Genomic DNA, 144,179 nt, shown 5'->3' on the forward strand with positions numbered 1-144,179 from the left:
GTGTGTGAGTGTGTATGTGCCCAGGATGGTGTTTCCTGCGGCCCTCTTCCCAGCTGCACTCCCCCCCAGCAGCACCAGCCTCAGATCAGACACAGCAGGAGATATTGGGGGGGCTGGACCAGGACTCTCTCCTTGCACTGTTAAAACATACACACACACATGCACACACAGAAAGAAAGAAGAAATGAGAAGTCTCAGTGACTCATAATAATAATAATAATGGCATAAGCACTAAACCAGCACATGAGCAGAGTGAACCAGTCACCTCCCTCTGCCTATGTCCCCAACACGATTTATCATGTCCAGTCACCTCCCTCTGCCTATGTCCCCAACACGATTTATCATGTCCAGTCACCTCCCTCTGCCTATGTCCCCAACACGATTTATCATGAAAGCCAAGTAAGAAGAAGTGTGAGAAGGCAGAATCATGACACGTCCCTTCCAGTGTTTCCCAAGTCCCAAGTTTCCCAAGAAGTACTGTATTATCTTAGTGGGTTATTTCACAAAACCTAGATAAGGGGATTAAGCAGGGATTATTTGGGTATCATGGATGAATTCAGCCTTGCCTTGGTGACACAAAAGAGATGGCACATATGTTGCCATGGGGATTTATTCTCTGCACCTAACCTTGTCCCGACCTGGCTAACAGCCAAGCTTATTTGGTTCAGCTAACAGCTGACATATAAATCAGATTTCTGGTTTTTTTTTCTTCTGTTTTTAAGGAGCTTTATCCATGTATACACTATTTGCTAAAAGTATTTGGTTGCAAAACAAAACATATTTTTCACCTATTATCACTTGGTTATTCACAAGTTACCTTCCCAACACTGTTGAGTTGCTTAGCTCACACAGTAACAGCTCTCAGGTAGCTGAAGTGCTACACGAGCCCCCATATTCATGCCCCCAGAGTGTAGCACTGTAGCTTTCTGGCAGCTTTACCAATTGTTCGGGAAATAGCCTGGAAAATTCAGACCCTGGTAATCTGCCAGATTAAGGGTCTGACCACGAATAATGTAATGGCCCAACTCGAGGGGCGGCACCAAACATGCATTTGAAAATCTCACTGCTTTGAACGTTGCAGCGATGTCGGCTCGCCTCGGGCCCACCTATATCAGATACACCGATGTGATTGGTTTCCCCAATGCCTTGGGTGAAGGTAACGTGCATCATTGCTCATTGCAAGAGTATCTTGCAGACACAATTCAAATTGTGCTCTCACAAGAACTCTGGATTTCCAGGGTACAAAGGAACAGATATTGGAACACAAGCTAAAGCTGGAACACATGCTAAAGTGAAGAAAATACAATCATCTTTTGGAAAATGATCCTAATGCCTTAAATAATAATAATAATAATAATAAAAAATGAAATATCCAACCTTTATGGACATCAATTTTCCGAATGAATAATGTATTATAAATAAATAAATGTTTTCCTTAAATACAGGGGTCATAAGTATTGGATCATACAGGGGTCATAAGTATAAGTACGCCTATGTTAACCCCACAGTATGTGTTACAATTCCCAGAAAGGAATCCAGTTATTTCATGGATCCAGGACACTATGCACCCTGATAAAGTCCCTTTGGCCTTTGGAATTAAAATAGCTTGACATTATCACATACCCTTCATCATATCTTTGGCATGGTTTTATTTCAGTCAGCCTATTAGCTGGTTTCAATCATCTCATTGAGCTCAATGCAAATCAAACCAGCTAATAGGCTAACTGAAATTAAACATAGGCTTTCTAATACTTATGACCCCTATATTTTAAGGAAAACAACATTTATGATACATTATTCATTCAGAAACAAAATTGATATCCATAAAGGAAGGATATTTCCTCTCTTTTGTATTTATTTAAGGCATTAAGATCATGATTATGAGTTTGGTGTATTGTTAAAGCCCTAAATTAGCTAGGACATTATCACATTAGAAAAATATCTGGTGATTACAATGATGCTGCTTGCTTTCATATTTACTGGTAACTTTCTCATAATACTTCAAAAATTCAAATCACTTGTCACAATATTGAGACACACACTTACTGGCTGGATTCCAAATATCCATACTGCGAGCTCTCCTTACTTGGAATGGATCTGGAGATACTGAATTAAAAACACATCCAGTTACTATAGTAAAGCTAGAGGACTGATTTTTACAGATAAGATGCCATTATGATACATATTATGATGACAAACAAATAGAGTAGATCACACGTTTCTGTACACTGAAAAAAAAAATTGCTGGATTTACCTGATCTTATCATGTACATTGGTTGCACACAAATGAAATAGGTTTACAAAATGCTGTGATCAATTGGGTTAATGTTATGCATAGGTTGACCCAGTACCGGGTCAAATACCCGCCTCCACCACCTCCCCCCAACATTCTAGATCATTTTCATACATCAGATCGTTATGTAGCATAGTCATATTATACATCTTTTGAAAGTTTGGACTCTTGGGAATCAATACATTACAATTTTAATCTTTTTTTTAATCGCTTTTGATGCTACCCTGACCTCTGGCTGCAGTGTATTGTAGCTGCAGTAGATGCAACATATTGGACACTGAAATATTCACAAGAACCCATAGAAATCGAATCTTTATGTTGTTTTATCCAATATAGTCTATCTTATACACAACCATTGACCCATTGTAATTATTCCATATTTTGTGTAGGCATTTGATGTTCAATGTTAAAGGACAACTTTGAATATGTTTGAACTATTCTTTCTTGTTAGGTATTGAGCATGCACAAAGTATCAGTGGTTCCATAGCACACATTTTCAACTTTAATTAATGCTACCTGTGGCACACAAGTAGCACACAAGTAGCATTAATTCAAGTTGAAAACATGTGCTATGGAACCACTGATACTTTGTGCATGCTTAATACCTAACATGAAAGAATAGACAATCTCAAAGCATAACATAAGATAAAACTTGGCTCCAAATTCAGCTGGTCTAGTCCTCTTTAAGAAACTAAAGGCTGGCTTACATTGCACGATTTTGGTCTGTTTTAACAGTCGGCGACTACATTTCCAAAATCGGGCGGAAATCTTGAGAGTTGTGCTAGAATCGCAGCGCGCTCCCGTCATCTAAATCGTTTAGTGTAAGGTGCCAATCTTAGCGGTTTTAAGTCCGTCGGAGGCAGTCTTTCTCTAGTTTTGCCGTTACGACAATATCAAACATGTTTGATATTATCGGAAGTCTTTTCAGTCGTGGCTCATGCAAATAGTGACGTGAACATTAAAAACCAATAGTAACCTCTCGCGAACACGAAAACGGAAGGGGCAAAATAGGCGACAGCTGTTAGCCTGTATGATTACTTGTTATTTCATTTCTTATAATTTATTAGTCGGCTATTCTACGTGACAGAACAACTGTATGTCTGTTAGTGATGTCACACTATCAAACAATGCTGCAGAAACGCGAAAGAAATACTTTGATATGAGTAGCCTATCATGTGAGTTCCTGTTGATGATGACGTATAGCCTAGTGCACGATGGAAATAATTTGAAGGAATCTAGCAGCAGTCTTGTAAATAGTGACCACAGTCTTTGCAAAATCCTAATCTGAGACTGGCTTGTGACTAGTCTGTGACTAAAAACTCAATGAATTGTCTTTAGATGTGAGAGGGTCTGAGACTGTAGTCTTTCAAAAATCTTTTCCAAATCTTTGCAAAGTCTGGCAATGTAAGGTAGGCTTAATGTGAAAACTCAGCATGATTGTCTCAGTGTTCTTGCAAAGGCTAATGGGAAATGCCAATTTGGATTCATTTGGAGTCATTTGGATGTTAATGGGGTGCTAGGTGACCCCAGGTCACAAGTTTAATATCCTTCAAGCGGTTTGTGCACAAATTGTTATTTTGCCTGCACAATCGTGCTCAAATGATGCACAAACGCATCAAAACACTTTTATTCATATTTTCAACATATGGGGTGCCAACTTCTTTCAGGCGTTTATGCTTTTCGCTTGGCGGTGTAATGGCATGGTATGGCCAAGTGGTGGCGCTCTGAATAGTTTAGGTTAAAATCTATGACAACAAAGGAAAAAGTAGGCTAAGCTAATAATAAAAGTTATTTGTTCAACTTCGAGCTAAGCTTGTGGTTCGCATGGATAAAAACATTCACACGCTTTAGCATGGCAGAAGCCAAATTGAAGGACTATAAAGAGGTAAAGCAGGCTTGTCATGGACATATCATTTTTCATGGACATATATCGGAGCGCATAATCTTTTTCTGTTTCTGTTTCCAGAAACATCACTCCTCGAAGTCCTCATTTTACTATATACTGTAAGTGTCAATGTAATATAAAAAAATAACCCCTGCCACTGAGTCTAAAAACGATATCAACTTGTCTGTGAAGAAAATGTAAGCATTGTGGAAATGTGTTCACTGACTGAATATTGTGTGAAAACAACATGAAATGTTTTAATGGTATGGCCACAAAAGATAGATGCTGTGCTAATTGAGTTTGGAGTTTTGAAAATGTGATAACTGTTTGGACAAATACTTGTTAGCCACTGAAAAAAAATCTAATGCCCAAACATGGCATGCATTTTTCAAGCTGTAAAAAGGAAATAATTTCAAGGTCTGAAAAATATATGAAGACAGATGATTTGCACAGAAATATTTCACAGGCCTTGGTTGTAGGACCCACTGATGATATAGACAAAGTTTGAACAAAATCTGAAATGGTGCAGCGACAGCCTTATCTGATTTGACACAGAATTACTCTTTTGCATAATTATTCCATGTTTTGTGTCGTCACTCTATATCAGAACACCTGACATACGAAGCAAATAGTCTACAGGAAAATTGTAGTACCTTTCATTTGAGACCAAGATTACGCTTCTACACAAAGGGGTTCCTATGCAGTAAGCATGTGATTGTCAGTATGCATTTTGGATAACCAAAAGTCCTATGAGGAGTTTTCATAGGGAATTTGAAAAACATATGAGCATACCTTGGCGAATAATATTCTAAAGTATTCATATTTTCATTCTATATTGATCTTCTTTTGCACACAGCTTTACAAAACCTGGTACTAGGGCTCAGTTTTGTTTCTAAGTCATATCAATGGACTTAGAGGGCTGAAATGTGGTCAGTTCAGAGATGACTGTAATTCAGCAGAAAGAAAATAAACTCTATTCTAGCCTCTGTAGTTCTGTGTCAGTATCCGGCCCTGGTTTTAGCTACTTATTAGTGACATGTAGAGTGTTTCTGAGTTGGTGTTAAAATGCCAAATGCCCATCATATTTTATCTCATACTTACCAAAGAGTTTAGCCTCTCTTTCCATCAGCTGTTTGTTTCTCTCCTCCATACCCCTCTCTTTCTCCTGCAGGTGGGTTCTCAGGCGCTGCAGGTCATTTAACAGTGACTCCAGCTGTCTTCTACTGGTATCTTGACCCTCTACCCATGTTGAAATACAGTATAATGTGTCATCACCCTAATACAGAACATTTAATATTTAACTCACAAAGACAACTCAATTTCTCCATTTTCTGTTCACTTTCATGTGCTCCTTAACACAACAATATTTTGGGTACACGGATACATAATTAAATCTCAACCAATCATCATACCTCTTCAAAATTGTCATAAATTCACAGATCACAACAATTACACATACTCACCGAGAGCCTGGACGGATTCTTCCATTTCTATCCTCTGTTCAGCAATAATCTCCCTCCTTGCTGAAATACCAGAGTAGAGAGATGAGTTGTTTGAGACTGGAGGCTAGCAGCAAACAAAATGAGATCTGACACAAATACACACACTAGAAATGTGTATGGGGATTATGTGTTGTTCTATTAAAATAAGGAACTTATATAAGGAAAAGTTGCTTATTAACCCTCTGGAGTCTAAGACCATGTCCACACGAGGCAAAACGATGCAAGAAAGTGCCGCAAGAAAGCTGGGTAATTTACACTGTTCAACTCAGGCGGGCGACTTACGATACAAATGGATCGCAGGGTAACACCTGGCAACGTAATAAGGAAACCAGTGCAGTTCACAGCCGAGTCTCGCCATATATATATATATATATATGGAGTCTCGCAAGCAAGTGGGCTAGTTAGTTAGCTTAGGCTACTCCAGAATTAGCTGTTATGAAATGGTTGGAAATTGAATTGATTAACACATCACAAACTGTTCTTGAGTGTTGGTAGCCTAACTTGTGTCCTCGGAACAAAATCTGACAACAGCTTTGGAGTTCTGGAAGTAGGCTGCAGGCAGCAGTTGGATAGGCTGCATAGGCTCTAGGTAAGGTAAAAACAACAACCGAAATGCAGTAACGTTATCCCGTTATTTTGAAAGCTAAATGTTGACAGGTATGGGCTAGGAGTCGAGGAGTGTGGCGATGACATCATCGAAACGCAGGTATGCGTCTTCCCCCATCCAAACGAACGCTAGAGGGCTGCGTATTCGAACTTATGCACTCTGGGACCCGGTTTCAGATCGATCCGTTTAAGGGCTATGTGTTTGCAGTATTCGTTTGGACGAACGGCCAAAACGAAGCAAAACAGCTGCGTTTAACCCAAAACTCGTCTCCGTGTGGACAAGCCCTGAATCCCCCCCTGGGGATTTGAAAAATTGTTCCAAACACACATCTCAATCTCTGCCAGTTTTTGTCTTAGAAACATATAAGTGACACCATTAGAAACCTTTAATCAACAAGGGGGGAATTCTCCCATGCGCATAAGGGTGCGTAAGGGTGCGTAAGTAAAAAAAAACGGGTAACTACGCGCATTTCCCTCCTTGTTCAGTTGGCCGATTAGCTTGTTTGATTTGCATTGAGTTCAATGAGCATCAAACAGGCTAATAGGCTAACTGAAGAAAACTGAACAAAACACCATGCCTATCTCTAGGTATGGTGAAGGGTGTGTGATGATGTGGGTCAATTTTAGCTCTAAAGACCAAGGGAACTTTATCAGGATGCATAGTATCCTGGATCCATGAAATACGTGGCCTTTAACCCGAGTGTACCGTCTCACCGGTGTGTTTGGAATGTTGGAAAATGAACATTCTAAAGAATGTCTGGGTTCATTGAATTCTACATAGAATTTTAGAACGTTGAATTGTTGCGGAATGGAATCTTGGGTTAGAATGTTCAAAACCCACCCTTTTAATGGTTAAAAATAAAAAACTGCCTGCCCCTATGTTAACCCTATGTGTTAAATTCCCATAGGGTTACAGATGGTACGGGTTGAGAATGCTCCTTTCTTTCCCGCACATCGGGACTCCCGAAGCATCGGGACTGTAATTAAAACTGCAACCGCAAGGGGGCAACATAAGACCGCCCTAATAAAATGAAGGTTCGGCTCATACCGGAAAACACGGAAAAACCCGAAGACACCGCGCTGGTGACAAGCGGAGAAAAGAGACATCACGCTCGGCATGTCAGATTGCAGTTTCAGAGTTTTCGAATGTTTTACAGCCTACCTCACAGCTGGCTCTCTCACTCGACGTAGCCTATAACTCAGTCAGTCCAGCAGAGATGCCAGAGCAACGTTTTGGTCAATGGAGAGGGAGAGAAATGCTCCGCATATCCGTCTCATTTAATCCGTCTCATTTAATCATTAAAATGAAGGTGATGACTGGCGAAATTATAATCAAACGACGTTTCAACAAACCATTGTTGAAATTAATGAAAATGGTTTTAGAAGCTTTCAATTCAACCTGAAAGACTCGATAGGCAACCTTAGATTAATTCATTAATTCATTACAGTTACAAGACCGCATTTCCGTGAATAGGCTATTATTGTCAAGGCGAAGACGAAAGAGATGGACAAGATGGACATTTAGGCTAAATTTATGCTAGGAATACTTAGAAATGTGTAGGCCTATAGGCTATTTTAAAACGGAGGCATGTTCATTTTAACCGGCGAGGCTGGGTAGCTTACCCAGCACTTGTTATCACAGATTTGTCCCCACCACTTTTGACAACTGAAAATAAAATGTATTTAACAGAAATATCTTTAATACATGCCTATCATGTCACTTTACTTATAACCGTAGGCTACATGCATGGATTTTGTAACACTGTAACAATGGATGGTCAGATATGCGATAGGGCAGTGAGGGTGATTCATTGTAACCATCGACTAGTAGGCCTAGCTCCGCAAAATAAGTTTCTAGCAACTTAGAACTATATGGATCTCGTAATGCATGTTCATGTTGATTCAGAGATAGACATAGACTACTGTGGGCTACTGTGCGTCAATATAACAGCATTTTATGATGTGGTGAATTACTGACTAACGTCAGTTTTTTGATCGGCGTTTCAAGTGCATGCCGCGAATAAATGACTGACTGAATCCTTTATATTTGTTGGCTAATCGCACATACAATGACACTCGAACTGTGGCGTAACTAGTTGAGGCATCTCTATCTCACGTCAGCGACCGGGGTTAAACCTACTCTACGCACCTCTCCTGAACCCATTAAGACAAAAGGCATTATTTTATTAAGAAAATGAAAGTTTTGCGATTTTTTTATGATTGCGATGTCTGCTGAAAAGAAAAGTTAATATGTGAATTCGTGGTTCAGCGCACACACACACACACACACATTTTTACATTTACATAATAGGGCTCGGGCACACGCCTTGCATTCTAGGAATATCGCCGCCATTTGGTAGCGCACTGAACGTAATATCCATTCAGAATTCAGATGCACAAGACAAGAAGCAGAAATATAATAGCGATTTATTCTTTTCCTCTTGCGATCGTGGGTTGCACTGTTACACCCCACTACACAGCAACATACGACCAAGAAGGCAACAACTAAGTAACAGGAACACACTAAAAGGCGGGAGTAAATCCATAGTAATCCATAGTAAACTAAGGAGTGAAGCTGCCCTAGTGTCAGGAAGTGTCTGTCGAGAGAGAGGGGGAGGGAGGCAATCGTCCTCAATGCCGTATATAGGTAGGCTATAATGTCTAGTGAACTGGTTTGACAAGTGTGGGGGAGGGTGAATGATCGCACAAGACAATTGCTCTTCATGAAATGGGTAGTCTGACAGTCGGCTGTCGATTTTTAAACGTAGCCTAGGCTACTACATCACTTGCGAAATCGGACGTGGCACATAGCCTAATTATTATAGGCTACTGGATTTAATATAGCAAGTCCATAGACTTTGTTCATCCTATATTAGCCTATATTAAAATGTAATGTGCTGCGGGGAAGCATTGGGGAAGTCAGTTTAAGTTGTCCTGTAACAATTTGCCTCTTATTATAATCAAGAGTATACAGCCACTACGCACATAATAGCCTAGGTTACGGGCGGATGCGAGCAACCCCATGCAAAAGAAGGCCTTACGTTAACGGACTGAAGGCCTGTTTACATGTCAAACATGCATTAAATCTAAGAAACGAAAAACACAAATATCATGTATGTTGTGTCGTAAACAGTTAATGACTTCGTGGCCACTATGCGCAACTGCATCGCGCAGTGAGCTGAAGGATAGGAGGACCGACACTTATTAACACAAAGCTTTGTAAAGCACTAACAACCACCCCTCAAAGTTCATTGTCCATAAGTCCAAACAATAAGCATAAAAATCCGACAATCCAAAACGATAACGAGATCTCCCAGAAACGAAAAACAAGTTTGTTGAGTAGCCTAGTCCTTCCAACAATCTCAGCTTTTGCGTTTGTTAGATAAAAGGCATCCTGTCCTGCTGTATTCCAATGAGAAAAATCATCCACAAGGTAGGCTAAGGGTCACGGTAATGCAGCATGCAGGAATCTATACGCACAAAACGAATGAATGGGTTATATCGCCCAAAACGAATGAATGGGTTGGGACTGAGAGAGTCGTCTGGCTGTGTCTAATCTGAAGAAGACCACACGGTCGAAACGTCATTCCTTTGTGCTAAAGAAAATAAAATCAAATCAAAAAAGAAGGATTTCAAGTGTGCGAACCTTTTTCCATTTTTTTATGATTTACTCTTGTTCTGCACCTTGACCGGGGATGTGCACAAACTTTTTTTACTACACTTGAATTTTAAACCAACTCTTCTCTAGCCTATATCCTATAGCCATACTTTAATAATCAGATGTTATGCTCATTTTTGTAGGCTACACCTCACCGGCAAGCACGCACGCAAATGCTGCTTTTGCACATCTACAATATTGGCCAGGCTATATAGAATAGGCTTTTAGGACTGTATTTTGCCTTCGTGCAACTTTAGTTGTGCTCAATCTAAATTATTGTCAGTAAGGATAGATCATATTACCAAATGGCAAACCTCGAAAATTATTTAGGATATAGAGCCGTGTCCATTACGCATGCAGTTATTTTTAGGCTATTGTTTTATTTGAGTGTTTTTGTCTACCATGGCAAACATAGTTGAAACGTTCGCTCTAAACTTATGTATTTCCAATCGGCTTTCACAATCAGCTACAGCTGCGCGGCGCGGCGCAGATGATCTCCATGAAAACTTGCAATGTCTTTACAGAACTGCTTTCACTTCCCCGAGTCGCGAACGCAACATGCACAACAACCGATATTTAGCAAACACATGTATTTCCAGCTCTCAAAACCGATGAGGTCCAGATCTCAGTGGCCTCATAGCTGCCTACAGCCATGCATAGTAAGCCTAATGCGCCACCACAAGCAAGCATTTTTAGCCCAAATTAACATGGTAACGTTGCCTATGACTAAAGTGTCTAAGTAGGCTAGTCCTACTAATATTACATTTGATTGGTAGCATGTTTGTAGCGCGCCAGTTTACCCATCCCCTACATCAAAACAGCTTAGAATCAATCAAAGAATCAGCGGTGTCGGCGTTAGGCTGTAGGCGATTTTCTATAACCATTTTCATTCATTTCAACAATGGTTCATTGAAACGTCGTTTGAATAATTTCGCCAGTCATCACATTCATTGTAATGATTAAATGAGATTAAGGACGGATATGCGGTCTTCATCATTTTGAAATGCGGGATGAAACTTTCTGCCACCTGGTGGTTGTTTGGGTACATTGCCTTAGCCTCGAAAAAAATCGGCTTGACGGCCTGCGGGATCTCTTCGGGAGTCCCGCGGGAGAAGGTGCATTCTCAACCCGTACCCACTGTACATAGGGGTGCCAATATTTTTGACCTCGGTATTTTGGGAAGAACATTTATTTATTTATGATACATTATTCATTCACAAAGAAAATTGGTGTCCTTAAAGGTTGGATTTTTCCTAATTGTATTACTTAAGCCATTAAAATCAATTTTCAAAAGATGATTTGATATTCCTTTTTTTTAGTCAACTTTAGCATGGGTGCTAGTGATGCGCGGGCTGGTCCAGAGCCCATGGGTCCCGCGGGTTAGCCCGCGGGGCGGGCGGGTCGGGTTGTTTTTTCGATGGAAAATGCGGGTAGCGGGCGGGTTGGGTAAAAATCGTCTATCGTGATTTCGCACCCCTAATACATTGCTGTGAGGACACGATTAATTAAAAATCCCATAAACGCACGGCTTCACTGGGCTTCAATGGCACTACAGAATAGAATAGAATATATACTTTTTTGATCCCGTGAGGGAAATTCAGTTCTCTGCATTTAACCCAATTTAACCGAATTAGTGAACACACAGCACACAGTGAACACACAGTGAGGTGAATCACACAACCCAGAGCAGTGAGCTGCCTGCCCAACCAGCGGCGCTCAGGGAGCAGTGAGGGGTTAGGTGCCTTGCTCAAGGGCACTTCAGCCATGGTGGACTGGTCGGGGATCGAACCGGCAACCCTCCGGTTACAAGCCCGGTGCGCTAACCAGTACACCACGGCTGCCCCAACAGCGTGGGCTAAACGCCACAAACCAGGGAAGCCTGGACAGTGGGATGGTTCGGACGCCGAGATGATTTTATTGACTGCATGCCGTGATTGGAGAGGAAGAGCTTCAAGTTCAGGGGTGCGATAAGGCTAGGGTTAGCCTAAATAAACCCGTAATATGGAGTTACAGAGTTTGTTGCTTTTGTTTCCGTTGTGTATTTAGACTAAGTTGTAGCAGCATAGCTCGCTAAATAAACTGTGTAGCTTGTCTATATTATGCTAATGTTAACTTGAATTTTAAATATAGCACCTTAATAATATTAATTTAATAATTGACCATTTTTATCAGAGCTTATCCTTTTCCAAAGAGCAGCATTCGCCACTGATGTTCTCGGGCTTTATCATGTGGCCGGCTGTGGCCGCCTGTTGTGTGTGCGTGTGTGTGAGGTGGAAATGGAGAGCAAGAAGAGGGGATATGTAGCCTACGTATACACGTTTAAAATGTTGAGGTTGTTTTCCCTCTGTATTTCAAGAGTAAAAACATGTTGTTTGGAACATTTTGCCGTTCCATGATTGAGATTCTGTGAATGCCAAGGCTGGCATAAAAGTTTGGGACAATCAAACAGCAGTACTGTAGCAGTAAGGTGAGCAAAATCCCTCGTTAATAGTTCCTAGGATACAATGTGGTTTTCTGTGGCAAATCACAACGTAGACTCGTTGGTATCTTTTTTTTATTTTCTCTCCCATTTCGCGGGTTGGGTCGGGTTGGGTTAAAAATCAGAGCGTAATTTTGCGGGTCGGGCGGGGCGGATTGGCTGTCACGATGGGTTGGGTTGGTGCGGGGTTAAAAAATCCTTAACCCGCGCATCACTAATGGGTACCAACAATTTCAACCAAGACTGTATATGTTTTAGAAGATGATGTACCAATGGCACTTTGTAAAAACAATAAAAGAAAATCCTAGGATTTCAGTCCTCTCACCTGCAGCTGGTCCATTCAAAAGGCCCATTCACCTTAATTTGCATTTGAAAGAGCCACTCACACAAGTCCCTTTCCCACATGAGCGAGACATCCGGATGTCAAACGGATATCAAACGGTCGGCTGTATGTGGGAACGCAAAACTCGGGTATTTTCTTACCCGGAACTCATCCTACTAGCCCCCTAGTACTACTAGATGTTACCCGGGTGCGCTTAGGTGGGAACGCAGCCGGCACAGTTCTGGGTAGAGATGGGGGGCGTACCGATGACGTATAGAAATGCGCCCTTGCAGCCTGCTTGCAGCACGAGGCAGAAAGTACAAATTGCCATGGTAACGATAAACATTGCGGAGTACAGAAAACAGTGACATTTTGTTGTGTACGTACAATAAAAATTTAAACTGCAATCACGTTGTTGTGTTTGTTGCGGGACAGGCAGGATTATCCTTGCAAACGTGAATAGCTTGAAGTGTTGTCGATTAGCTTGCAACTAGCTGTTAGTGGTTAGCAATTAACAGCTAATAGTTAACGTCGCTGTTATTTAGCATTGTTGCTTTTTGTAGAAGTTGGGAAGGAGCCTCAGACCTCTGTGTGCTGTTTATATTTTCCAGGTGTGTCATTATTTTCTATTAATTTGTTATGTTGGATGTTTATACCAGAGAGGGTTGAAGCAAAGATCCTTAAATATTGGTTGAAGTAGAGCTTTGTTTATAGCCTGTGGTCCTGGCGTTAGCTATTTTTTCCTCTATGCTAGCTCCCGCTGACTAGCAAGCTAACTACTTCTGTTGTTTCATGATGTTTTGGATCTGATGTAAGTTCGCATCATCCAGGCAACACAGCACAACAACGCATTTATTTAGCGTCATCTCCCTCCCCCTGCAAGTGCTGACATTGCCCCACCCCTCGCGGCTCCTACTCGGGTCTAGTGTGAACACAATTACCCGTATCTCACTCGGACATAAAGCTCATGTGGGAAACGTCCATGTCGTGCCTCTATCCGGGTAAATATACTGTATGTCCGGGTAACTTCTAGAAGTTATGTGGGAAAGGGACTTAAATGACCCATTTAGTCTGACTTTTTTCCAATTTGTAATAAAACTACTTAACACTTTTGAATGTTCTTTTTACTTATATGGAGCCAACACCGTTGTTTTCCAGGTTCAAACTTCAAAAGTCTTAGCAAACTTCAAAAGTCTTAGCTTAGCTTAAAAAAAAATCCTAGTGTGAACATGCCCTTATTCGGTTAAATGCAGAGACTGAATTTCCCTCACAGGATCAAAAAAGTATATATACTTATAGTAATGAACATGAGGCATGGTTGTGTCCTCCTTCATATGGAAATCTTGAATTTATAAATAGCCAATAAAAAATGGGTGAATTAGAACAAAGCCTACGTGTGAGGTCAAATATCGCAAAGCCATTGAAGTTCAATAGTGGTTGCCAAAGAGGGCGCCATTTAGTCAAAAGGACCATTTCAATACCCAGCCTACACATACAGTAAGATTTTAATAGGGCTTGGTAAATTGCAATTGAGTTTTTTTTTTTATAAAGTTGAATATATACTATGTTCATATCAGAGAACACAGCACAATCCCAGCAAACAATTAACGTTCTGCTAACTTTCACTAACGTTAGCTTTTGGTTCCCCTATGGTTCGTTTTCAGCAACCTACTAATAGCGTTTAGAGAACGTTATCTCCAGGTTGTTAAAACAAATAACGTTCCCCTAACGTTTTTACAACTAAAAAAAGAAACGTTATATTTTGGTTGAATCCCAGCAAGCAAATAACGTTAGCCGCTGGTTCTCCTCTGGTTAGTTTATCAGTAACCTTCTAATACCCTGGAGAGAACGTTAGCTCCAGGTTATCAAAGTTTCCCGAACGTTATTACAACTAAAGAAAAAAACGTTATATTCTGGTTGCATTTCTCTTTTCACACAACGTTGCTACGTAGTTGTTTTTTGGTATCTTATTTGTATAACCATATCGGTATTCTCTGGTTATGTGCGTGGGGTTGATTATTGTTGATGAAAATCGCCCCAGAGTTTCTATGAGTTTCCAATTGAACACGGCCAGCAGCCACACTGCAAAGTCGGAATAATTTGTTGCAAAATCGACATATACCCTATTCTATTCTTCCCCCCTCTGTTGGATTGATATTCGGCCGACCAGAGCCAGCCCGTCAGCTAAAGGGGCCAGCGCGAGAAGAAGCTAGGTTGAGAAACTTCCATCTCAGGTCCGTGAGTTCTGGGGTGTTGGTGTTTTAGCAGACTCAACCTCGCTAACTTTAAGACATTTGGATAACACAGAGATAAAGTTACTCACGTAGGCTGGCTGTATGGTATCGATCACATTCTTCACATCGTTCTCCATGCACTTGTTCCATTAAGTCCAACAGGCTTTGCCTTTTACAAAACACTGTACAGGGTAAACCGGGTGGAAGAGCTAGCTAGCCATAGTCCCAGGCAGGCACACAACGATTTCATGCTAACTAATCTGACGAATAGTGTTGGATTAATCCATAATCGATTAGAGTGGCACCTGAAATGCATTCATGTTTTTAAAGCTTTATTTGTTATGAAAATATGATGATGAGGACTCCAATGAATTCTTTCTCAAACGTTGAGACTGCATCTTAAACAGCACAATGTTCCCGGGGAGAATTGTTTTATATTAACACGTAGTCCAAGTTATAGCCTACTGTGCTGTTCACTCAGCCTATCCCACAATTCCCAGTCCCAATTTAAAACAAAATAAACCAAAATCCATCATAATTCTGAACCGAGGACTTTTAATGGCATACGATGCAATAAAAACAGCCAGTTTTCAATGAAATAGTGTGTTAGGCTAGCGCCTGCTCTGCTTATGTTTTGATCTGACTAATCGTTTATTATAGGAAAAGACACCGTAGACAAGAAAGTATTAGACCTAACCGCATTTAAATACTTAGCTGACACAAATTCATGGTAACAAGCCGTATTCGTCGCAGTTCAGCAAGCAGCTAATGGTAAGTGAATTAACATGCGTGTGGTATATTGTCATTGCCTTAGTCATCAGACGTTCGCTCTCCCAGGTTGCAGATAGGCTGTCGCCGCAGACGGCAAGTGTACAGCGGAGCCATGCCTCGATGTCACGATAATTCTACAGTACATATTTTTTCCCCCTTTACTATATTTGGTTGCATTAACGTTCCCCTAACCTCCCAGCAACAAAGTGTAAAGTTCCCTAAAGGGTAGGAGAACGTTCTGCTAACCAAAATAAACAACCAGAAAAAAACGTTGTATTTTCGTCAAGAAAACTTTCCTGGGGAACCTTGTGGCAACTTTCGCAACTTTCAGGCAACGTTTTCCTAACCAGGAAAAAAACGTTCTAAAAACGTTCTCCTAACCAGAAATTGTTAGCTGGGATACTCAATTCATCCATTCTATGTCCTCTTTAAAAAATATGATTAGATTGCTAATGATACAAAGCTTAATTCAAATGAGTGAAGGGCCCCTTTAAAGAGAATGGGAGATGAGGTCTGATTGGTTTATTGCATGTCATGGCCAAAACCTCTGGTTAATTGAAAGAAATAATAACATTTTGAACAATTCACCCATTGAATTTGGGCTGCATGCCTACACCCAAAATCTTTGGTAAAATTGTAGCTTCACACTGGTGACCAAGCATATCTGATCGCCAAAATAAGGCCCATCAACTTACCACACGATAACCCCCCTCCCTCCTAAAGAAATACATACAGCAACTTCTTTCTGGTATGTACTTACCATACCGCCGATCTACAGAAAAAAAGGAAGAAAAGAAACCATTAATCAGACCAAATGTAAACTCACTTCAGTCCTGGTCTTATCCAATATATAATTACATCCATTAAAAAGAAATAGGTGAAATTGAGCAGCACTATGTGAACAAATCCAGTCCAAAGTGTATTATTAATATGAAAAACGACAGTTGGCTCCTTTCCCATTGCCCTCTTGCTCTTAAATATTTAAGGCTCTAAATTGAAAGCACAGGGGTAAACTATGAACAGGCTTAGGCAATACTATGAACAGAAAACAGCAATTGAGGCATCTGTCGTGAAGTACAATGTGCATTCACAGAGTATCTGTTGTAACAGTTACAGTATTTTGCAACTGGCTACAACTTATGTGATAGCAGTGTGTAGCCTGGGCTATATAGGCGTTTTTCCATCATCAGCGAATATCTAGGCTCTCGCTATCAACATACTACATACTGTACAGTATGTCTATTTTTGAAAATCGGACTGAGCTTATTTTTCATTATTTTTTTTTTCTTGCTCAGCCAATTTGTAATGAATTTTTATTGCAGAAAAAAAATCAATAGCTTCACTTTTACTGAGTTTGCTTCCAAAATGACTCCACATGTTAAGGGCCAACTTATCAACATACTACACCTGCTAATTATGTATAGGCTGGCTTGAAATATTTACCTCCGCCAAGGAGGTTATGCTTTCATCGGGGTTTGTCTGTCTGTCTGTCTGTCTGTTTGTTCGCAAGATAACTCAAAAAGTTAAAGGTATACTATGCAACGTTTTTCAGTTAATCAATTCGTTCCATACTGTTGTATATGATTAAATGAGTCATTACCGGTCGAACGGTGATTTTTTTGGCCGCTCTAGTGGTCTGTAGCGGTAAAACCACACTTGCAACTTCAGGAGACACCGGGCACGCACCCATGCTCTACTCCAGGAAGTGTCATGTAAAGTCTCATGAAAAGGCACGGCAGACTGACCGATTGAGGAGTTTTGTCAAATATACACGCTAAAGCTGTAGGGGAAGCTCTGCAGAGAAATATGCAAGCATAAAACGAGCGAAAATGAAAAGTGAAATCGCCAATCCTGCATAGTATACCTTTAAGGATGGAATTCAATGACATTTCTAGGGAAGGTCTGAAATTTACCAAGAAAGAAATGATTAGATTTTGGGAGTGCTCCGTATCACTGTCTGGATCCAGGAGACGGTTATGAGGTCTGCGTTCTCTAAGTGCTTTTCTAGTTGTAATATATTTGTATTGGGGGAAACAAGTCAATAGCTCCACTGTTATTGGGCCTAGCGCTTCCACAAGGCAGTCTGCACATCTGTCCTCCCTATCAACATACTAAACTAGCTAACTATGGAAAAGCTGGCCAAGCCTATTTTAAATGATTTGTGTTCTTATAAAAAAATGCAATACACTGTTTTTGGGCCCATTGCTTCAAAAAGTACTCCACACGTTTAGGGTCTACTACAACTGCTGCAAAAATCTTGCTCAGCCTATTTTTCATTAATTTTCATTGGGGGAAATTCATTAGCTGAACTCTTAGTGTCTGCTACTTCTGAAATCACTTTAAACATGTTGAGTCTTCCTATGGTCGTAATACACCTGCTTACTTTGGAATCTTGCTCATCCTATTTATAATGGATTGCTATCATGCGAATAATGCAGTCATGTCAATGTTGATGAGTCTAGCTCTTCCAAAGTCACTTCACACATCTGGGGGTCTTCTTGTGAACATACTACACTGTCTCATTTTGGAAACTCTGAATCAGCCTGTTTTTCTTATTCTTTTTATTGTGGAAAAATGAATAGCTTCAATCTTTGAGGCTAACTTCCAAAATCAATCCATGCATCTGCAATTCACAATGTGTGACAGCATAGCTCTACTGTGCCAGATCTGCGCTGCCTTGTTGGCTTTTCCTAGCCGTGGTCTGGTATTTGAAAAAAAATGCCCAGGGGCCTCATTTATAAAACTTTGCGCAGGATGTACGCCAGAAGATGGCGTGCGCTCAAAACTCAGAAAGTGCGTGCGCACAGAAATATTCTGATTTATAAAACCATGCGCACGCACGTTCCACGCCAATTTCCCTTTATAAATCAAGCTCTACCCTACATTTGCGGCACCTGTGCGTACCTAAAGACACACCCATAATTGCTTATAAATATTCAGCGAAACGCCCTTAATGAATATTGATGTCTGTGAACTACAGGCCAAAAACAGCGGGAAAGACAAAAAACGCAACTTCATTGACTGTTTGTGGGTTCATAAATGGCGTGAGCAGCCACCGTTTCAGCGGATATCCACTGTCACCTACAACATAACTTGAATGAGTAAAGGGTGAATGTTTAGAAATGATCGAAAAATTGCTACAAATTCTTTTAGGATTTACACACAGGATTTAAACACGATTCGCCCGCACCTACAGTAGAAGCCACCATCGCGCACAGCTCCAGCATTCAGTCTGCGCCCAACGCTGCTACAGTAGGCTATGTCTCAATATGAATCAGGCCAACATTTGTGAGCAAAATGTCCGTGTCACATATAACTTGGACATTGAGGGAATGAAAATGCTTCCTGTTAACAAAGGCACATTTATTTTCAGTCGGTGGTCTTATAGCAATATGATTGCAGTCAATAGCACGGATCACATTTGGGAAATTAGACTGCGTTTTTATTTGCCTGTTCACCATGTAAGGAAAGTTGATGAAGTTTGGTGATGAAGCAGTTACACCTCCTAACACGTCTGGCAAAATTCGGCTGAAGGTTGGCTATTCCAGTCCGGTCAGCCAGTTCTCGATTCAGCCAGTGGCAAGAAAGCCGATGCAAGTCAGCACTTACTGTATATAGCCTACCATTTGCAAGCTAACAAGCAACATGTTTGAGCCTTGATTATTGACAAATAACAAAACATGCATGAAAGCCATAAGTGGATAATTAACAAAACAAACATAGGCATAGCCTATCAGCATGTCTTTCTCGCATCAAATAAGATGGAATTTTTGACGGGCGCACGAAACAACAATCAACCACGTTTTAGATTTTAAACAGGATTAGGTTAAGGCAGTTATGTCATTGATGCGCGTCATTGCGCGATGTTATGCTTGTGTTAAACTTCAATTATTGAACCAATTTCGGGTCGTTGTACCTGTTTCCTCCTGAGGTCGCAGTTTCTGCTTTTCCCTTTTTTGTACGTACGCATGGGTCAGAGCTTGCGTGGAGGTGCGCACATTTTCCCGTCAAGTTCACTTTTTATAAATACCAAAGCTTGCGTAGAACGAGGCGTACGCATTCTTTTGTGCGTACGCATCGTTTATAAATGAGGCCCCTGATCTGTTCATTGGGCGCCATGGATGTCTATCAAATGTATCTGTGCATAGATGTGTGGAGTGATTTCGAAAGCATTAGGTTCAGTAACAGTAAAGCTATTAAAATCCATCTTTTTAGCCACTTTCGTTTTTGCACTTTGTAGATGGTCCCTTGACACTCGGCTGAAAGCAGAATGCTCACAGGGATGCATTTTATTTATTCATTCGGGCGAAAATGATGTTGTAGCTTGTTGTCTACCCTACTACAGTTAGATGGAGCTGCTTATTGTGTAATACAAATGTTTTGCCTATCATTTATTGAATCGTAAACCTCAAATCTTGTGAATCTCCCCAACTTTACCGTAGTTTGTTTACTCATGGTTAGTTGATATGGATAGCTTAAGCTTTTAGCCTTCTCCCCTCTGAATGCAGAATGATATGCCCACTCTGGTTTGCAGAGAAAAACAAATATTTTCTGGCTTAAATTCCGAACCAAGGTGCCAAATTCGGAACAGTGTTTTGTTTGATTCATTAAGAAGCTCTTAAGTGCTAAAAATTTCTTAGGGGCATTCTTAGAACGTTCTTAGAGTGTTCCTAAGACGTTTTTAACACTTAAGAGCTTCTTAACAAATCTGGGAAACCCGGCTCTGAACGGTTCAGATATCGGTTTGCGAATGGCACTGGAGCAGGTTCTTAGTCGGTGGAAAACAGAGCTCTTTAATCTTTCATCAGAGACAAAGATCACTTACTAAGCAACTCAATGTATCCCTCCTTTTTGTCTTCTCCTCTGATAACTTGGCATATGTACTGTCCCCAGTCTGCCTTTCTGCTCTCCCTCAGTGTGAGAGACACGTCTCCTCTCTGCAGCTGCTGGGGGTCCACACTCACTCTGCCCTCATAGCCCCTCCCCTCTATCACATGACCACTCCTATACAGGTAGATACATTCTCTCCACTTGAACCATCTAATCTCCATGGCAACAGCATTGGTTTCAGGAGAGAGGTGGCAGGGCAGTGTGACGTCATCACGAGGAGAAAAATACACTGGATCCGTTGAGACCAGATCAAAAACTGTGGGCAAAGAAAAGAGCATGTTGTTGGCTTTCAGATCTGCTTTTGTTTCTCTTAGATTAGAGTAGATAGATAGATATACTTTATTGATACACAATAATGTTGCTGATAACTGTTTACAGTCTTAAACCAAAAAGGAAGAAAAAGAAAGAAAACTAAACAATGAAATAATGTTGAATAAATAAACAAGTAAATAAATTGTCCAGATCAGTTTTTGTGCATACCCTCAGTTGTATTCCTTGCTGCCATTTGCTCTTCTGAAACAGAGAGTGTAACAGAGTTAGTAAAAGCAACCACATATTTCCTCCATACATTTCCTCTCCTCATTCACACTCTCTTTTATTTCATGACTTCCTTTTCCTTGCTTGTGTGGCAAAGTGGATAGTTTGCTTTACATTGCAACATGTCGACTATGCCATCTGAGGCCCTTCCCCTCAGAATGTGAATTCTCTGAGACTGGTTACTACCAGGCAACACAGGTTCGGGGTCACAGAAAACCAGAGAGGCGTGTGTCCAAAAATAAACTCTTCTTTATTATCATTTAAAAACATAGGGAGTGAGTTCTCTCCAGTGTGGGTTCGCTAAAGTCAGTATAATACTCTCCAGTGTGGGTTCGCTAAAGTCAGCAGAGGTGGCTATTCAGGGAATGAGACACTTGTGAATAAATAGCAGCACTCCAAATGCACTGAGTTGTCACGGCAAACAGAACGTTAGCATAGAATCACTCCACAGCTTATGGTGACAACAGAGAGGGTTAAAGCGGAGTCAATATTTAAGGATCTTTGGTGACAATTACAACACACAGTGTAAATAATTAAAGAATAGCCTCCAACCGGACTGAATACGTAGGCACAGGGCCGCCCGCCACTTAGGCAGTATAGGCAAATGCTAAGGGCGCCGCACATCCAGGGAGCGCCAGAAATGGAGGTGAAAAAAGTGTAACTTCCACTATTCTTCAAACTGATATTACAATGTCTTAATAAGCCCACATGAATTGCACTGCATAGCAAAGCCTACTAAGTACCTACTAGTAATAATAGCCTTCTTTCCTAAGGCGCCCCCGCCACCTTCCCTGAGATATTACCTGTGACGGGCGAAAAACTTCTCTGTCGGATTGCTCAGAAAGTTCTAGTCACAGGCGTGACAGAGCACGATTTTAGCTTTCCTATGGTATTATGTAGGCCTAGGCTACTAGTTGCTGTGATAAACGTTTCGCAAGAAAAACCAACGTGAATGCTACATGAAATGTAAAACATTCTGCACATTACTGCGACGGCCAAAAAAATGCGAAATGCACACCCATTCTTCTGTGTTGAATTGCTCACGAAGTTCTTATCACAATGATAGCATATAAATATCACCTGACAGAGCATGGTCTTAGCTTGCCGATGGTATTAAATACTAGTTGATATAATAAACGGTTCGCGAGAAAACCAATGTGAATTTAGGCTATATGAAATGAAATCATTTGCATTCCATCTGTTACTCTCAGTGGAATCTCTCAATAGCCTACATGACAAACCATATATCAAAATAAATGACAGACCTTACCAAATACGAGGATATGAAGCATTCATTTGTACAATAAGCCATTCCTGATTAATCCAGTTTTTAAATTGCAGCACATTTCTACTTGGTTTTGAACATTTACAGTGGGTATAGTAAGTATTCACACCCATGCTAAAGTTGACTAAAAAGAGGAATATAAAATCATCTTTTGAGAATTGATTGTAATGCCTTAATTCAAAAAATGAGTAAAAATCAAACCGCTAAGGACACAACTTTTCTTTGTGATTGAAGAATGTATCGTAAATAGATAAATGTTCTTCCTTAAATACAGGTTGCATAAGTAATGGAACCCTATGTTAAATTCCCATAGGAGCAGGAGGATTTTTAATATGTTTTTATTTTTAAAGGCCAGCTATTTTATGGATCCAGGATATTATGCATCCTGATAAAGTTCCCTTGGCCTTTGAAATTAAAATAGCCCCACATCATCACATACTCTTCACCATAGCTAGAGATTGGCATGGTGCTTTTTCCAGTTAGCCTATTAGCCTGTTTGATGCTCATTGAGCTCAATGCAAATCAAACAGGCTAATAGGCTAACTGGAAAAAGCACCATGCCAATCTCTAGCTATGGTGAAGGGTATGTGATGATGTGGGGCTATTTTAATTTCAAAGGCCAAGGGAACTTTATCAGGATGCATAATATCCTGGATCCATAAAATAGCTGGCCTTTAAAAATAAAAACATATTAAAAATCCTCCTGCTCCTATGGGAATTTAACATAGGGTTCCATTACTTATGCAACCTGTATTTAAGGAAGAACATTTATCTATTTACGATACATTCTTCAATCACAAAGAAAAGTTGTGTCCTTAGCGGTTTGATTTTTACTCATTTTTTGAATTAAGGCATTACAATCAATTCTCAAAAGATGATTTTATATTCCTCTTTTTAGTCAACTTTAGCATGGGTGTGAATACTTACTATACCCACTGTATTTAAACGATATAGAATGACATCGAAAACATAACCATTGCTTCCAGATATTCCTATGCATTATGCCTATTTTAGACTAGTCGAAAACCATGGCTAAAGCCTAATTAGCCTACAGTACTACTGTACAGTAGTCTCTTCTTAAAGTGACAGGCACTGAATTCGACCTACAGTGTAATGACATAAAAGATAAATATAAGTTGATATGACAATCGTGTCAAATTCAAGTCAAATAAAAATCAATATGAAATAGTTAAAGGAACCGTATGTAGGAAATGTATTTCAATTAATCATAAAATGGCCCTGATATGTCACTAGACATTTAGAAATCATGCTAATTTCAAATAGCCTACTTATATCACTGACAACAGTAGTCCGGCCAAGATATTTTCATTTAAAAGTGAAGTTGCAGCCCTCAACTGATGTTGATGTTGTTATGTAGTGTTTTGGTTTGATGCGCCGCCCTACACTTATCTACGAATCACGAAGTCAGTAGTATTTTGCCATCCGGGTTGCCAGCTATGCTAGTTACCACCATAGACAGCTGCAGCTACAAACGTGTTGGATAAAAAATGTCTACCGTTATGGAACCTAAAAGACCTTGTTATGAATCCGAAATACGTCTAAATAAAACAAGGATTTAGGAGATTGAGACGGCTGTAAACGGAGAAGAATTTGAAGACAGACGTCAGTGTTGTTAATTTGCTCCTGGACAGGTAAAGATTCATCAGTTTGGCTAACTTACTTGTAGGCTACTGTAAATGGACATTTTAAATAGCCTATTCATGACAGTTGAACAAATTATGCAATGCAACTAGGCACAGGGCCGGCAAAGTAACGTTATGTTGGCCATATGGAGGAGGTGGGTCATTGAATTGAAAAGGTAGGCTAAGGAATTGTTTGGGAAATAAAAGCAGCTAGTAGTCATTGCTAACGTTAGCAATGCATTATCAAAGTGAGTTCACTTCTCTGTCATTATGCTGAGGAAAACAGCACTTGCTGCTACGTTCCTGCTGCAGCTAGCTGGCAACCGTGACTCAGAGGGGAGGGGGAGGCGATTCACCGCTCTACAGTATTTTGAAAGTAATTGCAGTACTCGTTTTGGCCAAAATCCTACATACGGTTCCTTTAATTTATACTGTATGTATAAATGTGTATGTATAAATAATTTCAAAATGTTTGAGATACAAACATATTATAGTGTGTTGGGGGATTACGTGCCTTAATGTCTTCCACTGGTGTGGTGGGGGGCTCTACAATCAAATCAAGAAAGTATTACAATTCTTAACTTGATATCATTTTTAAATTGTGACACATTACAATTATTATCATGTATTTAGGCCTATCTATTTTCATTTTCATAGATAGATAGCCTACCCATTATCTATGATTATGTAAGTAACTATTATTGTATTGAATGTGAGTTATCAGTCTACAACACCAGTACAAATGGCACTGGGAAACCTATAGGCATACTGTTATATCTATTCACCTGGTTCAACAACTGTCACATGTTATAGCCTATGTACTATAGGCTATTGGCCCCATGTGTCTGTCAAGGGGCCTGCACTAAATGATTGTGCTGATACCTTTTGCACCCATTTTTTGTTGCCTCCCAAAGATGACAAGTGACAACCTGGTAACCCCTCTAAGCTATTTATATTGTTTTTCATATGTTCAGTTCACTATTTGTTGTATTTGTTTCTTTAAGGCTTTCTATGTAGTTTGAATGTGCTTTGCTTTATTTTCATATGAGAATGTTCAAGACAAAGCTCAGTGTCTTGTGAGTGTATGTACACTAGCAGTGTAATTTACTGTGATGCAAGGGGGCGCTACCTAAAATCTTGCCTAGGGCGCCAAATTGGCTAGGGCCGGCCCTGCGTAGGCACTCGGTAAGCAACCAGGAACACACCTGTCGTCACTTCAGTTAATCAACTGGGGCGGAGTTCGTGGTGGGTAAACACAGCCAATTTAAGAAACAGAATGAAACAGACAAAACAAAACAGTAGCGTTCGAACTGGAACCAAGATGCCTTGATGTTGCCGCTCCCTGTTACACCCGAGATCGCTCAGATGTGGTCAGTTATGAACGCCCATGTTCTAGCTGCAGTCCAAGAAGTCAGTGGACACACAGAACCGGCCAGAGGAAAAGCCAATACAGGGAACGGTGAAGGCTGGAGTCAGGTAGCTACGACATCAGCCTTCAAAATAAAAGCTAAAACTTTATAGCCGCTCCCACGTACTGATTGGCTCACCTCCAATTGCCCAGAGCCACTCAGAAGGGCACTGCCGAGCTAACTAACGGGGCATGGACTTTTGGTGCCTTCATGTGCTATGGTAATTATGGTAAATACCAAAAGCCGAGGTCAAAAATGCACATGAACACCATCTCATGTGGTATTTTCCACTGGGCAACTCGTAGAATATTTTGATGGACGAGTTGCCGAGATGAGATAACCTTTGACATTTTCAACATGGCGGAGAGCAACGGAAGAGTTGTGAATGATAGCATTGTTTACTACTAAACATTTTTTGCCACTGTTAGCAGATATTTTTTGCAGCCTATACAATGTTGTGTCATTGACAATTGTAATATAATGCTTTGACACTCAGTGTAAAAAGCTGTTATGGTTTGGTATTACCTACCCAGAGCTATTATGTTAGCTAGTGATGAGTGACAGGTAATTTGCTAATTTCCAAACAGTACGTCAACAAAGCACTTGAACACAACACACTGGTAACTACCAGGTCACAAATGGAAAATATCATCTTTTCCATAGCACGTGAATGCAGCACTAGGGCTGCTACACTTGCTTGCAATGATATACAGTATAATCAGAAAATGGGAAGCTCTGCCACAGCCCCAGTCAACATATTCTTAAAGATATCCCTAATAAAACCTTACTGAAGCCCTCACACAACCCTGTCTCGCAGGTCTACGGACAATTTTCTCGACCTTGTGGCTTGGTTTTCACTCTGACATACACCATCAACTGTGAGACCTCATATAAAGATATGTTTACCTCTCTTCATAATGACCAATGAATTATCTTAGGTACAGGTGGACTCTAATCAAGTTGTAATGGCATCTCAAGGACCATTAATAGAAGTATGATGCACCAGAGGTCAGTTACAAATGTCATAAGAAAAGGTTTGAATACTTATATATTTAAATACGTATACATTTAAATATTTGTTGTATGTACCACTGTATGTTTATGAAACACAATGCGGGTATTGAAGTTGTGCTAACTAATATCACAGTTCAGCTAACTAAGGTGACATTTCCTACAATGCATTTCCAGAATGCCACAGCCCTTAAAACACAACATTTAACAATGTGACACAATCAAGGATAAATATACTGTTGTTGTGTAATTTATGTTGATGCATCACACCATCAACTAGGTAACACCTGTGAGTAGAACAAATACTAACATAGTTGCACACAGCGTAGATCTGTAGCCAGAAGCTATGCCAAGACGCACCTACGGTTTCTGCTAAATTACTGAAACTATGCAGGCTTGAATAGTATTTGAATGGGAGACCTCCTTGGAAAATGAGTTGCTGTTGGAATCGTGATGAATTCCAAATTCCAAACGTACCTCACTCAAACTTGCCATCTAATCATTTCCCAATGAAATCAGCACATTAATTCATTCACCTCCACCACAAGATGGCGTGCCTTCTGGTACATAATGGCAGCTGTATATCAACCATATTGGTGTTGCCTCGTGAGGTTGTCCCTTCAATGTGAAGCACATTCAGTGTGTAATTCAGCACTCTGTTGGTCTACCCGAAACATTAGTGTGTTCTGAATAGTCATCTACTTGATTGTGTAATGCATCACCATAAATTACAGAAAAACAATATAACCTTTTGTTAGTTTAACTTATGATTGACTTTCAGTAGGAATTAATTTGTGATATCTTTACAAATAAGTGGGCCGGGAGAAAAATGTGTTTTACTTACTAAACATTTCAAGTAGCTGTTGTATTTTATAGTATTTTCTATATCCCCACACATGCATAATCACTTGTTACTGGGTTCACTTACCCCACCCCTCCGCTTCTTAGAGAACCAAACAACCCACAGGCTACTGCAGACTGGACACTGCTATAGACAGAATGTATAGACACTGTGACTCCATGACAGGAAAACAGGATCACTGTTCTACCATAAACAGAATTCCTATTCAGGTAGTTATCTCTCCCTGTACAATCCCCTGTCTGAATAGAAAGTTTCACTTTTCAGGAAGGACAGTTCAACATATCAGTATTGCTGGAATCCCACGCACTGCATCTGTGGATTCAGCCTCTTCTCTCATCAGCTGCTCCTAATCAGTAATTAGGTGTTTATATCGGACATCCTTTTTCTGTTACCTCTCTGTGGGAAAACATACCTGCCAGTGAGAATCTAGGCTCTATACAGTTTCAGAAGTGTTGCATGCCTGGGATGGGCCTTTGCTACAGTAATATGATTGGCCATTGCTTCACTTTGCTTAGTTTCCCTGGCAGTACATTGGGCGAATTATAATAGTCCCAAGGTTGCAAGGTTGGCAGTGAACCCAGTAAATCAACTCATCAGTGACAGAACGGAAAAAAAATAACTTGTTTTACTTGTTTGAGATGGGTGTGTGGCTTCACATTCCTGAACACTGTGACTCTTTGTGATTCCTGATCACGGAGGCTCTCTTATGTTCCGTATACTGAAGACTTGTTCACCAAAGTCTTATAAACAAAAGAAACAAATTTATTTTTTCCCTGCATTTAGCTTAAGCTCAAGCAATCAAATGTTAACTTTAAAGATGGACAAAAACATTGTGCATTAAAATGTGTGTTTTTTTTTTAAAATATATAATATCCTAATTTTATCAAAATAAACTACAAATGACATAAGGGACACCATGTGTCTGACTAAAATACTGTATTTTTGTACTATATAGTAAAGGGAGGGAGCATGATATCACTTTGCAAACCTTCAGAGCCTATTTGTCTGTGGGACACGCGAGACACGGCAGGTGAAAACATTGCACTACTGCACTTGTTGTAATGTTTCTGTGTCTGCCACTTTCTGCAAACGCCCTTGGGCCTTGGTATGTGCTGAACAAGCATCTGGACCAACTTGATTACTGCATTAATAAATCAAAAGACACACATGGTCAAGGGAGAAGGGAGGTCATCAGCTGGTGGGGCTCTGAAGAAGGCAGACAAGCCTAGGTATCAGCCAATTCTCAATACACCTAAAACTTAAGCATAAAACCCAACTTGCAACATCAGTAACTATAGCCAAGATAATCTCCATCATTTTTAATGGGCCTTGTATTATACTTCTGTGTATGACTGTAACAAAAGAGGCGGATTTGCTCCAGTAGATGCTATGACAGATTCTCACATGTGAGATGACTTCGTTTTTCAAGATAATTGATTGATCACTATTCAGTAAGATTAGTCAGAGGGCGGTGATTTTTCACGATTTGAGCTATAACATACACTTTTCAAAAACTTGTAATACTAAAAATATATTTTTTCCTCATACTTGTGTAAGTAATCAACTGAGGTTCCATGTGATATCTTTTATTTTAACATTTTACCTTATTCACCTGTAGTGTCTCGCCATAATCTATTCTGTCATCAGTACACTGATTCATGATTAAGTGGACACTGATTGAGAGCAACAGCTTTTTCTCTGCCTACAAGACATGCCATAACATACAGTCAACAGATAAACTATGCTGACCTGCCTGTTACATCTCCTAAATACTGTATCAGACATGCATTCAAAAAGTCACAACTGAACGTGTCAAGCAGTACAAAGTGGAAACAAGTCTGACTTTGTCAATGTACAGTATGCCAATAGGCTACGAGCTACGAGCATGACAGGCAAGTTCAAACACACCTGACTCTACCGGAAACAAACAGGCAGGGCCACATAACCGGTTCCATGTGTTCCGATTGGGTGATTAAAGATCTCAAGGATTTGATCATTAAAGGCCCCATGCCACAGCTATTCCATTCATTTTGTTATAATCTTTGATGTCCTTTTATCAAGTTTAAACAGAGGTCTTGACTCACTGTGGTCATTAAAGATCCCATAGCACTTATTGCAAAAGAGGGGGTTCACTGATGTCCTCGCTAAATTCCCAACCTGACTCATTCAGCCTGGCCCCCTAATCATATCCCCATGTAATTGGCTCATTCAGTCCCTCACTCTCCACCTCAAGCTGATGTGTGGTGAACTCTCTGGTGCATAATGGCTGCATCACCCAAGTGGGTGCTACATACAATATCTGTGGTATTGCGGTACACACACACACACACACACACACACACACACACACACACACACACACACAGCACCCCTACACTCATTGTCAAGCATATTGATTTTATCAAAAAAGTGCTGTAGAAATGCAATGTGATGTCCATTATGCAAATGTATTGCATAACTAAGTCATATCTTTTGTCACGTTCCAGGAAACATTGTCACGCACATGCCTAAAATATCTAACCAGATGAGGGTCACATTGTCAAACACTGCTTTACTGGGATACTACTTTTAATCCATGAGCCACTACCACTTCATTTTGGTTGATACAATCCTAGATTTATGTGCAAAAAAAGTTTTCAGAGCAACATGTTATGGCAATACCTGGATGCTGACAAACTTATTGATCATTACTATTCTACCTTCCTTACTTCCAGTTGAGAGTTTAGATGAGATTAGATTAAACTTTATGTTCAAGTACAAGTACAAAAACAGCAAACTGCAGTTTGAGTCTAATCAGAAGTGCAAAGCGTAAAATGTGATGTGTTTACAGTTCCGCAAAAAGAGTGCTGAGCAGTGGATTTTACTATACAGTTTGCAATCTCAGTGAGTGTTTTGCTATAAGTATTAATAGTTTTAGAAATGGTTAAAAATGCTAAGACACTAAGTAAGTATTTCATTGCACAACTTGCAATTAATTAATTCACAGATTAGTCTGTAATTTCAAGGCAATCAGTTTGCATCATTTTTTCAACTAAGTTTAACTAACTAACAGGTCAAGTAAGGTTAACTAACTAACTTCACTGTGTGGCAAAACTTCAGCAATTCCAGTAGTTTATTTTATTTAAATGAACATGTTTACTTTTCCACCTCAACATTACACTCATTTTAGGCAAGTAATCACACATGCTGTTCATTTCTCCCTGCTGCCAGTAATCTCAAAAGGCAAAATCAAAATAACCAACATAATGCAAACACTGAGTTATAGGCCTACTACCTAAACATTTTAAGTACGAATAGCTATTAGATTTCATAGTTTGGTCAATATTCAAAAACTCTGCTAATTAAAATGGGGCTGATGGTGTGATCATGGGACCTGGGAATAATTTTCCCAGTGACTGTAAGCGTTGGTAAGAGACTTGGTCTTACCTCTTCCAATGCTAGAGATGATTCAAGGATAAGTTTGTTCCTCTACAGGCACATCATCTCACAACCAGTCCATCCAGATAGGGCATGCTTTTCTACAAAAAGTCAACAAAGATCCACACTCACTAAAGAGCTGTCTGTTATTTTAGTGCTCATCTCTGAATTACAGTATATATTTTTTGTCTCTGCCCCCTCTACACCTGCAGCTCAGTGAATGTTAACATGCCCTATCTATAAAACTCAAAAACTCATTCAAAACATCCCAGCAGTATCAAACCACTATTCCTTAACATAAGACAGCGGGCAGATCACACTGCACGGTTTCACTTCCTCTGTCTGTATGCATGGCTTGAGGTTGGGCTTTGCTGAAAAATATCACCTCATTGGCCATGTTGTGTTATGACAGCCCACACAGACATAACAAGTTCTGTCCTGCATGTTTTGAGCAGGACCCATAGCCTAAACATCTATTATAGACAGCAGAGAAGGGCAAATTCCACTCGTTCTCATGGGTTATTCATATTCATGAACACAGAAAGAACTTAAAGGTATACTATGCAGGATTGGCGATTTCATCGCCGGTTTCGCTTTCACTTTTCATTTTCGCTCGTTTTATGCTTGTATATTTCTCTGCAGAGCTTCCCCTACAGCTTTAGCGTGTATATTTGACAAAACTCCTCAATCGGTCAGTCTGCCGTGCCTTTTCATGAGACTTTACATGACACTTCCTGGAGTAGAGCATGGGTGCGTGCCCGGTGTCTCCTGAAGTTGCAAGTGTGGTTTTACCGCTACAGACCACTAGAGCGGCCAAAAAAATCACCGTTCGACCGGTAATGACTCATTTAATCATATACAACAGTATGGAACGAATTGATTAACTGAAAAACGTTGCATAGTATACCTTTAACTCTCACAAAAAAACAAACAAACATGTGTTCTGCATCAGGCGATTTGGGTCTGTGAGCTAAATTCATGTAGGAAATAAATCTGAAAGTGTCCAGGCAACAGTCGATCTGCATGCGCCCTCTGCTGGTTACTGTAAATAATGACTGTGTTTTTGTTTTCACTGCAAACATGCTCTTAGTAAGGCTAAATCAAGAGTGCTATTTTATTTATATGCCCTTAAACAAAATTTTTTTTATTTTGTGAAAATTCAAATTCAATAAGAATGCATTGGACAAAAACATTATAAAATGAAAAGACACAATACAAGAAATAATAATAAAAGAACAATACGCTGAATAAGGAAAGAAAATAATGACAATAAATAATAGCAATAATAATAATAATAATAATAATAATAAAGAGTTAACTGATTAGACAATAGTTACCTTTCTTAACTGTTAAACTAAACCAGCAATCATACTGAAGAATGGTATATCCAATTTTATTTTTTCCAATAAACCTCTCATACTTATACAGCTATACTTCCAATATGTTGGACCATTTTGTTTGCATTCTGCATGTGTAAAAATGACATTATTTGATGAGTAAATGGGGAATAAATCAGCCCATTTTAGCAGAGAGCTAGCATCCCCTCATGCTTTTCTGGCAACCGCATCATTAACTTAGAACTCAATAACTTTATGATACCTTGCAGCCAAAGACCATTCAAAAAAGGCTTCAGCAACTTCTACCTGAATGTCCAACTCAAAGTGGAAAATAACTTGCGGTGATCAGAGGGATGGTTTGCATCACAGACTGAGTTTGAGTCGCTGTCTTTGCTCAGATTTGGATTTTTTTTGTGGTAATTTCAACATTTGCAGAAGTAAGAAACAGACATGTTACTGGTTCACAGTAATCTATTCAATAAAGTCATTTTAAAGGTTGTATCAGCGATTGCAGGGCCAAACCACCAAAAAAGAAAAGGCATCTCTCAAAACCAAAATAGTCTTCTAACCCATTACAGGTGGTGGGTGTTGTGGGGCTTTGCACTCAGGCATGCTGCTGTTTTTTTCATGATGCATGAAACACAGAAGGGAGCGGTGAGCTAGCTCTGTTTGTTTCATAATCCTGCTTGAAACACCCAAAAGAAGTGATGTCAATCGTGTGCAGAAGCACACTTTGCACTTTCCCATCGGGGAAATGCATTCTAGTTGTTATTGAAAGCTTTACAGACTTTAACTTGTAAGTTCATAGCAGTACAATACACCCACTCTACAAGCTTTTCATAGGCCCTTGTCATGTTACCTGATTTACAAGAAATCAGGCCATTGTTGTCCAATGGGTGTGCCATTTCATAAACCAATGACCACTTCCGCATGAGACCTCAGATGATTTACAGGAATCTGTGTTATGTGGCTCTCCTTTGCTGTCTGATAATCAAGTGATAAGCTATGTGCTTTATTATTAGGAGTCCTTTAGACTATGTTCACATGGTTCAAGTTTATTGTCATGGACTTATAAAAAGGAATTTATAAGTAATGAAATTCATTGTGCTCAAGTGTCCAGAAATAAATTAAAAAGAAAAATAAATAAATAGATACTATACAAAACAGGAGTTGGGGAGCACCAAGGGAAACCCAGGAGCAACAGGGGCAAGGAAAAACTCCCTTGTTCAGGAAGAAACCTTGGGCAGATGCACGGCTCAAGGGGCCAACCCAACTGCCTGGGGTTGTGCTAGTAGAGGGAGCATGTAAATGTGTGTGTGTGTGTGTGTGTGTATGTGTGTGTGTGAGAGAGTGTGTGAGGACAAGGGAATCCTAAGGGCAGGCATGTGTGATGTCTAGGGTGGAGTGGTAGTGGGTAAAAACAGGGGGGGGTAATAGTGGTGTACTGTATGTATGTAAGGGTTGGAGGGTTAAGGGGCAGTGTATATGTGTTGAGGAAGTGTGCATGTGTGGGGTGAGGGCAGTGTGTTGTATGGCATTTATGGCATAAACATGCTGGTTAGGGGCAGTATGTGTGTGTGTGTGTGTGTGTGTGTGTGTGTGTGTGTGTGTTGGGGGGGGCGCAGTGTGCTGTGTGTGTGGGGCAGTGGCATACTGATGATTCAGAGGAGGGGGCAGTGTGTTGTATGTATGTGTGTGGCTTAAAGATGCTGGTAAGGGGCAGACTGTAGTCCCTTTCTCACATGACTTCTAGAAGTCACCCGGACATATTTACCCGGGTAGAGGCACGACACGGACGGTTCCCACATGAGCCTTATGTCCGAGTAAGATACGGGTAATTGTGTTCACACTACACCCGAGTAGGTGCCGCGAGGGGTGGGGCAATGTCAGCACTTGCAGGGGGAGGGAGATGACGCTAAATAAATGCGTTGTTGTGTTGTATTGCCTGGATGATGCGAACTTACATCAGATCCAAAACATCATGAAACAACAGAACAAGTAGCCTAGTTTAGTTAGCTCGCTAGTCAGCGGGAGCTAGCATAAAGGAAAAAATAGCTAACGCCAGGACCACACAGTAAACAAAGCTCTGCTTTAACCCTCTCTGGTATAAAAATCCAACACAACAAATTCATTGAAAATAATGACACACCTGAAAAATATATGAACAGCATACAGAGGTCTGAGGCTCCTTCCCAACTCCTACAAAAAGCAACAATGCTAAATAACAGCGATGTTAACTATTAGCTGTTAATTGCTAACCATTGTAATAACTACAGTACAGTAATAAACAGCTAGTTGCTAGCAAATCGACAACACTTCAAGCTATTCACGTAGCAGGTGCGAAAGCCAATTTGAGAGGCCATCGATAGCATACTAGCCTATTCATCAAATGACCAAAGCCATCGAACTATTCAATTCTTTTAGGCTATTCACCTTGCTTTAGGCTTTTCATGTTCATGTTCATGTTCATGTTTGCAAGGATAATCCTGCCTGTCCCTCAACATACACAACAACGTGATTGCAGTTTAAGTTTTTATTGTACGTACACAACAAAATGTCACTGTTTTCTGTAGTTCTACTCCGATGTTCTCGTCTGTGTTTGTACTCGTAGGGCAATGTTTATCGTTACCATGGCAATTTGTACTTTCAGCCTCGCGCTGCAAGGGCGCATTTCTATACGTCATCGTACGCCCCCCTCACTCTACCCAGAACTGTCCCGGCTGCGTTCCCACCTAAGCGCACCCGGGTAACATCTAGAAGTAGTACTAGGGGGCTAGTAGGGTGATTTCCGGGTAAGAAAATACTCGATTTTTGCGTTCCCACATACAGCCACCCGTTTGATATCCGTTTGACATCCGGATGTCTCGCTCATGTGGGAAAGGGACTTGTGTGTTTGTGTGTGTTGGGGGGGGGGGGGGGGGTGACCAGTGTACTGAGTATGAGGGGAGTTACTGTAGGTTAATAAATTAAATCGCCACTCTCACGCCCTAGCGCCACCAACTGGGCAAAGTTGGAAAACACGTTAATGCCCGTAACGTTTGATCCGTATAGCCGATTTTGATAAAACTGATACCATTTGAATCCTTTGACTTAGCCGATTCCAACGCACCATATGACGTCATTTTCCGCCATGATGGATTTTCCGCCATTTTGAATTTTGTCCAAAGTCAAAGTAAAGCAACTTTGGCCACATAGTTTATCTGATCATCATGAAACTTGGCACGCGTGATCTACAGACCAAGGCGGATCAACCGCTTTGATTTCGTCTTCATACGTCCAAGCATTAGCTTGTGACAACCAATTAAATTCAGCGAGCGAAGCCGCCAAAAAGGAAGTGTGCCTATCTTCGAAATGCTGTGACGTATGAAATCCATATTTGGTGGAATGACTTGAGACCCCATCCAAAGTAACCTCAATAAATTTGTTGTTATTTGGTCTGTCGATGGCTCTATAATTAGCAAAAACGTGTGTGTTGGTGAATGTATACTATTAATCAGAATGGCTCATCTTAACACTAGAAGCGCCGGGCCGTTCTGACCCACTTATACCTAGAAGCGCCGCGCCCCGGTCATTTGACTGCTTTGAAGACCTACTAGAAGCGCCGTGCTGGTGTGAACTACTTAAAGCGCAGTGAGGCGGTCAAATGACCGCTGAGTCCTTAGACTGGGACGCTGTCACTTACACATAATTATAGCTAGATGGCGCTTCGTGCACGAATCAAACCGTTTGGTCATAGATTCAGTTTGCACTAAGCCATGTCTCATTCGTGTCAAACCGTGTTGATAGTCTGTGGTTGTTTCATTATGACATACAGCACGTTTGAGGTAGGCTATCTGTTCATTCATTTGTGTTGTTTGAATTAAAAACTCTGGAAGAGTTCTTGAACAAATCTTAAGCAAACTTGACTATTACTTTTTCGTAGTATTTTTTATATATATATAGGCCTATTTCGTTTTTAATAAATATGAATATTAGTTTTTAATATTTTGGTGATTGTTATAAAGATGATTAAATCAATGTCACACACAGAAGTTTGAGTGCAGTTAATCTACGAATAGGCTATAACATTCAGTTATCGGCTGAAAATAATCAAGTCGTTGCACCTAGTCATAAATGTAGGCTACTGTCAGAACGATCCAAAAAAGTGCTGAAACGTTGACCATTGTGATTCAAAATTGACTTGCCTATTGCTGTGACAGATAACAGTTTTGTTTTGGAGTGGTGGGAGAGAGAAGTAGTGGGCTTCTGCGATGTTTTCCGAGGGAATAGTGCTTTGGAAGGCTAATAATAAGGTTAATAATTTCTCCCATTAATATCAAGCTTTACACATGCAGTTTAATAAAAACAACTATCTAATCGTAAATTGTTTTTGAACGACAGTTGTAACTGGCAGCTTTAGACCTTTAGACACTCTTTAGGGGAGTCTAACAACAAAGTCTACCTCCCTGCCCCCACTGAAGTTTCGCTTGCCGTGAATGTTTTGGCCAAAACTTTGAATTTCAGCTAAAAATAATTTTTATACACGTAGGCTGTGTAAAAATCTTGTAGGGATCTTGTAGGGTCTAGCTACCTCGGAGGGGGGGAGATAGAGAGAGCAGCTAATGCTGAGCAGGCATAGGCGCGAGAATTAAAAATGATGAGTGAAAGATATTATCCGTTTGGGAATGTGTAGGCTATGTTTCGATGTCTGCTGAAAAAAAAGCTATAGGCCTATTGCTTCTACAATGTACGCTACTTCTATGTGAATTCGTGATTTGGGATTGACACACACATTTCAACAGTAAGGGGCGGCAGAGCTGTAGCCCACTGGTTAGAGCTTCAGCCCCTACGCCTAAGGGTTGCTGGTTCGATCCCCGACCTGTGTATGGCAAAAGTCCATTTGAGCAAGGCATCAATAAAGTATATTCTATTCTATTATTTTCTATTCACACAACTACACGCACGCTGGCGAATTCGAACATTCTGAAACGCGCATATGCGATGAAACATGATTGCTCATTCTTCCACGAGTTGCATGTAAACAACAAACCAGCCTACAGCCTATGCACGGGGCAGAGAGAGGGGGTGGGGAGGCAATTGTCTATGCCGCAGTGATGTCTGTAGCCTAAGACCATGTCCACAGGTAGCAAAACGACCCCCCCCCCTCCGTGAACTGGTTAGATGTGTATGGGGGAGGGGGAATGATCGGTTTCCAATAGGCTGCAGCTGCCAGAGTTTTCATAGCTGATAATGGCTTTAGTTGCCACTTCATGTACAGAACATGCAACTGAGTCCTGTGTAGCCTATCGTAGCAACGAGCACAATACTGATGTGGTGTAGCCTATCCAGTGGGAATCATTTATAGGCTATCGTTTATTTTTTGCGTGTGTCTCTATGATATAATTATTTTTAGATGCAAAAAGTCTAACTGGCTTAGCCAAAGTTTGTCAGATGGCGGCTGAATTTGGATTAGAAAATGATTGGCTTGCAAAATTATTTTTTGTTAATTGTAAACAGTATTGTGATTCATCCGTTTATTTCAGATAGTTTGTTATTAAAAACCATTAACAAAAAATAATTGTTCGTCGACGTCAATATGAGCTGATATATTTCGCTCCTGCCGAGTTGTGAACCCGGACCCCCGGCGTTGCAGTCAGACATTTTTGCATTTTAAGATAGGTGTTTGACGTAAGGTAACTCAGTCAGTCCAGCAAATATGTAAGAAAATGCTTATACATTAGTCTGAGCTTTAAAAGATAGCCTAATAAAAGATAAGATATACAACTATGAATGTACGTAGGCATACGCGCCCTACGTACATAAATAGGCTACGACGAAAATTTTTTTACACATAGGCCTGCCTAATAGAAAAACGTCGCAACGTTTTCAAAACAAACTCGCATTTTACCACTGTAAATCGCTTCCATAGACTATGCCATGTAAATGAAAAATAGTTATTAAAATAAATCACATATATAATACATATTGCACATATATAAACTATATGTTTATGGTAAAATATTATTCTCATGCCAGACTGACAGGAAACCCTTGCGAAATCTGCTGTGAGAAAAGAAAATAGCAGCCTGGACAAACATGGCCGAACGTGAGACAACATAGTGTTGTCACATAAGTGAGCGCAAAATAGCTCTAAACTAGCTTGTGCCGGTGTGCTTTTGATCATGTAAAAATTCTCTACATTTGGAGCCTTGTAAAGATATATCCGTAAGTGTTGGTTTGTTTTGTTGTTCGTGATATAAGAATGCAATACATACACAAGTGTTTATTTGACATAAAAAATGATATTAAGTGTACAATGATTATGTTAGAAATTTTTTCATATTAGCATTTGCTAGTTAGTTAGACTAGCTTGGGACTCGTGTTTGTGCGTGTGTTGCTGGTGTGTTGCTAACTAATGTTAGTCGGGGTTCTCTATGTGGACAATACACCCACTCTACAAGCTTTTCATAGGCCCTTGTCATGTTACCTGATTTACAAGAAATCAGGCCATTGTTGTCCAATGGGTGTGCCATTTCATAAACCAATGACCACTTCCGCATGAGACCTCAGATGATTTCCAGGAATCTGTGTTGTGGCTCTCCTTTTCTGTCTGATAATCAAGTGATAAGCTATGTGCTTTATTACTAGGAATCCTTTAGACTATGTTCACATGGTTAAAGTTTATTGTCATGGACTTATAAAAAAGAATGGTAACACTTTACTTGACAGGTTCATTCATAACACATTTATAACAGCTGTCATGAACTGCACATGAAGCATTCATGACTGATTCATGAAACACGACTCAACATTCATACCAACACTTTCATGAATGTGGAGGACAAAACGACGAAAATAAAAGTCTGACAATCTAGTAATACATATAGCCTACAGGGTATTATGAATCCTCTCCAGCATTTGTTAACATCTCATGAATATTTTATATTGAAGTCTACTTTAGATGTCACTATACTATACAAGTTGTGAAGAATCCATCATATTGGAAAGTGAACTACTGACCATCTGTGGACCTCTGAATGGTTGGACATTCCCGTTTTATATATCTATATATACAGTCAAGTAAAGTGTTACCAGTATGACCAAGGTTTTCATTGTTTTCAATGAGTGTGTGTGTGTGTGTGTGTGTGTGTGTGTGTGTGTGTGTGTGTGTGTGTGTGTCTGCTTGCTTGCATTTGTGTGTGATTCATAAGTCTGTGTGTGTGTGTTCACTTGTAAGTGTGTTTGGGGGGGAGGGTAAAGGAGAGTGTGTGTGTGTGTGTGTGTGTGTGTGTGTGTGTGTGTGTGTGTGTGTGTGTGTGTGAGTGTGTGTGTGTGTGTGAGAGAGAGAGAGAGAGAGAGAGAGAGAGAGAGAGAGAGAGAGAGAGAGAGAGAGATCTGTCTGCTTTCTTTATGTATGATAATCACTGTGAATTTCCCAGAAACCATGTGATTAACCATCAGCCTAGCCTACTCTATATAAAAGCACAGCACTGTGGCTCTCGAATCAGAAGGACACCACTGCACACACATACTTGAGGTAAGGTCAGCTATTCTGAACATTTAACAATAGAAACATGTTTTCTTAGTTCAAACTCTTCACACGATAGGCATATTTAAAAGCTGTCACATTGTGGGAAGGAGGAGTCCTATTGAAAAAACGTGTGAATTCTAGTCATTTTGGTAATCAACTATGCTAGAGTGCTAGTGCTGCAGAATGCTCCATTCACGTTGTGCGGAGGTCTGATATTTCTCAATGTCAGACAATAGAACAGACTGCTGTCAAGTAAAATAGTTTGTGTGCTTCTTATGTACGTCTTTCATATCACTCCACAAGTCCGGTCACTTCTTGCAATGGAACTTAATTCAAAAGTGAAAGCAAATAGCCTAGTTGATCAGCTGTGTTATAAGGACTGTTTTTTTAATAGTATAATCCTCTTACCGGCAACGTTTTCCCCTTTTTCACCAACTTGGCATGCTCTAAAACTCTTGAAATTTGGCAGCTACGTGTGGAATTGGTAACTCTAGTGGTAGACAAAGCTCTGGCCTAGGGTGTGGCTCAGGGACTCTAAAGCGCCACCTAGAGCGTTTTCTGTTGTGGTTGACACATACATTCAAGGAAATGGCCCAGATTTGGTGGGCATATGTGTTGTATGAATCTGAACAAGTTTAACATTTAATCTATAAAGTGAATCTTAGAAGAATTTGAGTTATGATTATGATTATGATGTTTGCACATAACGTGTTTTGAAGCACTTCTCCTAGACGGTTTAGGAAATCATGTCATTTAAGCACTAAAATGATCTTGAGGGGTTGTCCAAGAGAAATTGCGAACAGATTTTTTAATTTTTGAAGCATATTGAAATGGCGAAGGTTTGAATTATGGCGACTTATTAAAGAAACAGGAAGTTTGTGTTATGGGCAGAAAAAAGGTAACAATTTGGAATTCCTACCGCTAGTTAGAGACAGAGCTTTGGCCTTAGGTGTGGCTTCGGGACTCTATAGCACCACCTAGCAGCACGTTGTCTGTTGTGGTTGACAGACACATTCACGAAAATGAACCAAATTTGGTGGGCTTGTGCGTTATTGCTATTGTTAGTCAGAGACAGAGCTCTGGCCTAGGGTGTGGCTTAGGGACTTTATAGCGCCACCTAGCATGTTGTCTATTGTGGTTGACTCATATGAAAATGAACCGAATTTGGTGGGCTTGTGCGTTATTGCTATTGCTAGTCAGAGACAGAGCTCTGGCCTAAGGTGTGGCTTATCAACTTTATAGCGCCACCTAGTGCATTGTCTCTTCTGTTTGACACACACATTCATGAAAATGAACCAAATTTGGTGGGCTTGTGCGTTATTGCTGTTGTTAGTCAGAGACAGAGCTCTGGCCTAGGGTGTGGCTTAGGGACTCTATAGCGCCACCTAGCGTGTTGTCTATTGTGATTGACTCATATAATCACGAAAATAAACCAAATTTAGTGGGCTTGTGTGTTATTGCTACTACTAGTCAGAGACAGAGATCTGGCCTAGGGTGTGGCTTAGGGACTTTATAGCGCCACCTAGCACAGTGTCTATTGTGGTTGACCCATATATTCACGAAAATGAACCAAATTCGGTGGGCTTGTGCATTACTGCTATCGATATTCAGAGACAGAGCTCTGGCCGAGGGTGTGGCATAGGGACTCTATAGCGCCACCTATCGCATTGTCTGTTGTGGTTTACTTGCACATTCACCAAAATTAACCAATTTTGGTGGGCATATGTGTTATTGCTATCTCTAGTCAGAGACATAGCTCTGGCTTAGGGTGTGGTTTAGGGACTCTATAGCGCCACCTAGCACATTGTCTGTTGCGGTTGACCCATATATTCACAAAAATGAACCACATTTGGTGGGCTTGTGTGTTATTTCCACCGCTTTTCAGAGACAGAGCTCTGGCCTAGGGTCTGGCTTAGGGACTCTATAGTGCCATCTAGTGCATTGTCTGTTGTGGTTGACATGTACTTTCACCAAAATTAACCACATTTGGTGGGCATGTGTGTTATTGCTATAGCTACTCAGAGACAGCGCTCTGGCCAAGGGTGTCTAAGAGACTGTACAGCGCCACCTAGAGCATTGCCTGTTGTCGTTGACACACACAAATTTACGAAAATGAACCAAATTTGGTGGGCTTGTGCATTATTGGTTTATAGATAGTCAGAGACAGAGCTCTAGCGTAGGGTGTGGCTTAGGGACTTTATAGCGCCACCTAGCGTGTTGTCTGTTGTGGTTGACACATACATTCATGAAAATTAATTAAATTTGATGGGCATGTGTGTTGCTCTTGCACATGCCCACCGACACACACTTGTTGCTTTGTTAGATTCTGTAATGTCACAGGTCCGCACCGCAGGTGCTGGGGCCCACCATCGCCGCTTTCGGCTTTATTCTTACCTTATTTTTCGATCTTAATATAAGATTAATAACACTTGCTTAGTTTTAATTTTGTGTGAGGATATTTTGTGACTTAACTTAAAGTGAGGACTCTCTATGCCTTTAAACGCATTAACAAATGAGTTGTAAAGGTGACATTTACATCCATTAATTTAAGAGACAATTTGATGCATAATGACTTACATATCATGTAAATTAATTAAATGTGCATTATGTCATAGTAACTTCTGATCTAATCTGGAGATGGAAAGGAGAGACCATGAGAGGCCACCAGACCAGGACTTATACCTAGCAGGACCACCAAACTGCAGTGAAGATAAAAGTAATCTCACCCAGCAATCCTTAGAATGTTCTCCTGGTACCAACACCTCAGACAGGTAATATCAATTGAAATGATAAAATACAAAACTTGGTGGAACTTCATATAGATACAGCATCATGTGGATGTTCTATTTGTCAACACTTATCCTAATCTAATTTAAACTAAACAGCACATGTTAAAACAGTTGCAAAATATTTTTCAACTAGTCATTTGCATGGCCTTGTTCTGGTTTGTTCATTATTTTCATTAAAAAAGATTAGAGATCGCTGCAAAGTGGTTAGAAAAGAGTATGTGAATGGCTAGATAAAGTTTTTTTTTTTATCAGGGTAAACACATTTCAGGGTTTCAGTAGCCAATGTTATAATGTATTTGTCATGGAGTGGAAGTGTGAGATCACGAAAGCAGTGAGGATAAAATTTTATTTATTTACAATACAGCAAAATTAGGAGTGTTACTCCATTGGGTGTGGGGGCATTTTATTTATTTACAATACAGCAAAATTAGGAGTGTTACTCCATTGGGTGTGGGGGGCGGGGGGAGATAATATAAGGTACACTATGTGCAAATTTTTCCCATCTACCCACCCATCTGTCCCAACTTTTATTGGGACAATGGGTGGGTAGTCAGATAAACGTGATATTTTTCCGTCTAAATATACTAAATATAGTATTTTTTTGGATCTGTCATCATGTAACGTCACAAGATCTCATGGGCAAATTATATGGACTAGATTATGATTGTGGATAGGGATGCACCGATCCGATATTTGGATCGGATATCGGCCCAATATGAACAAAGTAGCTGGATCGGAAAAAAAGGGCAGATCCATGGGCCGATCCGAATTTAATTAAGTTTCAAAAAAAGGCTGAGCCATGACGCACAACCAGCCATTTAGCGCCGCTGTAGCAGGCTGCTCACTGCTGCGGGTTTTAGAGTGTGCCATCACCTCATTGTGTGATCTGAGAGTTTAAATTCACGGATGGTATAAATACAGATACCAAAAATATGTCATAGGATCAAAAGAATATCTATACTAACCACCATTTGTAATAGATTAATTATGATCTTCATGCGTTTTGTTGCATTTTGGCAACATGCTTAATGTGTAACAGTCAACACAAAATAGGCTACTCAAACTAAACACATTGTCATTTTCATCTTATATCTGTATCTTGGTATCAAGACATGCAAATGTTCAAATTGGCTGTCAAAAACGTCTTATTTATTAGATAAAACTTACAACTTCAAATACCGTTTACCACCATTCAAACTCTGAACTGTGAACTAATTAGTTTATTCAAAGATCATTAAAGGGATAATCCGGAGTGAAATGCACTTTGGATCATTTTTTCGGACTATTGGGAGTACATACGTTGAGTTGACACCAAAATCATGTAATTCGGATGTATTTTGAGAAAGTTCGAGCTCACCGTTTTTAGCCAAAACTCGTTAGCCTGGAAGTGACTCGGGCATGTCCTTTCGCCGCTACAAAACGCTATTTTTATACCTCTTCTACTGTTCCGAACAACACTACACTTACGTGGTAGTGAGTAGAGGATCCCTAAAGCCAAACCGAAGTATCCCCACGTCTTTATGTGGTCGGATAGAGAGTCCAGAATGAATTTAATCGAGTCCGTACCTTTCCGGAAATGTTAATAAAGTGTTGTTAAAACGTTTCTAGCTGCAGCTGCGACATTTCCGGAAAGGTACTGACTCAATTAAATTTATTCTGGACTCTCTATCGTATCTGTCGTATCTGGACTCAAGGAAGCAGTCCATCAGAATTAATGATGTATGCTCTTCCTTTGCCAACAGTTCCATTGGAGTCCCACAGGGATCAATTTTAGGACCAATTTTATTTAGTCTATGTATCAATGACCTGCCTCTGATTTGCCCAGACGTCAATATTCAAATGTATGCAGACGACACAGCAATTTATACGCATGCTAAAAATAGAGAACAGGCTGCTCTAAAACTTACTGCAGTCCTAAATAAAGTATCAGATTGGCTAACTAGGTATCCGCCGTTCATTCCGACATACCAGCACTCCGACATTGACGTCCAATTGTCGTAGTGGAGGCATGTCTCCTTATGGGAAAAAGTCCCACCACTCCGACATTTTTTTTTTTCATGGTCGCAGTGGCGGTATTTAACTTTTTTTTCAAACAACGTGCCATTCCGACATGAGGTAATTAATAGGCTATTAATGTTACAGTTATTATTTTGCTGTCACTTCGTCTGTTTTATGGCCTAGAAGGTTGTATTTGGTATCTGTGGATAGCTCTAGCTCTCCTCTTTTATCTGACATGCAAGCCATATATTTTTAACCACTGTTTCACGAGTAAATCAAACGAAAGTAGCGGTATCCGAAGCTATATGACATTCTTATTTGTTTGTCACTTCGTCTGTTTTTATAACACAAAAGGATCGATGTGTTTGGTGTCAATGGAAAGCTCTGTTTCTCCTCTTTCATTTGATATGCGTGTCATGTCTGTGCCATGCCTGGTCCCGGAGTAATTCAAGCGAGAGCAGTGGCTGCGTGGGTGAACGCAGAGCAATATAGACTGTAAATATGATAGCCTATACTTTGATTTAAATTCATGATTTTATTTTATTGTCATACTTAATCGTACATACACGTGTCTAGTCTCGTTGGAAAGCCCCGGTTCTGCTCTTTCATGCAATATAGGTCTCATCTCGCTGTGACTAATAATCGCGGAGCAATGTAATAGAGAAGAATGGGTGTGTTTTTTGCGTCCGTCGGGCTCATCGGGTCCGTTAAATTGACTTGGAAAAAAATAGGATTTGTAAACTGTCGGAATGGGGGTACTAAAATGTGTCGGATTGGCAGCATGTCTAAATAGCAGCATGTCGAAATAGAGGCATGTCTAAATGGAAGCATGTCGTAGTGGTGGCATGTCTGAGTGGCAGCATGTAACCGGCTAACTAGTAGCTGTCTGACTCTCAATGATAGTAAAACAGTTGCTATGTATTTCTCTAAAAAGATAAATGCACAGCAACAACCTGACATCCTGGTCAAAGGAGAGGTGATTAAAATAGTTGACAATTTCAAATACCTGGGCATAATTATTGATTCCAATCTAAATTTTAAAAAGCATATTAAGAAGATATCTAGAAATGTCAGAGTGAGTTTGATTACTTTTAGACATATACGACATCAATTACCCTTACATGCAGCTAAACTGTTTATGCATTCAATGATTTTCTGCCATTTGTCTTATTGTGCTACAAGTTGGTCTCAGGCAGGGGTGACCACTCTGAAACCCTTGTACTCTCTATACTAGGGTTTCTCAACGGGGGCAGTACCGTCCCCCAGGGGGCATTCGGACATTGTTGGGGGGCGGTGTGGACGAGTCAGCATAGAGGGGGGCGCTCGGGCACAAATGGGGGCGTGAACCACTGTTATTCATCTCAACTTTTAAAGGGATATTCCGCCATTTTTGGAAATACGCTCATTTTCCACCTCCCCTCGAGCAAAACAATCGATATTTACCTTGTTCCCGTTCATCCAGCCATTCTGTGAGACTGGCGATACAACTTTTAGCTTCAGCCTAGCATAGATCATTGAATCGGATTAGACCATTTGCTTCTCGCCTGCTAGCTTCATGTTTAAAAGTGACTAAGATTTCTGGTAATTTTCCCATTTAAAACGTGTCTCCTCTCAAGTTAGAAAGTTCAATAAGACCAACTGAAAATGAAACCTGCCGTTTTTCTAGGCTGATTTGACATGGAACTACACTCTCATCTGGCGTAATAATCAAGGCAACTTGCAAACGTACCATAGGCGCAGTGATATCGTACGCAGCATCTGAAAATAGTCCCCATAGACAACAAGCAGTAGTAGTGCCAGTAGTTTGCAAGTTGGCTTGATTATTACGCCAGATGAGAGTGTAGTTCCATGTCAAATCAGTTCTGCTACGTGTGGACTAGGGTTGGGCATCGATAACCGATTCTGTCTTGGAACCGGGTTTAACTTATCAATTCCATCGACATCGTACGTCTTTTTCGTTATCGATTCCCTTAACGATTCCCTCAGCCTGCATGACGTCTGACTTTTTCCGGTTTTCCTGAAATGTTGTGTTACTACAAGCCCTCTGTGACGACTCATAGCCTAGCCTACTACAAGTCAACCCCGAGAGGAGGAAGAGATCCAAAGCCTGGCCCCATTTCACTAAACGTGATGAATATTCTGCCGTCTGCAACCAGTACAGTATTGTTATCGGTAGTAATACCAGCAATATGTTAAAACATTTGTCCGTGAAGCATGGGATTAAGCTCCAAGAGTGTCATGTGTTCGACAGCCTACGGAGGGGTGCTAACGTTGCCCGGTCCAGGGCTGTGTGCAACTTTGCCAAACTGTATAGAAGTAACCCCCTTGGCCCGCTCTCTCTCCCTCTCCCTCTCGTGCCGCTCAATGGACACCCGCCCCTCGACATGCACATTCACAATCGTGAAAGCAATGACGCATAGACAACTAGCGACATTATAATTAATTTCGGTTAGCATCATAGCGTAGGCTACTGCACAAATTTGATTCAAACTCTTGCATTCAAGTTGACTGATCATCTCAATGTTTTCCAACTCTAAGACTCAAAAGGGCCTGTCCCAATGAGAAAAAGTATTAGCCTACCTTGCAACTTAAACACACGTGGGGAAACTGAACAGTCCAACCAGTAAACTATAATAAGCTAGCCAACTATGCTACTTTGTTTACAATCTGAGGCTTCAAGCCGACAGCTGAATTAAAGAGGCAGAGCTGTAATCATGGCCGTAACTACCACTGAGGACACCGAGGTCATGTCCTCGGTATTTTTTTCTTCAAGTTTCGTTTTATAAGTGTTACACGTTAAAGTCTTCTTCCGTATTGAACTGATACGGAATGCTCTTTGTTCTGTATTTTAAGAAACTGCTCAATGCACGCACGTTACAATGAAAAACACACACAAAAAACCCTTAACAGGCTATCACCTAATGACACTTGTGCAGCGTTTCTCAAACTAGGGCCGCGCAACGTGGAGACTGCTGGTCAGCGAGGCATAGAGTGAAACTAGGTCCGGTGCTTCACCTGATAATTTGCTGCGCAAGCAACCGCGGACCGACAGAAAAAGAAAGCAAACGTTGCTGCAATCAGGTGGAAAAGCTTGCTAAATTGATGTGATTAAACATAGAGCCATACAATTAAGTGTGAACGTTCATTGAATGCATGCGTGTACGCGTTTGCGTGACAGAAACTGAAACTACGTTGGTGGCAAAGCTCCGCGTCAACCTGTTGGAAGGCTATAATTATTTAACGACATTTAATAGAACAACGTGGATTCTCGCAACTCCCACAAAAACAGAGCAGAGACTGTACAATACATTGTTTAGCATATATAGATACTTTATTGATCCCCAAGGGGAAATTCAAGGATTGAGTATCGTTTAGTCAAATTTGATCATGGTCAGATCTAGTCTTTCATTTAAAGATCTCCAGATTTCGCCTATCTGCACGGCCGTTTACCATAGACAAAAGTTGCTATTGTGTTTCCTGAATCCTTACATTCAGGCATTCAAATGAAATTTCATTATAAACCATATCCATTTTTTCTCCATTCTCCCATGCAACGATGCAAAAGCAATGCACTATTGTACGTATATCTTACATTAGTAAAGCAGGCCTCTGATGTGCATATGACATGCTAACGTGCATATGCATAGTTTTCACAAACTTTTTGTGAACAATTTTGGCACTTCAAACATTGACTGCTTTGAAGTGAAAGTGCATGTCTAACTATATAGCATAATAATCATTGTAATGATCATCATAATGATGATTTGATGGGGGGTGGGGTGTAGGTACGTGTAGGTGGGCCCTATGACCCCAAAGTCTGCCATAACCAGGCCTCAACTTAAAGAAGCTAAGCTCCACGCCCCGTGCTCCATTTCACATTGAATGTTCCTTATGTTATTTTCACATAGTTGGCAACCCTAGCTATGACCCTGCAGTTTATATGCAGCATTCCCTACACTGATGAGGAGATGCAGAGCATTCTTAATCACAGAAGGAGTAGGCTAGGGTCCAGTTTAAATAACCAAAGTCAGTTTGGGAAAAGGCTCTTGAGGCTCTACAAAAAGAATATTGTGGAAAAGTGTGTTGGTTCAAGTTATGAACAAAACATGTTATACAATGAACAAATCTATAGTTCTATGTCGTTGGCAACATGATCAGAGGGCTCAGAAGAACCCCCCTGGCATTTCGGGGTGCCCAAAATGTCTAGCGATGGCCCTGACCTCGTTATTTTAAAAATCCTGGTTACGGCCTTGGCTGTAATATGAATAGTCATGAATGTCATGAATATCAGAAATGTCAGTAGTATAGATTAGAATATATAAAGAATTATATTATATTATTCCACTGCTCGGTTGAATTCCCCATTGTTCTGCGTTCTATAAGGGTGTGCATTTACTTTAGATATACGCACGGCTATGAAGTAGTTCCAATTTGTTGGCCGTATAACACTTGAATATTAATTCGCCAAACTCATTGTGAAGTTTAAATGCACAGTCACGTTACATGCAAGCTGTAAAATACAGACGTTCAGATCATAGTAACGTTTAGCATATGACAGAGGTGTCATTTAGCTAGTTAGGTGGCAGTAGGCTAAGAAAAATAGCAATCTTTCAAAGTTAACGTTCATCAGAATTCTGGGATATGCCAGCTTGACAACGGGAGATTAGAACTAACGACTGGCTTTTGGCCATAGCAACCATCCATTTAGAACTAGTAACCGCAGGTTGAGAAATTAGTTGAAATGTGTCTGGGAAAAGTAGTTCTACAAACAATACAGTTCTAGCGATTAAAACATTTAAATTGGCACCGAAAACGAACACAACGCAAGTGGCAACAGTGGAATAAGCGGGATAATGGACTTCACGCCGTGCGGTTATTCAAAGTTAATGCACTTTTCTAGACGGAACGTCCCTCCGCTTCGCGTCGGGCCGTATCACCGTCTAGAACGTGCATTAACTTTGAATAACCGCACGGCGTGTCGTCCATTATCCCGTACTTATATACTGTAGGCTATACATCTTTATAATTCTTTATAAAGAATATTTGGAATGCACTGCCTGAGCAAATAAGGTTAGCTGATACTGTTCCATCTTTTAAGTCCCTCCTTAAAACTCACCTTAAAGCTTTTAAGGAGTTTATTTAAGTTTCATTTTTGTTTATGTCTTGGTTTGGTTTTGCCTTTTGTAGTGTTTTGATTATTGCAGTTTTTTCTGTTGTTCATTCAAAAAAAAAAAAAAAAAAAACTTTTTATTTTTTTTCTTTATTCTTGCCAATGTTGTTATGGTATTATTAGGGACCGAGCACCGAGGTGCGGCCACTGAAAGTGGCTGCACCGTAGGTGCAAGGCCCTATTGTTTTCGCTCAGATTATTATTATTAGGGCCCGAGCACCGAGGTGCGGCCACTGAAAGTGGCTGCACCGTAGGTGCAAGGCCCTATTGTTTTTGCTCAGATTATTAGGGCCCGAGCACCGAGGTGCGGCCACTGAAAGTGGCTGCACCATAGGTGCAAGGCCCTATTGTTTTTGCTCAGATTATTATTATTCTTATTATAGTATTTTCCTCTTACCGGAATGTTTTGCCCTTTTTCACCAACGTGGCATGCTCTAAAACTCTTGAAATTTGGCAGCTACCTGTAGAATTGATGCCTCTACTGAGAGACAGACCTCTGGCCTAGGGTGTGGCTCAGGGACTCTATAACGCCACCTACCGCGCTGTCTGTTGTGGTTGACACATACATTCACGAAAATGAACCAAATTTGGTGGGCATATGTGTTGTATTAATCTGAACAACTTTTACATTTAAACGATATAGTAAATCTCAAAAGAATTTGAGTTATGATTATGATTATGATTTTTGCACATCACGTATTTTGAAACACTTCTCCTAGACGGTTTATCGAAATCATGTCATATAAGCACTAAAATGATCTTGAGGGGTTGCCCGAGAGGAATTGCGACCAGATTTTTGAATTTCAAAAGTATATCGAAATGGCGAAGGTTTGAATTATGGCGTTTTATTAAGAAACAGGAAGTTGATGTTATAGGCAGAAAAAAGGGTTTGAATTGGATGTAATTTGGCAGCTATATGTGGAATTGCTTCTGCTAGTCAGAGACAGAGCTCTGGCCTAAGGTGTGGCTTTGGGACTCTATAGCGCCACCTAGCAGCATGTTATCTGTTGTGGTTGACACAAACATTCACGAAAATGAACCAAATTTGGTGGACATGTGTGTTATTGCTAGTCAGAGACAGAGCTCTAGCCAAGGGTGTGGCTTAAGGACTCTATAGCGCCACCTAGCAGCACGTTATCTGTTGTGGTTGACACAAACATTCACGAAAATGAACCAAATTTGGTGGGCATGTGTGTTATTGCTATTGCTAGTCAGAGACAGAGCTCTAGCCAAGGGTGTGGCTTAGGGACTCTATAGCGCCACCTAGCAGCACGTTATCTGTTGTGGTTGACACAAACATTCACTAAAATGAACCAAATTTCATGGGCTTGTGTGTTATTCCTATTGCAAGTCAGAGACAAACTCTGGCCAAAGGTGTGGCTTAGGGACTCTATAGCGCCACCTAGAGCATTGTTTGTTGTGGTTGATGCAAACATTCACAAAAATTAACCAAATTTGGTGGGCTTGTGTGTTATTGCTGCCGCTAGATAAAGACAGAGCTCTGTCCTCAGGTGTGGCTTAGGCACTCTATAGCGCCACCTAGCGTATTGTCTGTTGTGGTTGACACGTACATTCACAAAAATGAACCAAATTTGGTGGGCATGTGTTTTGCTATAGGTATTCAGAGACAGAGCTCTGGCTGAGGGTGTGGCTTAGGGACTCAATAGCGCCACCTAGTGTGTTAGCTGTTTTGGTTGACATATACATTCACGAAAATGAATCAAATTTGGTGAGCTTGTGTGTTATTACTGCCGCAAGTCAGAAACAGACCTCTGGCCTAGGGTGTGGCTTAGGGACTCTATAGCGCCACCTAGCCCATTGTCTGTTGTGGTTGATACATTCACGAAAAAGAACCACATTTGGTGGGCATGTGTGCTATTGCTACTGCTTGTCAGGGATAGAGCTCTGGCCTAGGGTGAGGCTTAGGGACTCTATAGCGCCACCTAGCACATTGTCTATTATTGATGACACATACATACACGACAATTAGGTACGCTTGTGTGTTAATGCTGCCACTAATCAGAGACAGAGCTTTGGCCTTGGGTGTGGCTTTGGGACTCAATAGCGCCACCTAGCTTGTTGTCTCTTGTGGTTGACACATACATTGATGAAAATTAGCCAAATTTGGTGGGCATGTGTGTTGCTCATGCACATGCCCACCAACAAGTACGTGTTGCTTTGTTAGATTCCGCAAATGTCACTTGTCCGCACCGCAGGTGCTCGGGCCCGCCATCGCCGCTTGCGGCTATATTTATTATTATTATTCTTATTATAGTATTTTCCTCTTACCGGACATGTTTTGCCCTTTTTCAGCAACTTGGCATGCTCTAAAACTCTTGAAATTTGGCAGCTACCTGTGGAATTGATGCCTCTACTGAGAGACAGACCTCTGGCCTAGGGTGTGGCTCAGGGACTCTATAGCGCCACCTAGCGCGCCGTCTATTGTGGTTGACACATACATTCACGGAAATGAACCAAATTTGGTGGACATGTGTGTTGTATAAATCTGAACAAGTTTTACATTGAAACTATATAGTGAATCTTATAAGAATTTGAGTTATGATTCTGATTATGATTTTTGCACATCACGTATTTTGAAACACTTCTCCTAGACGGTTTATCGAAATCATGTCATATAAGCACTAAAATGATCTTGAGGGGTTGCCCGAGAGGAATTGCGACCAGATTTTTGAATTTCAAAAGTATATTGAAATGGCGGACGTTTGAATTATGGCGTTTTATTAAGAAACAGGAAGTTGGTGTTATAGGCAGAAAAAAGGTTATGAATTGGATGTAATTTGGCAGCTACATGTGGAATTGCTTCTGCTAGTCAGAGACAGAGCTCTGGCCTAAGGTGTGGCTTTGAGACTCTATAGCGCCACCTAGCAGCACGTTATCTGTTGTGGTTGACACAAACATTCACGAAAATGAACCAAATTTGGTGGACTTGTGTGTTATTGCTATGGATAGTCAGAGACAGAGCTTTGGTCTAGGGTGTGGCGTAGGGACTCTATAGCGCCACCTAGTGCGTTGTCTGTTGTGGTTGACACATACATTCACGAAAATTAACCAAATTTGGTGGGCTTGTATGTTATTGCTATGGCTAGTCAGAGACAGAGCTTTGGCCTAGGGTGTGGCGTAGGGACTCTATAGCGCCACCTAGTGGGTTGTCTGTTGTGGTTGACACATACATTCACGAAAATGAACCAAATTTGGTGGGCTTGTGTGTTATTGCTATGGCTAGTCAGAGACAGAGCTTTGGCCTAGGGTGTCGCGTAGGGACTCTATAGCGCCACCTAGTGGGTTGTCTGTTGTGGTTGACACATACATTCAGGAAAATTGACCAAATTTGGTGGGCATGTGTGTTGCTCATGCACATGCCCACCAACAGGCACATGTTGCTTTGTTAGATTCCGAAATGTCACAGGTCTCCGCACCGCTGGTGCTCGGGCCCGCCATCGCCGCTTGCGGCTATATTTATTATAGTTTTTTCCTCCTTACCTGTTTTTTTTTTTTCACCAACTTGGCATGCTCTAAAACTCTTGTAATTTGGCAGCCATTTGTAGAATTGTAATCGAAACTCAGACACAGAGTTTTGGTCTAGGGCGTGGCTCAGGGACTCTATAGCGCCACCTATCACGCTGTCTGTTGTGGTTGACACATGCATACACGAAAATGGCCCAGATTTGGTGGGTATGTGTGTTGCAGTAATCTGAACAATTTTTACATTTACATTCTATAGTAAATATTCGAAGAATTTGAGTTATGGTTATGATTATGAATTTTGCACATCATGTATTTTGAAACACTTCTCCTAGACGGTTTATCGAAATCATGTCCTTTCAGCAGTAAAATGATCTTAAGGGGTTGCCCAAGAGAAATTGCGACCAGATTTTTGAATTTCAAAAGTATATTGAAATGGCGAAGGTTTGAATCTAGGTGTCTTATAAAAGAAACAAAAAGTTGGTGTTATAGGCAGAAAACAGTGACTAATTTGGATGAAATTTGATGGAGTATTAGTTAGTGTTTGTAGTGACAGTCATATGCAAAGTTTTGAATTTGGTGTTGTTTGTGATTTTTAAAAGTGCATTAATGATTGTGGTGGATACAGTTTTAGCTAAAATATTTTGAAGCGAGTTGATGAATGATTATAATCATATCAAGCTATGCTGCAATTTTGATTTTAACCATGTTAACAGAAAGTGAGTTATTTTTAATTTCATATTTGCCCAATCACACAGCCCCTCCTCTCTGTCCTTCTCTGCCTCTCTCTCTGTTGCAACTAACAGACACACGCACGCACTCTGTCACCCCCCTTCTCGGGTCCTCCCTAACTAACACACACACATTGACACACGCGCGGCTTTCTAGAGACAGACAGAGACACACACGCGCGCGCACACACACACACACACACACACACACACACACACACACACACACACACACACACACACACACACACACACACACACACACACACACACACACACACACACACACACACACACACACACACACACACACACACACACACACACACACACACACACACACACACACTTTGGGCAACCGTGGCCTACTGGTTAGGGCTTGGGGCTTGTAGCTGGAGGATTGCCGGTTCGATCCCTGACCAGTCCACAGCTGAAGTGCCCTTGAGCAAGGCACCTAACCCCTGACTGCTCCCTGAGCGCCGCTGGTTGGGCAGGCAGCTCACTGCTCTGAGTATGGTATATTAAAAAGTATACAAAAGTATATTGAAATGGCGAAGGTTTGAATCTAGGTGTCTTGTAAAAGAAACAGAAAGTTGGTGTTATAGGTAGAAAACAGTGACTAATTTGGATGAAATTTGATGGAGTATTAGTTAGTGTGTTTGTAGTGACAGTCATGTGCAAAGTTTTGAATTTTGGTGTTGTTTGTGTTTTTTAAAAGTGCATTAATGATTGTGGTGGACACAGTTTTAGCTAAAATATTTTGAAGCGAGTTGACGAATAATTATAATCATATCAACCTATGCTGCAATTTTGAAATTTTGACTTTAGCCATGTTCACAGTAAGTGAGTATTTAGGTTTATTTGTGTTTGCATGTGTCTTATACTCCATCCATTTAGCTGAGCAGGAGTAGGTGCTCTCTCTCTCAGCTGCATGTCTCTCTCGTCCCCTGCTAATTCTCTACACAGACTCACAGACACTCTCTCACCCCTCCCCCGTCATTCTCTCTCTCTCTCACGCACGCACGCGCGTGCGCACACACACGCACGCACGCACGCACGCACACACACACACACACACACACACACACACACACACACACACACACACACACACACACACACACACACACACACACACACACACACACACACACACACACACACACACACACACACACACACACACACTCCCTCCCTCTTTCCTCCCTCCCTCCTTCCCTCTGGGCAGCCGTGGCCTACTGGTTAGGGCTTGGGGCTTGTAACTGGAAGGTTGCCGGTTCAATCCCCAACCAGTCCACCACTAAAGTGCCCTTGAGCAAGGCACCTAACCCCTCACTGCTCCCCCAGCACCGCTGGTTGGGCAGGCAGCTCACTGCTCTGGGTCAGTGTGTGATTCACCTCACTGTGTGTTCACTGTGTGCTGTGTGTGTTCACTAATTTGGTTAAATTGGGTTACATGCAGAGAAATAAATTTCCCTCACGGGATCAAAAAAGTGTATATTCTATTCTATTGATCGATTTGTCTCTACCCCCTCTGTCTGTGTCGGTCTAGCGTTATTGCTATCGATAGTCAGAGATAGAGCTCTGGCCTAGGGTGTGGCTTAGGGACTCTATAGCGCTACCTAGCATATTGTCTGTTGTGGCTGACACATACATTCAGGAAAATTGACCAAATTTGGTGGGCATGTGTGTTGCTCATGCACATGCCCACCAACACGCACATGTTGCTTTGTTAGATTCCGAAATCTCACAGGTCTCCGCACCGCTGGTGCTCGGGCCCGCCATCGCCGCTTGCGGCTATATTTTGTATTGTTTTTAGTCACTTCATTTTTGTGTTATTTTTTGTTCTGTTTATTATTTCATATGTAAAGCACTTTGAAACTATGTTTAGAAAAGCGCTCTATAAATAAAGATTATTATTATTATTATTATTATTGTGTTTTAAATAAAGACAAGCTTTTTCTACGCCTTATTGTTAAAAAATCATTCACATAATATGAAAGGAGAGCGATAAAAGGTGACCTTTTGGCGTTAAAGGCGATGCAATGAAAAATGTGGGTGCACCTACATTTTTTGGGAATCGATAAGAGAATTGGTAAGGAATTGGATTGATAGGCAGAATCAATAATGCCATCGATATTGATAAAAACTTATCAATACCCATCCCTAGTGGACAGTGCGCAACAAAGGGGTAAAAAAGAATAAAATGTAATGACAGAAAATGTGGAACTATGGCCCTCTATTTCCTCCATACTACCCACCCAGCCCTCTACTACCCCCATACTACCCACCCACCTCTCTACTACCTCCATACTACCCGCCCACCCCTCTACTACCCCCATTATTACTCACCGACCCTCACCCACCCCTCTACTACCCCCATATTACCCACCTCTACTACCACCACTACCCAACCACCCCTCTACTACATCCATACTACCCACCCCTCTACTACGAACCCACCCACCCCTCTAGTACTCTCATACCCACCCCTCTACTACCCACCCACCCCTCTACTACCCCCATATTTCCATACCACCTTGGCATTACCACATGTAATTAGGTCATTATTTATTAATATGTTTACCAAATGTTTGTTTCTTGGTAATTTAAAGCAGTTAAAATCATATTTGAATCCTAGTTACAAAATCGAATTTTTGGCCATTTAACTCCTCTGTTTCGCAACGTCCACATACTGTACGTGGACAGTTGCTTTTTAGGGTCTACAAACTCTATTTTACATCCGATTTAATTTCTGAAAACATAGAATTGTTCAACACACTCTCCTGTACATCATAATAATTTTTTTTACATGATTTTGCCTTCTTGAGTGCTAACTTTTTACAGGTATGCCTGGAGCATTCAGCATATGGCCATTACTGTCACTCATGTTGAATTGATGATGTCATCAAGCAGTCAATATTCCAAATATAAGATGATACATATTGTTAATATATTGCCATGGACCTACTGAAACTGCCCTGAAGTGGATTGGTGTATATCAACATGATAAATAAGTAGAAAACAGAGTTAAAGTTACTGTCCACGCATGTGGATGTTGCGCATGAAAGGGCTAGAGAAGGGGTTGTTCATTTACTCCAGTAGATTATTGCAAAAATAGACTTGGTTGTGACTTCCGAAAAGATTTGGGATGCTACTTTGTTAATATTTGTTAACATGTACTTAAGTTGCATCTACTTATTGTAGGGTTGCACCAAATGAGGAGGAGGGCATTTTTATATAAAATAATTGAGACATAGTAAGATTAATCTGACAATGCAAAGCGCTATACAGATTGTACATGACAAATGTTGTCATGTATGGATTCCCAAGAGTACAAGCTTTCAAATGGTGTATAACATTACTATGCTGCATAGGACTGTGGTGCATACAATTGATTGTGAATGTTGGGGGGAGGTGGGGGAAAGGGGGGTTGTACCGTGGAAGGTACACTGTTCCATAACAGGTTTGCCCAGCATCCCTACCCCAATGTGAAAATGTTTAGAAACATTTAGGAGGGCTGAATTTCCTTAATTAACCTAAGGCTCCTGCACATTATATGTGACATGCATTGCGCTTGCCACTAAGTTGTTTCTGGTTATGGTATAATGTCACAAAAGGTTTTGTTGTGCTTGCCGCCAGGCTCATCGCAAGATACAATGATTTAAAGTGTGCTGTGATGGTTGAACTTTGAGAGTGCAAAAACGCCAAAGCAGCAAAATGGTGCTTGCTCTGTGCTTTGCTTTGTGCAGCAGCAGACTAGTTTTTCTACACACATGGCAGTGCTGTGCTATGAAACCCATTGCTTTCAATGGCTTGCATACTCAATATTGGAGAGTATTGGACTTTAGGTTCATCCATTGTCTAGCCTTTTACATTATTACAGACACACCAAAAAAAAATTGCATTAGCATTGTGTGTAATATTCTATCGGTAAAAATCTCTCTCTCTTATTCATAAATAACATAAGTTTTGTATTTACAAATTTCAGGCAACAGCACATGGCTCCCGTTCTACACTCAGGCCAGTTACAAGACCTCAGAAATGCTCAAGGGGCTTCAATTCATCAACAAGAAAAATGTTTTGTCCAGTCAGCTGGATTGACATCAAATCCACACAATCTCTCAAATGATCCATCAAGGTATCTGCCTCAAAACACAGTAAATCATCACTCAGGTGTACGAAGAGATAAGTCATCCATACACCAACAAGAAGACTTTTCATATCTATCAGCTGTGGGAAGAGAACAGTTGTTTGAACTCTCAAACACTCAAGGTTGTCAGATGCAACTGGCACAGGACAACCCAAGTAACCCTGCTTTGACCAGTTACCCGATGCAGAATGCCTCACATTTTTCAGTTCTGCAGCAAGAACAGCTACAACCCCTATCAGAGTCCCCAGGTCTGAAGAAAATCCAGGGTCTTGCAAATATTTCACGTCATGATTTACACAATCAACAGAACATCTTGGATTCTCCCTGTCTGGAGAGAGACCAGCGACAGTTTCATCAGTCACAGAGTAATCTGAATAATTCAGCTTTGTTCAGTAACCAGCTGCACAATGTCTCACCTTCTCCAGTAAAGCAGCAAGAACACCTTGTGGACTCATCAGGTCTGGAGAGAGATCAGCAACAGGATCCTTCAAATGATCCAGCTTTGCAGAAACAGCTTCTGCAGGAAGCTTCTGCAAATATTCAAAGTCTACAGATACATGACACACTGATTCGCTCAAACAGTTCTGCTTTTCACAGTTATCAGATACCCAATTCAACTCACATTCAACAGGACCTCTCAAACAGAACAGTGCTACAGGGAGTCCAGCTGCAGGAATGCACGCATAATCCATTTCTACCAAAAGATCAGCCGCAGGACTGCTCAAATAATCAAGGTCTCCAGGTGCATCATTCACAGAGTGATCTGAATGACTCAGCTTTGTTGAATTACAATGTCTCGTACAGTGTCTCACCTTCTCCAGTAAAGAACCAAGAAAAACAAAGGAACCTTTTGGATTCACCAGGTTTAGAGAGAAGCCAGGGGCAGGACATCCCAAATACTTCAGTGCTTCAGATACAACAGCAGCAGGAACATAGCATAAGTCCCAGCTCATGGCTAAACCAGGGCCTCTCAAATATTTCACTCCAGGAGACCCTACAACAACAGATCCTCTTCGGTCCTTCAGATTTGGAGAGAGACCCACAACAGATGCATCAGTCACAGAGAAATCTGAATGACTCAGCTTTGTTGAATTACAGTGTATCACACAGTGTCTCACCTTCTTCCGTAAAGCAGCAAGAATACCTCCTGGATTATCCAGTTTCAGAGAGAGACCAGCGACAGTTTCATCAGTCACAGAGTAATCTGAATAATTCAGCTTTGTTCAGTAACCAGATGCACAGTATCTCACCTTCTCCAGTAAAGCAGCAAGAACACCTTGTGGACTCATCAGGTCTGGAGAGAGATCAGCAACAGGGCCTTTCAAATTATCCAGCTTTGCAGAAACCGCTTCTGCAGGAAGTCACAGATGCTCAAAGTCAAAATATGCATCAGTTGTACCAGCCGTATACTCAAGCTGTACAGAGACATCAGGATGAGAACTTCTCAGATATGTCATGTCAACAGAGAAACCATCTGATAAACCACTCAGCCCAACCAGGTGTACAGAGACCCCAATATCTATTGAATCCCCTTGGTCAGCAGAGGGTTCTGGAGCAAAACCAGGGCCTCTGTCCACAACATCATAGAGGGCTGGAATTTTACTGCAGGACTGACAACATTTTACTCTGCTCACGTTGTTTGCTTCACGGTCATATAGGACATGAGATACAGGATTTGGATCAAGAAATAGGCCAGGTATATATTTTTAACCATTTGTCAGTTAAAGCAACACTAAAGAGTTTTTCGTACCTTAAAATAATGTTTCCAAAATCATTTCAGCGGTTCATCAGCAGAAACTACAAATTTGACTTGCTTCGATGTCGCAATACATCATACATTCATAAAATCATGCAACATATTCTACCTTGTCTGTTATTTGCTGGCGTGTGCAACAGAGGAAAAGTGCTTTAGTGTTGCTTTAAACGTTTTTATAGTCAGAAAAAAAGCTCCAGATAAAAGTTCTTGGTAACACTTTACTTGACAGGTGAGTTCATAACACCTTCATAGCAGCTGTCATAAACTGCATATAAAGCATTCATGACTGTTTCGTGAGACACGACTCAACATTCATACCAAACCTTTCATGAAAGTGGAAGACAGGACGATGACATCTTGTCAAATAAAAGTCCAACAATCGCAAAGCAGCATCACTGTTTTAGTTCCAAACCTCTTACCTGATCACATCACATCTGAGACATTGGGCTAGTTCAGTGCCAAAAAGACATGGTCAAGCAAATCATTTTTGTTTCATAAATATGTCAATGCCAATGCCAATGTCAATTTATTTGTATAGCACTTTAAAAAACAACAGCAGTTGACCAAAGTGCTGTGTTTGTTTTATAATGTAACCTTGCTATGAATGTGTTATGAATTCACCTGTCAAGTGTGACCAAATTCTTCATATAAAAGTCAGGTATTTTATCTTGTCTATTTATTTATTGTTAAATTCTTCATTTTTTTTGTAGGGTTCTAATAGGATGCAGCCTACATTACCCATCAAAGAAGGTATATTTGGCATCTTTGTACACTGAATTTGTCAACTTTGCATCAGCCTTTCCTTGTTATGTAAATACAATTGTTTTTTTTCTATTTTTGCAAACTACATTTAGTTCCTCCACCTGGGTTGCTCCAGTTTTCCTCGGTTCAGGCAGACTCTCTGACATTGACGTGGTCCCCACCACAGGGTCATGGGGCCTATAGATACAGAGTCAGCTGGAGAGGAGGCCAAGAACAGCACAGTGCTGTGGTGGTGGGTTTCGGTCTGGAGGTGACCAAGCTTCAGCCAGGAGAGAAGTACCACTTTGCTGTTGCCACTCTCAGTGAAGACGGCCGCCATAGTATATGTGTGGAGGACTCTGCATACACAGGTGGGATGTGTCATTATTGTGAAATTAAGCACAATAACTGGTTCACTGCTTCTCCTGTTGAAATGACCAGACACAGAACATGTCAAAACGGTCTATGAATGCCAATGGGGCCGTGGTAGCCATGGTTAGGGCTTGGAACCAAAGGTTAACTGGTTCGATCCTCAACCAGTAGGAAAAATGTGGGTGGGGGAAGTGTTTGACCACTGCTCTCCCATGCCCACATCCACAGCTGGAGTGCCGTTGAGCAAGGCCCTCACTGCTCCGCTGTGGCAGGCAGCTTACTACTCTGGGTTAGTGTGTGCTTCACCTCACTGTGTGCTGTGTGTGTTTCACTAATTCACAAATTGGGATAAATGCAGAGACCAAATTTCCTTCATGGGATCAAAAGAGTTTACAGTATTATTGGCATCCTCCAGAATTATTGGCACCCTTGGCTATAGTTGTCAAGGCGAAGACGAAAGAGATGGACAAGATGGACATTATACATTTATATGCTAGGCCTACTTATAAATGTTATTTATAGGCTATTTTAAAACTGAGGCATGCATTAATCTTAACCGGGGACGCTGGGTACATGTACCCATCACTTTTTGTTATCACAGACTTTGTCCCCACCACTTTTGACAACTGAAAATAAAATGTATTTAACAGAAATCTCTTTTAATACATGCCTACGCTTGACACTTTACTTACTCTATAACCGTACATGCACAGAGAAGATCGTGCATTTTGTAACATTGTAACAATGGATGGTCAGCTCTATGCGATAGGGCAGTGAGGGTGATTCATTGTAACCATCGACTAGTAGGCCTAGCTCCGCAAAATAAATTTCTAGCAACTTATATAGATCTAGGTATGCATGTTCATGTTGATTCAGAGATAGGCATAGGCTACCGTAGGCTACTGTGCGTCAAGCTACGACAGCATTTTATCATGTGGTGAATTAATGACTAACGTCAGTTTAACATGTGAGAACTTTTCAAGTGCATGCCGCGAATATCAAATAAACTCGACTGACTGAATCCCTTATATTTGTTGGCAACTGATCAAATATTCAAAGCCATGCACTGGTAAGGCATGGTAAGCTACGACCGGATAAACAACCAGTATTTAGTTTCACTGTCCTCCGCTGCTCACAGCGCAATTTCGATTAGCCTACGGAACTACGATTAAAAGATTTAAGCTTTGTAGGCTACTGTATTTCGTAGAGGGCCTAGGTATTAACTTTGAAAAATGTCTTTGCCCCCTGCAAAAGTAGGCATATAGCCTACATTTTCATGAGGATTACTCTGCAAACCAAAGCATACTAAGCAGGCATAGGCGCAATTGAATTAAAAGTAAGTAAAAGTAGCGATCTTTCAAAGATAAAGTTAATCAGAATCCTGGGATATGCCCGCTTGACAACAGGAGAGATAGAACTAATGGTGCATTCCAGACAGCATTTAAACTAGTGAGATGTGGGATTTATCCTACCTCCTGCACTGGAACGCCTGTCGAAGTGGGAGTTCCTACTCGCGAACTCGTATGAGCTCAACCTGCCCCGACCTCAACAAAATGAAGTGGGAGGATTATGGCGGCGCCCACGGAGACATGCTCCGTGAGGGGTAACTTCAAGGAATACGCTATAAACTTTAGGGTAGGGTTGTTTTAGACACGGTAATTAACTTGTTCATCATATTATGACTTAAAATTGTGTCAACAAAGAATACAACGTATTGTGAAAGTAACGTTATAACGTTATACAGTTAGCCTAGCCTAATATGCTAACGTTACGACGGTATGCTAACGTTACGGCGGTCACCCATGTTTTCTAAACCTCCCACTCCAAAATGCTTGGAACTCTTTGAAGTGGGAGGTAGAACCTTTCAGGTAGGGTAGGTCCCACCTCCCACTCGTTTGGATGAGGTCTGGAATGCAGCATATCGACTGGCTTTTGTCCGTAGCAACCAGCCATTTAGAACTAATGACTGGCCTTTGGCCATAGCAACCATCCATTTTAGAACTAGTAACGGCAGTTTTGTCCTGCAAGTAGAAAGTTGATATGTGGCGGAAAGTAGTCCCACAGTCAAGACAGTTTTAGCGATGTTAACGGACGCAACGGTGGAATAAAACTATGTTCTAAATATACAGGTTATGAATACAAACGGGAGATAAGCGGGATAACGGCCTTCGAGGTCGACCGGTTCGATGGAAATAATGGCACGTCGCCGGAGTTTTAGACTTCCACCTAGCCATTATTTACATCGAACTGGTCACCTCGTCGGCCGTTATCCCTTACTTATTTGCATTTAAGGAAACAGAAACAGCCTGTTCTGAAAGGGACTGAGACTGGAAAGAATGGAGCTGGTGATGTGTAATCTGAGGGATTTTTTTTTTTTTTTTTGCAAACAGCTTCAGGGACATGTTTTGTTCAAAAGCATAGTATAGGTATATTTTGACTTGTTGAAAAAAATAATAATATGGGCACTTGAATTTTAGATATCCCTGCACCAGAACGCCTGAGTTTGGATCTTCAGGGTACATATGCAGTTCTGAAGTGGATGAAACCACCTCAACTGAACCAGGTGTTATTCCAGCTGGATATCGTCTTAAGAGGACAACAACAAAGGACAATTCGCACAGATCAGATGGAGTACACCCTCAGTGACCTCCAATATGGTGCAGATTACACCATCTTTCTTTCCACCCTACTTAAAAATGGACGTCAAAGCAAACCCATCCATAAACGCTTTACGGCAGGTAATATTTGAATTTTGATGAAGTAATACACTGCAAAAATTTAAATCTAAATAAGTAATTAATTAATAAGTATATAACTCATATTATTTGAATAATATTATTTGTGAATGTATCTTTCTGCAGCACTGAAGACTATTACATTGTATATATTTACACTTACCTAGCACTTTCTCATAATATTATTATGTCTTAATTCAATAGTAGTTTGTCTTATTTTAAAGTGTCCATGTGTAACAACAAAAACATAAATTGCTGTTTAAGTATTCATCTGCATATTCTGAATAATGCAGTGACATGTGGTAGAAGTAGTATCTGTGTCATGACTTGTAAACGGTTTCTGTCCCTGAATTTAAGTTCAATGTTGGGCACGTTACTTAAAAAAAAAAGCAATTAGTTATAGTTACTAAATTAGATTAGATTAGTCTTAACATTATTGTCATTCTAGTACAAAGACAAGCAAACACAGATTAAAACATAGCTGTCAGGCTTTCCCAAGCTTCTCACATAAGCCTATTCGAATTCTTACTGTTTTAATGCTTTCCTGTAAAATATTCAGTAGCCTTATAATAATTGATTTCAACTATTTGATAATTGTGAGAAGTTGACTGTTTTAGAGCAGAAGACCAATGGGCCCCTGATAATATAAGATCCTGCTCACAAGCAAACAAACATGAATGAACATTTTTTGTGCAGCACAAGAGTATGGAGTCCTAGAGATGTCTTCAGTGAGATATGACACATCTCCTGGTCCCATCATGGCTAATCTCCCTGGGAGGGATCCAACGCATACATTCTCAGGCACCCAGAGTGAGGGCACTGGGCCAAGGCCATACAGCACAACCACTGGGAACTTGACTCAAGCTGCTGAGTTTCAACATGGTGGAGGGGCTTACCCAACTTCAATCACCAAAGGTATTTAGTAGGGCTGTCAATTGATTAAAAAATGTAATCTAATTAATTACATACTCTGTGATTAATTAATCTAAATGAATCACATATAAAATGCAATTGGTCATCGATTTTAATCAGTTATTTTATCTAAATTAATTAATCTAAATTAATCAGTTATTTTGACAGCCCTAGTATTTAGATAAACTGGACTGTCTTTCGATATCTATTTTCTGACCTTAAAGACTTACATTGACTGCGGTAAGACGAGTAAGCAACAGATACTTTTATCTGAAGCAACTTAAAAAAGCGGAAGTCGATTAATAATATACAGTACAACTACCAGATGTACACGTTGTTTATGCATAAACTTAAAGATGGACTTAATTGTAAATCCCCCTGGAGCAACTCAGGATTAAGTGCTTTGCTCAAGGGCACATTGGTGGTAGTTAGGAATTAAACACACAGCTTTTGTGGCTACTGCATGCTATCTAAAATTGTAGGTGAGGGGGATAGTGGTAGAAAAAGATTGAAGAAGAGGTAGTAGAGGTGAGAAGAAAGGTAGAGTGTCCTACTTATAATCTCTGACTACAAAGTAGTGTTTGTGCCACATAGAATGCGGCGTTCATATTACTCATTATGTGGTGTGTTTAGTTTCATTTTACAACCTTCTTAATCCTTCCAGAGATTCCAGTCCCAGAGTGTCTGACTGTGAGCTCGATTACTGCATCATCTGCTAGAATCAGCTGGGAAGTGTCTCCTGAGATGGAGCAGATTCCACACGGCTTCCTGGTCTCGTACCAAATTAAAGGGACTGAGCTAAAGTCCATCTCTACTGAGTCCTGCAGCGCAGACATCACAGGCCTCAAACCAGGAGCAAAGTACACTGTTAGAGTCTACACCAAACTCCAACAAGGAGGACGGAGCCAACCTGCTTCTGCTAAGATGAAAACAGGTGAGAGATTTGACTATCTGATCTCTTATTTACGTATGAAACAAATGGTGGTGAAACATCAGTGAAACATTGTTCAACATCAGTGTGTGACCTCACAAATGCACTTCTGAAAGAATGGTCAAAAATCCCATAACACTAGCGTGGCACACCCTCCCAGTGACGTAACACCTTCGGCTTTTGCTGTCGCTGGTCTGGTCAACTGCTAATCGGGAAGAATTTCTGAGTTCCCGAAATCTGCGGAACTGCCCCCTTTGGTCGAGAACCAATCAACTTTGAGCAGCTCCAACGGCTCTGGGTAGAGGTGTGTTCAAGGCAGAGGAAAGAGTGTTGTTATTGGTTTAAACTCGGCAAACCGCTTTCTGACATCGACCAGTAGCAAATCGAGGCACTTAAAGGAGGCGGGTCAACCAGCGCTTGGAGAACCGTGTTAGCACAGGCTCTTGGTCAGACTAAAGTCTCGCAGAGCCTTTGAAAGTCGATGGTAATCAGGCTACCATAACACACCCATAAACCTTTTAGAAAGCTATGCTAGTAACTGTACAGTTAGTCTTCGTTCTGGACTTTATGAATCTCAGCCTTGCTTGATAGCTAATATTACTCACTTCAGAAACTGATTTTTCAGTTGAAATATATACAGTGTTGTGCATGAACGAGTTCATAAGAACGCATTCATTGAACATGTTCATTTTTCTGTGAACGTTGAACTGAACGCAACACATTTGTAAATAATGAATTTCAATGTGAATTTGTTCAGATTATGTCTAATTAACGACGAACATCACTGTTGAGGTCCAATTAAACGTTATGGAATTCGTTTTGACCTAAGAAGTCGAGTGACACTATCTGCTCGCATTTAAGAAACATCATGTCTTTGTCACACTCATTCCACGGGCGCCACTCCTAAACTACAGCTTTGCACTACATAACCATACCCATGATCACATTACGCCTGATGCATTGTACACATATAAAACCGCTGCTATGTGAATGCAATCTCGGAAAAATTCTGCACTTGTCAGTGGTGATCGAGGGATGGATAACGTGTGTTCAAAGAGCCCTACAGTATGTCACTGAACAGTTCCATCGCTGCAGGTAATGCAGCAAGGCTATAGCCTCCTCCATACTCGCGGTGTAAAACACTCTTCCACTGTCAGGCATGCACAGCTGACAGTGCGGTCTCATTTATTAGGCGTCAATATCTGCCCAGCGAAACAAAGCCCAATTACGGACATTCAAATTGATGTGAACAACAGGTGGCTGTATAGCCTACATTCCGCATATGCTTCATGTCTAAATGTCCGCTACCGTCAGAAAGAGATTTACATTAAAATGAATTGGACTTGAACTAGTTCAAAATTAAAAATGGTGAACTATGAACGTGAACAGTTCACTTTGCACGTGTGTGAACTGAACTTTGAACTAGTTATTGAAAAGTGTGAACATGCACAACACTGAATATAAAAGGGTGAAAGATTACAGTATATCTGCAGATACCATTATTATTACCATTACACAGTGATCTCAGATTGTCTTTTTACAGCATTGTTGTGTAATGTCACTTGTACCATGAACGCTATTATGTTACAACAACCTTCTTAATCCTTCCAGAGATTCCAGTCCCAGAGTGTCTGACTGTGAGCTCGATTACTGCATCATCTGCTAGAATCAGCTGGGAAGTGTCTCCTGAGATGGAAGAGACTCCACACAGCTTCCTGGTCTCGTACCAGAGTAAAGGGACTGAGCTAAAGTCCATCTCTACTGAGTCCTGCAGCGCAGACATCACAGGCCTCAAACCAGGAGCTGAGTACATTGTTGAAGTCTACACAAAACTCCAACATAGAGGACAGAGCCAACCTGCTTCTGCTAAGATGAAAACAGGTGAGAGATTTGATTATCTGATCTCTTATTTATGAAAAAAATGGTTTGGTGAAATGTGGTGGAACACCTAATTTTGGGTGTTTTTGCCCGCATTGCACATCATCTACTCAGGAGGGAACTGCTCCCACATACTTTGGCTCACCATGACAAACCTGACCTCTACTGAAACCTGACACTCAGAGGTATTCTATGAAACAGTCTGTTTGACTGTGTGATGTACTGGCAAAGGGTTACAGAGGCTTGAATATTGTTTTCTCTTTCAGCCGGTAACATACATCTCTGGAACTGCCCACATTTGGGCCCTCTAGATCACCATAGAGCCTTGAAACACAACTAACACCTAACACCAGGTCTTGTGAACCTGTAACTCAAAGTAGATGACTATGGAGTAAAATATGGAGTTTTCACAAAATTATTTGTGTTGAAATACCTATGCGAGTCATTTTTAGAAATCTGCCAGAGTAGCAAATTAATATGTAAAGTTTTCCTTTTTCTTTGATTCTATGACTGTCAGTGTCATGCAAAAGTGGATGGAACTAGAATCTCCAGAATGGTAGCTTTCATTTGACACCAAGATTCTGTTTCTACCCAAAGGGGTTCTTGTGTAGAAAGAGTTTTATTGTTTGTATGCACCATCAAATCTCTGAATTCGTTTGGCCGAAATGACTATTTCCTTGTTTGAATGGATTTTGAAGGGCTTTTACTATGGTATATCCGGTAGTGTCACATATCAATCGATCCGTCTAACTCTTAGCTTTCCGGATGTGTCGGTCCCATCTCCGAGACTTGCTGCAGTCTCGCGTTATCGTCATTCAAAGCTGAGGTGCCTGATTGACAGCTTCCTTGCCCAATTCCCTCCGGTTACGGATATCTCGACAACCAAAGGTCGCAGAGAGACATGGGAGGGCTCTATGAATGCGAAAGGGGCAGATGGAGCAAGCGATCTTTGAAGCTAGGCGACGCGGACTTCCCTTTCGTAAACGGTCGTTGCCATCTGAAAGGGTCGATGCCATTCAACGACGCTCCTGACGTCATCACGTAAGGTCGGTCCTGTTATTATTCTGAAAAAATGGCGGAACATAGCAGTGCGTACTCCAAAAAAAGCCATGAAAAAGCCTACCTAAGTCCTGAATCTAACAGGTTTGGATTTTTAAAACAATTGTTTTGATGGAAACGTGGTGCTAAATTCTCATAAACTTTGTTCAGTTTATGAGAATGATAAAAATGATGGAAAATGATGTGGAGCAGACCATTACTGTATGGACTTGGTTTACCACTTCTGATGGACAGTCAAAATAAATATGGCTGCAAGCAAAAATGAGGGGGCCAAGCAGTGATTTGGCCCCCTCATTGTTGAAGCATGGTTTTGATACATGAAAGGATTGTTGAAATATGATGTAAGATCCATTGTCAGCTTGGCTGGGCCAACGGTTCAAAAGTTGCGTGTGTGAACGCATATCCAAATTTGACTTGTTGGTGACACGAGAGCGTTCGGGCTACCAGCGTAAAACTAGAAATGTGTATCTCCGCGGAGGAGCTGCAAGAGTGGGCTTGCTCACCGGGGGGCAGTGATGTAAACGCCTGAACAGTCCCCCATTCATTTCTATGGGGAAACGCCTCTGGTGGAGCATGGCAGAACTACAAGGGTCTAAAAACGGGAATACCGGAAAAACTTGCAGCACGCCCACTAACTTGGCAAAATTCATCATGGGACTGTCCCCAATCAGTGTGCCAAATTTCACATATTTTTACCAGATGGTTCTATGGGCTGTCTCCAGGGGAAGACTGGGACAAAAAATCGGCCCTGTCATTTTGGACCAGACCAGCCCACCTCATTCAGTAACGCACACATTTTCGATCTTTTAGGTCTCATGAATGTGTGTACCAACTGTGCAACTCTTTAAAACCACATACCTTAACCACGTACCTTAGGCAGTTTTATCTACTTTACTGCAGATGTGACTCTGATTCGACAAATAGTCAATCATGAAACCACAAGTCTACTTCTGCGCGATACAGAAGTCTGCGCGAAGTCCGCAAACATAATATTAGGCTATATGGTATTGACGTGTCCATAATACAATTTACAAAAACAAACCTTATTTCTGCGATCAGTTGAAGACCAGTTATTGCTCCACAGCCCTAAGTTTGTGTTGATTTGGGAGAGTGCAGCCTGCAGCTCTTACTAATTTGGGGAAAGATAGCTCCCTTTGGTAGACCATGGAAACGAAAGCACAGTGGTTCAGCTGTTTCGCGTCAGTACATTGCGTGTGCAGCGAAGGTTCGCATCTCACCCTTCCATGTCACTTTTGAGTAAAAGGAGACATACCACACATAACAATGGATTAGACCCTAAATTTATTTAATTACTTTACATCGAGTGGCCAGGAACACGACATCAGTTTAAATAATAACTCCACGGCATTACAAGGTTATTTCCACATTTCACTGTAGTCAGAAACAAAAGCATGTAGATTGCATACGGCAATCTGGTTAGGCACTCCTGACACTAACGACATCACCAACCGCAACTCCCAAGGTAGTCTACGGCACAGGTGTGACTGCCCAGTCCTTGTTTGCAATTAAGAGTTTGAGAGTTTGAACTACTTTTTCTAGAAACACCAAATCCAGGGAACTTTCAAGGTTGCGATGCAAGTTAGCATACCAGGCTTTCTGGAAACGCAGCCCAGAACAGTGAATGCTGAATTCTTAGACAGTGCTGTGCAGAGAATTAGACATATAGGCTACATAAATTGGCTTTAGTAGCCTATTCGTCATTGACGTTTTCTCTCCATGTTTGATGATGATAAACAACGCAACGTTTCTCTTACATTGCACTACACCGTGCAGGAGCGCTTCAAGACACGAACCTCGAATCCTCAGGTCAAAGTATGTAACGCTACCCATTGAGCTACTCAATTGCAGACACGAAAAGGTGCAGTTTCTTTGCCAGATGCTTTGAATGAATCTGTATGAAAGCACGTAGCCAACATTCGCAAAGAGCAGAAACAGTTTAATTTAATTTAGGCCTACAATGAGACATTACATTTAGTTTACATGCAGTGGTGGTTTTGATTGTCGGTGGCGTTATTGTATCCCTTAGTTGCAATGCAATTATTCCCTCGCATGACAGCTGTAACCGCACGTAGGCCTATATTTCACTTCATCGCGATGTGAAATGCCACTATAAAGCTGCATTCACATACGTCGCTACTCGCCCATCTCTGAGCGAGAACTGTCAATGTAAAGTGAATGTGTTCTAGCTGAATGTGGCCAGGACAGGCGATGCGAGGACTAGCGATGCGATGTGGGCGGGTACGAAGTTAAAATAATTCTAACTTCCAGCGATGCGAGTGAAGCGAGTGAAGCGAGTACCAAATCAGAATGTAGAATAGAGATGATTGACAGTTAACCGAAGCGAGGAGCGATGTGCGAGTAGCGACGTATGTGAATGCCCCTTAAGTGGTTTGTAAATATGTCTTAGTGAGTTAGGAGTCTTCTCAGATTATTTTAAGCTGTCCTAGGCTATGCCTCGTGAATAGGAGTCCTAAAATGGTAAAGTGCTACCGCAGACTGTACTGCCACTGGCGGTAAGTTGTAATACAGTTGTAATACATTTCACGCAGGGCGTGGATCATGCAAAGCGTGAGAGAAACGGCCATCACATTTCGACACCTACTGTACAAGTCATGTTAGTCAAGTCAAGGCTAGTATTGGGAATAAAAACAAAGAAATAAAAGTGGAATGGTAAAATGCAAGCATTTAAAACATTAGATCAAGATTAGATCTAAGAAAATTCAGTCGAAAATAAACTTGTCTTTAATCTTTTTTTGAAGCTGTCAGTTGTCAGAGCTTTTTTGATGTGACCAGGCAGCTGATTCCACAATTTGACAGCATAATGGCTAAAAGAAGCTTCACCACTCCTTGTCTTTACGGAGGGTTCAACCAATAAAAGTCTATCTTGTGATCTAAGGGGCCTTGTGGGTATATGAGGGTGAAATATATACAGTGTTGTGCATAAACGAGTTCATAAGAACGCATTCATTGAACACATTCATTTTTCTGTGAACGTTGAACTGAACGCAACACATTTGTAAATAATGAATTTCAATGTGAATTTGTTCAGATTATGTCTAATTAACGACGAACGTCACTGTTGAGGTCCAATTAAACGTTATGGAATTCGTTTTGACCTAAGAAGTCGAGTGACACTATCTGCTCGCATTTAAGAAACAGCATGTCTTTGTCACACTCATTCCACGGGCGCCACTCTCAAACTACAGCTTTGCACTACATAACCATACCCATGATCACATTACGCCTGATGCATTGTACACATATAAAACCGCTGCTATGTGAATGCAATCTCGGAAAAATTCTGCACTTGTCAGTGGTGATCAAGGGATGGATAACGTGTGTTCAAAGAACCCTACAGTATGTCACTGAACAGTTCCATCGCTGCAGGTAATGCAGCAAGGCTATAGCCTCCTCCATACTCGCGGTGTAAAACACTCTTCCACTGTCAGGCATGCACAGCTGACAGTGCGGTCTCATTTATTAGGCGTCAATATCTGCCCAGCGAAACAAAGCTCAATTACGGACATTCAAATTGATGTGAACAACAGGTGGCTGTATAGCCTACATTCCGCATATGCTTCATGTCTAAATGTCCGCTACCGTCAGAAAGAGATTCACATTAAAATGAATTGGACTTGAACTAGTTCAAAATTAAAAATGGTGAACTATGAACGTGAACAGTTCACTTTGCACGTGTGTGAACTGAACTTTGAACTAGTTATTGAAAAGTGTGAACATGCACAACACTGAATATATAAGGGTGAAAGATTACAGTATATATGCAGATACCATTATTGGGCCAATAGTATCATGCATCCCTGATGTAGGTAGGTGTAAATATGTGTTGTTCCACAAACCAAGCAGAAAAGAGGAAAATCTACTTGCACAATAGTATAGCATAGCATAATACACATTGAAGTGCTAATATAGAAGGCTAATACAGAACCCTATACCCTTGAGGACAAAGTCACAATGTAGCCTAGCCATTAACATGGCTAGGCAGCATCACTGTTAGTAGTGAATGCATTTGCATGCTACATTACACAGTGATCTCAGATTGTTTTTTTACAGCATTGTTGTGTAATGTCACTTGTACCATGAACGCTATTATGTTACAACAACCTTCTTAATCCTTCCAGAGATTCCAGTCCCAGAGTGTCTGACTGTGAGCTCGATTACTGCATCATCTGCTAGAATCAGCTGGGAAGTGTCTCCTGAGATGAAAGAGACTCCACACAGCTTCCTGGTCTCGTACCAGAGTAAAGGGACTGAGCTAAAGTCCATCTCTACTGAGTCCTGCAGCGCAGACATCACAGGCCTCAAACCAGGAGCTGAGTACATTGTTGAAGTCTACACAAAACTCCAACATAGAGGACAGAGCCAACCTGCTTCTGCTAAGATGAAAACAGGTGAGAGATTTGATTATCTGATCTCTTATTTATGAAAAACAAATGGTGGTGAAATGTGGTTTACAATATACAGTAGTTGGTTGCTGGAAAATGATGTGGAGCAGACCATTACTGTATATGGACGTGGTTTACCACTTCTGATGGACAGTCAAAATAAATATGGCTGCAAGCAAAAATGAGAGGGCCAAGCAGTGATTTGATGTAGTGATACTACATTCACATTCATTCATTAAACTGACAATTTTATCCAGAGCGACATACAAATGTAAATTAAATTAAACACAACCGCAGAAGCTGGGAACCAAACACCCAACTGAACAGGCTACAGAATGATAGCCCTGCTCCTTAACCGCTACACTACCTCTGCTATTATTCTGAAATAGATGGGATCTACTTTTGGTTGTTTTAAGAGAACTACTTTCCTGTTATGCGTATGACTACATTTGATGTAGCACTAAGCAGCGCATTGATACAATAGTTAGAGAGTTATAGTATACAAGTAATTGACTGACGTATACTGAAGTGAAGTTAACCTAGTAAAGACATTGTCACTTTACTTTGGTGTTTATTGATTGTTTGTTGTGAAGTGAAGAACACAACATCCACCCAGTTAAAAGCACATACAACTATGCAAGAGTGTCTTCTACTACACACTATTTTTACTATGTTTGTTCATAGTAAACAGACGCATCTATTTTATATTTTTGAATTTATAGTTGCAATAGCCATGGGCAGAGGTAGTGTTGTGGATAATGCACTGGGCTAGCATGCTGTAAAAATCAAGAGTTGGGGGTTCCATCCCCAAGTGCCACCATTGTCGCCTTGCTCTTTAATTTCATTAATATTGTAAGTCTCTTTGGATGACAGTGTCTAAATAAATTAATAAATGCTACTGTAACCTTTATAAATCATTTGTGAATGTTTAGCAAGGCATATACAGTCCTCACTTTAGATGAGCTCTCAAATATCATTAACTAACCACTTGTAACTCCTGAGTTAATCTTGAATTACAGTATGAAAATTAACATAGGAGTAATACTTTACAAATGATTATCAAAGCATTTACTAATAGTTTGTAACTGGTTCATAATAGGGAAATGATTTCATTTATAAATGGTTGTTTCATTATTTATAAGGTATAAACCATATATTTACAAACATTTGTTTCATTTACTATGAACAAACCATTCATAGCTGTGTGAACAAATGCTTTACTGATGATGAATTATGCATGAACAATAAATTACTAATGATGAACAAACCATTAACTAATAGGTAACAAATGCTTTATAATGTATTAATTGTGTGTAGTTATAAGAACAAATGTCGGACTCTGGACTGTCGGCCCAAATAGCACCACGGCCCACCAGGAAAATGTCCCGGCTGTCACAGACATGTGGACTCAAGTCACATGACATGGAGTTCAGACTCGTCATGATTTTAATGACCTCAGACTCAGCTTGATAAAATTCGGCTTGACTTACGGCTCAACTTGGACTTGAATACTATGCTCTCGAAACTTGATTCAGACTTTACCTCTTTGACATGTTTCGAGTCAAAAACACCCCAGGGACACATTCACTTTTCATGGAAGGTCTGCATAAAGTGCTAAATAAATCACGGCTAATATTGTCCTATGTTGCCACCTGACTAAGTGGCTAACCTATATCCTGATCTGATGATATTCGTAGTTCTATAGTTTGTAGGACTATTCTTTTTTTTGTGTTACCATGGTAAATCTGGACCAGGAACGTCAGAGCCAGTCAGCTTGTTCTACTGCTCTGGGCTACACCATCAAATAGGTCTATAAAATAGGGCTGTCAAAATAACAATCATTTTGATTAATTGTTTACAGAAAGAATAACACATAAAAAAAAATAACTCTGATTTATCACATTTTGTAGTGTCATTTGACCGAGTGCTGTCTGGCTATTGACAGTAGGCAGACAAGAAAGCACTGCTTTGAATGAAACATTTATCCTACATTTAAAAAAAAAAAAAAAAACATCCAGACCGCTCCTGTTGACTGTTAAAGGTAGATGTAGATGTGCGCTTTGAGCAAGGTGGTATACACTCAGGAGGAGTCAAGAAGTAAGTTTGAAGATGGGATTTTTTATTGTTTCCCAAATAAGGCCAATATTTGGCAATAAAAGTAATGGAATAAAAAAAAGAAAAATAAATACTTTCCATAAATGAAATAAAAGGTTGACATAATAGTCAAAATCATAGCAATAACTGAATTAAGCCGGCAATACCAATAATAACCTTGTAGCAGGTCACAATGGGGAGCACAAAGGACCCATGTCCTATCAAATGCTGCTCTCCCAATAGTCTGGCAAACAGACACATAAATAGGCCTAAGAATTAACCCTGAAATTGGTACATACCAACTGTGAAGAACATGCAGGGGTGTTCTAGGCAATTACAAGAGTAACAGGCTAAGGCAGCCATAATAAACATTCCAATAAGCTAGAATTCTCTCCAGTATGAATACTCTCAACATCGCTCACTTTGGCATAGCCAAAATCTATAAGTACAGCGAAATTATTAAATATCTAAACTTCGGGTCACTTCCATTTGACCCGGAAGTTTAGACGACAATTTAAACAGGACAACCGCGGCACACATTCTCTAAACAAACACGGACGTAAGACGAAACACTGGTAAGACAAACATAACGCTATGATAACATTTGAAACAAACAAGCTAAATAAACGTACAGATAAAGACATTTGTGTTGTGTGGTTATTGCAACGGAATGTAAAGTGGCAAGTAAATGAGTGTAAACAGTAAGCGATGTAATATGATGGTGGATGCTAGCAATAAACCACCGTAGTGTTAGATGGTTATGTCGACTATTTAAAACAGCTACGGGATTACGGCAGAGGTGTATGATGAATGACTGTAAACAAGTGATTTTAGAACTATATGAAGGTCAACTGAAAACATAGACACGTTAGACAAACACAGATCAAAAGTAGGCTACAGAGGGATTTTAACAAGGTAGCGTATCGCTACCGTGACGGTACGCATGCGACCCGTCACATTGACATTAAGAAATTTCCGTTGCTTACCATAAGAGTTTATCAAGTCTGAAGCCTCAATGCAAAGAAATCTAGAGGTAGCAGTTACCACACCTCTTGTCCACACGCCTTGTCAAAATTAACTTTGCTAACTTAGCCTACGTTTGCTTAGCCTACCTTATGACCAATTAACTAATGACCGATGAACCACCTTTCTAAATCATCGGCATTTGTAACACACTTAAAACACAATGTCTTCATGTATGTTGAAGGTGTTACATTTATATTCATTCCAGTAACGTCACACATAAGGCTACATTTCCGTTCACACTTGTATGCTGCTTTTCTTCATCTCGTTTTAAATCTTTTTCTAAACTTCTTGAACTTCCCTTTTTATTATCCTGGACCACCTACTGGATAGAAAAGGCAACAACTGTGTGATTATGTGAATAAAAATCTACAACATGATTGGCAAATCATGGGGGGTATTACCACACATTACTTTGGTGTAAGAGCAGCCTACTGCACTTGTCATTGACAGAGTGGAAACAGAGTCAATTCCATTTATCATGCAACAAATCTTACACCGGGCACTAGACTGGACATGGGCCACATCCAGACCGTGGGCTTTCCCAGACCAGCCCACATAAGGTCCATGTAAAAACAGTAGTCAAGAGCCTAGCATAGAGATACAGTAATGTAATCAACATCGTTGCTTTAATTATGAATATGCATATGCGATCAAACATGATTGCGCATTCTTCCACGAGTTGCCTAAACAGCCAGCCTACTGCTCTGCCTTACAAATCAATCAAATAATAGAATAGGCCTATATAGCCTACTAAAAGATGCGAGTTTGAACATTTGCAAATGCCACCATCCCGATGATTAAGCAGGTTTATTTCCTATTTCCGAAGGACTTTCCCCTCTTGTAATCTCGTTATCATTTTGAGATTTCATTCGTTTGAACGGCAAGATTAAATCGACAGGTTTTTCTTTAAAAGTTGTCCACGGCTTTAACAAGCCTTGGACCTGGATCTGTTCAAGTTGAAGTCAACTGACAGTGATACATGTTGAAATCTCTGTGATCTAATTTAACAGGCTTGATTTGCGTAAAAGTTTAACTATATGGTGTTAATTCAGGCTCATTAAAATAACACTGAGGGGGGTGGGGGGGGGCTGCGTACTTTATAATTCAATCCTGCAGGTACCTGGTTTGTGATCGTTGTGACATACACCTAAACGGACAATAAGTGGTGACTGACTTCAATAGCACAGCATAGGAAAGAGATGCGCAACTTTCTGCTTATCCTGTTTGAAAAGGTGTGGTATGATGACGTTTTCACAAGCGAGGGCATGTCGAGGTGTAATGCGGAGAGGCTAATGGCCTGACTGAATGCAAAGGTGAGGCTTGTGGACCCGGACTACTACCAGTTGGCCCCCAAGTTAGCCTGGCCCAGCGGTCTGAAGCATCATTACACATTATTCACATCAACCACCGTTCACACAGATTAACGTGAGTGAAAACAAGACTCCTGTCTCTCTTTCTCTCCCTCTCAGGGGCGCCTGGAGGATTGAATTATAAAGTACGCATACTTTTAATAGGCTAGGCCTACTGTATTATTTGTTTGATTTGTGAGGCAGAGCAGTAGGCTGGCTGTTTAGGCAACTCATGTAAGAGTGCGCAATCATGTTTGATCATATTTGCGCGTTTCGGAATGTTCGAATTCGCCTGCATGCGTGTTGTGTGAGAAAGTGTGCGTGTGAGTCCTGAACCACAAATTCACATAGAAGTTTAATTAAAATTTACAAAATGTAGCTCTTTTCAGCAGACATCGCAAACATACAAAATTCGCAAAACTGAGAACATCAGGAGACAAGCTACTACTCTCATATAATTTTAAATACTTGCGCCTATGCCTGCTCAGCATAGCCTATTGCTCTCTCTCTCTCCCTCCATCCAAGGTACATGGTTTAAATGAATAAATGTATGACTACTACTACGCATGCATTGGCTGCTTGAAAACAGATTAGGTTAGGCTTCGTTCCAGGTCCGTGATAATGTGCGCTGAAAAATGTTCAGCACACTGTAGCCTATTAAATGAATAGAAGTAAATTTGGGAAGTGAATTAGAACTAGCCACTCATTCATTTTAGAGCCCAAACCCGAACTGCGAGATTTTCTACTCCTCTCAGTTCGGTCGTGTCAGGCTCGAATCACAGAATGCCTGCCTCCGTTTTAAAATATTATAAATAGCATTTCTAAGTAGCATACAAAATGTACTGTCCATCTTGTCCATCTTTATTCGTCCTCACCTTGAACTGACAACTATAGCCCCCCCCCCATCAAACAAACAAATAAATAGGCCTAAGCATTTGTCACTTGGCTTCCTCAGAAATTTTCCCTACGCCTCACCACTGACTGTACGCTACCTGGTGGTTGTTTGGGTACATTGCCATAGCCTCGAAAAACTCTGCTTGACAGCCTAAGGGATTTTCTGCGGGATTGCCATGTGAAAACGTCCATTCTCAACCCTTACCCACTGTAGGTGATAGGTGATGCGTGACTTGACTGACTGCCAACCAGTGGAGCTGTTGGAGAATGAGAGTGATACAGTGGGTACGGGTTGAGAATGCACCTCTCCCGAAGAGATCCCGCAGGCTGTCAAGCCGATTTTTTTCGAGGCTAAGGCAATGTACCCAAACAACCACCAGGTGGCAGAAAGTTTCAACCCGCATTTCAACTGCATTTAATAATGAAGACCGCATATCCGTCAATAGTCGACTCCTTAATCTCATTTAATCATTAAAATGAAGGTGATGACTGGCGAAATTAATCAAACAACGTTTCAATAAACCATTGTTGAAATAAATGAAAATGGTTATAGAAAATTGCCTACAGCCTAACATAGGCAACGTTGGCGGTCCTGTCCACTGCTTCTCCCGAATTGTGTTTGGGAAATTTGACAACAATCAGCTTAAATGTCAAATCATATTTATTTCTCTTTGTCGCCATGGTATTGGGGGAAATGCGGAGAAACGAGATGGTCAGTCCTCGTATTTTTTCTTCACGTTTCGTTATAACAAAAATATATAGGCTAAGTAGTTAAAGTCTTCTTCCGTATTGAACAGACGCTCGGCATGTCAGATTGCAGTTGCAGAGTTTTCGAATGTTTCCGACATACCCCCACTCGGCAGCATTTAACTTTTTTTTTGCAAACAACGTGCCATTCCGACATGAGGTCATTAAAGAGTTACTTTACCCCATAACTCTACCCACTTCACATTTCTGAAAAAGGCTTTCAAAATAGGCAAGACGTTCTGAAATTTGGAGAGGTAGTGCAGCACTGCTGCAACCAATCAACCATGGTCATTTCGTGTCAATCTGGGAATGAGTGCTGCAGACAATGGCTTATCACAGGTAGGCTAATCAGGGTAGCAGGTGTTGGGGCTTTTTAGTCCTAATTTGTAACGACCCGGTGACGTAGTGTTGGACTAGAAGTGCAGGACAACGTCAGCATTCCAATAGTATTTTGGACCAAAATGCCATGGCATGTTTCAAACTGTAGTATGCGCGGAGAGCAATATCTCCAATACAAAATCAGACGAAATGTTACTTTTGTCGAGAAACACGATTTTTGTCAATATTAACCCTGGTAATAGTACAGTTCACCACTTATGAGTATTTTCAATCAATCCACAGCTCAAAAAACCTATTTTAGGATGCAGTGACCCTTTAATAGGCTATTAATGTCATAACTATTAGGCTATCATTAGGCTTACTACTGTATGCATGGCTTTAGGCAGCTATGAGGCCACTGATAATCTGGACCTCATCGGTTTTGAGAGCTGGAAATACATGTGTTTGCTAAATATCCATATATTGTTGTGCATGTTGCGTTCGCGACTCGGGGAAATGAAAGCAGTTCTGTATAGAAATTGCAAGTTTTCATGGTGATCATCGGCTTAGGTGATTGTGAAAGCCGATTGGAAATACATAAGTTTAGAGCAAACGTTTCAACTATGTTTGCCATGGTAGACAAAAACACTCAAATAAAACAATAGCCTAAAAAATAACTGCATGCGTAATGGACACGGCTCTATATCCTAAATATATTTCGAGGTTCGCCATTTGGTAGTATGACCTATCCTTACTGACAATAATTTAGATTGAGCACAACTAAAGCCTACCTTACATTGCCAGACTTTGCAAAGATTTGGAAAAGATTTTTGAAAGACTACAGTCTCAGACCCTCTCACATCTAAAGACAATTCATTGAGCTTTTAGTCACAGGCCAGTCTCAGATTAGGATTTTGCAAAGACTGTAGGTCACTATTTACAAGACTGCTGCTAGATTCCTTAAAATTATTTCCATCGTGCACTAGGCTACACGTCATCATCAACAGGAACTCACGTGATAGCCTACTCATATCAAAGTCATTTTTTCGCGTTTCTGCAGCATTGTTTCATGTGTGACATCCCTAACAGATACAGAGCTGTTCTGTCACGTAGAATAATTATACTAATAATTTATAAGAAATGAAATAACAAAAAATCATATAAGCTACAGCTGTTGCCTATTTTGCCCCTTCCTGTTTCATGTTGGACCTAGGTCACGATTGGTCTTTAATGTTCACGTCACTATTTGCATGAGCCACGACTGAAAAGACTTCCGATGATATCAAACATGTTTGATATTGTCGTAACGGCAAAACTAGAAAAAGACTGCCTCCGACGGACTTAAAACCGCTAAGATTGGCACCTTACACTAAACGATTTAGATGACGGGAGCGCGCCGAGATTTTAGTACAACTCCCAAGATTTCCGCCCGATTTTGGAAATGTAGTCGCCGACTGTTAACACAGACCAAAATCGTGCAATGTAAGCCAGCCTTAAAGTTGCACAAAGGCAAAATACAGTCCTAAGCCTATTATATATAGCCTGGCCAAATTAGCCTATATTGTAGATGTACAAAACCAGCATTTGCGTGCGTGCTTGCCGGTGAGGTGTAGCCTACAAAAATGAGCATAACATCTGATTATTATGGCTATATGATGGTAAGAGAAGAGTTGGTTTAAAATTCAAGTGTAGTAAAAAAGTTTGTGCACATCCCAGGTTAACACTAGAAGCGCCGCGCCGTTCTGACCCACCTAGAAGCGCCACGCCCCGGTCATTTGACCGCTTTGACAACCTACTAGAAGCGCCGTGCTGTTGTGAACTACTTAAAGCGCGGCGAGGTGGTCAAATGACCGCTGAGTCCTTAGACTGGGAGGCTTTTACTTACACATAATGATCGCTAAATGGCGCTTCGTGCACGAATCAAATAGTTTGGTCATAAATTCAGTTTGCACTAAGCCATGTGTCATTCGTGTCAGACCGTGTTGTTGATAATCTGTGGTTGTTTGTTTCATTATGACATACAGTAAACGTTTGAGTTATCTGTTCATGTATTTGTGTTGATTTGTGTTGTTTGAGGTAAAAACTTTGGAAGAGTTCTTGAACAAACCTTAAGCAAACTTTACTTTCAACTAAAATGCTCTAAAAGTGAATGTGGCTAGTTCTCATTCACTCCCCAAATTCACTTCTATTCATTTAAAAGGGAGAAGCATCTTATAGGGTCTAGCTACCTCGGAGGGAGGGAGATAGAGAGAGCTTTGGAATTGAGCTTTGGCAATATTGTTCATGAAACTTTCATGCCAATAAAGCTTTATTGAATTGAATTGAATTGAATTGAGAGCTATGCTGAGCAGGCATAGGCGTGAGAAGTAGCATAATTTAAAATAATGAGTGAATGATATTCTCAGTTTTGCGAATGTGTAGGCTATGTTTGCGATGTCTGCTGAAAAAAAGCTATAGGCCTATTGTTTCTACAGTTTAAGCTAACTTCTATGTGAATTCGACATTGAGCATTGAGACACACATTTTCACATGAGTGATAAGCAGGGCTGTAGCTCACTGGTTAGAGCTTCGGATTGAGCATGCAAGGGTTGCTGGTTCGAGCCCCAACCTATTCATAACGGAAGTCCTTTTGAACAAGGCATCAATAAAGTAGGCTATATTTTATTCTTTTCTATTCACATAACTACACGCACGCTGGCGAATTCGAACATTCTGAAACGCGCATATGCGATGAAACATTGCGCATTCTTCCACGAGTTGCCTAAACAGCCAGCCTACAGCCTAGTAGCTATGCAGGGGACAGATAGATGGGGTGGGGGTGGGGAGGCAGTTAATTGTCCTCAATGCCTCTGTGATGTCTGTAGCCTAGCCTAGACGAGTGAATGGGGGAGGGGGGATGATCGGTTTCAAATAGGCTGCAATGACCCCGAAGCCATTTGCTTTGAGAACGGCTGGCTGATGAAGTTGTTGGCTGGCTAGCTGGCTCAGCCAAAACCTTAATGCAGCCGCCACAGTTTTCATGACTGATAATGGCTTTAGTTGCCACTTCATGTCTACAGATGTGTATATTGTATTAGACATCAACACACAATGTTATTGTATTGTTTTGGACAACGTTCTGCACGTTTCACTTCAATGTAGACTGCATGCGTTCATTGCGTTGTGAAAAGCGCAGCAATCTCTGGAAAGAAAACGGTGGAAGTCGCAGCAGTAGCCTAATAGCATATCACCTGTAAATCCATCTGTTCCAGAATATTTGGTTCATATCATCAATCTTTGGTTTTGGTGTTTGTGCAACCGGGCCCTGACGATTTAACAAAAGTCTGAGTACCCCTACGTAGGAATTAGGAAAGTATGTAAGGTGAGATCAAAATCAGGCTACTTTGTTTGCTTCTTTTCCCCATGTCATTTTCATTGGTCGTCAACTCACTGTGAGTCCTGTGTATCGTAGCAACGAGCACAATACTGATGTGGTGTGTCCAGTGGGAAAATCTCATGCAGGCCTGGTTTCTAAGCTATCGTTTATTTTTTCGCGTGTCACTATGATATAATTATTTTTAGATGCAAAAAGTCCAACTGGCTTAGTCAAAGTTTGTCAGATGGCGGCTCAATTTGGCTCAGAAAATGATTGGCTGGCGAAATTATTTTTCGTTAATGGTAGGCCTAAACAGTATTGTGATTCATCCGTTTATTTCAGATAGTTTGTTATTAAAAACCATTAGCAAAAAATAATTGTTCATCGACGTTGAAAAACGGTCAGTGATTCAATCGATATAAGATTCTGTATTTCGCTCCTGCCAAGATGTGAACCCGAGTCTCCAGCGTTGCAGACAGGGGTGTTAACGCTGCGCCACTTGATATTGTATAAAAGCTATGTTAGGATAGGTGCTTGACTTGACGTAACTCAGTCAGTCCAGCAAATATGTAAGAAAATGCTTATACATTAGTCTGAGCTTTAAAAGATAGCCTACAAATAGAAAATAAGATATACAACTATGAATGTACGTAGGCATACGCGCCCTACGTACATAAATAGGCTACGACGAAAATATTTTTCTCACATGTTGGCCTGTCGCAACGTTTTCAAAACAAACTCGCATTTTACCACTGTAAATCGCCTCCATAGACTATGCCATGTAAATGAAAAATAGTTATTAAAATAAAGCACATAAGGCCCCAGCCGTGGCGCAACTGGCTGGGGCAGCTGCACCGCACGCCGGCGACCCGGGTTCGATTCCCGCCCCGTGGTCCTTTCCGGATCCCACCCCAGCTCTCTCTCCCACTCGCTTCCTGTCATTCTCTCTACTGTCCTGTCCAATTAAAGGCATAAAAAAGCCCCAAAAATAACCTTTAAAAAAAAATAAAGCACATATAATACATATTGCACATATATAAACGATATGTTTTATGGTAAAATATTATTCTCATGCCCGACTGACAGGAAACCCTTGCGACATCTGCTGTGAGAAAAGAGAATAGCAGCCTGGACAAACATGGCCGAACATAGTGTTGTCACATAAGTGAGCGCAAAATAGCTCTAAACTAGCTTGTACCGGTGTGCTTTTGATCATGTAAAAATTCTGGGTGACAAAACACGCGTATTTAGGAAAAGTCGTGAACGTAGGGTCCTGGAATTTAATCGAGTGAAAATATTTTTTTTTTTTGTAATCACTGCAGTCAAATGACCGCAGCCCGGCAGTTCTAGGTATATCTAGGTCAAACCTACATGGCGCTTCTAGTAATACGCGTCAGCGGTCAAATGACCGGCGCTTGGCGCTTCTAGTGTTAAGGTGCAGAACAAGAGTAAATCATTAAAAATGGAATAAGGTTCGCACACTTGAAATCCTTCTTTTATGATTTTCTTTTCTTTTCTTTAGCACAAAGGAATGACGTTTTGACCGTGTGGTCTTCTTCAGATTAAAATTCAAGTAACGTGTGCTATTTAACCCCTCGAGACCGACTGTATTGCAGTCTGCTGACACAGCCAGGCGACGCTCCCAACCCATTCATTCGTTTTGGGCACGAATTAATGGGTTTGCCCTTAGTTTAAATGGAGGCCGGGGAGAGCGCGTGACAGCTATTGTTATGTATGGAACTGGCTTAACAAAGTTTTGTGCGTTAGAGCTGTGTGAGAGCTGTGAGGTAGGTTGTACAACATTTGAAAACTCTGTGCGGCAAAGAAAGGAGCATTCTCAACCCGTACCATCTGTATGATGCCAGGGCTTTGTGTGGGTTAGAACCAGAGTTCTAGACATACTGGAGTCTGCTAAGGGCCTTGGTGGGCAGTCCAGACAGGACACCATTGCAGTAATCCAGGCGGGAGGTGATTAAGGCATGGATGAGTGTCTGAGTTACTGAATGTGTGATTGAGGGCCGGTCGTGGGATGCTTTGCAAAATGTGGAGAGACACAAGGCTTCACAGTGCTCCATCTTGGATCTTAAAAATGTTTTTTTATGGTCATACAAATACCCAAAAGGTAGTGCTGGCAGGAATGATGCATATGTCTGTAATAGAGGTTCTATTATGGATATCAATGTTAATGTCTTCCAGAGGTCTCAGAGGCAGTGACACCAACCCCACTGTGTCTGACTGTGAGCTCCATCACTGCATCATCTGCTCACCTCAGCTGGAAGGTGTCTCGTGAGATGGAGCAGACTCCACACAGCTTCCTGGTTTCTTACCAGAATAAAGGCACTGATTCCCAGTCCATCTCCACTGAGTCCTGCAGCGCAGACATCACAGACCTGAAACCAGGAACTAAGTACACTGTTAGAGTCTACACTGTGTCTTCTGGAAGAGAAAGCCAGCCTGCTTTTGAGGAGATTGAGACAGGTATGATGACTTATATTATTAAAGTGGATTTAAATGCTGTTGCTGTCTCTCCTAGGCTGCTGCTTCTTCTTCTTCTTCTTCTTCGTCTTCTTCTTCTTCTTCTTAATCCACTTACCACTTATTATTTGCCCTATTCAGGTTGAACCGCATTCACTTCAATGTAGACTGCATGCGTTGTGAACAGTGCAGCAATCTCTGGAAAGGAAACGGTGGAAGTCGCAGTAGCCTAATAGCCTATCGCGTTCAATGCTGTAAATCCATCTGTTCCAGAATATTTGGTTCATATCATCAATCTTTGGTTTTGGTGTTTGTGCAAGCGGGCCCTGAAGATTTAACAAAAGTCTGAGTAGCCCTACGTAGGAATTAGGAAAGTATGTAAGGCGAGATCAAAATTAGGCTACCTTGTTTGCTTCTTTCCCCCATGTCATTTTAATTGGTCGTCAACTCACTGTGAGTCCTGTGTATCGTAGCAACAAGCACAATACTGATGTGGTGTATCCAGTGGGAAAATCTCATGTAGGCCTAGTTTCTACTGTAGGCTATCGTTTATTTTTCCTGTGTGTCTCTATGATATAATTATTTTTAGATGCAAAAAGTCTAACTGGCTTAGCCAAAGTTTGTCAGATGGCGGCTCAATTTGGCTCAGAAAATTATTGGCTGGCGAAATTATTTTTCGTTAATGGTAAACAGTATTGTGATTCATCCGTTTATTTCAGATAGTTTGTTATTAAAAACCATTAACAAAAAATAATTGTTCGTCGACGTTCAAAAGCGGTCAGTGAATTCAGTCAATATAAGCTACATCATTTCGCTCGTGCCGAGTTGTGAACCCTGGTTTCCCACGTATTAGTCGAGCGAGTTAACCTTGCGCCACGTTTTGTACTGTATACAATTGGAAATAGGTATTTGAAGCGACGCAACTTAGTTAGTCCAGCAAATTTGTAAGAAAATGCCTATACATTTGTCTGAGCTTTAAAAGATAGCCTACAAATAGAAGATAAGATATATAACTATGAATGTACGTAGGCATACGCGCCCTACGTACATAAATAGGCTATGACGAAATTCAGCTGAAAATATTTTTTACACACGTAGGCCTGCCTAATAGAGCAACGTTGCAACATTTTCAAAACTTGCATTTTACCACTATAAATTGCCTCCATAGACTACGCCATGTAAATGAAAAATAGTTATTAAAATAAATCACATATATATATATATATATATATATATATATATATATATATATATATAATACATATTGCACATATAAACTATATGTTTTATGGTAAAATATTATTATTAGCGCAAAATAGCTCTAAAGTAGCTTGTACCGGTGTGCTTTTGATTATGTAAAAATTCTGGGTGACAAAACACGCGTATTTAGGAAAAGTCGTGAACGTAGGGTCCTGGAATTTAATCGAGTGAAAAGATTTTTATTTTTTTTTGTAATCATTGCAGTCAAAAGGCCGCAGCCCGGCAGTTCTAGGTATATCTAGGTCAAACCTACACGGCGCTTCTAGTAATACGCGTCAGTGGTCAAATGACCGGCGCTTGGCGCTTCTAGTGTTAAGGTTTTGCCTAGGTCATATCAGTCTATGGCAATTGAACTATTTGCCTTTTCACCTCCTCCGTTTGCCTCTGAGGAGCAGGAAAGACTGCATTTGCTGTGCCCGGTGCGGGCATTGCGTGCATACATAACTCGTACGCAAGAGTTTCGGCAATGTGACCAACTCTTTGTCTGCTGTCTAAACAGCGCCACTCGCACTGGATCGTGCAGGCCATTACACTGGCTTATGGTGCCAAGGGCCTGTCTCTGCCTGAAGGGTTGCGTGCCCACTCGGCTTAAGGCATGGCAGCATCATGGGCAGTGTTTAAGGGACTGTCTGTGGAGCAGGTGTGCTCCGCAGCATTGTGAGCTTCCCCACATACTTTTATACGGCACTACTGCCTGGACGTTGTGGCCCCTTCGGTGGCCTCTTCGGTCCTCTCTTCTGCAGCCGGACTTTGAGGTGGTCTTAGACCCGGGATGTGCGGGGCGTGTATATAGGTCCCATAGTATCTGTGTTGTACCGAGTGAATCGACTGAAAGGGAACGTTAAGTTATGCATATAACTACTGTTCCCTGAGGGAGAGGAACGAGGTACAACACTAGGTTGCCCCGCTCAGCCTCAGTTGCACGGTGAAGAACGCTAGGTTGAACTGGGGAGCGACGGTGGTGACTTGGTTTATATACCGTGAGGGCGGAGCCTCTCACGTCACCACATGTCTTGCCTTTCAGGCGTGAATAGAGGTGTTTTCAGCCAGACCACGCGAGGGCGTGATATCCCATAGTATCTGTGTTGTACCTCGTTCCTCTCCCTCAGGGAACAGTAGTTATATGCATAACTTAACGGTATAGCTGACTGCCCCAAAGTGCCTGAATAGGCCCTGGACCTCCAAGTGTTAAGAAGACTCCTAAATGTCAGTTCTGGAACCACGATTATAAAAGTAAACAAACAAGTTAAACCTTTGAAGTCTTTGTAGAAAGCTAAGTGTGAATGTTATCAGGAAACCAGCCCAAGGTCCATACGGGCCAGAACAAACACACTCAGTGCTGTTACCATACTCAAATATGCACTTATGTAAATTGCACTGACAATATTGCACTGACCATTCTGTCTGTTTGTCTGTATCTCTTACTGTGTATTCATATGTTTTTATTGTATAGTCATGTATATTTTGCTAAATGTGTGCAAAACTTTAAGGAGATGCTCTTTAAATGTCATTGTACTGTGTATAATGACAATAAAGGCTTTCAATTTCAACAGGTCGTTTTTGAAAAATACATCCATTTATTGTCACAAAAGATCAATGAAAAACACTTGATTATTCCAGCATGTATGGTAAATAGTGCTGTCAATCGATTGAAAAAATTAATCGTGATTAATCTCATGAATGTCTTAGTTAACTCATGATTAATCACATATTAATCACACATTTCTATCTGTTCAAAATGGCCCTTGATTTATCATTTTAATACTCTTATCAATGTAAAGTGGATAGGCTTGCTTTGAGCAAATGTTTTTTATTATTATTTTTTTATTTTATTGCAAACCACAGTATAGTGCTACAGCCATTCATGTCTGTAGTAATATTGTCAATAAGTATTGGGACAAATGACAAAGCTGGCAGCACCACTGAGCAAGAAGCAAACTTCTCTCCTCCTAGAAGTTTAGATACTGCAATAACATAAAAAAAGCTCTTAATTGTTGTAGCCTAATTCAAGCCTAATTCAAACATAGTTCTTCTCACACACACACACACACACACACACACACACACACACACACACACCGAATGTGCACGAATGCACACCCACTCACCAGGCCCGGGGTGGGTAATCGGGAGAATCGGGAGATTTCCCGGTGGGCCACCTCACTTTTGGGCCGGTCGAGATTTTTTACATTTGTCAGGTTAGTCCATCTTCTCTTTAAGTAGGCTACAGAGGTTCCGCATTCTGACACCGCAACCTCTGCATGGGCTGTAGCATACCATGCGAGGGAGTTCTCCCCTCCCAAGATAGAGTTGGTTGGGTCCATAGTGCATCTTTTCCAAAATATGATTTCTTAGATAGGCTACCGATAGCAGGGAGGGAGTTCTCCCATCCCAAGATAGAGTTGGTTGGGTCCACAGCGCGTCTTTTCCAAAATATGATTTCTTAGATAGGCTACCGATAGCAGGGCTGGCCCTACCGCAACTATACGCGCCAGGGTCTCCAGCAAGTGTGAAATAATTTTTTAAGCTGTCTCATCACCAGGCTATTTGCTACAATATTTACCTCTGTTACAATAAGTCATGATTTATGCCCATTAAACTTTTAATTTACCGTTAGCATCCGTGTCACCTGAAGCATGCGATAGAAATATCTATTGAAAAGCACAGTTGATCTGTGCATGCATCTTTTGATTATTTGATTTAGAAAGCAAGTTCATTATTTTGAGCTGCTATTAGAATGGAAGCTTAATATAATAAACTAGAGAATGTAATTCCAGGGAAATTACGAGTGCATGAAAATGCAAAAATGTATAGATACAGTAGATAATGTAGATATAGTTACTAAGGTTTAGCTAGGGTAAACATGGTGGTTGCATAGTTTAAAGAAAGCTGTTGGTGTGAAGGTAGACAGTTTAAAGCTTAAACAATACAGTTCTAACTGAACTAATGATTTCTAGCAGTTATGCTAACTATGCTAACAATGCTAACCAGGTTGATTAGCTAACTTAGCTAATCATTTCTAAAAGTTATGCTAAAAATGCTAACTATGCTAACAATGCTAACCAGGTTGATTAGCTAACTTAGCTAATCATTTCTAACAGTTATGCTAAAAATGCTAACTATGCTAACAATGCTAACCAGGTTGATTAGCTAACTTAGCTAATCATTTCTAGCAGTTATGTTAAAAATGCTAACAATGCTAACCATGCTAACTAGCTAACTTGCTAGTGAGGACTTTTATTTTGAAACATTTGTTGCTAGGGTATCCATGGTGGCCACTATCAGGAAACAAGAAGTTACTGCAGTATAATCATGTTGGTTGCTATGGAAACGGTCATAAACACTTAATTTTAATGGTTGCTATGTTGGTTGCTAGGTACATGGAGGTTTCATGTAGTTGACCGGAGGCATAGTGGATGATAACTGACAGTTGGAATGGTTGAACAGTTCAATAGTTGAGTAGTTTCAATGGTTAAATGATTTAACTCATTCACTGCCATTGACGTCTTTAAACGTCATTTTAGACACATACCTTGACTGCCATTGACGTCTATAGACGTCAATTGCGTTTTTCAATGGGGAGGGCTCCTGGTTGGGCTTGGGAACGATCTGGCATGGTTTCAGGCTTGTAAACAGACTGTACTAGCGATCCGAGCCGCTAGATGGCAGCAGTGCCATTTGGATGATTAGTATCTGCCAACATGCAGAGATGCAACATGCAAGATGCAAGCTAACAAACTGAAGATCGACCACAGTGGATCTAGTTTGCACGTGATCCAGCGAATAAATATGCTTACTTCTTACATCAAGAATGGAAAACATGTGAACGGTATGATGCATTTACATTGAATATTGCTATATAGACTAACAACAACTTTGCTAGTGCTAGCTTGCTAAGTCTACCGTCCTGTTCAGAGTCTTTAGCGACCATCAGAGTCCCTAGCAACCTTGACGAGACTGACGAGATAACAGTGCAATCGTGGTTGACATACTACTGAAACGCTAACGTTAAAAAGTTGATTTTCACAAAAAGATCGTTTTCTCCATTTTTTGGTCAAAAACAGGTGTTTTTAGCATAACCAACCCATGTTCTACTGACGATTACTAAAGAACGGAAAACGATAGAAACAAACCGATTTTTCCTGGTAAAAGAAGAGAGTCTACTCTTTCATTTGGTACCTTTGGTGTTTACATAGTCATAAATCTCACCGTTCGGTGGATCTTGGAAAAACGGTCAAAATGTTGTAAAACGTCTGGCAGTATGGAGCGCTCTGCACTGAAAATGGCTGGCAGCCAATGAGTTAATAGTGTATTATTGCAGTGAGGACTTTTATTTTGAAACAGTTGTGGACAGAGGAAGTAGTGAAACAGGATCTGTAGTCTTAATGAGATTGTATGCTTAAAGCCTTAGACAGAAGGTGCCTCTCATATAGCGTTTACGTGTCTTCTCTCGCTCCTCGATCCTCACTGATCTACATAAAGAATGATGGAGCGGCAACAATGGGATAGTCTAGCCCTTCTTCTATCTTTCTTTATGTAGATCAGTGAGGAGCGAGGAGCGAGGGAGGACATATAAACGCTGCTTGAGAGGCACCCACAGTAAATACTTTAAAAGTTGTATGTAGATAGTCTAATTAATGTTGATAGACAGAATGTTTAATGGATGTTGATAGGCAGATTGTTTAATAGATATTGATTGACAGTTTAATGGGTGGATGAGTGAATGGTCTGAAGAAGATGAATGGATAGAAGGTTGGATGGAATGTGCCTTATATTCTTGTTAAGAGAGACACTGATACAGCTCTGTGAGAGTAGTTGATACAGGTGTAATCAATTTAACTGGCTAGTCTTAAGAGAGCCAGAGAGACAGAGTAAATAATTTAAAAGTTGAATGTAGATAGTCTAATTAATGTTGATAGACAGAGAGTTTAATGGATGTTGATAGGCAGATTGTTTAATAGATGTTGATAGACAGTTTAATGGGTGGATGAGTGAATGGTCTGAAGAAGATGAATGGATAGAAAGTTGGATGGAATGTGCCTATATTCTTGTAGAGTGGAGAGACACAGCTCTCTACTGAGAGTGGTGGATACAGATACAGGTGTAATCAATTTAACTGGCTAGTCTTAAGATCCAGAGTGTATCCTTAAAGCCTGAGACAGAGTAGATTGTTTAAAAGTTGAATGTAGATCGTCTAATTGATGTTGATAGGCAGACTGTTTAGAATGGGTGGATGAGTGAATGGTTTGAAGAAGATGAATGGATAGAAAGTTGGATGGAATTAGGAAGACTTATGTTGATACAGGGGAACAGAAAATGTAGTCTCAAGAGAGCCAGTGTATGTAGCCTGAGAGAGAGAGAGAGCTGCTGCACCTGGACTGGCCACCTGGCGTAACATTCTAATTGCTGCCGTGATGTCATAATGAGCAATGTAAAGTCTATGGGGAAATTTTTAATAGTTTTTAATTCATAGTTTAAAAAGTATAAAAGTTACAAAGTTGAAAAATATATTCCACAGGTCTCCTAAGTAAGACCTACGTAGCAAAGTTTGAATCAAGTTTCTACGTTAAACGGTTCAAGCTGAATTGCGAGCGTTAGAAGAAGAAGTGGAATAATAACTAGAGAAAGCAATTCCAGGGAATTACGAGTGCATGAAAATTGAGACAAAGATAGAGGTGAAGTAGAGAAAAGGTTGAGGGGAGTCATAGTTGATGACAATTAACAGTTGGAATGAGCAAAAAGTTAAACAGTTGAGTAGTTTAAATAGTTGAGCTGTTTAATAGAGAAAATACACAAAAAGAAAATAATATAGGCCTAATGTATTTAGAAATACACTATAGGCTATACTATATAGTGTAGCCTAATCAGCCCAATTATCAATAGTACGCCAATGGATGGACTGACAGTTAGAATAGCCAAACAGTTCAATAGTTGAGTAGTTTAAATGGTTGAATTAATTAATAGTGAATTATTTTAAGTGAGGACTCATGAAAACTGACAGTTGGAATAGCCAAACAGTTAAATAGTTGAGTATAAATAGTTGAGTAGTTTAAATAGTTGATGACAACTGACAGTTAAAATGGCTGAACAGTTAAATAGTTGAGTAGTTTAAATAGTTGAATTAATTAAAACAGTTAAATAGTTGAGTATAAATAGTTGAGTAGCCTAGTTTAAATAGTTGATGACAACTGACAGTTAAAATGGCTGAACAGTTAAATAGTTGAGTAGTTTAAATGGTTGAACGATTTGATAGTGAATTATGGTAGTGAGGATTTTTATTTTGAAACAGTTTTGGGCACAGGGAACAGTTGAACAGGATCTGTAGTCTTATCAGAGCCAGACTGTATGCTTAAAAGCCTGAGAGAGAGAGTTCTGGCATACAGTAGGATTCTAGAAGCCTGAGAGTTCTGGGATAGGATTCTAAAAGCCTGGGAGAGAGAGTTCTGGCATAGGATTCTAATCGGTGATGTCATAATCATAATGTTAAGTCTATGGGGAAATTTTGATAGTTTTAATTAAATAGTTTAAAAAGTATAAAAGTTACAAAGTTGAAAAATACATGTCTCCAGTCACCTAAGTAAGATCTACGCGACACAGTTTGAATGAAGTTTCAAAGTTAAACCGTTGAAGCCGCATTAAACGCACAAAAAGCGTTAGAAGAAGAATAAGAACTATAACTAGAGAAAGCAATTCCAGGGAATTACGAGTGCATGAAAATTGCGACAAAGATAGAGGTGAAGTAGAGAAAAGGTTGAGGGGAGTCATAGTTGATGACAATTAAAAGTTGGAATGAGCAAAAAGTTAAACAGTTGAGTAGTTCAAATAGTTGAGCTATTTAATAGAGAATTATTGTGTGAGGACTTTAATTTTGAAACAGTTGTGGGCAGAGGAAACTGTTGGTGGGATACATAGCTGATGACAACTCTAATTCGGAATGGTTAAATAGTTCCATAGTTTAAATAGTTACATTATTAAATACGGAATTATGACACTGATGACTTATTTTGAAACAGTTGTGGGCAGAGGAAATAGGTGGTGGGAGTCATAGTTGAAGACAACTGGCAGTTAAAATGGCTGAACAGTTGATTAATTAAGCAGTTTAAATGTTTAATTCTTTAATTGTGAATAATTGTAGTAAGGACTTTCAATATGAAACAGTTTGAGGCAGTAGAAACAGTTGGAGGGAGTCATAGTTGATGACAACTGACAGTTAGAATGGCTGAACAGTCAAATAGTTGAATAGTTTAAATAGTTGAATTAATTAATAGTGAATTATTTGAGTGAGGACTTTTATTTTGAAACAGTTTCAGGCAGTAGAAACAGTTGGAGGGAGTCATAGTTGATGAAAATGGAGAGTTGGAATAGCCAAACACTTAATAGTAGAGCAGTTAATAATTGAGCGGTTTAAATAGTTGAATTAATTAATAGTGAATTATTTTAGTGAAGACTTTTATTTTGAAACAGTTTCAGGCAGTAGAAACAGTTGGAGGGAGTCATAGTTGATGCAAACTGACAGTTGGAATAGCCAAACACTTAATAGTAGAGCAGTTAATAGTTGAGCAGTTTAAATAGTTGAATTAATTAATAGTGAATTATTTTAGTGAAGACTTTTATTTTGAAACAGTTTCAGGCAGTAGAAACAGCTGGAGGGAGTCATAGTTGATGCAAACTGACAGTTGGAATAGCCAAACAGTTAAATAGTTGAGTAGTTTGAATAGTTGAATTAATTAATAGTGAATTTAGTTTCAGGCAGTAGAAACAGTTGGAGGGAGTCATAGTTGATGAAAACTGACAGTTGGAATAGCCAAACAGTTAAATAGTTGAGTAGTTTAAATAGTTGAATTAATTAATAGTGAATTTAGTTTCAGGCAGTAGAAACAGTTGGAGGGAGTCATAGTTGATGAAAACGGACAGTTGGAATAGCCAAACAGTTAAATAGTTGAGTATAAATAGTTGAGTAGTTTAAATAGTTGATGACAACTGACAGTTAAAATGGCTGAACAGTTAAATAGTTGAGTAGTTTAAATGGTTGAACGATTTGATAGTGGGCACAGGGAACAGTTGAGCAGGATCTGTAGAGTCAGACTGCATGCTTAAAAGCCTGAGAGAGAGAGAGTTCTGGCATACAGTAGGATTCTAGAAGCCTGAGAGTTCTGGCATAGGATTCTAAAAGCCTGGGAGAGAGAGTTCTGGCATAGGATTCTGGAATTGTGATGTCATAATCACAATGTTAAGTCTATGAGGAAATTTAGTTAGTTTTAATTAAATAGTTTAAAAAGTTTCAAAGTTTCAAAGTTGAAAAATACATGCCTGAAGTCACCTAAGTGAGATCTACGCGACACAGTTTGAATGAAGTTTCAAAGTTAAACCGTTGAAGCCGCATTACACGCACAAAAAGCGTTAGAAGAATAAGAATAATAAGAATAATTGGAATAACAATAGAGTGCATTTTTCATGCACTCTAATAAGAATAAGTGGAATAACAGTAGAGTGCATTTTTCATGCACTCTAATAACTAGAAATGCAATTCCAAGGAATTACCAGTGCATGAAAATGCAAAAATAGATAGATAATGTAGATATGGTTACTAAGGTGTAGCTAGGGTAAACATGGTGGTTGCATAGTTTACAGAGAGTTGATAGTGTGAAGGTAGACAGTTTAAAGATGAAACGTTCCAGTTCTAACTTAACTAATGCTTTCTATTCATGTTAAAATGTTGATTAGCTAACTTAGCTAATGATTTCTAGCAGTTACGCTAAAAATGCTTATTATGCTAGCAATGCTAACTTTACTAACAATGCTAACCAGGTTGATTAGCTAACTTAACCGATGATTTCTAGCAGTAATGCTAAAAATGCTAACTATGCTAAATTTGCTAACAATGCTAACCAGGTTGATTAGCTAACTTAGTTGATGATTTTTTACAGTTATGCTAAAAATGTTAACTATGCTAACAATGCTAACCATGCTAACTAGCTAACTTGCTAGTGAGGACTTTTATTTTGAAACATTTGTTGCTAGGGTATCCATGGTGGCCACTATCAGGAAACAAGAAGTTACTGCAGTATAATCATGTTGGTTGCTATGGAAACGGTCATAAACACTTAATTTAAATGGTTGCTATGTTGGTTGCTAGGTACATGGAGGTTTCATGTAGTTGACTGGAGGCATAGTGGATGATAACTGACAGTTGGAATGGTTGAACAGTTCAATAGTTGAGTAGTTTCAATGGTTAAATGATTTAATAGTGTATTATTGCAGTGAGGACCTTTATTTTGAAACAGTTGTGGACAGAGGAAGTAGTGAAACAGGATCTGTAGTCTTAATGAGCTGTATGCTTAAAGCCTGAGACAGAAGGTGCCTCTCATAGCGTTTACGCGTCCTCTCTCGCTCCTCACTGATCTACATAAAGAACTAGAAATGCAATTCCAAGGAATTACCAGTGCATGAAAATGCAAAACTATATAGATAGATAATGTAGATATGGTTACTAAGGTGTAGCTAGGGTAAACATGGTGGTTGCATAGTTTAAAGACAGTTGATGTGTGAAGGTAGACAGTTTAAAGCTTAAACATTCCAGTTGTAACTTAACTAATGATTTCTAAAAGGTATGATAAAATGTTATCTAACTATGTTAACAATGATAACCAGGTTGATTGGTTTACTTAGCTAATGATTTCTAACAGTTATGGTAAAAATGCTAACTATGCTAACAATGCTAACTATGCAAACCAGGTTGATTAGCTAACTTAGCTAATCATTTCTAACAGTTATGCTAACTATGATAACAATGCTAACTATGTTAACAATGCTAACTAGGTTGATTAGCTGACTTAGCTAATCATTTCTAGCAGCTATGCTAAAAATGCTAACTATGCTAACAATGCTAACTATGCTAACCATGTTAACTAGGTTGATTAGCTAACTTAGCTAATCATTTCTAGCAGCTATGCTAAAAATGCTAACAATGCTAACTATGCTAACCATGCTAACTAGCTAACTTGCTACTGAGGACTTCTATTTTGAAACATTTGTTGATAGGGTATCCATGGCTGCCACTATTGGGAATAAAGAAGTTACTGTAGTAAAATCATATTGGTTGCTATGGAAACGGTCATAAATGCTTAATTTAAATGGTTGCTATGTTGGTTGCTAGGTACATGGAGGTCTCATGTAGTTGACTGGAGGCATAGTTGATGATAACTGACAGTTGGAATGGTTGAACAGTTAAATAGTTGAGTAGTTTCAATGGTTAAATGATTTAATAGTGTATTATTGCAGTGAGGACTTTTATTTTGAAACAGTTGTGGAAAGAGGAAACAGTTAACAGGATATGTAGTCTTCACAGAGAGATTGTATGCTTAAAGCCTGAGAGAGAGAGAGAGCTGCTGCAGGTGGGGCTGGCCACCTGGCATAAGATTCTAATTGCTTAACGATCCGACTGTGATGTCATAGAGGCCAATGTTAAGTCTATGGGGAAATTTTTAATAGTTTTTAATTTATAGTTTAAAAAGTATAAAAGTTACAAAGTTGAAAAATACATAGCAGCATGCCCCTATTTAAGACCTACGTTGCGACGTTTGAATGAAGTTTCTAAGTTAAACGGTTCAAGCTGAATAGAAAAAATGAATTTGGTAAGCGGAATAATAATAAGAAGAAGAAGCCTAGGAAGAACAGTATAGTGCATTTTCATGCACTATAATGATGGAGCGGCAACAATGGGATAGTCTAGCCCTTCTTCTATCTTTGTTTATGTAGATCATTGAGGATCGAGGAGCGAGGGAGGCCATATAAACGCTGCTTGAGAGGGACCCACAGTAAATACTTTAAAAGTTGTATGTAGATAGTCTAATTAATGTTGATAGATAGAATGTTTAATGGATGTTGATAGGCAGATTGTTTAATAGATATTGATTGACAGTTTAATGGGTGGATGAGTGAATGGTCTGAAGAAGATGAATGGATAGAAGGTTGGATGGAATGTGCCTTATATTCTTGTTAAGAGAGACACTGATACAGCTCTCTGAGAGTAGTTGACACAGGTGTAATCAATTTAACTGGCTAGTCTTAAGAGAGCCAGAGTACTCTTAAAGCCTGAGACAGAGTAAATAATTTAAAAGTTGAATGTAGATAGTCTAATTAATGTTGATAGACAGAGAGTTTAATGGATGTTGATAGACAGATTGTTTAATAGATGTTGATAGACAGTTTAATGGGTGGATGAGTGAATGGTCTGAAGAAGATTAATGGATAGAATGTTGGATGGAATGTGCCTTATATTCTTGTAGAATGGAGAGACACAGCTCTCTACTGAGAGTAGTGGATACAGATACAGGTGTAATCAATTTAACTGGCTAGTCTTAAGAGAGCCAGCCTGAGACAGAGTAGATTGTTTAAAAGTTCAATGTAGAGCGTCTAATTGATGTTGTTGATAGGCAGACTGTTTAGAATGGGTGGATGAGTGAATGGTTTGAAGAAGATGAATGGATATAAAGTTGGATGGAATTAGGAGGACTTATTTTGATACTGTTGTGCGCAGAGAATACAGGGGAACAGAATATGTAGTCTTCAGAGAGGAGCCTGAGAGAAACTGACAGTTGGTGCCCAGGTGGCTGACCAGCTGGGGTAACATTCTAATTGCTGCCGTGATGTCATAATGAGCAATGTTAAGTCTATGGGGGAAATGGTAATAGTTTTTAACTAATAGTTTAAAAAGTATAAAAGTTACAAAGTTGAAAAATACAAAGCACACATGGCATAAGCAAGACCTACGCAACAAAGTTTGAATGAAGTTTCTACGTTAAACGGTTGAAGCTGAATTGCGTGCGTTAGAAGAAGAACTAGAAATGCAATTCCAAGGAATTACCAGTGCATGAAAATGCAAAAATAGATAGATAATGTTGATATGGTTACTAAGGTGTAGCTAGGGTAAACATGGTGGTTGCATAGTTTACAGAGAGTTGATGGTGTGAAGGTAGACAGTTTAAAGATGAAACGTTCCAGTTCTAACTTAACTAATGATTTCTATTCATGTTAAAATGTTGATTAGCTAACTTAGCTAATGATTTCTAGCAGTTGTGCTAAAAATGCTAATTATGTTAGCAATGCTAACTTTACTAACAATGCTAACCAGGTTGATTAGCTAACTTAACCGATGATTTCTAGCAGTAATGCTAAAAATGCTAACTATGCTAACAATGCTAGATTTGCTAACAATGCTAACCAGGTTGATTAGCTAACTTAGTTGATGATTTTTTGCAGTTATGCTAAAAATGCTAACTATGCTAACAATGCTAACTATGCTAACTAGCTAACTTGCTAGTGAGGACTTTTATTTTGAACATTTGTTGCTAGGGTATCCATGGTGGCCATTATCAGGAAACAAGAAGTTACTACAGTATAATCATGTTGGTTGCTATGGAAACGGTCATAAACACTTAATTTTAATGGTTGCTATGTTGGTTGCTAGGTACATGGAGGTTTCATGTAGTTGACTGGAGGCATAGTTGATGATAACTGACAGTTGGAATGGTTGAACAGTTAAATATTTGAGTAGTTTCAATGGTCAAATGATTTAATAGTGTATTATTGCAGTGAGGACTTTTATTTTGAAACAGTTGTGGACAGAGGAAACAGTTAACAGGATCTGTAGTCTTAATGAGATTGTATGCTTAAAGCCTGAGACAGAAGGTGCCTCTCATATAGCGTTTACGCGTCCTCTCTCGCTCCTCACTGATCTACATAAAGAATGATGGAGCGGCAACAATGGGATAGTCTAGCCCTTCTTCTATCTTTCTTTATGTAGATCATTGAGGATCGAGGAGCGAGGGAGGACATATAAACGCTGCTTGAGAGGGACCCACAGTAAATACTTTAAAAGTTGTATGTAGATAGTCTAATTAATGTTGATAGACAGAATGTTTAGTGGATGTTGATAGGCAGATTGTTTAATAGATATTGATTGACAGTTTAATGGTGGATGAGTGAATGGTGTGAAGAAGATGAATGGATAGAAGGTTGGATGGAATGTGCCTTATATTCTTGTTAAGAGAGACACTGATACAGCTCTCTGAGAGTAGTTGACACAGGTGTAATCAATTTAACTGGCTAGTCTTAAGAGAGCCAGAGTGTACTCTTAAAGCCTGAGACAGAGTAAATAATTAAAAAGTTGAATGTAGATAGTCTAATTAATGTTGATAGACAGAGAGTTTAATGGATGTTGATAGACAGATTGTTTAATAGATGTTGATAGACAGTTTAATGGGTGGATGAGTGAATGGTCTGAAGAAGATGAATGGATAGAATGTTGAATGGAATGTGCCTTATATTCTTGTAGAATGGAGAGACACAGCTCTCTACTGAGAGTAGTGGATACAGATACAGGTGTAATCAATTTAACTGGCTAGTCTTAAGAGAGCCAGCCTGAGACAGAGTAGATTGTTTAAAAGTTGAATGTAGAACGTCTAATTGATGTTGATAGGCAGACTGTTTAGAATGGGTGGATGAGTGAATGGTCTGAAGAAGATGAATGGATAGAATGTTGAATGGAATGTGCCTTATATTCTTGTAGAATGGAGAGACACAGCTCTCTACTGAGAGTAGTGGATACAGATACAGGTGTAATCAATTTAACTGGCTAGTCTTAAGAGAGCCAGCCTGAGACAGAGTAGATTGTTTAAAAGTTGAATGTAGAACGTCTAATTGATGTTGATAGGCAGACTGTTTAGAATGGGTGGATGAGTGAATGGTTTGAAGAAGATGAATGGATATAAAGTTGGATGGAATTAGGAGGACTTATTTTGATACTGTTGTGCACAGAGGATACAGGGGAACAGAATATGTAGTCTTCAGAGAGATTGCCTGAGAGAAACTGACAGTTGGTGCCCAGGTGGCTGACCAGCTGGAGTAAGATTCTAATTGCTGCCGTGATGTCATAATGAGCAATGTTAAGTCTATGGGGGAAATTGTAATAGTTTTTAACTAATAGTTTAAAAAGTATAAAAGTTACAAAGTTGAAAAATACTTTGCCCACATCGCGTAAGTAAGACCTACGCGACATAGTTTGAATGGAGTTTCTACGTGAAGCGGTTGAAGCTGAATTGCGTGCGTTAGAAGAAGAATAATAAGAAGAAGTTGAAGACTAGGAAGAACAGTACAGTGCATTTTCATGCACTGTAATAATAAAAAGTTGAAGTTGAAGAAGCCTAGGAAGAACAGTACAGTGCATTTTCATGCACTGTAACTAGAGAATGTAATTCCAGGGAAATTACGAGTGCATGAAAATGCAAAAATGTATAGATACAGTAGATAATGTAGATATAGTTACTAAGGTGTAGCTAGGGTAAACATGGTGGTTGCATAGTTGAAAGAAAGCTGATAGTGTGAAGGTAGACAGTTTAAAGTTTAAACATTACAGTTCTAACTGAACTAATGATTTCTAGCAGTTATGCTAAAAATGCTAACAATGGTAACTATGCTAACAATGCTAACCAGGCTGATTAGCTAACTTAGCTAATCATTTCTAACAGTTATGTTAAAAATGCTAACTACGCTAACATTGCTAACTATGCTAACAATGCTAACCATGTTGATTAGCTAACTTAGCTAACCATTTCTAGCAGTTATGCTAAAAATGCTAACTATGCTAACAATGCTAACCATGCTAACTAGCTAACTTGCTAGTGAGGACTTTTATTTTGAAACATTTGTTGATAGGGTTCTATGGTGGCCACTATCAGGAATAAAGAAGTTACTGTAGTAAAATCACATTGGTTGCTATGGAAACGGTCATAAACGCTTAATTTTAATGGTTGCTATGTTGGTTGCTAGGTACATGGAGGTTTCATGTAGTTGACTGGAGGCATAGTTGATGATAACTGACAGTTGGAATGGTTGAACAGTTAAATAGTTGAGTAGTTTCAATGGTTAAATGATTTAATAGTGTATTATTGCAGTGAGGACTTTTATTTTGAAACAGTTGTGGACAGAGGAAACCGTTTAACAGGATATGTGTAGTCTTCAGAGAGATTGTATGCTTAAAGCCTGAGAGAGAGAGAGCTGCTGCAGGTGGGGCTGGCCACCTGGCATAAGATTCTAATTGCCCTATTATGATGTCATAATCCAATGTTAAGTCTATGGGAGAAAAAATGTTTAAAAAAATTAATATAAATTCAACGATAAAGTTTTCAAAGTTGAAAAATACATAGCTGAAGTCACCTAAGTAAGACCTACGCAGCGCAGTTTGAATGAAGTTTCTACGTTAAACGGTTGAAGCTGAATTGCGCGCACAAAAAGCGTCAGCGGAATAATAATATCGATAACTAGAGAATGTAATTCCAGGGAAATTACGAGTGCATGAAAATGCAAAAATGTATAGATACAGTAGATAATGTAGATATAGTTACTAAGGTGTAGCTAGGGTAAACATGATGGTTGCATAGTTTAAAGAAAGCTGATAGTGTGAAGGTAGACAGTTTAAAGCTTAAACATTACAGTTCTAACTGAACTATTGATTTCTAGCAGTTATGTTAAAAATGCTAACAATGATAACTATGCTAACAATGCTAACCAGGTTGATTAGCTAACTTAGGTAATCATTTCTAGCAGTTATGTTAAAAATGCTAACAATGCTAACCATGCTAACTAGCTAACTTGCTAGTGAAGACTTTTATTTTGAAACATTTGTTGATAGGGTATCTATGGTGGCCACTATCAGGAATAAAGGAGTTACTGTAGTAAAATCATGTTGGTTGCTATGGAAACGGTCAGAAACGCTTAATTTTAATGGTTGCTATGTTGGTTGCTAGGTACATGGAGGTTTCATATAGTTGACTGGAGGCATAGTTGATGATAACTGACAGTTTGAATGGTTGAACAGTTAAATAGTTGAGTAGTTTCAATGGTTAAATGATTTAATAGTGTATTATTGCAGTGAGGACTTTTATTTTGAAACAGTTGTGGACAGAGGAAACAGTGTACAGGATATGTAGTCTTCACAGAGAGATTGTATGCTTAAAGCCTGAGAGAGACAGAGCTGCTGCAGGTGGGGCTGGCCACCTGGCATAACATTCTAATTGCCCTATTATGATGTCATAATCCAATGTTAAGTCTATGGGGAAATTTTAATAGTTTTTATTTAATAGTTCAAAAAGTATAAAAGTTACAAAGTTGAAAATTACATAGCTGAAGTCACCTAAGTAAGGCCTACGCAGCGCAGTTTGAATGAAGTTTCTACGTCGAACGGTTGAAGCTAAATTGAACGCACAAAAAGCGTTAGAAGAAGAATAACTAGAAATGCAATTCCAAGGAATTACCAGTGCATGAAAATGCAAAAATAGATAGATAATGTAGATATGGTTGCTAAGGTGTAGCTAGGGTAAACATGGTGGTTGCATAGTTTACAGAGAGTTGATAGTGTGAAAGTAGACAGTTTAAAGATGAAACATTCCAGCTCTAACTTAACTAGTGATTTCTATTCATGTTAAAATGTTGATTAGCTAACTTAGGTAATGATTTCTAGCAGTTACGCTAAAATGTTAATTATGCTAGCAATGATAACTTTACTAACAATGCTAACCAGGTTGATTAGCTAACTTAACCGATGATTTCTAGCAGTAATGCTAAAAATGCTAACAATGCTAAATTTGCTAATAATGCTAACCAGGTTGATTAGCTGACTTAGTTGATGATTTTTTGCAGTTATGCTAAAAATGCTAACTATGCTAACCATGCTAACTAGCTAACTTGCTAGTGAGGACTTTTATTTTGAAACATTTGTTGCTAGGGTATCCATGGTGGCCACTATCAAGAAACAAGAAGTTACTGCAGTATAATCATGTTGGTTGCTATGGAAACGGTCATGAACACTTAATTTTAATGGTTGCTATGTTGGTTGCTAGGTACATGGAGGTTTCATGTAGTTGACTGGAGGCATAGTGGATGATAACTGACAGTTGGAATGGTTGAACAGTTCAATAGTTGAGTAGTTTCAATGGTTAAATGATTTAATAGTGTATTATTGCAGTGAGGACTTTTATTTTGAAACAGTTGTGGACAGAGGAAACAGTTAACAGGATATGTGTAGTCTTCTGAGAGAATGTATGCTTAAAGCCAGAGAAACTGACAGTTGGTGCCCAGGTGGCCGGCCACCTGGCCTAAGATTCTAATTGCTGCCGTGATGTCATAATGAGCAATGTTAAGTCTATGGGGGAAATTGCAATAGTTTTTAACTAATAGTTTAAAAAGTATAAAAGTTACAAAGTTGAAAAATACAAAGCCCACATCGCGTAAGTAAGACCTACGCGACAAAATTTGAATGGAGTTTCTACGTTAAGCGGTTGAAGCTGAATTGCGTGCGTTAGAAGAAGAATAATAAGAAGAAGCAGAAGACCGAGGAAGAACAGTACAGTGCATTTTCATGCACTGTAATAATATCGATAATAAGAAGATGTCGGATAACAGTAGAGTGCATTTGCATGCACTCTAACTAGAGAATGTAATTCCAGGGAAATTACGAGTGCATGAAAATGCAAAAATGTATAGATACAGTAGATAATGTAGATATAGTTACTAAGATGCAGCTAGGGTAAACATGGTGGTTGCATAGTTTAAAGAAAGCTGAAAGTGTGAAGGTAGACAGTTTAAAGCTTAAACATTACAGTTCTAACTGAACTAATGATTTCTAGCAATTATGCTAAAAATGCTAACAATGCTAACCAGGCTGATTAGCTAACTTAGCTAATCATTTCCAACAGTTATGCTAAAAATGCTAACTATGCTAACTATGCTAACAATGCTAACCAGGTTGATTAGTTAACTTAGCTAATCATTTCTAGCAGTTATGCTAAAAATGCTAACTATGCTAACTAACTAACTTGCTAATGAGGACTTTTATTTTGAAACATTTGTTGATAGGGTATCTATGGTGGCCACTATCAGGAATAAAGAAGTTACTGTAGTAAAATCATGTTGGTTGCTATGGAAACGGTCATAAACGCTTGATTTTAATGGTTGCTATGTTGGTTGCTAGGTACTTGGAGGTTTCATGTAGTTGACTGGAGGCATAGTTGATGATAACTGACAGTTGGAATGGTTGAACAGTTTAATAGTTGAGTAGTTTCAATGGTTAAATGATTTAATAGTGTATTACTGCAGTGAGGACTTTTATTTTGAAACAGTTGTGGACAGAGGAAACAGTTTAACAGGATATGTGTAGTCTTCAGAGAGATTGTATGCTTAAAGCCTGAGAGAAACTGACAGTTGGTGCCCAGGTGGCTGACCAGCTGGGGTAACATTCTAATTGCTGCCGTGATGTCATAATGAGCAATGTTAAGTCTATGGGGGAAATTTGAATAGTTTTTATTTAATAGTTCAAAAAGTATAAAAGTTACAAAGTTGAAAAATACATAGCTGAAGTCACCTAAGTAAGACCTACGCACTGCAGTTTGAATGAAGTTTCTACGTTAAACGGTTGAAGCTGAATTGCGCGCACAAAAACGTTAGAGGAAAAATAACTAGAAATGCAATTCCAAGGAATTACCAGTGCATGAAAATGCAAAAATAGATAGATAATGTAGATATGGTTACTAAGGTGTAGCTAGCGTAAACATGGTGGTTGCATAGTTTACAGAGAGTTGATAGTGTGAAGGTAGACAGTTTAAAGATGAAACATTCCAGTTCTAACTTAACTAATGATTTCTATTCATGTTAAAATGTTGATTAGCTAACTTAGCTAATGAATTCTAGCAGTTATGCTAAAATGCTAATTATGCTAGCAATGCTACTTTACTAACAATGCTAACCAGGTTGATTAGCTAACTTAACCGCTGATTTCTAGCAGTAATGCTAGAAATGCTAACTATGCTAACAATGCTAAATTTGCTAACAATGCTAACCAGGTTGATTAGCTAACTTAGTTGATGATTTTTTTGCAGTTATGCTAAAAATGCTAACTATGCTAACCATGCTAACTAGCGTACGCTAACCATGCTAACTAGCTAACTTGCTAGTGAGGACTTTTATTTTGAAACATTTGTTGCTAGGGTATCCATGGTGGCCACTATCAGGAACCAAGAAGTTACTGCAGTATAATCATGTTGGTTGCTATGGAAATGGTCATAAACACTTAATTTTAATGGTTGCTATGTTGGTTGCTAGGTACATGGAGGTTTCATGTAGTTGACTGGAGGCATAGTTGATGATAACTGACAGTTGGAATGGTTGAACAGTTAAATAGTTGAGTAGTTTCAATGGTTAAATGATTTAATAGTGTATTATTGCAGTGAGGACTTTTATTTTGAAACAGTTGTGGACAGAGGAAACAGTTAACAGGATATGTAGTCTTCAGAGAGATTGTATGCTTAAAGTCAGAGAAACTGACAGTTGATACAGGTGTAATCAATTTAACTGGCTAGTCTTAGGAGAGCCAGAGTGTATCCTTAAAGCCTGAGACAGAGTAAATCATTTAAAAGTTGAATGTAGATAGTCTAATTAATGTTGATAGATAGAGAGTTTAATGGATGTTGATAGACAGTTTAATGGGTGGATGAGTCAATGGTCTGAAGAAGATGAATGGATAGAAAGTTGGATGGAATGTGCCTTATATTCTTGTCGAATGGAGACACAGCTCTCTACTGAGAGTAGTGGATACAGATACAGGTGTAATCAATTTAACTGGCTAGTCTTAAGAGAGCCAGAGTGTAGAGATACCTGAGCCTGAGACAGAGGAGATTGTTTAAAAGTTGAATGTAGATCGTCTAATTGATGTTGATAGGCAGACTGTTTAGAATGGGTGGATAAGTGAATGGTTTGAAGAAGATGAATGGATAGAAAGTTGGATGGAATGTGCCTTATATTCTTGTAGAATGGAGAGACACAGCTCTCTACTGAGAGTAGTGGATACAGATACAGGTGTAATCAATTTAACTGGCTAGTCTTAAGAGAGCCAGAGTGTAGAGATACCTGAGCCTGAGACAGAGGAGATTGTTTAAAAGTTGAATGTAGATCGTCTAATTGATGTTGATAGGCAGACTGTTTAGAATGGGTGGATGAGTGAATGGTTTGAAGAAGATGAATGGATAGAAAGTTGGATGGAATTAGGAAGACTTATGTTGATACAGTTGATGGAGGTTTCATGTAGTTGACTGGAGGCATAGTGGATGATACTGACAGTTGGAATGGTTGAACAGTTCAATAGTTGAGTAGTTTCAATGGTTAAATGATTTAATGGTGTATTATTGCACTGAGAACTTTTATTTTGAAACAGTTGTGGACAGAGGAAACAGTGAACAGGATATGTAGTCTTCTGAGAGACTGTATGCTTTTAGCCAGAGAAACTGACAGTTGGTGCCCAGGTGGCCGGCCACCTGGCGTAAGATTCTAATTGCTGCCGTGATGTCATAATGAGCAATGTTAAGTCTATGGGGGAAATTGTAATAGTTTTTAACTAATAGTTTAAAAAGTATAAAAGTTACAAAGTTGAAAAGTCATAGCACACATGTCATAAGTAAGACCTACGTAACGCAGTTTGAATGAAGTTTCTACGTTAAACGGTTCTAGCTGATTTGCGTGCGTTAGAAGAAGAATAATAAGAAGAAGAAGCCTAGGAAGAACAGTACAGTGCATTTTCATGCACTGTAATAAGAAGAAGATGTCGGATAACAGTAGAGTGCATTTTCATGCACTCTAATAATAAGAAAAGGGATAACAGTAGAGTGCATTTTCATGCACTCTAATAAGAATAAATCGGATAACAGTAGAGTGCATTTTCATGCACTCTAATAAATCGGATAACAGTAGAGTGCATTTTCATGCACTCTAATTAGCCCGAAGTTAGATAACATGTAGATATTTGCTGCAATTTCAAAACCGGATTACTCGGGATCAGCGTATTGTAGCCTACAGAGGAATGCTTCATATCCTCGGGTCCAATAAGGTCTGCTGTTTATTTTGATATATGGTTAGCTATATATTGACTGGAGTTTGGGAGATATAGGCTACCACCGAGAGTAATGGGTGTGGAGGTGGATGAAGCTCTGTGTGCACAGTGGAAATAGCCTATTATTAAACTGAATGTAAGCAACGTTAATTGTCGTTAGGTTTCGTTAAGTTTATCACAGCACAGCTAATATTGTTTGAAAGCTCAAGCAGCTCTTCCACGATATCTGTGAATTATGTGTGATCTGTGAGCAATTGGGCTAAACAGAGAATGTGAATTTGGATACAATTTACGTCCATCGGTCACATGGATGTCCGCTCCTATACTGTAGATGCCGTTGCCATTCACAGTGTAACTTTGTACTGTTTTTTGAACTGTAAACATTAGTTCAATATGCCTTTATGCTGAAGAGTGGAATACGTTTGAAATGCTTTATTCATTTATTGTTAATTTATCAACCTTGGGATAGTGGAATATGTTAACTTCTCAGATTATCATTTAACCTACATTATTTGTTGAACCATTGTATTGAAAAGAAAAAATACAGGATAGTAAGAACTAAACTGTTGCTTCACAACGGTCCAATTTCCACTACCATGGAAAAAGTGGGCCGGTATTGAGCCTGAAATTCCTGGGCTGAAAAGAGGCCCCACTCCGGCCCTGCCACTCACACACACACACACCGAATGTGCATGAACGCGCACTCACACACACACACACACACACATGCACGCACACACGCAGGCACACACACACACGCACGCACGCATGCAGGCACAAGACAGATAACGTTAGCCTAGTAGGAAGGGGAGAGAAGAGCCAGAGGGATGTCGCACACAGACACACACATACACTCACATTAACGTTATCCTGAGATAGTTCTCATTACCGAGTCCAGTAGGCTAATCTCCCGTTAGCGCAACTGTATTTGTCTGCCCCAACGCCTGCTCTACCTTCTCAGTTTCGTGCAAATTCTCAATGCGGATAATAATTAGTCGCGCTACGATGGTAACTCAGTTCACATCGACAGTACATGCAAATTACTTTCCATTCATTAGTTTGTTAGCAGCGTCCATTTTAACGTCTTCCGGACATTTAAACAATGCCATTGTGGGGCGCGCTTAATGTTTTGCTTCTGGTTTACAGCCGGGTCCTGTAGTTTTTCTAACGTGGCCACAGCAGTTTATGAAAAAACTTGTCAAAGGTCAGAAAGAGCGTTAATCTTGCTATAAAAAAAATAACGCTGTTAAAATTGTTTTGAGTTAACGAGTTAATAACGCAATATTTTTTGACAGCACTAATGGTAAACAAAAGTTAACTTAAACATTCAGCACAAGGTCTAAAGCGTACAAATGTGACAAACATCAGGAAGTCATCTGACCAGACATTTGTGTAACCAATTTCCCATTCAAACCAAAGGCTTCCTATGCCTTTCCCATTGATGTATATATTCACATTTTACCATGAAGTAAACAGTCCCATAAATTCAAAGCTGTACTAAAAACCATATACACTCACAACCACTAAATAATAATGATTACATATATTGTTAAAGAATAATTTTATACAGGGCATACTCGTGCACATGTAAAAATGTCAAAATGGCTATGACGATGTGTATGACATGCAAAGAAAGTAATGCCATACTTTGTTATATTATGTTTTTAAAATCCCTAGAATGTGTCCTACCTGGTCTGTTGACTTCTTTGGGCCTGGACCATCTTCATGGAGGGAAGCTCACGCTCAGCTCAGTGCTGGAGATCAACAGGAACACAGTGACTGATGAACCCCCACAGAGTCTGAAAGAACTACCATGGACCTTCTTAAGAAAACTAATGATGTCCAATTTAAATTCTAGAAATATCAAGTGTGTACAAGACCAGTCAAAATATAATTACAGTTTCTCTGATGCTAAAGATGAGTCTGATGCCATAAATCCTGTAGATTTAATCACTGCTCTGTTCCACTGTTCAGATCCTTTCCTCCAGCAGGAAATGGTCTCCAAAATGGCCATGTGCCAGTTTGCTGTTCCATTGCTGCTGCCAAATTGTGATACACAGCAGTGCACTCTGATGCTGTGGGCCATGAGAGACATAGTTAAAAAGTACAGACCTCACTCTCTATCAGGGGGTAGTACTTTCATAGAGGGCAGGATTGTAGATATGGACCTCCCCACAGTGTCTTTTGTTAGACTAGGAGAGAGCAGTTTGCCCAAATCTCAGATTCTGAACAAGTTGATCAGTAATCCTCATCAGCACAATGACACATTTGTCCACCATGATATGGAGTGTGGTGATGTGCCCAGGAGAGTTTCAGATGGTCTGGTTGAAGTGAGCTGGTATCTGCCCAGTGGGAACTCAAACATTGACGTGTTCACTCAGCCAGTGGCCATTGCCAATCTAAGAGGAGACAGCAGATTGTTTAAGACCCAGATGTCCTTCCTGCTCCAGACCTCAGCTGCAGTGTTTATCTTCAGTGATGACCTGGAGGGAGACCTCAGCACTCTGGCCAACAGAGAGAACAAAGCAGAGCTGTTCCTGGTGACCAGCTCTCAGAGGAAGAACTTCAGCATGGAGACACTCAGGGATACATGCAGGAGACACAGGGTGAAGGAGACAAACGTGATCATTAAGAAAAAACAGAATGATTCTGAGTTTGTTAAGGCCCTACGTTTCTGTGTGAATGGAGTCACTCAAAAAAACCCACATAAAATTACACTGGAAAACATGGGCAAGGTTACTCGTCAAGGAATTTTAGTTGATGAGCATTGCGACGAGTGTATTAAAGGCAAACAAAATGCTGAAGGTATCACTGCAAGCATTCAGGATGTTGTGGAATTCAAGAGTGAGCAGTTGCCCTTACATGGTGAAATCTGGAAGCAAATCAGTCAGATAGAAAAAGAGACGTTCAGGATGCGGAAAGCAGACAAAGATATAGAGAGTTACAAGAGTTCACTCATAACTGAGAGAAAACAACTCAGAGAGAAGCAACATCAAAAGGCTGAATCAGAGGCCATGGCACAATTCATTGCTGGAATCTCACAATCAGGAACACAGCGTCTCTTCTTCCTGAAGTGGCTGAAGATTATGCTGGACACCCTCTCCAGAAGTAACCTGTCCACCCTCAGAGAGAAGTACAAAGAGTGCTGCAAAAACTCTCCTCAGAACAAAAAGGAGATCTCGCGCTTAGATGAGCAAATTTCTAACTGCTCTTTAGGTCCTGAGCACTTCTTCCGTGAGCTAGGCCAGCTTTATGAATGTGCTTGCTCCCTTCCAGAAAACAACCCAGCCAGGCAACAAGTCCGGAAGCTGCCTGCTCTGTGTGCTCAGATGCTGCTGGACGGGTTTCCAGTTGAGCTGGTCGATGGAGACGCATCAAACATCCCAATAAAGTGGATATCACAGGTCCTGACTCAGCTCCATCGGCTGGTAGACACCAAAAGTAGGATCCTGGTGATGACTGTGCTGGGAGTGCAGAGCACTGGGAAGTCCACCCTCCTCAACACCATGTTTGGAGTGCAGTTTGCAGTCAGCAGTGGAAGATGCACCAGAGGAGCCTTCATGCTGCTGATGAAAGTCTCTGAGGAATTCAGATCTGAGCTCAATTGTGACTTCATCATGGTCATCGACACAGAGGGCTTAAAATCACCAGAGTTGGCAGCTCTAGACACAAGCTACGAACATGACAATGAATTAGCAACACTGGTCATAGGTCTCAGTGACATCACAATCATTAATGTTGCCATGGAGAACAACACAGAGATGAAGGACATTCTGCAGATTGTGGTCCATGCCTTCCTCAGAATGAAGGAGGTAGGGAAAAAGCCCAGATGTCTGTTTGTGCATCAGAACGTGTCAGACATGTCTGCTCATGACAGCAACATGAGAGACAGGAAGAAGCTGATGGAGCAACTGGATGAGATGACCCGGGCTGCAGCTAAAATGGAGAAGAAAGTAACATATACAAAGTTCACAGATGTGATGGAATATGATCCTGATAAAGACAGTTACTACATCCCTGGACTCTGGCATGGAACTCCCCCAATGGCCCCAGTGAATACTGGCTACAGTGAGAATGTGTATGAACTCAAGAGGAGTTTGATTGGTTCCGTACAAACATCAGATGAGGTCAAGAGGAATAATGCAAAGGACTTTCTGAAGTGGACTGTGGTTTTGTGGGATGCAGTGAAATATGAAAAGTTCATCTTCAGTTTCAGGAACAGCTTGGTGGCTGATGCATACACAAATTTATGCACCGAGTACAACAAATGGGAGTGGTCTTTTCAGAAAGAGATGAACTCTTGGCAATTGACAAAAGAAACTGTTCTATCCAACTTTGGAAAGACAGGTTCAGATGACCACAGTGCTTCTGCAAGAGAATATCTGAAACAGATAATTGCTGAAGCTTCAGGGAAACTTGATGAAGAAGAGAGAGGAATTCATCAAAGCATAGAAGAGTATTTCAAGTCTAAGGACAGCAGTGTTGCTTTAGTGGAGAGATATAAAGTAGACTTCAAAAACAGTGCGAACTGCTTGCGACAAGAGACAGAGAGCTCCCTGAAATCCTCCCTGATGAAGGCAGTTGAAATTAAAGAAGGTCTCGAACAAGTCAACGCAATCAAGAACACACAAACTGAGAAAATAGAAAAAAAGGTTCAAGATCTGGTGCAATCCTGCCGAGACAAAAGAAAGGACTTATCTGATACAGATTTGAAGAAAGAATTTGAGACCATGTGGAAGAAACTGGTAGCAGAACTGGCTGCAGTCAAGCTCTTAAAGCAAGATGTTTTCAAGGAGGCTCTACATGAGTTAAAGCAACACTCTGGGACAAAACCAGGAAGTTTCAATATGAAGCTGAATGCCAGTGATTTCAAAGCAGCTGGTGAGAAAGAATTTATGGTAGAAAGTAGTTGGATTTCATTAAATATAGGTCAAAAGATTATGGATGCATTATTTTTTCAACGCGCCAAAAAAAAACTACAAGAGCAGTGTAACAAAATCATTAAAAATTGTGACGTCTTTGTCTCAGATAAAGTGAAGAGCAGCAAAAACTTCAATACAACATACATCAGAGAAGTCCTTTACATGATCGATGAACAAATTAAACAGAAAGACCTCGCTCTGCATGAGGAGGGTGAATGTGAGCTGAAGTTCCACATTTGTTGGAAAGCAGCAATCAAATTTCAGGAAATGCATGAAATGTTCATCAGGATCAATGATCCTAAAACATGCCTAGAACAATCCAAAGAAAAGTTTCTGGGGGAGTTCAAAGATTTATTCCATGACAGAGATCAGTGCCTGAAGAAAGCTGAAGAATTCACCAAGGACTGTTTGACACCAGCAGTGAAGGACTACATCACCAAAAGGCTCGGCCAAGATATCGCAGATGAAATGATGACAGGGGATGTGGGGTTGGATTTCAGCACACGCACTCACTTCCAGTTTGCCATTCTAAAGCAGCTGCTTGAGGAGGACACCTTTGAACAATTCCAAGAATACACACATAACTACAAAACATTTGTTAATGAATGGATCTTGGTCAGGATAATAGAAACCTTTTCACAGAATGATAAGTGGCAAAGACTAAAGCTGAAGCATCTCTCTGAAGTGGTGCAGAAAATAAAAGATGCAATCACTCAAGTCAAAGAGGAGACTGAGGAGAACACAGACATGAAAATGGTCATACAGAAAATACGTGCTCATCTTAAGGACAAACTAACATTTCAAGAAGATGATTTCATTATCATTCTGAAGAAGGCAGACACACAGCAGTTTGCAGATAATCTCATATACTTCCTCTTAGAAATGAAGGATGCCTTAACTAAGGAGTACAACAGCCCAACCTCCCAGGATGATCTTCAGGAAGCCATCAGACAGCTGCCATTCAAACCCCATGAGCTCCTCTTCAATAGACTTTGTGGATGTGGACATCAGTGCCCCTTCTGTGGGACACCCTGTGAGGCAGGAGGGGGGGGGCACACCCAACACTTCTCCAGCATGCACCGGCCTAAAGGACTTGGCAGTTGCAGGTTTGAGCACTCCCAAAAGTTGGTAACTGATATCTGCACAACTGCTGTGACCACTGATACAACATTTAAGAGTACTAAAACCAACGGAAAATATCACCCCTACAAGCAGTACAAGGAAATCTACCCTGACTGGGAGATAGATGGAGATGCAAGTGTGGAGGCCTCAGACTACTGGAAGTATGTGATGATGACATATAATAAGGAATTTGCCGATTCTGATTATGCTCTCCCAGCAGATATTCCAGAAACCTGGAAAGAGTTGACCAAAGCCCATGCCAAAATAGGCTTGAATAAGTCATTCAACATTGTGGAATACAAAACAGATGCAGATTAAGAATCCTAACCCAGATGTGCTGAATTTTCTTATCAAGACATGCTTACAGAAATTAACGATTTGAAGTGTGGTGGCAAATTACTGGTGAACATATTTGCCACTGGTGGAAAACTTATCATTGTTGGCAAACCTTTGTTGGAAGTTTGCCTCTAGGGGCCAACATTGACAAACTTCTGGCAATATTTTCTTGTGAACTCATTTGTTTCCCACATCTGCCGCATATTCTATTGGAGGAGGACATTCACGATTATAAGTAATTTTGTAGTAGCAAAACTAACTAATGCAACTGAAATGCCTTCAACATGTCTATTTGATAATGAAGTATGCCTGGAAGACTACACTAAAGAACACAAATGGATATGGATAGAACCTGGTCTTATTTAATGTCACAATTTGCAGCAATTTTATTTGCATAATTATACACCATGGATGTAGTGATTAATGTAGTGATTCATGTCATGTAATAACAAACATTAACTCTTGCCTCAGTGTGATGAGATGTGATGAGTGAGTTGCTTATTCACATGTTTAGACTCCAGAGTGATAAAGAATAATCATTTTTAAATGTCCCTATCAGACTTTACTGTTGGCAACAGCTCTGATTACACGACCCCCATACTCTGACCACATGTTGTTTAAGGAAGTCTGATATGATTTAGTTTAATTCTGTGCTGTTACGGTGAAGGTGTAAACTTGTCTTTATTCTCTCATTATATAATATATGATTTTGTTTATTGATTAAGGTAAGAAATGAAATATGTGACATGAGCTTCTCTGTTTGTTTTCATCAATAAATGTTGCAGTACAAATACACACACAAAGCACACACACTCACACACACACACACACACTCTCTCTCTTTCTAAGTTAAATGTAAAACTCCATGACTTTTCCCTGACTTTCCTTGGCAAAAGAACCTGAATTTCCATTACTTACTATATAATTATATAAATACATTAGGGCTACTCAACCAAGAAGTAAAGCTAATAACCAGATATGCTCCAATTCTGCATCTGAAATATTTGAATGAATGTATTATTTTTGGCAAATACATTGAAACTGCTACAACAGAATCCCATGTTGTCCCCCAAAAATGATACAATTCCCTGACTTTCCATGTCTGGAATAGACTTTCCAAAATTCCATGATATTCCAGACATTTCATGACCCGTGGGAACCCTGCATACATACACACACATTACACATTTTCAATAAATCATTGTACCATTTTACTCAATTTGATTGGTTTATCTTTACATTTATGATTTCTTTATTTCACTCATATTTGTCTGAAGTTGGATGTTGTCAATGAAGTTGTGTGTGGTCCTTCATTTTAGTGCAAAGATCAATAAAATTGGATACACTTGGCGTAAATTGGTAAATACTGTGGATCAGATTCCATACTTTGTAGTTTGCAGCAATATTTGTCTTGAAATGAGTTAACTTCTGTTGCTTTTGCTTATTGACCTGTCCTTGATTTTGGTGATGAATCAAATAAATGATTTTAAAATCTGATGTCCCAGATGTCATTCTAGCAAACCAGCATAACCATCTTACACCAACAATGTCAAACTTGGCAGGCTGGTCACCAGCATGACCGTCTTACACCAGCTGTATCGAGCCTAACCAGCTACAACAGCAAAGACCACCAAGAGCTGAAAGAAAACCAGCAAAGACCAGCTAAAACCAGCTACCAGCATAAGCTGTTTTTTTTTCAGCAGGGGTATGCTAGCCTGACTCTCGCCAGACCCTTGTAGTTCCGCCATGCTCCACCAGAGGCGTTTCGCTGAGCTCCACACAAGGGTCTGGACGCGAGGGCAATCCAAACCCCTGCCAGTGCTCAAAAAATGAGCAGCCAATCAGGAGCGCCGAAGCGAGTGTTTGATTCAAATAACAATGGCGGCACGCAGCGAGGAGTCTTGTGCTGACATTGATTCTGCTATTTCAACCGTTTTGTCGAATCTATCGAGTATTCATTCTTTCAGAGAATAGTTTTGAAGACATTTATTGGTGGCAAGGATGTTTTTACTCTTCTTCCAACCGGGTTTGGCAAGAACTTGAAGAAGCCTAGCACGTCATTCAAGATAACAGGCAAGTGGTTTATCAAATCACATGCGAGGATGTTTTACAAGGACCCGCCTTCAGAAATACATCTCCTATCGAGAAGTCCCAGATCCTTGTGTGAAGCAGACAGCGAACTACAGGATCTGGCGAAAGTCAGGTTAGGGGTATGCTACTTTATCAGTTTTATTTTGCTGTAACACACACACACACACACACACACAAGAGAAGGCAAGTTTATTTAAATAGCATATTTTATGCACAGGGATAATTCATTATGCTTTACATGAATAAAAAAGCAAAGAGTACATAAAAACATTTTAAAAAAAAAACCTGCTAGTCCCTATTCCTACTTACCTTCTTAAAACTGCTCTCCCCCTCCTCGATAATGTTTTGCTCCAGATTTTAAATAATTCAATGCTATTAGAGCATATGCCACAGCCATTTAAGATGTACATACGCACAACATCCAGGAACTATCAATCTGGCTTTAGAGCTCACCACAGTACCGAATCAGCCTTAGTTAAAGAGACCCTATGCAACTTTTTCATAGTCATAAAATCGCTTAGAAATCGTTGTTTTGCTTGACTGACCAGTTTTATCGAAAACAGTAATATTTCTCCCGCCCCCAGTGTCCCTATCCGCTATTGCAACCTTGCAATTTGTTCAGGAGACAATCGTTCCCTCATTACATCTGGAAGGCTGAGACGCATAAAGAACAAGAAGAACCACGCTTGCAATTTATATATTTATATATAGCCTATATATGTATAAATATACAGTATTTATAAGTTGTCGGGGAAGCTCTGCAGAGAAATATGCAAGCATAAAACGAGCGAAAATGAAAAACGAAACCGAAACTTAAGATGAAATCGCCAATCCTGCATAGTTTCTCTTTAAAGTTTTTAATGACCTCCTCTTTGCTGCTGATGATGGATATGCATCAATACTAGTCCTCCTTGACCTCAGTGCTGCCTTTGACACCGTAGACCAACAACATAGGCATCAAAGACTCAGCACTGACTTGGTTAAGATCATACCTTACTAACCGTCGACAATTTATACAGGCCATAATGAACCATCTACCCAGACTGTGGTAAAATATGAAGTGTCTCAATGCTCTCTTGTAGGACTCCTGGTTCTGAAATTAGGAAACGTGACCTTAATGGTAACACTTTACATTATGGCTCGCTAATAAGGCGGTAATTGTATGGTAATTTCTATGTAATTTCATGGTAACAATCCCTTGTTACCACTTGTTACCACCTATTACCAGTAATTTCTATGCAGTTGCTAGTGCAATTACTCTGCTGTTTCTAGGTAATAGCAATTCAAACACCGTTAATTAAGGTGGTAATTTCTATGGTATTTTGATATCATTTTATGAATAATCCTTTGTAGCCACTTATTCCAAGTTATTTCCATGCAGTTTCCAGTGCAATAACTCTGCAGCTTTTAGGTAATAGCGATGCAAACAGCTTTCATTTTAAGTATAATAAAATGGTAATTATTTGAAACTTTACTTACTGTTTTTGTTTAATTACATGACAAACAAGGAGGTAATTTCCAGGAAAATACACAGCATCAGGGCCGTAAAATACATTATCACTTATTTCCACCCAATTACTTAGTTATTAGCCTACTAAGAAAGAGACAAACCAAGTCTTTGTCGTAGTAAGCTGGTAAAGAAGACATTATGTGCCTGTAACTAAACTGGAACAAGTGAAGTAATTTTATGGAAACTATATGGTATCAGAGCTGTAAAATCCACTATTGCCTCTTCCTATTTAATTACCTAGCTGTGTTGATAAACCCATCAATTATCCTTATGACATTTTTAGTGTTGTTTTTGTTTAATTACCTGAAAAACAAGGAGGTAATTACCAGGAAAATACACAGCATCAGGGCCGTAAAATACATTATCACCTATTTCCACTCAACTACTTAGTTATTACCATCTCTGATCTGAAATAGGCTATTTTGTAGCCTACTGACATTCAACACACAAACACATGTTGAGTATGACCTTTATTACTTTGTTCTGCAAAAAAAGAAAGTTAACATTTAACATACAACATTTAAAGTAGCCTATAAGTCTGCCGAAAATTTAACTAAGCCATGGAAGAAGTATTTTTTGTTGATCACGCAGTAGGCTAGCCTGCAGAGCTAGCATGAGCTACAGCCCAAAATCGCTAACAGTGGCATAAAGCCATAGGCTACGCTTTCAAAATTAAACCACTAACATTGCTCAAAACAGCGCAAAACCTCGTCAGCAGCTAACTCGAGAGGACAAGGAAGACAGAGTGGTTCGTGTCTGTTCCTTTCCCGGCAGCGAAACAAAAATTTAAATTTTACAATCCAGCAAGTTTTCATCAGCTGTCATTGCGATACGGTCGGTCTCCAGTGGCTTATTGTTTTGAATGTGGACATTGACACCTCAATCGAAAGGCTAAAGTGATGGATTACCGTGTCTGCTGTCATAATTTTGAGAAGGACGACTTTATTATTCCGAGAGGAGCTTCTGACCCAAAGAAGTCAACGAAATATTATAATATTTTCATCTGTAACAAACACGTCACCTCTGTACCTGTATGAATGTTTTGGTAGGTTTAGGGTGCACTGCAAATAAAATATTTAGTCTACTGTTTCAGAATTTGATTATGTTGTTTTATTATTGCAGAACAGTCATGTTAAATGTGTGAAAACAATGTTTTTTTTGCAGAACAAAGTTAAGGTTGTGCTCAACATGTGGTTGTGTGTTGAATGTCAGTACACGGTAACCTATTTCAGATCAGAGATGGTAATAACTAAGTAACTGAGTGGAAATAAGTGATAGTGTATTTTACGGCCCTGATGCTGTGTATTTTCCTGGAAATTACCTCATTGTTTTTCAGGTAATTAAACAAAAACAATAAGTAAATCCTGGACTATCATTTCATGAACTAGATTCATTTTAAATCATTACCATTTTATTAAACTTAAAATGAAAGCTGTTTGCATCACTATTACTTAGAAACTGCAGAGTAATTGCACTGGAAATTGCATAGAAATGACTAGTAATAAGGGGCTACAAAATATTATTACCATGAAATTACAGAAAAATACCATATAAATTACCACCTTGATTAATGCTGTTTGCATTGCTATTACCTACAAACTGCAGAGTAATTGCACTAGAAACTGCATGGAAATTACTTGTAATAAGAGGTAACAAGGGATTGTTATCTAGCCTGGATGCCAGACCGAAGTTTAGCCCCGCCTACATCCTTTTTCTGCAGGGAACTTCAGTCTGGCACTGTTCCATTCAGCTGCTACTATGCAATCTATACAGATCTGTTCGGACCAATCACATTGTCAGGGCAGGCTTTACGTGATGATTGACAGATGAACAGCAGTGACGTTCACGGCTGCATGCGTCCTCGTTCGATGAGTTGGGTGTGAGACCCTGTTGGGTAACACTTTATAATAACTACACACAATTCATCATCTATTAAGCATTTGTTAACTATTGGTTAATGCTTTGTTCATCATTAGTAATTCATTGTTCATGCATAATTTATCATCACTTAAGCATTTGTTCACAAAGTTATGATTGGTTTGTTCATAGTGAATAAGCCTATTTCTAAAATATGTATAAATTGTTGCTAATACTAATAACATGCAATAACATTTTGTTAATGAAATACTATTCATTATTTAACAGTTGTTACATATGCACTAATGATTAGTAAGGATGTGAATACATGTTTTATAAACCACTTCCTAATGCTATAATTCATGATTAACTCAAGAGATACATGATTTTTGTGAGCTCATCTAAAGTGAGGACTTTTTATGCCTTGCTACACATTTGCAAATAAGTTGTAAATACTACATTCACATTCATTCATTAAGCTGACAATTTTATCCAGAGCGACATACACATGTCAATTAAATTAAACACAACCGCAGAAGGTGGGATTTGAACCCCAACTGAGCAGGTGACAGAATGAAAGCCCTGCTCCTTAGCCACTACACTATACTATTCTCAAAATGGATGGGATCTACTTTTAGTTGTTTTCAAAGGACTTCTTTCCTGTTATGCGTATGACTACATTTGATGTAGCACTTAGCAGCGCATTGATACAATAGTTAGAGAGTTAAAGAATACCAGTGTTGGTAGTAACGGCGTTTAAGTATAACAGCGTTACTAACGGCGTTAATTTGTCAGTAACGAAGTAATCTAATTAATTACGTTTCTCATCGTTGCAACGCCGTTATCGTTACTGAGAATTTAAAGCGTCGCGTTACTACAATTTGGCTGAATGAAGCGCGTTCACTGGATAGGATCAAGTAGGATGGAATACCCTCCCCCTGAGCTAATAAATAAATGCCATCACCCTTAACAGACTAGGCATAGCTACCAAGATACTGTACATCAGAGTGGAATCTGGAAATAATTTCATTATAGGACCACTTCCAACTTCAGGAGGGGAAAAAAGACTTGAATAGGCTCAAATCCAAGCCATTTCATTTGCACATATGTAGCGAACTTGCCACGATAGCTTATAGGCATAATAGTGACAAGTAAATGTGCACTTTCTCTGTCTGTAGGATTTCTATAGTTTCTCGCAGGGCTACTTCACTGAAACTGAACGTTATCTTCCGCGACCGCACAGCCCTGGCTGCTGAAGTGCCGCGGGAGCGCAGCAAATCGTCAGAAACAATATATTTAAGCTCACAATAATCAGACCGGCCCAATACGTTAACGGCCCACCGGGAATCCTCCCGCATCTCACGATAGCCACCCCGGGCCTGGGCTGGGTGGGCGGATGCCATGCGCACGTTCTGACTTCCACCCACTAATTGTACCGAATAATTGTTTTTAATCTTCAATCGGTTAGGCTATAATAAATATGTTTGATGTTAAAGATGTTATAGAACATAATAGCGTTATAGAACATAACAATTCACGTCAGTTACTTTGCTGAGTAACTAATTATTTTGACAGTGTGGTAACTGAGTTACTAACTCAATTACTTTTTGGCAGAAGTAATTTGTAACGGTAACTAATTACTTTTTTAAAGTAAGATGACCAACACTGAAGAATACAAGTAAATAATTGACTGACATATACTGAAGTGAAGTTAACCAAGTAAAAACAGTCACTTTACTCTGGTGTTTATTGATTGTTTGTTGTGAAGTGAAGAACATAACATCCGCTCAGTTAAAAAGACATACAACTATTTATAGCTACAACAGCCATAGGCAGGGGTAGTGTAGTGGATAAGGCATTGGGCTAGCATGTCAAAGCCGAAGAATTGGGGGTTCAATCCCCGGGTGCCACCATTATGGGCTTGTGTTACAGATATGAAGTAGCCTAGTTTACTTCACAGGTGACATATTTAATGAGTGTGGATATTCTGAAAGAATAAGAGTTCCGTGGGTAAGCAATGAGTGTTTTACTGGAGTCTCAGATCATAAACTGACAAATTCAATACATTACAAATTCAATACTTGACAATATATAAATAACAGTATGACTTAGAATATAGTATAGTGCCATTATAATAATAATGATAGTAATAACAACAATATAGGCTAAATACAACGTCTAAATCTCTATCATTACGATCGTCTTTATTTATGTGCAACCGACCAATGAACTGCCCGCTGCCATGGCAACGATAAACTAAACCGCTCAGCTGCTAGTCAGCTGTTTCACTCGGACAAGTTGACACTTTACCGTCATCGAAGACGGTTGAGAAATTGTAGGCGATAACATTTCATTATACTGCCCTGTTGTTGCCATTGTTACATCTCTATGTAATAGTGGAGACAAGTGTTAATACCTGGCCACTCACACTCATTTTGGCAAAGGGATTAGGCTACCGATGTTCCAGGCATGCTAGCATTAGCAATCTAACGTAAATGTTCCGGTTTTAACAAATCGCTACATTAACAAACAATCGCAACATATTTACTATTAATGACAAAATGACAGTTTCAATACCGAACAAGATAGACTATTACATTGTTTTGATACACATTCATATGTGAACCCACCTGAAAGAATAAGAGTTCCGTGGGTAAGCAATGAGTGTTTTACTGGAGTCTCAGATCATAAACTGATGCACTCCGTTCGAACCCACAGCTTTAAACTTAGGTGGTCGCGTGTCTGGAATGTTAGGCTATATTAATAGGGAGTGTCTGCATAGGCTACTTATAGGCTATAGATTAAACATAAACACTTAGCCTACTATATAACTCATAAGAGTACAGTATTATACTCTATGTGCCACACTCTCCCCCACTTTTAAAAATGTCTCCTGACATTCAGGGCTGTCCTTGAAAGGACTGCACACACATATATAGAACACACACCAAGATAGCAAATGCACTTAAAACAACAACTACCAAGGCCTCCACGGCATTACAGGAGCTTGGAGGTTATGCCAATGGGGCACAACATTGATCTCTCCCACACCTATGTCAATGTCACTAGGCACACCTGGCACAGTGTAAGTCAGTCTCTGCGGAGGGCACCGGTGTCTTCGTGGGTACAGGTAGGGTAAGGATGCCATGGCACCGTGGTCAACCACGGCAGGGGACAGGTGGTGTGGGACCTGTGCCTCTTTTGGATGTTCCTCCTGCCCTACACTATCTGCACCAGTAGATTGGGGTGGGGACCTGTGATGCTCAGGAACATGACAGACCATGGGGATAGGTGAGTGTGGTGCATGACAGGCCATGGGGATAGGTGAGTGTGGTGCATGACAGACCATGGGGATAGGTGAGTGTGTTACAGAGTCAGGGACGTGTGACATGGGCAGCAGGGGCCCAGGGGCAGGGGACAAGGGCCTGGGGTCAGGGGACAAGGGCCTGGGGTCAGGGGTCAAGGGCTCAAAGGGGTCAGCATCTGGATCCAGCAAGGACTCCTCTTCTCTCCGGATGACTGAGCGACGGCTCCGCAAGGGGTATCTGAGTCCATACTCAAGCTCTGAGTCACATTCTGAGTCTGAGTCACTGTGCTCTGTCTGCATTGTCGTGAGGGGAGGATTTGTTGGCCTCCTTATTGGCTTTTTACGGTGCACACCAGGGGCTACAGACTCAACCGGCTCCTCCACAGGTAAGTGGTCACAGGGTAAGAGAAGGTTACGATGAAGCACTCTCATGCCTCCTTTACCATTCTCCGCAGTCACCTCATAGACGGGACCATCAGGAGTTTTTCTTCGAGTTACTATGTGGACCTTCTCTTCCCAGTATGATCTGAGCTTCCCTGGGCCCCCGCGCTCAGATAAGTTCCTGACCAGGACTCTGTCACCAGGTTGCAATTCATGACCGTAGATCTTTTTGTCATAGTTCAACTTGCCTCGAGCTGCCCCTTTCGTTGCTGTTTGACTGGCGATGGAATATGCCTCTCTCATCCTCTCTTGCCACTTTGCCACATAGTCCTTGTGTCCAACCCGTTTTTCACAGTCTCCAAGATTGAACAGTAGATCAATAGGGAGTCTGGGGGATCTGCCAAACAGGAGAAAATAGGGGGAATAGCCAGTTGCTTCTGAGCGGGTGCAGTTGTAAGCATGGACAACTTTGGGCAAAGAGGTCTTCCAGTCAGCTTTCTCCTCCTCTGTCAGGGTTCTCAACATGCCCAGCAGTGTCCTGTTAAACCTCTCTACCTGGCCGTTCCCCTCCGGATGATAAGGGCTGGTGTGAGACCCCCGTATATCACACAGTTCTTTCAACCTCTTGAGGAGTTGGTTGTCAAACTCCTTTCCCATGTCATGGTGGATTTTACATGGAAAACCAAATCGGAGGATGAAGTCGTTGAACAGCTTGTCTGCAACTGTCTTGCCATGCTTGTTTTTAGTCGGGTAGGCCTGTGCAAATCGGGTGAAGTGGTCCATTACCACCAGGATATACTCAAATCCATGCTTACAGGTCTCCAGATGAAGAAAGTCAACAGACACCATCTCAAATGGGTAGGAAGTCTTAATGGATTCGAGTGGGGCTCTTGTTTGTCGCTGTGGCTTTTTCTTTTTGAGGCACTCACATTTCTTGGTGACAAACTCTTCAACATCAACATGCATTCTCGGCCAGAAGAATCTTTCTCTGATGAGGCTCAATGTTCTTTCCACCCCCAGATGTCCCATCTTCTGATGTAGCTCTTGGAATATGAGAGGGTGGAAAACACGGGGTAGAACAAGTTGGTCTTTCTCCACTGTCCTCCTGTGTAATACCCCTTCACTATTGAGGTAGAGCTTCGGCCACTGTCTTAACAGGGTGCAGACATCGGAGTCTTCCACATACAGCTCATGCTTTGCTGGCCTCTGATTACGATGGATGTACAAGAGAGCTCTGCCCACAACTGGATCTTTCTCCTGGGCTTCCCTGAGTTCTTCAGGAGTTAGGGGAGGACCTAAGGTGTCGGAGGGTGCATCGGGAACAAGCGTCAGAGCCTGGACATATACACTCTCCCAGGTAGGTTCTTCTCTCCCTACAGTGACTCCAGTCATGGTGGCGTTGATGGCATCTGGCTGAATCTCCTCTGTGCACTGCCCCATGAAGCTGTTGATGTCCAAAGGCATGCGTGACAGCCCGTCTGCATCTGCATTGGATTTCCCAGGCCGGTATTTAATGGTGAAGTTGAAGTCGGCCAGCTCCGCTACCCAGCGATGACCGGTGGCGTTCAGTTTTGCAGTGGTGAGAACATAGGTGAGTGGGTTGTTGTCAGTGTACACCACAAAAGATGGGGCATGGTACAGGTAATCTCTGAACCTCACACAAATGGCCCACTTCATGGCCAAAAACTCCAGCTTGCCTGAGTGCATGTGGTAATTTTTCTCAGGAGGTGTAAGAGTCCTGGAGCCATATGCAATTACCACCATTTTCCCACCTTGTCTCTGATAGAGGACCGCTCCAAGGCCATCTTGTGAGGCATCACAGTGCAAGACAAATGGCTGTGTCATGTCTGGATAACCGAGGATTGGAGGAGATAACAGACAGTCAATCAACTGGTCCAACACAGACTGGTGGTGCGCCATCCAATTAATAGGGGTGCGAGAAGACTTTTGGCTGGAATTCTTTGTTGTTTTCTTCCCTCTTCCCCTGGATACTGCGGCTGCTGGTGGGTTGGGTGAGCCTGGGCCTGGTGTGTCTCCAGAGAGGAGGGCATACAGAGGCTTTGCAACCTTTGAGAAGTCCTTTATGTATGGCCTGTAGTATGAGACAAAACCTAGGATCTGTCTCAGCTCTCCTACAGTTGCTGGCCTCCTCTCCTTTAGTGCCTGTACAGGAGCTATGTCCTTTGGGTCCATGGTATACCCGTCTTCACTGACCATTCGCCCTAGGAACCTCACATTCCTCTTGAAGAGCTCACATTTGCGGGGAGTTAGTTTAACACCATGCTGCTTGTACCTTTTCAACACCACTCTCACATGCTCCAAGTGAGTTTCAAAAGAGGGACTATGGACCAGGTTGTCATCAAGGTACGGCTGACATACTGTGTCCCTGAGACCGGCTAAGCACTCCTCCATGCTCCTCTGGAACTCGGCTGGGGCGGAGCTAAGGCCAAATGGAATTCTCGTCCACTCATAGAGGCCCCAAGGTGTGATGAAGGCAGTCAGCGGGCGACTCACCAGATCCAGGAACCCTTGGTGGTATGCTTTGCCTTGGTCGAGGACAGAGAACCAGGAACTGCCACTCAGGGAGTCCAGCATGTCTTGTATGCGAGGGATGGGGTGACGGTCTGGCACTGATTTGCTGTTCAGCTCCCTGTAGTCACAGCACAGACGAAGACTTCCATCTTTCTCCCTCACACATACCACAGGGGAAGAGTACGGGGACCTAGAGGGGGTGATCCAACCTTTGTTCAGCAGGTCCTGGAGATACTCCTTCACCTCTGTGTGGAGCGGCTTGGGGATGGACATGTACGTCCTCTGGACAGGAGCAGGGTCATGGAGTGTGATGTGCATGTTCAGTGTTGGTATATTGCCAATGTCGTTCTCGTCATACCCAAATGCTTCACACTCATCATACAAGACCTTTCTCGCTGCTTCCCTCTGATGCTCAGACAGGTGCTCCAGATCAACTGGAGGGTGCCACTTTGGTCTGTGTGTTTTTCCACGGCTGGTGTTTCCTCCCTCACTCTGCATTCCTCTGCTTCCAGGGCTCAGGCTGACTGCAGAACAGGTGACATGGTGAGTGGACATGGAGGCTGAGCCTTCCGGTTCATCGGGAGGGAGCGTGGCAGCATACACAGCCTTCACTGTATCCAGGTGACCAAGGATGGTGCGCTGGTCCAGAACAATGGAGTGATTAGTGGTGTTTGCAATGGGAATTTTGATGAGATCCCTGCCAGAGTCTGTCCTTATCAGGCCCTCTGTAACTTCCAGGCCATCTGGGAGTGGATGCAGGTCACTGGGACTGAAGAGGACTTCATGACCCCTGAATCTGGCTCCCAAACAGGCAGGCACAGAAATGGTTGTCACCTCGTTAGCAGACAGGTGGACTCGTCTGCGGCCTGTAGTCACCACTCCCACACTTTCATGTTGGTCTGGAGTCTGTATTAGCTTCACCACCATCCTGGCTATCCTGGGCCTGATGGAAAATGTGGTACTGACAGTCTGGATTGCTGCAGGGTCCACTCTGGAGCCAGGGCTCTGTGCTTTGACCACTTCCTCGATGACATTGTATCCTATTATAGGTCGCTCTGCCATGCCGGGGTCATCTGACACAAGGACGGGTACAGCGAGGGCCTCTGTTTCTCTCTCTGGATTGCACAACCTGAAATCCACTTCAATCCAGCCACAGAAAGGGATCTCAGTCCTGTTTGCTGCTAACCCAGTCAATGTATCTGGTCCCAGGAGTTCTTTAATGGGCCTGACAATGGTGTGGGGGAGATGTTCAGCCCTCCAGGCATCATTGATGACAGTGGCCTGTGCTCCACTGTCCCACAAAGCTTCCACAGTGATGTCATCTATCCTGCAGCTCACCAGGCACTGTTTTCCAATGAGGCTCACTAGCTTAGTTCTTCTGTGTGGCTTCATGTAGCTTACGTGCATGGGCGTTGGTGGTGGCACGGAGGGGTGAATGCTGTTCATCTGTAGTGTTCTCTCACCTCCCTCCTTTTCAGCTGTGCGGTTGGACCTGGAGCCTGGAGCTACTGGCGGTCTCCTCTCAGTAGCCCATTCTCGTTTCCCGACTGTCGTAATTTCCGACACCCTCGAGAGACGTGGCCAGATTCCCCACAGCGGAAACAATGATCACAGAAATCTCCTCTCTGGGCCTGTTGACATGCTGCACAGCCCCTGGGTCTTTGCCTGGCCTCGGGTCTCTCTCTTGCTGCTGGCTGATAGGTGGGTGGTCTCTGTGAGCGCTGGGTGGTGGCTTCCATGGCTGCGAAGAACACTTGCCTCATGTCATACATATCAGCCCTGAGCTGCTCTAGCATTAGATGAGTGGCAGAGTCTTGGGATGGAGCTGGCTTTGGCTGAGCCTGTAGCTCTTTTGCAGTCACTGAGGAGGAGCTTTTCGTGGCTGCTGGAGCTGCACTGGAGGTATCTGCCTGGATTTCACACAGACGTGCTTCTCTACCGTTGGCAGATTTTCTCAGCTTCTTTTGTCTCTCTCCTTCCAGACTGGCCGCCTCATTCAGCTTATCAATGAGCGTCTCATCACTCACCTTACTGTCAGTCAGGAAAGGCCTCAGCTGAAATTTAATGGAGTCACTCAAAAGACCAGTCTCGACCGCCCGGAGGAACCTCCTCTGTACCATGTTGGGGTCGTAGTAGTCATCTGCATCTCCATCATTGGACTTCCACAGCAGCCTCTCCTTCAGCTCAATGGCACGGAACAGGAAGGTCTGAGCAGACTCCTTTGACTCCTGTGAAAGGTTGATTAGTCTGTGGTAGATATCAGAGGTGCTCTCCTCTTTGTAGTGACCCTTTAGGATGGTTTTCAGAGTAGAAAGTGTTAGATTGCTCTTGATTTCAAGCATATCCCTGAGATGGAGACCTGGGCTGATTGCTCTGATTACTGCTTCAATTACTTCCTGGTCTGAGTGTCCTTTCCGGAGGCCTGCGTCAATCTGGTGGACTAGACTGGTGTAGGACAGCTTATCTCTCTGTCCTCCCTCGCCTATCTGTCCCATGATCTTAAACTCTCTCCGTAGCATGACCTCAGGCAAAGGTGTGTGACAAGGAGTGCTGTTGCTTACCTCCTCAGTTGCATGACGGCTGCGGGGTGGTAATCTTTCTGTCGGGTGGCGCTCATGTGAAGAGTCTTTGTGAATGGGACTGAGAAAGCTTTGATCAGGTGAAGTGTTCTTTAGTGGACCTCTTCTCTCCTCTCTCATCTCTTCCATGAATGAAAGTAGGCCTTCCAGGTACACACAGACACGTCCTTCATCGCCTTCTTCTTCTCCCATTTCCTCCAATTTATCTTCAATGAGTCTAATGAGCCCTCTTTTTGTTTTGCTGGTGAACCCCCCCTCGGCAGGCAAAGCACATTTCACATACTCACAGACTCTGATAATGAGTGGGTGATCCAGTTGGTACAAGGTGGCAGTGACTTCAGTCAGTAACAACTCCATGCCTTAAACAGACCGTAGATAAACTGCTGACGGGATGGTGATCAAAAGACTCTGGGTCGTCTCACTGGAGTAGATCCTCTGCTGACGTGGATCACTCCTGGCTGGCTCGCCAAAATATGTTACAGATATGAAGTAGCCTAGTTTACTTCACAGGTGACATATTTAATGAGTGTGGATATTCTGAAAGAATAAGAGTTCCGTGGGTAAGCAATGAGTGTTTTACTGGAGTCTCAGATCATAAACTGACAAATTCAATACATTACAAATTCAATACTTGACAATATATAAATAACAGTATGACTTAGAATATAGTATAGTGCCATTATAATAATAATGATAGTAATAACAACAATATAGGCTAAATACAACGTCTAAATCTCTATCATTACGATCGTCTTTATTTATGTGCAACCGACCAATGAACTGCCCGCTGCCATGGCAACGATAAACTAAACCGCTCAGCTGCTAGTCAGCTGTTTCACTCGGACAAGTTGACACTTTACCGTCATCGAAGACGGTTGAGAAATTGTAGGCGATAACATTTCATTATACTGCCCTGTTGTTGCCATTGTTACATCTCTATGTAATAGTGGAGACAAGTGTTAATACCTGGCCACTCACACTCATTTTGGCAAAGGGATTAGGCTACCGATGTTCCAGGCATGCTAGCATTAGCAATCTAACGTAAATGTTCCGGTTTTAACAAATCGCTACATTAACAAACAATCGCAACATATTTACTATTAATGACAAAATGACAGTTTCAATACCGAACAAGATAGACTATTACATTGTTTTGATACACATTCATATGTGAACCCACCTGAAAGAATAAGAGTTCCGTGGGTAAGCAATGAGTGTTTTACTGGAGTCTCAGATCATAAACTGATGCACTCCGTTCGAACCCACAGCTTTAAACTTAGGTGGTCGCGTGTCTGGAATGTTAGGCTATATTAATAGGGAGTGTCTGCATAGGCTACTTATAGGCTATAGATTAAACATAAACACTTAGCCTACTATATAACTCATAAGAGTACAGTATTATACTCTATGTGCCACACTTGCTCTTTAATTTCATTGACAGTGTAAGTCTCTTTGGATGAAAGTGTCTGCTTAATGAATAAATGCAACTCTAAGCTTTATAACTCATTTGTAAATATGTAGCAAGGCATATACAGTCCTCACTTTAGATGAGCTCACAAAAATCATTAACTAACCACTTGTAACTCCTGAGTTAATCATGAATTACAATATGAGAATTAACATAGGAGTAATACTTAACAAATGATGATCAAAGCATTTACTAATAGTTTGTAACTGGTTCATAATAGGGAGATGATTTCATTTATAAATGGTTGTTTCATTATTTATAAGGTATAAACCATGTATTTACAAACATTTGTTTTATTTACTATGAACAAACCATTCATAACTTTGTGAACAAATGCTTTACCGATGATGAATTATGCATGAACAATAAATTACTAATGATGAACAAACCATTAACTAATAATTAACAAATGCTTAATAAATTATAAATTGTGTGTAGTTATTTTAAAGTGTTACCGCACTTGTATCAATTCACTTGTAGTCGTGTAAGACTTTTATTAATGAGAAAATATTTCACACATGCACAACTTCTGTTGCATTAGTTCACATTTGGGTTTACAAATGCACGAATGTTGTGCATGTTCTCAGACTATGAAACACGGGTGTGCAAATGTGTTTTGCCCCAATCGTTGCAGTGTAAATGGGGCAAAAGTCTCGAGGGGATGAGGCCAGGAACTTGTGATGCACAGGTGAGAATTCGTGTAGGGCCTATCTGTAAAACGGTTTTGTGAACTTGTAAAACGGATTCGTGAACACGTAGCCCTATTTTGTGTTAACAAGGTATGAAAAAAATATGTACAACTTCAAATGTACGGTTACACATTTGTGACTTTAGTGTGCGAATGCGAAATCTGCAGTTAAATGTGCTCGTGACTTTTGCACTAAATATACCTTCATACTATACCTGGATGGTTTTTTTCTCATTGGAACACAGCAGGACAGGATGCCTTTTATCTATCAAACGCAAAAGCTGAGATTGTTGGAAGGACTAGGCTACTCAACAAACTTGTTTTTCGTTTCTGGGAGATCTCGTTGTCGTTTTGGATTGTCGGATTTTATACTTATTGTATATATAGGATGAACAAAGTCTATGGATTTGCAATATTAAATCCAGTAGCCTAATAATTAGGCTATGTGCCACGTTCGATTTCGCAAGTGGTGTAGTAGGCTACATTTAAAAATCGACAGCCGTCTGCGAGATCCATTTCATGAAGAGCTTTATCTTGTGCGATCATTCCCCCTCCCCCACACTCGTCTAACCAGTTCACTACATTATAGCCTACCTATATGCGGCACTGAGGACGACACTTTAGCCCGACACTATGTCAATGTAAAAATGTGTGTGAGTGTGCGCTGAACCACAAATTAACATATTAACTTTTCTTTTCAGCAGACATCGCAAACATAAAAAGAATCTCAAAACAGAACATCTTTCATTTCTTTTAATAAAACAATGCCTTTTGTCCTGATGGGTTCCGGAGAGGTTCTTCGAGTGGGATTCGAACCCCGGTCGCTGGAATCCGATACATATGCTTCAAACACTTGCGCCACAGCTAGATTGTGATCACTGACAGGCTTTATTCGGCGCATGGACTTGAAACGCCGATCAAAAGTTCTGACATGTTAAACTGACGTTAGTTATTAATTCACCACATGATAAAATGCTGTCATATAGCTTGACGCCCAGCAGCCTATGGTAGTCTATGCCTATCTCTGAATCAACATGAACATGCATACGATACATACGTTGCTAGAAACTTATTTTGCGGAGCTAGGCCTGCTAGTCGATGGTTACAATGAATCACCCTCACTGCCCTATCGTATATCTGACCATCCATTGTTAGAAAATGCGCAATCTTCTCCATGCATGAAGCCTAGGGTTATAAGTAAAGTGACAAGCATAGGCATGTATTAAAGAGATTTCTGTTAAATACATTTTATTTTCAGTCGTCAAAAGTGGTGGGGACAAAATCTGTGATAACAAGTGCTGGGTACATGTAGGCTACCCAGCGTCCCCGGTTAAAATGAACATGCCTCCGTTTTAAAATAGCCTATACACATTTCTAAGTATTCCTAGCATGTAAATGTTGCCATAATGTCCATCTCTTTCGTCTTCGCCTTGACATTGACAATAATAGCCTCACGGAAATGCGGTCTTGTAACCGTAGGCTAATGAATTCATGAATTAATCTAAGGTTGCCTTTCGAGTATTTCAGGTTCAATTGAAGGCTATTTCCTTCTGATAGGCCTATAGGCGATTTTCTAAAACCATTTTCATTCATTTCAACAATAATTTATTGAAATGTCGTTTGATTAATTTCGCCAGTCATCACTTTCATTTCAATGATTAAATGAGACGGATATGCGGAGCATTTCTCTCCCTCTCCATTGACCAAAACGTTGCTCTGCGAGCGTCATGTCTCTTTTCTCCGCTTGTCACCAGCGCGGTGTCCTCGGGTTTTTCCATGAGCCGAACCTTCATATTATTAGGGCGGTCTATGTTGCCCCCTTCCGGTTGCAGTTTTAATTACAAAGTCCCGAAGCATCGGGACTCCCGATGTGCGGGAAGGAAAGGAGCATTCTCAACCCGTACCATCTGTAGATATACCTAGAACTGCCGGGCTGCGGTCTTTTGACCGCAGTGATTAAAAAAAAAAAAAAAATCTTTTCACTCGATTCAATTCCAGGACCCTACGTTCACGACTTTTCCTAAATACGCGTCTTTTGTCACCCAGATTTTTTACATGATCAAAAGCACACCGGTACAAGCTAGTTTAGAGCTATTTTGCGCTCACTTACAGATGGTACGGGTTGAGAATGCTCCTTTCTTTCCCGCACATCGGGACTCCCGAAGCATCGGGACTTTAATTAAAACTGCAACCGCAAGGGGGCAACATAAGACCGCCTTAATAAAATGAAGGTTCGGCTCATACCGGAAAACACGGAAAAACCCGAAGACACCGCGCTGGTGACAAGCGGAGATTAAAGAGACATCACGCTCGGCATGTCAGATTGCACTTTCAGAATTTTCCAATGTTTTACAGCCTACCTCACAGCTGGCTCTCTCACTCGACGTAGCCTATAACTCAGTCAGTCCAGCAGAGATGCCAGAGCAACGTTTTGGTCAATGGAGAGGGAGAGAAATGCTCCGCATATCCGTCTCATTTAATCCGTCTCATTTAATCATTAAAATGAAGGTGATGACTGGCGAAATTATAATCAAACGACGTTTGAATAAACCATTGTTGAAATTAATGAAAATGGTTTTAGAAGCCTTCAATTCAACCTGAAAGACTCGATAGGCAACCTTAGATTAATTCATTAATTCATTACGGTTACAAGACCGCATTTCCGTGAATAGGCTATTATTGTCAAGGCGAAGACGAAAGAGATGGACAAGATGGACATTTAGGCTACATTTATGCTAGGAATACTTAGAAATGTGTAGGCCTATAGGCTATTTTAAAACGGAGGCATGTTCATTTTAACCGGCGACGCTGGGTAGCTTACCCAGCACTTGTTATCACAGATTTTGTCCCCACCACTTTTGACAACTGAAAATAAAATGTATTTAACAGAAATATCTTTAATACATGCCTATCATGTCACTTTACTTATAACCGTAGGCTACATGCATGGAGAAGATCGCGCATTTTGTAACATTGTAACAATGGATGGTCAGATATGCGATAGGGCAGTGAGGGTGATTCATTGTAACCATCGACTAGTAGGCCTAGCTCCGCAAAAGAAGTTTCTAGCAACTTAGAACTATATGGATCTCGTAATGCATGTTCATGTTGATTCAGAGATAGACATAGACTACCGTGGGCTACTGTGCGTCAATATAACAGCATTTTATCATGTGGTGAATTAATGACTAACGTCAGTTCAACATGTCAGAACTTTTGATCGGCGTTTCAAGTGCATGCCGCGAATAAATGAACTCGACTGACTGAATCCTTTGGCTATATTTGTTGGCTAAGCGCAAAGGTAATGACACTCGAACTGTGGCGTAACTGGTTGAGGCATCTCTATCACACGTCAGCGACCGGGGTTCAAAATCCACTCCACGAACCTCTCCGGAACCCATTAAGACAAAAGGCATTATTTTATTTAAAAAATGAAAGTTTTGCGATTTTTTTATGATTGCGATGTCTGCTGAAAAGAAAAGTTAATATGTGAATTCGTGGTTCAGCGCGCGCGCGCACACACACACACACACACACACACACACACACACACACACACACACACACACACACACATTTTTACATTTACATAATAGGGCTCGGGCACACGGCTTGCATTCTAGGAATATCGCCGCCATTTGGTAGCGCACTGAACGTAATATCCATTCAGAATTGATGCACAAGACAAGAAGCAGAAATATAGTAGCGATTTATTCTTTTCCTCTTGCGATCGTGGGTTGCACTGTTACACCCCACTACACAGCAACATACGACCAAGAAGGCAAAAACTAAGTAACAGGAACACACTAAAAGGCGGGAGTAAATCCATAGTAATCCATATTAAACTAAGGAGTGAAGCTGCCAATGTGGCTGTGCCCGCGAAGTTTTGATGTCATGATCCCGAGCCCTAGTGTCAGGAAGTGTCTGTCGAGAGAGAGGGGGAAGGGAGGCAATCGTCCTCAATGCCGTATATAGGTAGGCTATAATGTCTAGTGAACTGGTTAGACAAGTGTGGGGGAGGGGGAATCATCGCACAAGACAATTGCTCTTCATGAAATGGGTAGTCTCACAGACGGCCGTCGATTTTTAAACGTAGCCTACTACATCACTTGCGAAATCGGACGTGGCACATAGCCTAATTATTAGGCTAGGCTACTGGATTTAATATAGCAAGTCCATAGACTTTGTTCATCCTATATCAGCCTATATTAAAATGTACTGTGCTGCGGGGAAGCATTGGGGAAGTCAGTTTAAGTTGTCCTGTAACAATTTGCCTCTTATTATAATCAAGAGTAGGCTATACAGCCACTACGCACATAATAGCCTAGGTTACGGGCGGATGCGAGCAACCCCATGCAAAAGAAGGCCTTAAGTTAACGGACTGAAGGCCTGTTTACATGTCAAACATGCATTAAATCTAAGAAACGAAAAACACAAATATCATGTATTGTGTCGTAGCCTAAACAGTTAATGACTTCGTGGCCACTATGCCCAACTGCATCGCGCAGTGAGCTGAAGGATAGGAGGACCGACACTTATTAACACAAAGCTTTGTAAAGCACTAACAACCACCCCTCAAAGTTCATTGTCCATAAGTCCAAACAATAAGCATAAAAATCCGACAATCCAAAATGATAACGAGATCTCCCAGAAACGAAAAACAAGTTTGTTGAGTAGCCTAGTCCTTCCAACAATCTCAGCTTTTGCGTTTGTTAGATAAAAGGCATCCTGTCCTGCTGTATTCCAATGAGAAAAAAACATCCACAAGGTAGGCTAAGGGTCACGGTAATGCAGCATGCAGGAATATACGCACAAAACGAATGAATGGGTTATATCGCCCAAAACGAATGAATGGGTTGGGAGAGTCGTCTGGCTGTGTCAGCAGACTGCAGTCGGTCTCGAGGGGTTAAATAGCGCACGTACTTGAATTTTAATCTGAAGAAGACCACACGGTCGAAACGTCATTCCTTTGTGCTAAAGAAAATGAAATAAAATCAAAAAAGAAGGATTTCAAGTGTGGGATCCTTTTTCCATTTTTTTTATGATTTACTCTTGTTCTGCACCTTGACCGGGGATGTGCACAAACTTTTTTACTACACTTGAATTTTAAACCAACTCTTCTCTAGCCTATATCCTATAGCTATACTTTAATAATCAGATATTATGCTCATTTTTGTATGCTAAACCTCAACGGCAAGCACGCACGCAAATGCTGCTTTTGCACATCTACAATATTGGCCAGGCTATATAGAATAGGCCATAGGCGTAATTTGCGGGGGGGTTAGGGGGGTTATGACCCCCGCAAAAATCAGATCCAGCTAATATAACCCCCCCAATATCAAATCAAAAAATAATTAAAAAAATTATCAAATTATAAAATATTCTGAATGAATAACTTTCGTTTCTTTTCTTTATTCATTTCATTTTCCAGCAAGATAGTATCATGTTTTAAATATTCTGAAATGTACCCCCCTGCCCACCGATTACTTGGTATTACCCAACCTGCGTTCTCTACCGAAAGTTTGTTTACTATTTTGCGCAGTCGCTGGGATGAATGGTTGGAGAAAGCCCTCAACTCAGGTGAGAAGATTAAAAAGACATTGAAAGGCAGCCAGACAGCATTTTTTCATTGTTGGTTGACACCAACCAAAAATAGGAAAAATACTGACCAAATGGAGGTATACTCCTATTGCTAAGTTAGCTGTTAAATTAGCTGATGATTTGTTGACTGGAGTTGGCTGGCTAGCCCTATGAGCCCGACGGACGCAAAGTGCGTCAAAAACACACCCATTCTTCTCTGTTACATTGCTCCGGGATAATTAGTCACAGCGAGATGAGACCTATATTGCACGAAAGAGCAGAACCGGGGCTTTCCAACGAGACTAGACACTTGTCTGTACGATCAAGTATGAAACTAAAATAAAATCATGAAGTTAAATCAAAGTATATCATATTTACATATTGCTCTGCATTCACCCAGGCATCCAGTACTCTCGCTTGAATTACACGCGATCGGAAAGATATGGCACGCATGTCAGATGAAAGAGGAGAGCTAGAGCTATCCACAGATACCAAATACAACCTTCTAGGCCATAAAACAGACGAAGTGACAGCAAAATAATAACTTCATTTAACTCCACTTACCCCATGTTTTTGTGTGGCATAATAGCCTATGTTCACAATACAACGTTATCATGTGTTTCAGTTTCTCTATGGCAAGTCACATTCATAATACGGTTTTGAGATCCTAACAAACTCCTGTATGGTATCCAATTCAAGACTCATATTGAATCCAAATTTGTTTGACAAATAAACACTTTTTTGCCTTTACTTTGTTCATTGTAATACAGTAAAAAATATTATAGAGAATCATCATCTGTGCACATCATGTGTGCTACCACGCAAACAAGTCAGGTCAGATCAGTAAATATGGAGCACAAAAAGTGTCAAAAAGTAATTTCTCATCACTAAATAAAAATTGCCATTTATTTCTGGAAGGCCCACATCACGTATTTCTGTAAATTGCTCAGCCCCAAAGTAGGCTATACCCAATATGGTTCTTATTGCAAGTCAGGCCTACACAACCATGCAAGTCATGTCGAGCTGTCAGCTTGCTGTGGTGAGATACATGTCAAAATGTAAGAATGTGTATAGTATGCTTTTTAAATTTGTATTATTTAAAAATCTAAATCAAATCAATGCAAGTATTAATACATGTGGTAGATCTGGGTAGCCTAGACTGTGCTGAAAAAACAGAACAAAACAATATGTAGCATGTGTGAATGGCACTTACAATGACCAGGATAAATGCTTCTAACTGAAAATGCCCTTAAAACAGCCTAGGGCTCATAGGGCTAGTGCAGACGCGCACTTTATACACACAAGACGGTCCATGTGAGCACACTGAATTTAACTACTGTGTCATTATGGCACAAACAGTCAAGTGAACAGCTTAGCCTAGCCTAAATCATCATGATGTATTTCTAATAAAGGAACGGCAAATTAGCATGTTACCTTTTGCACAAGAAAATTATTCAATAAATAAATAAATTGAAAGATATGCCGCAAGTTTAACCCCCCCAATGGTAGACCCAAAGTTACGCCCTTGGAATAGGCTTTTAGGACTGTATTTTGCCTTCGTGCAACTTTAGTTGTGCTCAATCTAAATTATTGTCAGTAAGGATAGGTCATATTACCAAATGGCGAACCTCGAAAATTATTTAGGATATAGAGCCGTGTCCATTACGCATGCAGTTATTTTTTAGGCTATTGTTTTATTTGAGTGTTTTTGTCTACCATGGCAAACATAGTTGAAACGTTCGCTCTAAACTTATGTATTTCCAATCGGGAGAAGCAGCGGACAGGAGCGCCACCACAAGCAAGCACTTCTAGCCCAAATTAACATGGCAACGTTGTCTATGACTAAAGTGTCTAAGTAGGCTAGTCCTACTAATATTACATTTGATTGGTAACATGTTTGTAGCGCGCCAGTTTACCCATCCCCTACATCAGAACAGCTTAGAATCAATCAAAGAATCAGCTGTGTCGGCGTTAGGCTGTAGGCGATTTTCTATAACCATTTCAACTGTCAATTTCAACAATGGTTTATTGAAACGTCGTTTGATTAATTTCGCCAGTCATCACCTTCATTTTAATGATTAAATGAGATTAAGGAGTCGACTATTGACGGATATGCGGTCTTCATCATTAAATGCAGCTGAAATGCGGGATGAAACTTTCTGCCACCTGGTGGTTGTTTGGGTACATTGCCTTAGCCTCGAAAAAAATCGGCTTGACAGCCTGCGGGATCTCTTCGGGAGTCCCGCGGGAGAAGGTGCATTCTCAACCCGTACCCACTGTATGTGACAACACTATGTTGTCTCGCGTTCGGCCATGTTTGTCCAGGCTGCTATTCTCTTTTCTCACAGCAGATGTCGCAAGGGTTTCCTGTCAGTCGGGCATGAGAATAATATTTTACCATAAAACATATAGTTTATATATGTGCAATATGTATTATATATGTGCTTTATTTTAATAACTATTTTTCATTTACATGGCATAGTCTATGGAGGCGATTTACAGTGGTAAAATGCGAGTTTGTTTTGAAAACGTTGCGACAGGCCTACATGTGTAAAAAATATTTTCGTCGTAGCCTATTTATGTACGTAGGGCGCGTATGCCTACGTACATTCATAGTTGTATATCTTATCTTCTATCTTTTAAAGCTCAGACTAATGTATAAGCATTTTCTTACATATTTGCTGGACTGACTGAGTTACGTCAAGTCAAACACCTATCCCAACGCAACTTTAGTACAATGTCAAGTGGCGCAGCGTTAACACCCCTGTCTGCAATGCCGGAGACCCAGGTTCACATCTTGGCAGGAGCGAAATACAGCGTCTTATAGCCTATCGATTGACTTTACTGACCGATTTTCAACGTCGATGAACAATTATTTTTTGTTAAAGGGATAGTTCGGGTTTTAAGACACGAAGTTATATGGGTTCCCTGTCAGCAACGTTGTGCATCAGCACTGGCTTACCCCCCGACAGCGTCCTGTGAGCCGAGATCCAGCCGGTTTTTGATCGTTTTTGATGCTGAAGAAAGTAGTCCGGCAAGTTTCTGGGGTCACGAAAGTAAAGTGTTTTTCTTCTCAAAACCATATGCGTTCAAAAGAGTGATATATTTGCACCACAAAAACGTTGTCCAGCTGTCAGTAGCGCGCAGTGATAGGAATCGAGAAAAATAGTGCCAAGATAACAAGGTTTGAATTTTTCCTGGACAACGTTTTTGTGGTGCAAATATATCACTCTTTTGAACATGTATGGTTTTGAGAAGAAAAACACTTTACTTTCGTGACCCCAGAAACTTGCCGGACTACTTTCTTCAGCATCAAAAACCGGCTGGATCTCGGCTCACAGGACGCTGTTGCGGGGTAAGTCATTGCTGATGCACAACGTTGCTGACAGGGAACCCATATAACTTTGTGTCTTAAAACCCGAACTATCCCTTTAATGGTTTTTAATAACAAACTATCTGAAATAAACGGATGAATCACAATGTTTAGGCCTACCATTAACGAAAAATAATTTCGCCAGCCAATCATTTTCTGAGCCAAATTGAGTTAGACTGTTAAGCCAGTTAGACTTTTTGCATCTAAAAATAATTATATCATAGTGACACGCGAAAAAATAAACGATAGCTTAGAAACTAGGCCTGCATGAGATTTTCCCACTGGACACACCACATCAGTATTGTGCTCGTTGCCACGATACACAGGACTCACAGTGAGTTGACGATCAATGAAAATGACATGGGTAAAAGATTTTGATCTCACCTTACATACTTTCCTAATTCCTACGTAGGGCTACTCAGACTTTTGTTAAATCGTCAGGGCCCGGTTGCACAAACACCAAAACCAAAGATTGATGATAGCCTATGAACCAAATATTCTGGAACAGATGGATTTACAGCATTGAACGTGATAGGCTATTAGGCTACTGCTGCGACTTCCACCGTTTCCTTTCCAGAGATTGCTGCGCTGTTCACAACGTAATAACGCATGCAGTCTACATTGAAGTGAAACGTGCAGAACGTTGTCCAAAACAATACAATAACATTGTGTGTTGATATCTAATACAATATACACATCTGTAGACATGAAGGCAACTAAAGCCATTATCAGTCATGAAAACTGTGGCGGCTGCATTAAAGGGATAATCCGGAGTGCACTTTAGATAAATTTTTCGGACTATTGGGAGTACATACGTTGAGTTGACACCAAAATCATGTCATTCGGATGTACTTTGAGAAAGTTTGAGCTCACAGTTTTTAGCCAAAACTCGTTAGCCTGGAAGTGACCCGGGCATGTCCTTTCGCCGCTACAAAACGCTATTTTTATACCTCTTCTACTGTTCCAAACAACACTATACTTACGTGGTAGTGAGTAGAGGATCCCTAAAGCCAAACTGAAGTATCCCCACGTCTTTATGTGGTCGAATAGAGAGTCCAGAATGAATTTAATCGAGTCAGTTAATAAAGTGTTGTTTTAGCGTTGCCAGCTGCAGCAGTGACATTTCCGGAAAGGTACTGACTCGATTAAATTCATTCTGGACTCTCTATTCGACCACATAAAGACGTGGGGATACTTCGGTTTGGCTTTAGGGACCCTCTACTCACTACCACGTAAGTGTAGTGTTGTTTGGAACAGTAGAAGAGGTATAAAAATAGCGTTTTGTAGCGGCGAAAGACATGCCCGCGTCACTTTCAGGCTAACGAGTTTTGGCTAAAAACGGTGAGCTCGAACTTTCTCAAAATACATCCGAATGACATGATTTTGGTGTCAATTTAATGTATGTACTCCCAATAGTCCGAAAAATTGATCTAAAGTGCATTTCACTCCGGATTATCCCTTTAAGGTTTTGGCTGAGCCAGCTAGCAGCCAACAACTTCATCAGCCAGCCGTTCTCAAAGCAAATGGCTTCGGGGTCTATACATAACACTATCCATTGCAGCTTTTTTGAAACCGATCATCCCCCCTCCCCCATACACTCGTCTAGGCTACTTACCCCGCGTACACACTGTCTCCGTCCGTCAACGGATCACAGAGGTTGGATCTGCCGTATGTGTATTTGCATACACGTGATCTGATTGGCTGACGGATCCGTCGCTGCCTGAAAAGTTGAACATTTCTCAACTTTCTTGACGGAGGCAACGGAGCTGAAGCGACGGACGGACCCACAATGCATTTCGAGTCCGCCCCATGCAAAGTGAATGAGATCCGTTGACGGACGGAGACAGTGTGAATGCGGGGTTAGGCTACAGACATCACCGAGGCATTGAGGACAATTGACTGCCTCCCCACCCCCACCCCATCTATCCTGTCCCATGCATAGGCCTACTAGGCTGTAGGCTGGCTGTTTAGGCAACTCGTGGAAGAATGCGCAATGTTTCATCGCATATGCGCGTTTCAGAATGTTCGAATTCGCCAGCGTGCCTGTAGTTATGTGAATAGAAAAGAATAGAATATAGCCTACTTTATTGATGCCTTGTTCAAAAGGACTTCCGTCATGAATAGGTTGGGGATCGTACCAGCAACCCTTGGGTGCTCAAGCCGAAGCTCTAACCAGTGAGCTACAGCCCTGCTTATCAAACACATGAAAATGTGTGTCTCAATGCTGAATCTCGAATTCACATAGAAGTTAGCTTAAATTGTAGAAACAGGCCTTTAGCTTTTTTTCAGCAGACATCGCAAACATAGCCTACACATTCGCAAAACGGAGAATATCATTCACTCATTATTTTAAATGATGCTACTTCTCACGCCTATGCCTGCTCAGCATATCTCTCTCTATCTCCCTCCCTCCGAGGTAGCTAGACCCTATAAGATGCTTCTCCCTAAATTAATGAAAGTTGTTTTAGAAAGTAGCCACGGTAGCCTGTAAAATGCGGCATGAAATCCTGGCTACTGTGTAATTGAAACCAGACTGTTAGGCTCTTTGTTCCAGGTGACCAGGACCGATCATTTTCGGCGGCGCGAACTATAGGCTACCTATTAAATGAATAGAAGTGAATTTGGGGAGTAAATTAGAACTAGCCACATTCACTTTTAGAGCATTTTAGCTGAAAGTCAAGTTTGCTTAAGGTTTGTTCAAGAACTCTTCCAAAGTTTTTACCTCAAACAACACAAATCAACAGAAATACATGAACAGATAACTCAAACGTGCTGTATGTCATAATGAAACAAACAACCACAGATTATCAACAACACGGTCTGACACGAATGACACATGGCTTAGTGCAAACTGAATTTATGACCAAACGATTTGATTCGTGCACGAAGCGCCATCTAGCGATCATTATGTGTAAGTAAAAGCCTCCCAGTCTAAGGACTCAGCGGTCATTTGACCGCCTCGCCGCGCTTTAAGTAGTTCACAACAGCACGGCGCTTCTAGTATGTCGTCAAAGCGGTCAAATGACCGGGGCGCGGCGCTTCTAGGTATAAGTGGGTCAGAACGGCGCGGCGCTTCTAGTGTTAACTGTCAGTGGCTCCATGTCACTCTGAGCCCATGACCTTGAGCAGAGGCATGCTGAGCTGTTCCTCTGACCCCATGACCTTGAGGAGAGAGGTGCTGAGCTGTTCCTCTGACCCCATGACCTTGAGCAGAGACGTGATGAGCTGTTCCTCTGAGCCCATGACCTTGAGCAGAGAGGTGCTGAGCTGTTCCTCTGACCCCATGACCTTGAGCAGAGAAGTGCTGAGCTGTTACTCTGAGCCCATGACCTTGAGCAGAGAGGTGCTGAGTCTCTGGATGGCCTGCCTCATGTCCTCGGACTCCAACTCTCTGTCATAGAGCATTCGCCTCATTCTCTCCATCTCTCTGTTCTTCTCCTCCATCTCTCTGTTCTTCTCCTCCATCTCTCTGCTGAACTCTCTCTCCATCTCTCTGTTCTTCTCCTCCATCTGCCTGCTGATCTCTCTCTCCATCTCTCTGTTCTTCTCCTCCATCTCTCTGCTGAACTCTCTCTCCATCTCTCTGTTCTCCTCCATCTCTCTGCTGAACTCTCTCTCCATCTCTCTGTTCTTCTCCTCCATCTGCCTGCTGAACTCTCTCTCCATCCTGGCCTCCCTGGTGCTGATTCTGAGGAGCTCAGGGAGCAGGAAGTTCTTGAGGCTGCTGTCCACCTCGGCCCTGACCTCTCTCTCATAGCCTTCTCGCATCTCTCTCTCCTCCTTGCATCTCTCTTCCTTCATCACTTGTTCTCTCTCCCTTCTTAACTTTTCTTCCATTTCAGCTCGTAGTGCAGTTAGTCTGTGTAACTCACTATCTGTCTCTTTCCTCTTCTCCTCATCCCATTCCTCCCCTACCTCACTGCCTTGATCTTTCGTTCTCAGTGTTTGAATTGTTATTCCAATCTCCTGAATCTCTCCCTCCATCCTCTTTAGAGACTCCTGCAGATTTCTAAAATGCTCCTCTCTTCCCTCTCTCTCCTTCCTCAGTTTTGTCTCCTTCACCTCTTGTTCTTTCTGCATTCTTCTCTCTATCTCTCTAAGCTGTTTCTCTGCTTCCTGGTAGGTCTCACTGCTGTAGAATCTCTCTCTGTTTCCTGACACCATCTCTTCTATCTTCTCTAGCAGCTGTGTGATCTGTGTCTCCTCAGGTGTGTCCTTAATGTTGAGAAGGTGACACCTGTTCCCACATTTCTCTACCAGCTGCTGGAGCTCCTGGTTCCCTGTCTGGAGCAACTCCTCCACACTCCTCTCTCTCAGCCCCTCAGCATGGGTGAAGAGGATCAGTGTGTGTTCCCAACAGCCCTCCCCAAAAATATCCTCCATTTTCTCCAGCATCCTCCTCTCCTCTCCTTCAGACAACTCCACTGGAATCACCAGGAGGAAGGCGTGAGGTCCTGGAGCAGACAGATGGACACAAAGCCCCACGTCCTGTCTCATGTCCTTCTCAGTGAGTCCATTGCAGAACCAGTCTGGAGTGTCCACCATGGTCACCTGTCTCCCAGACAACTGCCCCTGTCTGCTCTCACTGTGCTGGGTCTCTGTGGATGTGTGTGTGAGCGTGTGTGTGCCCAGGATGGTGTTTCCTGCTGCCCTCTTCCCAGCTGCACTCCCCCCCAGCAGCACCAGCCTCAGCTCAGACACAGCAGGAGACACTGGGGGGGCTGGACCAGGACTCTCTCCTCCAACTGCAAACAGAGAAAATTATATCAAATTATAACACAGAGAGTTATTTCTTGTTTTAAGATTGCCAAATTCATTGAAAACATGTAACACACACACACACACACACACACATACAGGAAATCACATCACATACGTTACATGCATTCTGTTTTTGACCTCAATTCAAATTCAGGAGTCAATTCAAATTTAGGAGTCATTCTCAATTCAGTTCTGAATTTTGCACAGGCCTTGTTACCCACTAGCATATAATTGGACTTGGGTTTTCATAAGGTAGTAAGATGTTTTGAAAGGGCACTGGTTGTATTACATTGTGGAGCTGGTGCCCCTCTCAAAGTAAACCACACCAAACAGCAAAACGAATCACTACATTAACATTCTGGAGGAATAGATCAGGCATTGTGCCGAAAAACCCAATAGATGGCATTGGACCATTAAAGAAAACAATGATTGATAC

The 144,179-nt window shown here is 40.7% G+C and overlaps 3 protein-coding genes across 5 annotated transcripts in view; 1 reads left to right on the plus strand and 2 right to left on the minus strand.

The window, feature by feature from the left end:
• The window catches only part of LOC134079183 (trichohyalin-like), a 12,878-nt gene extending 2,846 nt beyond the window's left edge, over positions 1-10,032 (minus strand). Inside the window, exons 1-4 of the mRNA XM_062535379.1 lie at positions 5,642-10,032; positions 5,280-5,417; positions 2,047-2,106; positions 1-137 (exon numbers count right to left, since the gene is read on the minus strand). The exon at positions 1-137 is cut by the window's left edge and continues 2,846 nt beyond it. Of these exons, the coding sequence (XP_062391363.1) occupies positions 1-137; positions 2,047-2,106; positions 5,280-5,417; positions 5,642-5,666 (360 nt within the window). The 5' untranslated portion in view covers positions 5,667-10,032. The remainder of the gene's footprint in view (positions 138-2,046; positions 2,107-5,279; positions 5,418-5,641) is intronic.
• Positions 10,033-16,023: 5,991 nt separating this feature from the next.
• Positions 16,024-31,135, minus strand: LOC134079187 (butyrophilin subfamily 1 member A1-like). Of its 3 annotated transcripts, none has more exons than XR_009938888.1 (4): positions 30,814-31,135; positions 21,121-21,153; positions 20,576-20,896; positions 16,024-16,522 (listed from the first exon to the last, which is right to left on the minus strand). XR_009938888.1 is itself a non-coding variant. In XM_062535384.1 (4 exons), exons 2-4 carry the CDS (start codon positions 21,143-21,145, stop codon positions 16,437-16,439), a joined length of 432 nt encoding a protein of 143 aa, XP_062391368.1. In that variant the 5' UTR covers positions 21,146-21,153; positions 27,695-27,799; the 3' UTR covers positions 16,024-16,436. The 3 variants fall into 3 exon arrangements, 1 of the variants encoding a protein (XP_062391368.1); XR_009938889.1 differs by lacking the exon at positions 30,814-31,135 and adding an exon at positions 27,454-27,675; XM_062535384.1 differs by lacking the exon at positions 30,814-31,135 and adding an exon at positions 27,695-27,799.
• Positions 31,136-39,633: 8,498 nt separating this feature from the next.
• On the plus strand, positions 39,634-115,110 carry LOC134079184 (interferon-induced very large GTPase 1-like). Its single transcript, XM_062535380.1, has 12 exons — positions 39,634-39,657; positions 42,267-42,422; positions 57,814-59,671; positions 60,442-60,481; positions 60,586-60,843; positions 63,322-63,582; positions 64,276-64,494; positions 65,156-65,425; positions 67,034-67,303; positions 72,520-72,789; positions 84,763-85,044; positions 108,914-115,110. The coding sequence occupies exons 2-12, from the start codon at positions 42,289-42,291 to the stop codon at positions 113,596-113,598; spliced, it is 8,547 nt and encodes a 2,848-aa protein (XP_062391364.1). The 5' UTR covers positions 39,634-39,657; positions 42,267-42,288; the 3' UTR covers positions 113,599-115,110.
• Positions 115,111-144,179: the final 29,069 nt, after the last annotated feature.

The sequence above is a fragment of the Sardina pilchardus genome, chromosome 4, assembly GCF_963854185.1.
Source record: "Sardina pilchardus chromosome 4, fSarPil1.1, whole genome shotgun sequence".
Lineage (NCBI taxonomy): Eukaryota > Metazoa > Chordata > Actinopteri > Clupeiformes > Clupeidae > Sardina > Sardina pilchardus.

Excerpts from the sequence above, each read along its gene's own strand:
- LOC134079187 (XM_062535384.1), bottom strand. The coding sequence starts at position 21,145 with ATGGCAGCAAGGAATACAACTGAGG. Across the intron at positions 20,897-21,120 it reads AGCAAGGAATACAACTGAGG|TTTTTGATCTGGTCTCAACG; the intron begins GTATGCACAAAA and ends CTTTGCCCACAG. Across the intron at positions 16,523-20,575 it reads GGGATACATTGAGTTGCTTA|ATCGGCGGTATGGTAAGTAC; the intron begins GTAAGTGATCTT and ends TTTTTTCTGTAG.
- LOC134079184 (XM_062535380.1), top strand. The coding sequence starts at position 42,289 with ATGGAAAGGAGAGACCATGAGAGGCCACCAGACCAGGACTTATACCTA. Across the intron at positions 63,583-64,275 it reads CCATAAACGCTTTACGGCAG|CACAAGAGTATGGAGTCCTA; the intron begins GTAATATTTGAA and ends TTTTTTGTGCAG. Across the intron at positions 67,304-72,519 it reads TTCTGCTAAGATGAAAACAG|AGATTCCAGTCCCAGAGTGT; the intron begins GTGAGAGATTTG and ends TAATCCTTCCAG.